The sequence below is a fragment of the Coccomyxa subellipsoidea genome, assembly GCF_000258705.1.
Source record: "Coccomyxa subellipsoidea C-169, whole genome shotgun sequence".
NCBI classification, from domain to species: Eukaryota; Viridiplantae; Chlorophyta; class Trebouxiophyceae; family Coccomyxaceae; genus Coccomyxa; species Coccomyxa subellipsoidea.
The window spans coordinates 1,172,837-1,275,507 of NW_005178023.1; the positions used below are offsets into that span (position 1 = coordinate 1,172,837).

Sequence of the window (102,671 nt, forward strand, 5' to 3'; positions counted from 1 at the left end):
TGATCCGCATCAGGAAAAGTGCTTTAACATGCATGAGCAGCTGCGGCTCGGGATCCCAAGTCAAGGGACTCACTCAAGAATCTGCAGGATGCGCTCAAAGGCACCCTCAAAGGCGACGATCTTCTGGATGTCTGCAGAGGAGCGTGTCAGGCCGGCGAGCAGCAGCAGGGCCTCGTTGCGAAGGACCTCATGCGCATCCCCCAGCAGGTCCATCAGCCGCACCACCCCCATCGGCGCCGACAGAATTGCCTGGTCAACACGATTGAATGCGCATCAGTCACTCTCGATGCCGGCCCAAATTCATCCAATCATCTGACAAAGCCTAGGCAGATTTGCTCACCCCCTGGAGGCGGTAGGGGCCGCTGGCAGCGAGGGCTGTCAGAAGCTGCACAGTGTGGTAGCGCACATAGAAGTCCTTGATGCCTGCTGGCTCCTCCTCCAGAAACCCCAGTAGCAGCTGCACAGTGTCTGGGCTCTTGGCCAGCAGCTCTGCATTGATCGCGCTGGGATCAGGTCCCTGCACCCACGAACAGGCCATGATCAAGGCTTCAGTGCTCCTTTTCTACAAAATATGACTCAGGCATGCACAATCTCATGAAGTTTGGATTGCTGCCACTGCATGAGCATCAAAGTTGGCTCGAGAAGGGTGGTCCATTGCACAGACCTGGCAATGCGACCCGCGCTCTCGAGGCTGCACAGCAATGGCCAGGCATTCCAGAACGCCTCTGACAAGCTCCAAATCGTCGCGTTCCTTTCTCAGGGCGTTGATGAGCACAGGGAAGCCTCCATTTCCAAGGGCTATTTGAGCCTGCCAGGGACAGCAAATTTCAGCATGCCTAACTGGATCCTCGAATGCTGGACCTCTGCTTGCATCGACCATCGTGCTCAAGAATGTGATCTGATGATGTGTTAGTCTTCATATGATATAAGGAGTGAGGGTACCTCAATGCGTCCTTCAAGCAGGTCCCTCAGTTCGGCAACGGCGTCCTGCCTTTCCTCCGGGGATGCTCCATCAGAAATTTGCTGGAGGTATTGTTGCACTCTTTCAGCTTCAGATTTACCTGCACGGCGACAAATTGTCTTGTATCAGAGACTGATGGTTGACGCATTTTCATTGCAGTGCAAAGAGAAGCCTGACAAATCTCACCTCCATCTGGACCTGCGATGTATCCACCAACACCCCTCGCAACCTTTCCCAAGACATTCATAAGGGATGAATTATCAACAGTCCATCTTGATCTCTAACATCGACTTTGAAAGTTTAGGGATGCCAACAACGATCATTACTTACTCTTGCACAACTACCATTAGCTCATGTAGGATATGTGAACCAATTAAGGAGCATCAAACAGTCAACGATCCAATCAGCATTTTCTTACCGCTGGCATGGCACGCCCCCATATATGGCCTTGGGCTTTTGGGATCATCAATGCACCGTGCCGTGCACCCATGGATGCATTATCCAAGATCGAAATTTGTAAGTTGTCAGGATAGATTGCTTCTCATCAGCTGCAATAGATAATGGCGGCAACCGAGGCTCAATCTTCTGCAGAGCCGATGAATGTTGATGAGGGTGATGAGGTCACGCCAGCTCCCTTACTGTCTTTGAGTCTTCTGCAGACTGTTAAGACTGCGCAGGCACAGCATGGGTTGCGGCACAGCGATTACACGCGTTACAGGTGATCTCCTTGTAGCTGCTAGTATTGGATGTTCTGGCTGCTGATCCAGGACTTGCTGTAAGCAAAGCTCCTCTTGTGTACACATCAGGCAGTACTGCACCCGAAAACTTCATCGGCTTTACAAGGCGGTGAAAATGACGCATGGACGCGGCAAGTACATCCCAAGAAAGCTGGATGCCAACACTGTCACGGAGGTTGGGTGAGTACTCTGCTGACTCCCTGACAGGATGATTAGAATCTTTCTATCAGGAGCACTTTAGGTCCCTCGCACTGTGGTCATTCTCCTTAGTGTCTGTGTGCACAAGTCGGGGAGTCGCTTGGAGACACAATCCTTTTGGTGCACTCTGCAGGCACCTGCTGATCCCACTGGTGGGGGCAGAGCGGTGCTGGAGCCAGGCCATGGAGATGAGGGCGCAGCTGGAGAAGGAGCCGCTCTCGTACAAGCGCCAACACATGATCCGGCGCCTTGCCAAGGCCGCGCAGCTGGCAGGGCAGCTGTCAGACCTGGCCTCCAAGTGCTGTGTTGACGGGACAGCTTTGGAAACAGAGGCCTACGCTCTGTTCATGGCTGGCAACCTGCTTTTTGAGAAGCAGCAGTGGGAGGCTGCGCTCGCCAAGCTGGCAAGGGCAAAGTGAGTCCCCCAAACTCGTTCAACTGATATGTGTGTATGCTTCAGAGTCACTTGGATTGTTTACGCCGCTTTCTTCCAGTGCTTTGGGAAGCATCTTCCTTGCTAGATCTGGCCTCCCTTGATGTATCAGTATTCTGGTTTCAGAGAGAGAGACTGTCCTTTGTGGCAATGAAAATGTACAGAGGTTCTTCCCTGTGGGGCAACAGGTCGGTGTACCAGGAGCTGGCCAGGCTGGGCTCGCCGGAGCAGCAGGCGCTGCTGCACAAGCAGCTGGACGACCTGGCGGCGCCCATCAGCTTCTGCAAGTACAAGCTCAAGATGAGCAACGACGATGATGCGGGCGGCCTCAGTGTGCCTGACAGCCCCAGCGCCAAAGTCATCCAGGCAATCCCCTTGTACAGCGACCATTCATTATCTCACTTGCAAGAGAAGCCAAAGAGGACTCTGCTCATGTCTTCTAACTTGTCATCTTATGGCAGATCATGTGTGTGATGCGGTTTTTGGCATGATGCAGTCAAAGCTGGAGTCGCTGGCTGCGCAGCAAGGCACCCAGCAGGGCGCTTCGGCCAAGGGGGTGTCAACCATTGCTTGGAGGGGGACCACAAGTGTGGTGGCTGCAGAGCGCGTCAGGATCACCCTGGCAAATGCCCTGGATCTCAGCAAACAGGTACATTCCTATCAATTGTGCATTGTTAGTTTTGCCGTGGCGGCAATGAAGCCCATGCTATGCTGGTATTCTGGATGACAATTCCCCTTAATCTGGATGTGTATTCAGGTGGATGAGGCCAAGGCTGCCAATAAGCCGCTGGACCAGGTGCTTGAGCTTTATGATGCGCTGATTGCCGCGTTCAACGAGGCAAAGGGCTATGTCAGGCACTCTATCTCAGGAGGTGCAAGAGCTCTCCCCCTCAATTTAACATAGAGGCGCCTGGCGCCTTTAATATTCTCCATACTCTGCAGGACGCCAGTCAAGATGCTATTGTCGCTGACCACGTCTCCAAGGACGTTATTCACCTTGCCATGCCATCCAAGCAGCAGGATCAAGCGTGTGGACAGGAAGCTCCTACTGCTGGGAGTCTCCAATATCTTGCTTCTGTGGGTAAATGTGCTTTGGCCGGGTGCACGCAGGGCGCGCAAATGAGGCGTCGTCCGGGGTGGATGAGCTGAAGGCGCTGGATGTGACGGTGACTGGGCTGCAGCTGGAGCGCACCATCGAGCGCGGCCAGGCGCAGGTGGCCGACACACGCGATCGCTACGATGCCAGCGCCCAGTCCGAGCCCACCGTGCAGAAAGCTGTCAAGAAGAGAAAGGTGTGGTGCTGAAGCTGCGTGTTACTAGTACTTCTTCATGCTGATTGGCGTTGCTGGCATGGCACCCGCCCCCTCACAAGCAACAGGGTCTGAGGTGTTTGTGAGCGCAAAAAGTTATGGTGCGGGAAAACAGAACGGCTGTCGGTGATTCTACTGACGAGTGATACCCTGCAAAGCTTGCGTGCAGCATCATGGGCTCTGCGGTAGTTCTACCACCGAGTGCTAGCGGAGTCTGTCAGCCAGACATGCATGCAAGGAGGAATGACGGACATTTGGCCCGGTCTCTTGGAGTGCATCCTTTCAAATTTATACAGCGAGCAGGCTGGTGTGGTGCACAGGTGAAGGCGGAGAAGGGGGGACCGGCCAAGGCTGAGGACGTGGTGCGGCTGTACGACTCGATGATGAGCGCCGTGAAGGAGCTGAGCGAGAATGCTGCGCGGCTGGGGGGCGCCGCCGGAGAGATCCTCCTGGAAGAGTGCACCGCCAAGGCGCGCCCGGCCTGTTCTCCTCTTGAATTTATAGCGCATGTTGGCTTGACTGCATCCCTCAAGAGAGCAAATTCGGTATTCTGACATGCGGGTGTGGGAGGGACCGCACCGGCCTGTCAGGAGTTTCTAAGTTGGCTCTGTTGCAGGGAATCTGCATCAAATGACTCCCTGGCATCATTGATCATGTCTTTGGGACTGAAGAAACAGATCCTTAGTCATATGCCATATAAGTGCAATGACTCATGGAGGACTTGGTGCTGGGGATTGGGAATGTTGAGGAAGTATTATGCTGAGGTGTGGTGGATGTGGTTTGCGCGGGGCTGCAGAGGGCGACATTCCAGGCGCTGCGGTGTTTCTACGCGGCGCGCTCGTACCTGGTAGCGGGCAAGCCGCTGGAGGCGCAGGGCCTGTTCCAGCGCACAGCGCAGCGCGTGCAGCAGGCCGAGGCCGCCTGGGACGACCTGGAACGTCCCAGCACAGAGGACCTCGCCGAGCTAGAGGCCCTCAAGGCCCAGACCCAGGTGTGTGCGCCATCCCTTGCTCTTCTGCAGGACCCTGAATGTTCTGCCCGCATGTGCAACAAATGCGATCCTTCTGTCGGCATCGCTCTTGGCAAGCTGGGCAAGATTCTCTGGGCCCCACCCTATTCCGTGGCCTTTGCATGTCCCTTCTCTTATGGGCGGGGAGCATTGTTGGCACGGTGGAACATCTGGCTCGGACTTGATGCGTTCTGCATGTGCTCTGGTATGTGTGCCTGTGTTACGGTGTTCAGTGGGCGATTGATGGATGGAAGCTGCTGCATGAGAGGTGTCTCACACGGGTGGGGATGCGTGCAGGCGTGGCGATGTGCTGCGCATGCAGAGTGTGTGGCCCAGCAGATGCTGACGCAGCAGGAGGCGCAGGAGGGCATCGACCAGCTCGGCCTGGACGTCAAACCTGCAGGTGCGACACCAGGCTTCCATCCCTCCAGCCTCCCCTCAAAACCTTCAGCCTCTCGCACACAAACTTCAGCAGACCAAGAGACCCAGCAGCATTGCTGTAAAAACTCAAAGTATCTCCGTCTTTTGCAATCTTTAGCTCTTTCATCACTCTTTATGTCCGCTGAATGCACTCAATCTTGGTAGATTTGTATATGCAAGAGTCGTTCCCAAGATCACAGCACTTGCCATGCTGCATGTTGGAAGTGTCAAGCTGTGTGCTTGTGTGTCCCACAGCGGCGGCGCGCTATCTGGTGGACAATCTGGACCGGTGGGAGTCGTTTGCTGGCGGGGAGGGGCGGCCAACGCGGCTGTGCCGGGTGCCGCCGCAGCCGGCATCGGTGGCGGTGCGGCCGTTCATGCTGGACAGCGCGCTCAACTACATCCAGGCGCCCTCCCTGGAGCACCGCACTGCCAAGGAGGAGGCCAAGAGCACCTTCTCCCGCATCTTCACCTGGGGAGCCAAGAAGTGATTGGGTGGAATGTGAACCTTTAGGCCGCTGCTAATGCCCAAAGCGTCACATATCTGTTGAGAGCAATGTCAAATCCTTGGAGATATTTGATCACGCCCAGCCAATTGAAACTCCACGCAGGGGATTGTGAAGCGCTGTTCTCATCATATTCCCCTAAGAGTTGGGGGTTGTCCCGAGCATTGTAGGGCTCGTTGGACCAGCCTTTGGGCGAATTGTTGTTGATAGTGGGTTGCTGCAGAAATATACGACGGTCTGAGAAAGCTGGCGTGAAGGTTGGACATGAACGATCTGTAAATGCGAGATGAGGAGCAGTGTGTAACAACGTCAGACAATCAATCTTGTCCAGCATCCTGGTGTCTGTGCAGTGTTATAGTAATAAGCTATTACACCTCAACGTGATCAAGAGAGTGCCATGACCACTTGATCAGGCCCCAGCAAAAGGCCCTGATGCAGAAATAATATCCGTGTGCCTATATGCATCATGCATGCAATGTCATATTGAAAGCTCGACGGAGTATTCCATTACAAAGGCGTAAATCTGTAATGCTGCCGCCTCTTCATATATTTCTTCTGTTCAGGGAAATCCAACACCCAGTTGGGGCCCATCTGAGATGACAGCCTTCAAATGCCCACTGGATTTTCTGAATGCTTTGCAATGCTCGCCCGCCCATGGCGCACAACACTGCTCAATCTCTTGACATCACCATTGCAACATGATGTCATGTCAACATAATCACCAGCCAATTCCCAACACCTTCTCTGGCACTGATGTCCCTCATCAAGCAACATGCCTCAACATTCATTGTTCACAACGCTATTAAGTCCTGATTCTGTTCATGAGGCGATGCAGAACGTTTTGCTCAACACATTATCGTTCTGCTTTGTGTGGTAGTAGTGTGCACTGCCCCGGAGTAATATTCCACGCTCCCATCCCACTGCCTCGGGTAGATGCAGAGAGAGTACACAAATGCCTTGCCAATACCCCCAATCTTCTGCAGCAGGGTCTTCTTCTTCTTGGGCTGTGGGCAGGCATCCGATGGGGCCGCCCGCCTGCTGGCAAAAGCTGCCCTGCTCTGCATGGCTGCTCTGACACTTGCTCTAGCAGCGCTGCCGGCCGCAGCCTGCACTGATATTGACTGGCAGGCCGGCTCTGGAGCAACCTTCTGGCATTGAGCGCTGCGCTGCTGGGCTGCAGCTGCGACAGCAGCTGCGTTGCTGGGCATGCAGCATGTGCTGTGGCTCACTCTAGCATGGACATTGGAGTGCTGTCTGAGCTCTGCTGGCAGGCGCGCAGAGCCACTCCAGGCAGTGGCCAGCAGGGTAGCTTGAGCCCGCCGCAATGACCTGCACAGCTCTGCTGCATCTGGGCTGGCACTCTGTGGGACGCTGGGAAGGTCCCCTGACTGCCGCTGGCCGCTGGGCTGCGAGCCTGCAAGAGATACCTGGAGGCTGCGGCTTCTTGACCGGCTCCTGCTGCGAAGCTGGCAGCTGTCAGAAGCTGTGCTGTCACCGGCTGATGTGGCGCAGTGCTGCTCTCTGTGTGCGTGCACCGCTGCCTTGACGGCTGTGAGCAGGTCGAGTGTCTTCGCTGGGGATGAGCGGGCCGGGGTGGGCGGGGTGCAGTCTCCAGAAGAGGGTGGGCTGCCGTCTGTGGAGGGTGGCTGGCTCAGCACACCCGCGGGGCTGGCACAGCTTTTGTCGCTGTTGTCCCTGGCGCAACATTCCACCCAGGGTCAGCCAAATGATCCTGCTGTCATCACATGCAATTTGCATGGTGCCTAACAATGAGCGGTCATTAAATGTGCTATTCAGCACTGAGTTGCATTGACAGTGGGAGCAATAAGGGTTCTGATTCTACCCAGATCGAGTGAGGCAGGACGACTGTTCAGATCGGGAAGTACCCTCAAAATGAAATCTGGATGCCTGAGTACAGCAGAGCATGGGCTTGATGTGAGCTTACCCTGGCAGCTTGGCCGCCTTGGTGGGCACTTCTTCAATCCCCAGGGTTTCCCCCACAACCAGCTCCAGCAGGGCGTCCACATCCTCCATCATCCTTGCCTCCTCTCTTGCTTGCCTCTCCGCCTGTTCAAAGAAGATCATGATGTCCAGCACCGTTTCAGGCTCCACCTTCCTGTCCTCCACTGGCTCCTTGACAGCTTTCTTAGCGGCTTCCGCCTCTTCTTTAGACTTGATGGCCATTATTTCCTCTAAAACCCATCCCACAGGACCCAAGTCATCGTCCTCATTGTCCATGTCGGCCCATTTGTCTTTCGTGGCTGCCGCCATCTCGATATTCTCTACGGCGACTTTTCCTGCGCGGAGTCAGAACATCAGATACATTAATTCTTGATGAGGAAGGGCCATTTTGACGCTTACTGCATGCTGAACATTGAGCAGATGGCAACAGATACGAACGAAGGTAGTCAGGAGGGATGCCTCAGAGATATCACACCTGGACCACACCTGGAGAAGGTGCTGGAACACACAGATGTGTCGTGAAGCCTTTGAAAATATTTTGGTAAAGTCTAGGCTGCCGTGGCGAAGATATTCCTGCTTGCTTCAGAGCTCTGATTCTTGTTTGCAGGCCTTGTATTGCGTCACAACCTCGCGGACGGTGGATCTGTAATCTTGCAAAGACTCTGTACCTTCAAGCTTCGATGTACTTTTAACACTCTTGGAAGGCAACAAATTTTTGGCGTTGAGCTGGTGATTCTGAATGTGTGTCTTGCGGCTATCAGCACGACCCCACGACAGGGTATGGGACCCTGGGCATGAGGGTATAAATTGTTATCGCATGCAAGCCTTCAACAGGAGTTGAGTAATAGATCTTACATATAGCGTTGTCACGTGTATTGTGAGGGGCAGATAGCAAGCTATGCAACATAGGTATGCATCGACAAACTACAGAGACTGAAGAGCAACATACTGTGAAAAAGGAAGAACTGCCCAGAGGCATAGCTTGGATGTACATACAGACCAGAACCCGGCATGCTCTAATTTATCCTAAATGAGTACACATGCACTTTGTAACACCACTTACTACTCCAAAAAAGGTTGCCTTCTGCGTGCCGTACGAAGCTACACGCCACATCCTTTATAGTTGCCTCTGGGCACGCCAAATTCGCTATCTTCATGTCTGGGCAGCAAATGCACAGGCCCTTCTCTGCATTCTGTGGGAGTGACACAGGCCTTGTCCATGCTCTTCAGTCTTTTCTTGACACTGTTTTCTATTCTCTGTGTTCTGACCAACGAAATTCATAAAGGTGGTGGTCACACATGGAAAACCACAGAAGAATCAAATTTGATTTGCAAGATTCCACGCTGCTGATGCTGTCTCTCTGGTGCGCGCAGCAAAGCATTGTGACTCGGATGCAGCTGCCTCTTATCCTCTCTGCCCCTCCTTTTCAGGAGCCAGCCATTTCCCAGGAACGATCTGCTGCAACATTGCAACTGTGCAGCAGGTCTCGCCAAAGTGCTCCTTAGCGCTTCTGGTGGCTGACAAATGCCAGTGCCTGCACAAGAGAGCCACCTCAAAACACCGTCTTGTACAGCAAGGATATACAATGGAGTAAAGCAAGGCAAAAAAGAGATTGCAATAGACAGGAGATGGTGCAGGGGTCTCACCGCCCAGGCAAGGATTGTGAAGCCAATGAAGAAGAGTGACTCATAACCCAGCTGGGCCCACTTGTTCTGCTTTTCCAACCCATAGAACTCCAAGACCTGCAGACCACACAGTACTCTTAACTACTTGCCCAGGTTTTTGATGCAAGCAGCTATCAACCATCAACGATATCAACACAAGAGAACCAGCAGTGTCCATGATACAATGGTCAATGAGAGAAAGCAAGATGCGCACCGTAAGACCCTCCAGCACGCGCGTGTGGGAAGTCTCAAACTGATTGATCATCTGCGCGCTCCACGCATACTTCAAGAAGTCAATGTAGCCGTACCTGCACCACACCCAATCCCCCTTCATCACTCCATACTTGCACTCTTGTAAAAATTCTGCAAAACCAAGTAAACTTGCTGCAAAGCAACTGTGAGAGCTGGCTTCAGGACAGGACACATATGTATGGGGAGGGTGCAACTGCAGATGAGGGTGCATGCAAGAGGGGCTCACCACTTCCAGTAGGCCGGCTGATCCTGGATGCGCAGTAGCAGGCCGACGAAGAAGAGCAGACTGGTGACGTACGCAGGCAGCGCCGCGTTGGCCACGTCCATGTTGGGGGACACCGATGCAATGGCATAGGCGAGCACTGCACACCAGCACACTGTCTCGTGAGCACACGCGATGACATCATTGGCCACTTTCTTGCACCCCGCTCTCCCTTGATGTGAAGTCCTCAGCCTCTGGCGGTCACCAGGACAGCAATGGGTCTCGCTATGGATTGGTAATCTTGCAGAAGGTGCAGTCAGGATGAAAAGATGCAAAGAAAAATGGAGAGGGCCTCACCGATGCCGATGGCGGTAGTGGTCAAGAAGATGAGCCAAAAGATGATGAAGTCTCCGGTGAGCTTGAGGGGGAAGAACACGATGGCCGAAAAGACCAGGGAATTGACGAGGGTGATGCTGATCTCCTCCATCATCTTGAATATTACGTACGTGATTGGTCGATACAACCCATCATTCCGTTCCCTGCATGGCAGACTTCTCAGCTCAATTTTCCAGCAGATACCATAATCTTGGAAATGCCCGGCTGTCCACTAGCGGGCAGGCAATGGCTAATGAAGCATGCTTGGAAGTGATGGGCAGAAACTCATGTGTTGTGCAGTCAGCCACAAGCAATAGGACAAAGGTGAATGTGCGAGGAGGGCACAAGGAGGCCCGCTTGAGAATGATGGGCAGGCGCATCATAGGCTGCACTCAACCCAAGGCAAAGGGACACCATGAGATGATTGAGCGCATGGCAAAATTTGAGCAAAAGCAAACCAGTGCGGTGGATTGCTGACCTGACAAAGAGCGGCCGCTCAAGGACGATGGTCGGGATGAAGGCGGCGGCTGCGTAGCCGGGCAGGATGGTCCACAAGAACAGCACGGCGGCCAGGTTGTTGTAGTTGGACAGCTTATGGTTGTCGCCCACCTTCCAGTACAGCGTCATGATGATCAGGGCCAGAACCAGCTTGTCCACAATGCGCGGGCCCAGGAATGTCACGTCCCGGAAGTCCTTCGTCGCGCGCCACTGCGCACATCAACAGCCGAATGGTCAAAGATATGCTAAATAAACCCCATAATGCATACTGGCTGTGCAGCAACTGCACCGCTCATGCTCATGCTGCGGCGCTCTCATAACAGCTGATGTCCCCTGTGATTAATACAGCACTAGAAGGTGCTTTGAGATCCACATTGGCCGAGCTGCTGGACTGCATCAGCTCCTGCATACACGCATGCATGCTGCGCTGCGATCAAATCATGACTGCAGGGCTTGTGGCAGGCAAGCGGACCTTGATGAGGGTGCGCACGCCCCAGTACCAGGGGTTGGTGGTCTCGCGCCGCACCGCCAGCTCCTTCATCTGCTCATCCGACACCTGCACGCCCACAAGACGCGTTTCAGTCAGACCCTGGCTCTTTATTCATTGCCCATGCACACATATCAACAACCTCAGGCGCCACACAGATAGCTGACAGCTTCAGATCTGTCCCGCAGGGCAAGCGCGGCAAGATGCAATAGAGATGCTTTTGCCGGCTCATACACAAGTCCCAAAGGGGGAAGACGCACAGATTGTTCCGCCCCTTCCTCTAAATAAACATCAGCAATGACATCCCAAGGTCAATGATCAACATGATAGGGTCGTGCATGGCGCACCCGGTAGCCGCGGTCGAGCTGTAGGTCAAGCTCCTTGAGGTTGGCGGCCTTGAGGTCACTCGCGTCGTAGCGGTCGGCGTACTCAGCGTGCTTGCCCTCGCGGTCCGCGCGCGTCGTCAGGTCCACAATCCACTCCGCCTTGTTGTGGAAGGAGCCCCGGTGCCCAAAAGGCTTCACGCCTGGGAACTGCTCAAAGTACCGCACCGCGCCGGGACCTGCCCAGCCATGCAACCCATTGTCAGCACAACGCATTGTGTACAACAATCTGACTCGGCGGAGCAGCAGGATGCAGCAAGGTCAACACGCAGAATGACACTTTCTTCCAGCCATGCAATGCAATGCACTGTCAGCCGAGCACAGTGCCTCCAAGGCCCCGACCAGACATCACCGAGCAAAGGAATGCAGCAAGGTCAACACGTTTGATGCACAAAATTCCTCCCAGCCATGCAATCAGGCAACATTGACACGCCTTTCAACAGCGCAGGGAGCTGTCAAGGAGCATGGGTTAGGCTGCGCACCGTTCTCTCCAGAGTAGACGACGCGGCCGTGCAGCAGGATCATGAGGCGGTCAAAGAGGTTGAAGCAGTAGGGCGTGGGGTTGTGGATGGTTGCGCAGATGGTGATGCCCGTCTTTGTCAGGCCCTTCACCACTGTCATCACCTGCATGCATACTATCACATAAGACAAGAATTCTGCTGTGACGAGGGCTACAAGCCAAACCATCTGGCTGGGTGCTGGGTGAAGCGGCATATCAAATTCGAATTTGGAACTCGAGAGCAAGTCTCACCTCGTTGGATGTGTATGAGTCCAGGCCAGATGTGGGCTCGTCCAGGAATAGCACCCGGGGGTTGGTCACCAGCGCAATGCCAATGTTCACACGCTTGCACTGCCCACCTGGAAGACACAAACAATCAGCATTAAAATGCCGTCCAAACCAACATGGCCCCACATCCCAGGGTCACGATTTCCTGCAAAATCACATCACAGACAATCCCACAAAAGAAGACCACAAGGTCAAGCGCTGACCCGCTCCTCATGTTCACACCACAGCAGAATCCATTGCACCAAGCAGATGTTTTACAGTTGCGCAGCTTACACTGGGGCAACTATCTGCGCTGGCTGCAGGCTGAGAGCACAGAGTTGGCGGAAGGTGTTCGGTTAGTCACCTGAGATACCCCTGGCGAGAGGGTTGCCGATGCGCACACCGCGGCAGCCATTGAGGCCGAGCTGGTTGATGACCATCTCCACCTTGGCGCGCTTCTTCTCAAAGGGCTCCGACATCGGGTTCTTCAGCTCCGAGGTGTACGCCAGCATCTCGTACACCGTCAGGTTGTCCAGCAGCGTGTCTGCGCGCCAAAGCACCCACCCATCAGCTTTGTTTGTAGCAATGACACTGCTAGGGGTAGAATCGTGGCAGCTTCTCTGCAGGACGCACCTTGCCTCTTGGCAGGAAAAGCGTGTAATATTAATAAATGGCACTGCTGCGGTCAGGGAGTAGCCTAGGACTCGCTTGCATGCAAGCAGGTTAATCAGGGCATGCAAGTTCCTTGCAAGCCATTGAGGAATGCTATGAGGCACAACAGCCCGACTGCAGGCAGAGTAGGAGCTGCAGTGATGCAGAGCCCCTCACCAAACTGCTCCACATAGCCGGTGTAGCGTCTGAGGAAGGTGCGCGTGGCGTGCTGTCCAGCAAAGAGAATCTTGCCGGAAATGGTGCCCACCGTTTTCCTCCCAGCCAGGACATCTGTTGGAGCACAAGAAAATTGGTCAGCGGAGCCAAATCCAGAGCGCACTTGAGATTTTCCTGTAGCGATGATTTTTGTGTACAGTGGTGCTCGTTGGATCCAAACAAGGCAACAGCGATGGCACTTGCGCAGCAAATGGGGGATGCGTGGGTTCTCACCGAGCAGGGTGGTCTTTGAAGATCCTGATGGTCCCATCTGCACAACACAACACCAGCGAAGTCAGGAGAGACCATGCAAACCCGGGTATTGACAACATTCTGATATATGTGTGTGTGTGCCTGCCATATCCTAGCAAAATGAGCAATTAAGTAGCTGCAAGGAAAGCACATGCGAAGACAGCAGCCGGGCATGCAATAGAAGGCGTACCAGGGCGGACAAGTGGCCAGGAGGCATGAACCCAGACACGACCGTCAGCAACTTTAGTCTCTGTTTCTTGTTTGCGCTGTTCCACACCTCGTAGGAAAGATCCTGCAAGAAAGGACAAGGATTCAAGAAGCCGTGAGAGAGGTTGACACATCTGCCTGCCTGAGGTCTGACTTTACTAAAGGTTAGGAGCTAGATTTTTCTTGGTGCTGTAGAACAAATCACTACTTAGATGCTTGATCTGTGTAAAAACGAAACCACTTCTAAATATACAATGCATATGAAGTCGGAGACAAAAAGAATCAGGCGATCAACGTGCGTCAGACAGCCAAGTCGACTGCTACACTCCTGGCCGTGGATGCGCCGGCAGAAGCGATTGATTCACGAATAAGCCTTTCACGATGGGAAAATCGCGCAGGCACGAGTGCGCGCAGACAGGCAGCTCTTCCAGCCTGACGCTGGCCAAAGATCCCAAGCTAGGCCAGGGCTGCAATCACCTTGAACGCGACTGTCATTCCTCCTTCGGCATTGAGGTCTGCAGACTCTTCACTGATGTTCCCCTCCATGTCCTCACTGTTCCCGGCCTCCAGATCCTCGAAGGAGGCTTCGGACGGATGGTCGGGCACCCGAAAGCTTGCAAACCTCATATCAGACTTGGGATCAGCGGTGCGCTGCTGGACGCTCATGATTGCAGCGCCTCAGACAGGACACTCAAATCCAAGTAAGAAACTACTTGGCTAAGTGTGTCGAGAAGGTGTGGATGATTCCTTTGGTGGTGGGCAAGAACGAAGTCGCAATTGCAGCGCCAACTGGCACGTTGCCTGATTAAGGCAACTGCCCACAGCGCTCCAGAGGAGAAGGTGACTTGATACACGAGGCCCTTTTCAGGGTTTCAGGCATGTCACCCGCTTCAGCTTCTTGCAATTTCCTCAGCAGGCTGTTTAATGATACGTGAGGACCTCAATGCATATGCTGAAGGAATCTGTACTCAAAGATATACTTGAATTTGCATGAGCCTGTCACAGCACGGTGCACACTGGTGGCACTGTGGCAACTTGCTCGCCGGAAGTGAAGGGCGTCACTTCAAATAAAAGACTTGCTTGAACTTTAGCTTACTTTTAAAGTTTGTCAAGTCCCAGTGAGCACAAGCATGCCGGCGCCAGCAGACTCCAGAGACTCTCGAGAGAGACGCTCAAGCTCAGGGATATTGCCAATTGGAAGGTACTACCATGGATTGAATTGGCCAACCGTCAATGATCATCATGTTTGAAAAGATCATCATGTTAACTGCATGCTCCTGCTTTGCTGGCAGCAACAACTGCTGATTTACAGGCGTCCGCAAGTGATTAGGCCTAGGCTTAGGCCTCAAAAAAATGAGAAGAGCCTCTCTTCTTAGCGAAGGCAATCAGTGCTATCACTACATGCAAGCCGCAGTGACACTTGTAATTAGCATCAGCCAACGCCTGGCTCAGTATCTGTTGCAAAAAAATGCTTCCGTCGCTTCAAGATATACAAGAGAATTGCAGAGTGGCGATGTTCTGGATCCAACTTTGCATGCGGCACCTTCTTGATTGTGAATTGCTCCTCGAAAAGCTGCGTGAAGCGGGACTGGACAGACTCTGATCGCAACTCGTTCGCAATGATCACTGCACAGACCACACGAAGGATCACCTGTTAAGAAGTGCTGGGCTTGGTATTGGGCATCACATTGGGGACACAGACCAGCTTTACTGTGCTGCTTCAAACACAGACACCTTCTGGAATAGTGCGTGAATAGTGCGTTGGACAGACCTGTCGACTTCAGATCAGACAGGCTGATGATGGTCTGCCGCAGAGCAAGGAGGTGCTCCTCATGGTAAACACAATCAGCTGCCAGCACATACGCGAAAGGCCCGGCTGCCTGGCTGATGTGCTCTTCATTGCCCCAGTCCAACTCTTGCACGCTCACTCTGCCAGCTTGCTGGCCCCAGGGCCCCTCCCTGCCTAGGCACATGTCGCAGGATATGATTTTGGACAAGGAAAAGAATATGCATCCTTGCATGCACATGCGTGATGAACTCTTACAAATGCCCAGCAGGAGATACAGGGGGTTCGGATACAGGGGTTGCAGTTTGAAGGGACGGCACCATGCAAGGCAGCTGTTGTGAAGTTGGCGTCCACGTTTTTGCGTATCAATGGCACAATGTCAGCGAGGTCTGTCAGAAGTACTTCCGCTCCCAGCAAAGCAAAGGCCATGCCGCCCAGGCCAGGGCCGGCTCCCAGTTCAATAGCACGTTTGCCCTTGACATTCGCGCGCGAGAACTCCCCCTTCCGGGCATTCTGTTGCCACCGACAAATTATCCGAGTGACTCACCTGATGCTTATTGTATTGCCAATGAAAACCTGGCATCCCCAGGTCACCTGGCTTTAGGAAGGGCAAACAAGCAACTCACCTTCTCGAGAAATTTTGCAAGCACAATGCTAGCATCCCAAACTGTGGTACCTAGATTCAAGCTGGAAGGATTTTGTGACATGCGCACTTCTGACCTGCGTTTAAATGAAAGGGTCAGCCGTCACGACAGTGATCTGGAGCTGGAAAAAGTGCTTCTCGGTTTTCTCAATCATATAATCCGTACCCGAACAGCTCGACATTCACCGAAGTTGACAGATGCGTGTTCCATCTTTCAAACATCTCCATGCTGCTTAATTGATAAGTACAGAGCAGGTCGCCTCCCTTCCAATAGTACTATTGCAGGACTCTTATGAGTGTTTTGTGAACGCTGTGCATTTCTACAGGTATGTCCTATATCAAACACAAACACAACTACTACCAGTAGACAAGTTACTCGAATGAATTGTCGAGGAAGAAGCAAGTCTTGCCTCTGCTGCTGCTGACGACGTCAGGGTTACGGCATTCTTGGACATTGGAGGGACAAGCCCATTGGACGTCCAAGAAATTACAGCAAATCCTTATTCTCGATTCAGAACTTGTTTAAACGTTGAAAGATCATGGAGGAACCTCAGCAACGCAGACTGGGAGTCCTCCTCTCCCACGTCTCTGGATCTTTGCAACCAGCTTCAGAGCTTGGCTTGAAGGCGCACAATGTTTCTGCCTCAGCTGGGTCTCTTCTGAAGGGCAAGGTACTGAACAAGTTTTTCTGCCTACACTCATGTGTTTTGGACGCTGTGCTCTGCCTCACTCTATGAAGTCTGTATCTACATAGCTAATTCACCTTCTGATTGCTGCTATCAGTGATCCACTTCAAGATGACTTAGCGCGTGTTTTGATCTTTTGGTGCTGTAGGTGGCCATCATTACTGGATCTGGACAGGGGTTGGGAGCGGCAGCTGCCAACCTCTTTGCTGAGCATGGTGCTCGGCTGGTTGTCACAGATCTTGACGGTGCAAAGGCTGATGAGGTGCGCTGTTATCCACCCTGCAGAACAGATGAGATATGGGAGAGATACGGGGCCAATTTGTATGGTGCATGCCCCGACAAGATTTGGCTCTGACTACAGACTTGCTGCAGGTTGCTGCGGGAATCCGCTCACGAGGCGGTGAGGCCATCTCTCTGGCCGGAGATGTGACAGCAGAAGAGTTCCCAGCGTGCTGCGTCAAGGCAGCTGTGGAAGCTTTCGGCACCATTGACATCCTCATCAACAATGCTGGTAGGCTTTGCTATAGCTGCTGATTCCATCCTCACAAGAATTTCTCATTCTAAACCAACTGTCGCACAGACCAATGGCAGCACCAGTCATCCGGCGCAGTGGACCTGAACAAGAGGTGTAACTGCATGTGTGCAGGCTTCACATGGGACGGCATGATCCACAGAATCACGCCCAAGCAGTGGGATGCGATGCTGGCGGTGCACTGCACGGCGCCCTTCCGGCTGATCCAGGCGGCGGCGCCCGTGATGCGCGAAGCCGCCAAGAAGGAGCTGGATGAAAAGGGTGAGGCCACTCAGCGCTGCATCATCAACGTCTCCTCAACCTCCGGCACCCACGGAAACCCCGGCCAGGCCAACTACAGCACGGCAAGCGCCCTCACCCTCTTTGCCTAGAACACATGCAAATCACTGCATGCTGCTTGGGAAGATCCAATTTTATATCTGCTCCTGCAGCACGGCAAGCGCCCTGACAATCACCACACCTTGAAACACTCACTCTCGCTGCACCTCCTTGGCTAGATGCATTTCACTTCTGCTCCTTACCCAACAATGAGGGCTATTAGCGGTGCTGTCAAGCATGGGGGCGAGGTGCATGCATACAAGGTGGAGCTCTAAAATTTTCACTTTGTGCGGCGGCAGGCCAAGGCAGGCGTGGTGGGCTTGACAAAGACGGTGGCGCGGGAGTGGGGCTCCTTCAACATCCGCTGCAACGCCATCGCATACGGCTTCATCGCCACTCGCCTGACCGCTGACAAGGGATCTTCCACCATCAGTGTCGGCGGAGAAAAGGTCCGCCCTCATTTTTCACACCTTATGCTCTTTATGTCAAACAAAGGCTGCTGGCTATCTTTTGGTGTGTTGCGACAGCACTGCGGTTGCAACAACAAACAGTTAGTCCCCCCTTTCGAAACACTCAAGGCCTCAACAGCGTATTAAGCAAGATTCTTTGAAGAGTTTGAGCGTTGCTGAGCAGTGGGCAGAGTGTCCTGAGCAGTGTGCAGCATGATTTCTTTGGGCAATTCTTGAAGGCGGATGGTAGCTGTCCTGAGAATACAGAAAGAAGGTGATTTATGTTGCGCAGGTGAAGCTGGGCATTCCTGGAGGCGAGGCCATGGCGTCAGCTGCAGCGGAGATGCTGATTCCAATGAAGCGAGTGGGCACGCCTGAAGAGGCAGCCGGTGCCATGCTGCTGCTCGCCTCTCCCTATGCATCCTTCATTTCAGGACAGGTGAGCCCTGATCTGCTCTTTTGGTGTTACATGTCCTTTGCTTTCGCATGTCATGCTTCCATTCTTGCCTCACGAGATTGCACGAGATCATGTGTCACTCTTGAAAGGCCGATGCATTGAAAACACTTGTGTGTGCTTCGTGCTTTGGACAGACGTTGGAGGTGACTGGAGGAGCTTACATCTAAGCAGTATAATTCAGAACCTGATCAGGAACTTTTGCTGGTTTGCGGAGATCTCCGCAGACTTCTAGAAGTGCAACAATTTGCCGGCCACTTTTGCATGGGTGCACATTCTGTCAGAACAAAACTAGCTGCAGCCACCTTATCCTCTCCTAGGTGGACGTGCTTTGATGCTATATGTACACTTTTTACACATTTATTAACTGGAAGGGCCTTATACATAGGACCACTTGCAGCGTCCCAAGTTGTCATCATCTGTGGCTCAACTGCTGTATCTGTAGCATATGAGCGCAGACAAGCCTACAGCTTCTCATAGATGCGATGAAGTTGGATCACTTTATTAAATTCAGCAGAGTCACTTCGCTTCAATGCAGAACGACTGACAGCAGACTCGCTATACACAGAAGGACTCCCCTTCATAGCACTGCAGATTGCATGAGGTTCTCCAAATTATTAGAGGCACGAAAGTGCTCGTGAAGATGGACCAATATATACACATCAATCAAATAAGAAGCTTGCTCGATGCAAGATCCTCCAGATGAAGAACTCATTTTGAACAAGTCTTTCATCTATTTCCTAACAGAACCTTGTTCACCACCAAGCTCCATGGCATCACAGTCCAAAATAAAATATACATTCATGCCTTGTCACACTCTCTTTCATTCATTCCAGGCTTCACAATGTCATCAAGTAGCTTCTCCTCATCATATATTACCAGGCAGAACAGAGCTGGGAGCTCTTTCAAAAGCATTTCAGGCAAATGGGTCTCATGCCCAAGGTGCCTCAAAGTTGGCGGCATCATTTGACGAGGTGTATCCACTCTCTGACCTGCACAAGTTCAGATCTGCGCTGCGCGTGCCTGGGCCACGGTGCCTCTTGGCCTCCACGCAGCCAGCTGCACTGTCAGCAGAGCTGGACCCAGCACTCTCGGCCGTTCCCAGGGGAGAGGCAGTGCCGAGGAAGCTGCTGGACAGCAGTACTGCACCTGCCTCCGAAGCTGAGTCAGTCGTGGCCGCCTTGGCAGCAGAAGCTGGCGTACTGTGCATGGACCCGGTGTCTGCCGTGAAGCGGCTGCTCTGCGTGCACATGGGCCGGACCAGAAAGGGCACGCTGCAATGCAAAGACCCACTGCCTCAGTTCCAGGATGCTTCGAGTCCCTAAAACAGCTGCTAGATTTTCATTATGATGGTGGTGGTCAGACTGGCTCGCAGGCAGGGACGCGGCTGATGGAAGCATCCCTTCCCCCAAATTTCCCTCGATTGAGCAAAGCAACAAGCTATTCCTGTGCTTGGCATACTTTGCAAGCTTTGCATTGACAGGCACATGGTTATGGGGACCTGCGGCTGGGAAGAAATCGAGGTCTCAAACACTGCAAGGCTGGGAAGCGACAAGCAGCAGAGAGGGCGGAGAAGGCACACCTGCTGGCATCGCTGTCAAACAGTGCGTTCTCAAACTCGTGACCGGCGAGCGCCAGCTGCCCAGAACCGCAGGATGACGTGGCGCCCGAGAGTGGCTCCAGAATCTCCTTCGCGGTGGGGCCGCCTCCGTGAGCGCGGCGGTCGCGGATTTTGCTAATCGATCTGCTGGCTCCCTTGCGGCCCCTGGGGCTGGCCCTCACAGCCGGCTCTGCGCTGCCGCCCTCCCCACTGTGGAAGCCCTTCGCCAAAGGCGGCTTGCTGAGGAGTGCGTCATCCCCCTTTGGTGCGCTAGCCGCCCGAGGCACGGCCATTGCGGAGAGGATTGCCACGTCGAGGCCAGCTGTCAGGCTGTCGTGCACCTGCCGCTGCAGGAATGGCGGCAGGGGGTCGGCTCTGGCCTTCTTTGTGGGACTCTGCAGCGCGGCGTCCACAGGTCCCCGGCCTTCTTCTGACTCGGCTTTTTCCGCGCTGTTGGTTAACACGTCTGCAGCCGGGCTCACCGCACGCACTGCAGGCGGCTGCGCTGGCAGGTCTGTCGGGTCGGCGTGCTGGCTGGCTGCGGCGGCAGTTGCCTCACGCAGAGGTGCATGTGAGTCGCGCTCTGCAGTGCTGTCCATCAGCTGTGGGCCGGTGCCTGGCAGTGTTTGGGGTTCTTTTGCAGGCGGGGGGACCTCCTCAGCTTGGCTGGCGTGGCGGCTGGCGCTCGGCGAAGACCCCCGGCTGCGCTGGGCGAAGGCGGGGAAGCGCGCCGAGATGGGGCCCCTCCCTGGGGAGGTGGCACCGTCCGCATCGATGGGGGACCCGGGGGCCGCCGCAGGGAGGCCCAGCAGCGGCGGCTGCCTGCCGGCGGCTGCGCGCTTGCGCTCGGCCAGCCGGTGCGACAGCGCGTCCGCTGACATGGAGCTGGCCATGGCCGCCGCGCGCGCCACGCCCGTCTCAATCGCGTCCGCAAACTGCATCAGCAAGATCTGACATTAGCGCCCAATGTTTTCCAACATGCGAACTCACAGGTGGCTGTCCTCATGTTGCTGCAAATAGACAAAAAATGCTGATATTGCGCACAACATTGTGTTCTGACACACTGCTCAAGCCGATTCAAGATCACTTTACGTGCCACAAGTTTGTGCTTACCTGCGCGCTGGCGGCGGCGACGATGATGTCCAGCTTGGACATGGTTGCTGCGATTATGACGTCAGGCCCTGCCCACGTGGGCAGCTCCTTCACAGCATCTCCTGCCACCTTGCGCACACAAACAACAGCCTCCAATCAGTACCAGATGCGGCAGGATCCACCCACATCAATAGTACCATGATGTCAAGTCTCACATTTCAAGCAGCAACACACTAAGAATATGCTCACCTGCACTGAGGAGGAAATGGCGTCCTGTGCTGCCTTTTGGGCCGCGGCTGCGATCTCGGCCGTCAGCCCCTGCATCAGCTCACTTCTGTCCTGCGCCGAAGTACTTCTTTCTTCTCCTTCTGCCTCTGCAGCAGCCGCCTTCACTGCTTTTGTCGCATCTCCCTGTGCTTTTGGCTGCGCACTGGTCAGCCCAGAGGACATCGATGGCTGCCCTGCCTCCATGCCTTCTGGTGCAGGAGGGCCGAAGATGGAGGCATGTGCCTTGGCCAGCTCTGCCTCTGCACTGCCGCTGCCCAGGGGCCACTCATCTGTCCCCAGCAGTGCTATCAGCTCCTGCATGCCGTCGGCACTTCCTGCGCTCCCCTTCAAGCTCTCTGCCAACGCCTGCAGATTTCAGCCAGCACTTCATTCATTGCTTTGATATTTGTCAAGCAGCGCCTCGGCATGTTGCATGCAGACCTTCCTGACCAGCATGCATGATAGCATGCCATCGTCAGCAAAATCTGTATCAACTCCCCATGCCTGGTCTGAAGAAGGTCTACACCTGTGAGAGGTCATCGTGGGCCGCGAGGCCGGCCCAGTCGCCGGATGACAGTCCAGACTCAAGCAGGCGCTCTGCCGGTGGGGAGATCTCCTTGGCCTGCATAATTAGATCATCAGTGACAAGGGCCTCACACACTGCCAAGGCTTCATGATGCAAGAACACTTCATTTTGCAGACACATGATTTACCTTGCCCTCACCCAGCAGCACAATGTCATTTTGAGGAGACCATCACTCTGAGGGACTGGAAATTACCTCTACTTCTGGCATGGAGGACTGATGCCTCAGCGGTGAAGGGCGCATGGTGTCCAGACGAGGGAACGAGAGCGCCTCGCACGGCTCAGAGGTTGTGGCACGACGCCTGGCTGCAAATGCAGCCACGCTGTTGCCCCTCCCAGACACAGGCGCAAACGTGAAGCTCCCGCTCCTCCGACACTCCTACACCACCCCAAGCAACACCCCTTCAATACAACGTATCATATCTGTCTTTTTACTTCTGTCCTGCACATGCTCATGCACAAGCATTCCAGACACAAAAGGACAGTCGGAAAGTGATGGGTAAAACTCTGAACTTATGCTGCAGAGAGAGTGCCGTTGGGACCGCACCATGACACTGTCTTCTGACTGGCTTCTTGCGCCAGCACGTGCTTGCTCGCTCTCGGACAGCGCCAGACTTGGCAACCTGGAGCCGCCAGCGATTCCCAGCGGTGACCCCAGGCTCGCCTCCGACTCATCCGAGTCGCTCGCATCCTCACAGCTCTTCACTTCCACATCCGTAAAATCCGCAGCGGGCTGCTCTGCATGACTCTCCACCACCTCCTGCCTTTCTTGCTCTTTGTTGCCGTGTGCGTCGCTCTTGGCGTCGCTCTTGGGCTGCATTGCTGGAGCGGCCAGAGTTGGTGCGGCGGCGATGAACTTCTTCGCCTGGCGCCGGTGCGCGGCCGAGCTGTCGCTGTCTTCGCTCCCCGAGCCGGCGCTGGATTGCGACGAGCTGCCGGCATCCCGCGCGGCCGGCGCGTTTGTCATCGCCTCTTTGTCAGAACAGCTGTCGGACTGCGAGTCCACCAGCCCCGTCATGCTGAGGTTGTCGTCTGACACCAGCGCACCGCCGTCGGCCTCTGAGCCTGGCCTTGTCCCACCCGCGCCGCCGGCCGCTTTCTCCTTGCCCCTGACGCGGCTCCTGCCGCCCTTTTGCGCGTGCGGTGCAGCGAGCTGCTCCTTGTTGCTGGGGACCGGGGCACTCATGTCGGCACTGCAGAATCTGTCGGCAAGGACGGTCGGCTGGATGCTGCGGGCGCCGCCGGGCTGGCCGCGTTTGGACCCGGAGGAAGCTGGCACGGGGGTGGTGAAGCTGTGCTGGCCAGCTGCGGCAGCTTCCCTGGTGAGCTTGTCGGGCGTGCTGGGCGGCCCGATGGCGGGCTGCGCAGGATCTGGCTTGGGTAGCAACTTGGGCGGCCGGGCCTTTCTTGGCTTGGACGCTGCTCGGAGCTTCTTGGGGCCGGACAGCAGCTTTGTGCACTCCTCCCTGCGCAAGCAAGCACAAAGGCTCACATCACAACACAAAACGGATTTACCTGTGGACTGTAGATCTCAAGTGTATGCATTAAGCACGCGTCGGCATGGATAGACATCTCAGAGCTGTCATCACAGGTCTTAAGTAGCTTGAATAGGGGGAAGGTATTGTGCAGACCTGAGGGAGCGCAGGGCTTGGACGAGCTCCAGATCGGTGTGCACTTGGAGGTCGTGGGGGCTGCGCGCGGCAGACACGCTGTCGCCCGGCACAAGCGCCCTCAGCAGGCGCTGGTCATCCGAGTCCAGCAGGCCCCCTCCACAGTGCGGCTGGCCTGCGCATGCTCTCACCCTCTCATCACTCGCATATCCGCAACATACATGGCCTCTTTGCTAGCGTGACAAAAATGGGTCAAGGGAAGACAGACACGTGATCAAGGTCTCCAATGGCAGTGCATGCTCAAAGCGTGACATTGCGGAACAATTTGCCCGTTTCAGAACCGTTCTAGGGCTGCAGTACCTGCACATGACTGCAGATTCAGCATGCAGAAATTGATGAGCACTCCAAAAAAGGAGAGACAAGCTATGGGACGCACCGTCAAGCTGGCAGGGGGGTGGCGGCAGCAGGCCGCAGTAGGCTGCCTGCAGCGCGCGTTCGCGGTAGGCGCGCACTGTCTGCAGGCTGGCCAGCGCGCGCTCCCCCAGTGCCTGCCATGAATCATCGCAGCCCCTGCCCTCCCGCTTCTCGCACTCCACCCGCAGCGTCCCGAGCTGCGCCCACTCTCACTTTGTTGATACACTGAAGTCTGCTTTCAAAATAAATTTTGAAATTACATTCAAATCTCCTCCAGAGCGCAGCACACTGCAAGCCAAAGTTCTCCGCAAACCTCCCGCAAATTTCCTGGGTTTTAATGCACTGTATTGCGCTTGCATTTTTTGTAGCCACACATGGAGAGGGCGGTGATTTTGGGGAAGAGAGCAGTCTTTTGGGGAACTCACCCGAGCGATGGAGGAGTCGGCGTAGTCCAGGACAGTTCTGTGGGAGGCCAGGACAGCTTCTCTACCAGACTCCACTGCTTCCACAAGCTTGCCCAGCCTGACATGCAGCTCCTGCACCTCCCCGCCCTCTTCAACCTCCTGCAGAACATTAACTATGTAAAGCCATAAAGCACACCTTATCGAAAATGGGCACATTTGGTCTGCCTGATGAGGAAATCACACCACTCGATCTACCCTGAGAATGCTGCCAACTTTGTTGTAGACAGATAGAGGAGTGCTCGTGTGAAAGGCATGGGGAGGCGGCTTGCCAGCAGCTCTTGTGAGATGGCGTGGAGCTGCATTCGCGCGTGTAGCTGCGCGGCCTTCTGCCGCTCGTAGAGGTCCAGGTGCTGGTGCAGCAGGCGCGCAAACTCCAGGATGTCTGTGTGTGCGCGCTGCTGCATGACCGTCAGCGCCATGTGCAGCTCTGCCGCCTCAGACGGCTGCGCCAGGGTGATCAGCAGCTGCTGCAGGCGGCACTTGCCGTCCGCTGACGTGGCAGGCACGCAGTGACCTGCAGCAGCACATGTGCGTGAACTCTGTTGCGCCTATATTCGTTCAATTTGGTCTCCAGCAGCAGAAAAGGCAAGGTTCCCTGCTCGAAGGGGAGAAGGATTTATGTGGAGTAGTGAAGGCAGTACCAAGGATTGTGTCGGTGGCCATGAAGTTGACCTCCACGGCTGTGTTGCCCAAGACCCGAATGCTGGCGGTGTGTGGCATGCGCAACTCGCATGGCAGCGATTTGCCGGCTGCGCCCTTGCCGCTGGTTCTCCCTCTCAACAGGCCTGCAATCCATGGACTGCTGTCAGACAGACAGACAGTTGAGATTGAGGAGATGTAATTGTGTCACAGGTGTTCTTTCCAGGCAATACATTTTCTTATCTGCATGATTGTAACAAGACAGGGCTGGCATGCATGAGATCGGCAGTGCAGCATGGCCAGTTGAGATGCTCACGCTGCAAGGAGGATTCAGCTGTCTTTGATTTCCCTCCAGCAGAGCTCTGCAAGCTGAGAATGGCCAGGAGAGGTGAGAAGCTGCATTGCCCTGGCCCCTCCCACCCATCCTGCATGGACATGACACCACAAGTTGGCAGATCTTGGCTGAAGTCCAAGGAAGCATGCATGTTGCAGCAGAGTTGACGAGGATTCTAATTAGCACTCTTTGCTCGAGAATTCTGCAGATAATCCTCACCATGATGAGGTGACAAGGGCGTGGCTGCTCCAGGAAGCTACGCCATTGGACTTCTTTGTACAGCATCTGCCAGACGTCCGACTTGGGGGTCGCCATGTCCAGTGACCACTTTCCCTGGCTATTGCAAGCTAGCACGTCCGCATTGTACTCCAGTAATTCCTTTACAATAGCCCTGTAGCGCCAAATTATATTGATTTACTCGCATTCACGCCTCACCGATTGATGGATCACCCCATTGGCTTCCAACACTTCAGGCCCAAGGCAGATCACAACATCTTGATATATAATTTTGCATTCTCTTATCCTTCTGCTAAGTTCAATCTCTAGTATCAATACGATAAAATCCGATATAATTGAAATAAGTAAAAAGGAGTCAGGTCTGACAAATCAACAAGCCAGGTTCATGGCATCCTTGTTGCTTTAATGTAAACCTGGGTATGTTATTGGCGGCAAAGTAGCACGATCCCTGCCGCTCTGTTTTATTGTTTGCGAATTGCGATCTGTATCATCCGTTAAAGATTACAAGTTAGTGTGAACGCAAAAGAATTCAGCAAACGATCGCATTGGCGATCAGCTGAGAAAGATTGGCCGGTGGGGACTTGTTAGCGTAAAACACGTGAACAAACCGGGCAGATTTAAGGACAAAACTACGGTGGGAAGCAATCAATAGGCAATCAAGAAATTGAACCAAAGAATGGAGAAGATGGCGCGCGTAAGCTCTTCATGTGTAAATTGCGTCTTCCTGGGCAGGCCATGATCTGTACTACATCCACCATCTTCTTCCCCCCTATTTGTGATCTTCCATCCATAACTTTGCATCTCCCTCCCTCTCTGTCAATGTAGTAAGGTCCTTGGAAATTGAGGAGTGAGGCTCACTTGTGATTGTTGAGGACGGCAAGATGGAGGGGCCTGTTGCCCCGAAAGTCCTGCAAGTCTGAGACTGGGTTGTCCCTCATGAGCCTGCTGACGAGGTCAGAGTCGCCGAACTGAGCAGCCCAATGCAGAAGCCTCTTGCCTCCCTGCAGAGACATATTCAGCAAGGTCAAATGTGATTTAGAGCCAGCCATGCGCTCAAATCATCCTTGCTGAGTGCTGCAGAGACCTTCAAGCTAGGCTTGTGGATGAGAAATTCAGGGCAAGGTGATATAGATGGGTTTGAACTCACCGTGCTGCTGTTGTCCGGGCCCTTGTCATCCGACAGCTTGCCCAGCGCCTCGGTGATGTCATGCATGATGGCCAACTCTTCAAACTCTGCCGCATGGAGTGCTTGTAGCAAGTCCATGTGCCCACCCAGCTTGATGATCGCCGCCCTGCAGCCATGCTTGTTATTTCAGGTTCAGCATTTGATAATAACCTGCCAGACATAGGTAGTAATGGCAGCGACAAGGAGCTATCCTGACTTTCATACGGCATCTGCTCACCTGCTTGCCGTGTCCCACTCTGTAAACTCGCGCAGCACGGTGACAGCCAGATAGGCTACCCTGCAGTCCAGCGGCGCATGCTTGATGAGGTGGATGCAGGACTCCAGGCAGTGTGCTTGGCGTAGCATCGCCAGCTGGCGAGGCCCTGCCGATGCCAACTTGCGGACCACCTCCATCGCCTGACACCCACCATGACCTTTTCAGTTTTTCAGACAGCAGCCACCTGTGACATATCTACATCAGCAAGAAAAGAAGCATGCATCACTGAACTGTTGGTGCTTTCATAAGGCCAATATGGACCCCTTTATGGGAAGTGGTGCGGCACCTTGATGCTGGAGGGGCGCAGTGGCTCCCCGGTGACAATCTTGAGCAGCGGCTGGGGCGCGCCAGCCTGGCACAGCGCGAGGCAGCACGCGCACCCAACGCTGCGCTCATGTGGGCCATACTCCACCAGTGCAGCCGCCACATCCACCGCGCTACCCGCAGTCTGTGCAGCACACATCAATTAGTATTCCTTAGCCTACCATTGCATGATACAGGGCATGCATGGCAAATATCTGACTGGTGACCACAGGCACGGTGTGGCATGTCCCGATGCAGATGATATTTCAGGGTGGCTGCAGACCTTCTCATACGCCAGGAGACGTGCAATGCGAACAAGCACATCAAGCTTTGCCCCAGCAGCCTCCCTGCTCTGGCTGTCAGCAGCCACGATGACCCTCAAGGCAGCCAGGATTTGCCTCATCAGATCAACTGCCTCGTCAGTGTCAAGATCTGCGTCCTTGCTGTCTGGCAGCAGATCCGCCAAGGCAAGGATGCCATCAGCCTCCCTGCGCACAGTATTGCGGGCTCAGAATATGGTCCCTTTCAGCCTTGGAAAACCACATATTCAAGGGCGCAGATTTATTATAGTTCTGTAGCATCACATGAAGGCATCCCGAGACAGGATGGCTGACCTGAATCCATCATGCTGGCACCGGTGAAATTCCAACAGAGCTGTCAAGAAGCGAGCTGCCTGCAGCTTCACAGGCGCTGGCTGTGCACTGCTGGTCAGGAGACTGAGTGCATTGACAGCGCATTTCTTGGGTATTTGGGACAGTGTTGGCATAACACGACCATGGCCAAATGCACAGCAGTCTTCTGCACAGTCTCTGGACAACGCCTCAAGAGCTCTCAGCGCAAGGATGGAGGCCTCCACCTACACAATCGGACAAACAGGCTCTTGCGGTGTTTGACAATTGCACACATCACCCAGGAGCCTGTTGCGACTGGAAATGGAGAGTGCAAAGCTGAGACCTACCTGTAGTTTTCCTGATGCCACCCTTTCACACACAATCGTAAAAGCTTGCTGCTGCATTAGCATGTCCCGCCTGTTTTCATTACCACTGGAAGCCAATGCGTACAGCACTTCTGCTCCAAATGCCTGGGGCGCACTCCCTGCAGGCAAAACTCCTTCTGAATTTCTCTCCTGAAAAGCCCGCTGCGTGTTCTGAATGGAGTTGGCCTGCCTGTTGCGTTCGTGCATATCGCTGCTGTTACCTGCTGACTGAAGGGCAGCCAGGGCCGACTGCACCTCCCTTTCCACATCAGCGCAGAGTACAGCTGATGCGCCTTTCTGTTGCATGCTGAGAACTGTTGTTGACTTCTTCTGCAAGATTTCTGAGTCGCCCTTTCCCCCTTCTGGCCTGGCGCAGAGGGCATCTACCGTCTGCATTTCGACGTAAGGTATGCGATTGGCCCGTGCGGCACTGACCATGCCTTGGATACTGTCCCCAGCAGCCATACTGGCTTGCCAGTCTAGTAGTTCATGTTCCTTTTCTGCTGCACATACTCAGTACCTGCAAGTGTGCAACTACTTGAAGCTGGCGATCGCCTCACGAGTGAGGAACGACAGCGAAATGCACCTTTCATCAGCTATGAGTTTCTAGAGTTCATCCTCCTATTTAATCCTCGCATCTCTAATGAGCACCGATTTCTGCTGTTCCGGTACACAGATGTCCGGATAGCCGCACTAGTCCGAAAGTTCCGTAGCGATAACGCGGTCACGACAAAAAGATCCGAGCGCAAGGAAGAGGTAGTTCCTAGGCGTACTGGCCAGATGCTTTCAACGACACCAAAAGCACGATCGTCTGCCTTTCTGGCATCTCGTATCTGGCAGCTCCGGAAGCTCTCCGTTTGAACGCCCGCTGCCCGATTTGGCTCTTGCTGCCTCGTACTGGACAAGTTTGGAGACAAGGACACAAACTGCCCACAGTGGAGAAAATTCAATAGTTCTGGTATATATTCACTACTTTTGTGGGCTATAGCCAGCTTCACGAGCACTGAGCAGAAGCAAATTACCTTGGATACAACCCCAAGTGCTCTGCACCTTGTACTAGTAGGAAGGGGCTTCATTGGGAGAGCGATCCGTCAATGGTCAAGGTGAGATGAGAATCTATGGATCCAGACATTCCATTGTTGGATGAGGACGAGGGAGACGGAGGAGAAGCCCAAGGAAGCAGGAGTGATTCTGAGCAAGATAACGATGTCGACTTTGAGGTATACAATGTAAAAAATGGCAGATATTTTTAATGCTTACTAGAGACAGGTAGCCATTGTTTTCATGCAGTGCGTTGGCGACGTGCAATACATTCTCTCCACTGGTGGTGTATATCACCCTGGCTTTGTGTCTCCAGGGATTTGTCATGGATGATGATGGCCTGATAACCACAAAATACGACGTCGAACAAGGATTGGATCCCCAAAATATTCCCTGGGACAGGCTCCAGGTGTCTCGGCAGCGCTACAGGGTCAGTCACTGCCACCTTGAAGCTGAAGCTTCACCCCAGTGACATGTGGATACACAGGGCTCACATGATACTATTTGCATGTAGGAGACTCGATTGGAGCAGTATCACAATTACGTGAATCTGAGAGAGTCCGTGGACCAAAATCAGGAACGGCTCAATAAAGAGAAGACAGAGGTTGTCAAGGTGAGGCTTGCCAAAGGTGATACGAGCTTTGCCAAAAGGTGCCAACACAATACACTGCAACAGGGATGATGCCTCGAGTGTGTTCTGAAGGATGGGAACTTCTACGGATTTCACCAGAATCTTCAATCTGTGCGGTCAGACATCGCCCACTTTCAGGTGCCATTTATTCCCAGTCACCCGTGACAATTGCGCTAATCTTGCACAAGGAAGAAGGAAGGGCAACATAGTGTCAATTGTCTCATGTCAGGGAAGCACATAGTATCAATCAGGCAACGTCTCATCTGGTGGTGGGGACTGCAGTTGCGGCATTTGCTGTGGACCACTTCAAAGCACGATGTTTACACAACAAATGAGAACTGCATCAATCACTACAGCACAGTGGCCCGCCGGTCCACAAAGGTGCCCAGTCTGCCCAAGCGCCACCCTTCCTGGGTTTGTGTAGAAAAGCCTCTCCGTTGTCTTCATATTTAATGGCACGATTGATAGTATAAGTCGTCATGACAATGTAAATGTCAATGTCATGTCATCTTCAAGTCCGCCTGAGCACATGCATGTGTAGCCTTCTGGATAGACATATTGGAGTGAGAGCACTCAGAGCTCCGTGTGCTCTCAGGTGCTGGACTTGAGCGGAGCAAGCACGGACAGCAGGTCTTCAGGGTTGGGACGAGTGCAGATCAGCACATTCTGTGTGCGGCATGACCTCGTGGCAGCAGGCGGCTTTGCAGGGGAGCTGATTGTGGCAAACCTTAAGAAGAAAGGCCTGCAATGCAGGTGCCTGCCGAAACAACACCTGCACTAAACTCCCTTGCCATGAAAGGCAACGATCAGGATATGATCCCCTTGACTGGACACCTGCACTGGACAGATGATCGGGCTCTGATACCATGCAATTTGCTGCAGCAAGCGGGTGACCACAAGCGAAATGGGCATCACAAATGGCATTGACATCTTCCAGGGCCACTCTGGCGGCATCAGCATCATGACTGCCAACAATGACAATGTGGTTCGAATTTTTGACTCGGAGAAATTTGCACTGCAGAGGTGCGTGTCAACCTGTAATAGCCATGCAAGGAAGAGCCATGCTTGGTTCAGTGAAATCATCGTCAAGGAAGAAATCACCTGCTTATTTATTTGTGTGTCTTGGCATTGCAGCCAGCGCAAGTTTGAGTGGCCAGTGAATCTGGCGGTAGCAAATCCGTGCGAGGGCAGCTCTCTGGCAATCGTGGTGGGCGATGACCCGCATGCCCTTTTGTTGGACCTGCGGACCGAGGCGCCGGCCATGCGGCTGAAGGGGCACCTTGACTACTCGTTCGCAGCATCTTGGCACCCCAATGATGGCCACACTGTCGCGACTGGCAATCAGGCATGTCGCTGCCCCACACATCCCGTTTCTAGTTGCGCTGCTTGAAGCATTGTGATGCGGCTGCTCTCCAAGTCCACATGTAATTGTTGCACTGATGCAAGGGTCTGCAGATCTGGGCTGCCTCTGGCTGCTGTATACTCTGCTAAGAGCGCTGGTTGTGAGTGATGGGAAGAGTGGGCATGCTGCAGGACACGAGCACCAGGATCTGGGATCTGCGCAAGCCGAATGAGAGCAGGGCAATCTTGTGCGGCAATATGGGGGCTGTGCGCTCCCTCAGATACTCCCATGATGGCAGATTCCTGGCCGCCACTGAGCCAGCAGACTTTGTGCGGCTGTATGACGTCGAATCAGACTACACCAGGTACTCTACCCTCCAGGCACCTCAGCATTCGTCCAAGCTGCAAAAGAACTGGCAAGTTGTGTGACAAGTTCAAGGCAAGTCACAGAAGTAGCAAATGGTACCAGCATGTATGATAGAAGATGACGATGTGGAGTGCCGTTCAACTGAACAGGTGCCAGGAGATTGACCTGTTTGGGGAGATTGGCGGCTGCTCCTTCACCCCTGATGGTTACGCGTTCTTCCTGTGTGTGGCGGATGTGGTCTACAGCTCACTCATGGAGTTCACCACATCAAGTGTCAAGCGGACATCTTCCCAAAAAGTGCAGCAAGCAAGCATACGCGAGCCCACACCCTAATCCGCCGTTTGTCTGTGGCGCACATGCTGGACGTGCTGGCCCAAGGCTATGAATGGATCTGCTTCTGGAGGCTTCCTGTACTATAGAACAACAGTGTCAAAATAAGTTAAAAACATAAGTGTTTCAAGCCTGCCATTTGCAGGATGAGCGCGTGCTGTGTGCATCCATTTTGCAGTGACTAGTTTTGTATAGTGAGCATAATTTGGACAGGCATGTGCGCAGCTTGTATGACTCGTATAAAGTATGACAGAGCGTGCTTGCAGGCGCTGCCGGCATTAGTGCACAGCGCCGTGCTATAGCGCATGTCAAGAACTCAAGTATCACCGTAGTGTACATGTGCCGCCTCACATATGAATACCAAACTGCACCGTGCACCGTAAGTGACTCTAGTAATTCCTTGGGGGTGCAGTGGGAATAGAGTTGTTCTCGGACGTGTAAATATACACTGTATGTTGTTGTTGCAAACCAGAATGTTTGCCGACAAGCAATGCTTTGCAAGAAGCGTTCTTGAAGAAGGATGTGTATTGTGCCTTATAAGGCGACAGGTCACCTGTTGACCGGGAAGTATCATGTAATCGATACGTATGTATACATGCCGTTGCTTCTTATGTGATATTACAATGTCAACAGTCTGGCAATTCTCCATGCAATGCCGTGCATCTACCAGTGGTGTCAACCCCAAGATTTTAAACCAAAAAATGCATGCAATTCAACAATGACAAAAGACCTTCAATCATGCCGATACACCTTCAGGAGCGGCGATTGCTTCCGTTGTCTCCATCTAGGCACAGCAATGATGCCCAGCACAAGCAAGAAAAGCAAAGCTTGACCACGACGCGATGTGATCAGCCAGCTTCCCAGGCTCTGCCGTGAAGGCACAGACATGCCCATCTCCACCTTGTCTCCCTCTGCTTCCTGCCGTCAAGATACCTGGTATCAGCACGCAAGCGCAAGACTGGTACAGGGCATAAGGACAATATTGCAAGCACATCAAATATCTCGCACCTGCTGGGAAGCAGCACCATCAGTCTGCAGCAGGTTGGTTCTTGCTGCAGGTGCTCTCTTTGGTTGCCACTCCCTACCCTCCGCCAGAGCTTCCAAACATTTCGCCACCTGTCCATTCCACGCAAGCTCAGCAACACGACTCTGCATCCAATTGCCATCCTCTACCACAGCATCATTCATGCCCCTCATTCATGCTTGCCTTTCTTCATCCATGCTCACAAATGATGGAATCTTGCCTTTCTTGGCTTTTGCGGACGGCGCACCTCGCTCAAGGAGTAGGTGGGGTTGCCAGTGCACAGCCTGTCCATCTTCTGCAGCCGCTGCTCCTCCCGCACCTTGGCCATGTCAGCCAGGAACTTCTGATAGCCTTTCAGCGGAGCCGCCCCCTGCGCACCAGCCCTCTGTCAACACCTGCAGACCGCTCTTTCTTGATTTTTATGCTCCATCATAAGAGTCCTATATCTGAACTTGATGAGTCCAGGTCATTTGATCAGAAGAAATTCGCATGGACCTAGACAGCTGCATCATCCTGGCAGTGCAGCAGCTCCTTGTTTATTCACCTTCCCTATTCGTTTCGGAACCTGGCCGGTCCCCCCGCTGGTGACCACCGCGGGGGGCCACTCGGCAGCCTTGCCAGCGCCCTGCGTCTGCAGCTGCGCAGACTCCGCGTCGCGCGCAGCCTGCTTCACCACCTCCGCCGTCTCCGGCCGCTGCAGCTGCGCCGATTCCTCATCCACCCTCACCTGCTGCGCCGCCTCTGCCACTTGCGGCAGCTGCAGCGCAGCCGACTCGGCATCAACCTCCGTCTGCTCCACGCTCACGCCACCGCCCCCTTCAGACCCCGCCACCCCTCCTGCACCACCTGTGCCTGGATCCGCACCGCCCGTCTTGCCGCTCGGTGACTGGACAGCTGGCTTCCCAGCTGACATAGCACCTGTTTTGACTGCGGTAATAGAATCTGGCCGGGCCGGGCCTCCACTACCAAGCTGCTTTGGCATCTGCAACGCAGCATTCTCCGCTTCCGCGTCTGCTTGCTGGGTGCTGCGCGATGCCTGGCGCTCGGTTGCAGGCGCCGCCTCATCCTCTTCCTGCTTCTCCAGAGCGCCCAGTCCAACTGCTTTTCGTTCCTGCACCATGGGTAGGAAAGCAATAGAGCACATGGTATATATTGTAGGGCAGGATAAGCAGGTTGAGTATAGGAAGACAATTGTGGGGCGTTACTGACCAATGCCCCACCTTTGGGGCACCAGGGGGGCATAGGCCGCACGCTGCCTTGCATGCACGCAGCATGAAATTGGGGTTGAGGCCGCATTCGCCTTTGCTGGCCCACTCTGTGCATCTAGCCTGTAGTCGTGCAGGAATGCATCACGAAGATTGCTCTGACAAAAGTGCAGGTGTTCTGATTGCATGGCAGAATCTGGGAGAGCGACAGAGCAAATAATTACCTCCGAGTCCTGACAATCGGCTTCTGTAGCTGAATCTTTCAGCTTCTGGCGAGCTTCCAGGACAGCCTTAAACAGCTTGGTCGCCTGCAACAGCAAGCCCAAATTAGCACTCTCTAGATCAGCTGCAAGTGCATCAAAGCAGAGCATGACCAGCAGTCTGCAAACGCTTACCTTGGCACAGCTGGTTTCAAGTTCGGTAGAAGGTGGACACAGCCTTCTATAGTTGGCACACAGGGCCTCATTGAGTGTGGCAGCGACTTGCACACTGAGAAGATCCCTCAGCAGAGCCTCTCCCTGTAAAATACATTCATAATGATGCCCTGCCGAGGATAGAGAACAAATGTCCAAAGCTCTGAGGGACTTCTTGCAGCTCCTTGCAGCAAATTTGGGCGTCACCTGTGAGGTCAGGGTTGATGGGTGTGGTGGGAAGGGAAATAACCCCTTCTTAGGCAATGTGCCAGCAGCAACTTCCTCCCATGGCGGGCATTGGAGTGCATCAAAATTTGCATACCAATGCTTGTCAAACCTGTACCCTGCCTCCTTGATCTCGTACAGCAACCCATAGTGCAGTACGTTGGGCACATCTGCCGAGATGCACACATTTTACATCAACAGCAATGCAGTAGCGATGCAGCAGCGGTATCAAGTAGGTGAAAATCCTTCCTCCTGCTTGCAGAGTTCATTGATCAGAAAACTCAAAGAAGAGGGAAACTAATCACTAATGCGCACCTGCAAGAGTGTACGGCATGTAACTGGGGTACAGCATTGCTGTGTAATCAGTCTTGTGCCAGACATTGGCTGCTGCAGCGCCAAATGAGTAGCCATACATTTCCGCTATCCACGGCTTTTCCCCAGGGTGCTTGGTGTACGCATCGCCCGAGGTGTTCCACGCCTGTGCACCAGATCTTGATGTCACTTGGCAATGATAATATATTATGGCTCTGCATGTCCTGTGGATTTGCATTCCGGCAATGCTTGGTGCAATGAACTGAGCAGGTGTCGAATGTTTATTAGCATAGCCTTAATGCTTGCACTCCTGGAGCACACCTCAGGGTCTGCTCTGACATCCTCTGTGTATTTTATCCACAGTGGCAGGACCTTCCTGAGGTCCTCCGTCCTCATCATTGTGAAGCCTCCAACCTGTGAACATTGCAGAGAGCAGTGAGCTCTGTGACTGGCAAAGAGATGAGTACAGCAAGGATGACAGGAATTGGCAGAAGAATTGCACACCTGATCACCACGCCTTCCGAGAGGGCCGGCCAGAGTGTCGTTTCGAGGAAGAACATGAGGAACATGTTTCAAGGCAAGATCGTTGCTGACACCTTGGAGGTATCCATAGAATGCAGAAACAGCCCATCCTGCAATTTTCCACCACATACTTTCATATCCGCTATTGCCTTTTGAGCTCGATGGAGGGTATGCTTTGGGAAGCTGACTGATGCTGCATATTTCAGTGGGGCAGTCTTCACCTGGGGCGACGCCCATCTTGACAGGATCAAATGGCTTCAGCATTATCATGTCTGCATCCAGGATGAGGATGTAATCTTCCTGGGGGTTGGTTTTTGACATCCAGTCTTGCACAGCCACCGGCTTATTAATTCCGCTGCAGGATGACATGCAGCAGTTTGACACTTCATCGTGGCAGTTTGACACTTCATCGTGGCATAGAGCAACTTGCAATCAGCATGAACATGCCTTTTAGTGTCCCAGACAATTTTATGTCAATTCTTGCCTGTACATGTCACCGGTCCGAGGGTGCTTTGTCCAAGAAGGAGCAATATGCGTGGGCATGACCCCATCATCTTGCCAGTCCTTCAAGCTCCCTCCATCACAACTCATAAGACGTGTGACATTGCCTTTTTGGCCTGACAAACTGTAACTCGACATGAATCCTGCGCGCATCAGAGCAGGGATGCCAGTGTGATCTGGAGCATTGCATCACAAGTGTGCGCCGCATTACTCCTGAAATCACGTGTAGGAACTATGCTTACCGAGTGACTGCCATGTGAAATATGGGCCGCACTCTGTTGTGAATACAGTATGGATGTTTGCTTGAACTGGCCCGGAGACAGCAAGGACAGACAACAAAGCTACTGATATGCAGACTGAAACAGAAAAGAAGGACCACGTCTGAGACTTCAATTTAGAGCAATTCATTGCCTGGAAGTGCTTCCCTTCCGCCCAAGACTCCGTCATCAGGACTCATGACTTCACATCGAACTGCACAGCTTAATAATTTCGATTGTTATTCAGAACAACAATACAGCTTATATGTCCAGTCCTAGGATTGCTTTTGTGCACTCATCGAAGCTCCTCGATCAACACTTAATGCCTGATCATAGCGTACACACATACACCTGGCATACACCTTGATTTCTAAACCCTAGGCCTACCATGTTACACTAGGCAGGGTTGATGACTTATGCCTCGAATTCCTCTTCTTGCCAAAATACGATTAACACCAAAATTTATCTGTCTTCTTATGTAAGATTGTCGACCACTTGCATCACTTGTATCTCTATGTGCCGTCCAGAGCCTCCAAAAATTTCGTAAGCGCGGCACCTAGATTTGCTTGATTTCGTGCTCCAGGCCAGACGGTATGGCCCAACCGGGCGATGCTGCGCTGCAAAAGCAGGTTGAAAGCCTAAGGGAAGAGGTAAATGGCTCCGTCTTTCTTCCCAGACCTCTTGTGCATAAAGCATGTAGCACGTCTGCATTGAGAACTGAGATAAATCTGGAAGAACTGTACGATCCGTGCATTTACGATGGCAAATCTGTGTTGACGACAGCTCGACCAGGAACGCAGGCGAAGCACTTCTTTGACGCAGGCTCTGCAGCGCGTGAAAGAACAGCATTTTACCATGCAGCAGCAGGTACCTCTCGAAGTTCAGCCAGCCATTGGCGTCTGAAGTGCCACAATGAATAGATAGGCGCAGCATTCCTTCATGAATCTGCCTGCGTGAATGGTGACGAAAATTGACAGGATCCTGGATCAATATGCATCAGAGAAGCACAGAGATGGCACTAACACTCGTCCACTTTGATTCGAAGGTGGAACAGGAGGAGGAGTACATAGCAAACAGGCTTCTGAAGAGACTCGATTCCTTGAAGAGGGAGAAGCAGGTTTGTGTCAGACTAACAATGCAAAGACATCCAGTGGCTTTACCTTCACCTACCGTGCGACTGTCCTTCTCCAATCTCCTGTGCATCATGGAGGTTGTATCTGGTTTGTGGCTGGTCCGGCAGGTGCTTGCAACGGAGGTGGAGCAGGAGGAAGAGTACCTTGTGAACAATCTGCAGAAACGAATGGGGAAGTTGAACTTGGAGAAGACAGAGCTCGAGAAAGAGCTGGAGAAGTTGCATCGCAAGGTGCTTCGCTTCTCAGCAACTTAAAATGCCGACACTAGTGGGCAATCCTGTTCCAGATTGTTGCTCCGAGCGTCCTCATTTATAGGTCAGTCTGGCACTACTAATGTATGGCATGTGGGCAGTGTGAGGAGTTGCGGCTGGAGCAATGCAAGATGAGCCGGGAGAAGGAGATGATCGAGAACCAACTGGAGGCAGAGCAGGAGTACATCGTCAACAAGCTTCAGAAACAGGCAATGGGCCTTGCAGCCGAAAAGCAGGCGCTGCAGCTGGAAAAGACAGACCTCAAGCGCCAGGTCCTGCATCCCCTCCTCACAGCCTCAACAATGTGGCATGTTCAGAATTCACATCCCATAATAGCACCCTGCTGTCACCCCGTGTTGACAGTCCAACCACCGGCACACTTGAAGGTTAAGTACTCAGCAAAGGTGAACTAATGGTGCCCAGGTGGGCGAGCTGATGGAGGCGGTGCAGAAGCTGAACAACGAGAAGGTGCTGCTGGAGCAGAGCATGGAGATGGAGGAGGAGGGCATCGTGAACCGGCTGCAGCGCGTCATCGAGACGGTGCTCGCGCGCAACAAGGCGGTCGAGGCCTGCCTCGAGGCGCACGGCCTCAGCGTCAAGGACCTCAACCCGCCCCAAGTAGATGTCTCCACCGAGTGGGCCTACTCAAGATCTCCTACGCGCTCCGACGCCCAGGCCCGCCTCAACAGCGGTGCGCAGCAACTCCTGGCAACCGTGCCCTACTCAGGATTTGAGCTGCCTTCGCATGCAGTCGGCATAACGCCTGCTGGCCAAGCATTGTTTGTGGCGTTTGCAAGTGTAGGGGCCTTCATTGCCGAAGACACACTATTGCAACTGGTTGCAGGGGTGGATTCTTTTGTGTGGTGCAGCATACTGTCTTACCAGAACCTGAATTGTTTTGGCGCGGTGCAGGAGAGCTGTGGTCGGCAGGCAGCGGCAGATCAGACATGTCCACCAATGACATGCGCGCTGCACGTGCATAGGTGCTAGCTTACACTCTTTTTGTACAGTAGACAAAGAGAATTCCCTCGGTAATTTGCAGATAATATGCAGATGTCTGCTGATCCGCTAGAGATAGGATAGGACCCAGGCGTAAGCGTTGATTGAAATGTGCCTAAGCACATCTTGCATTGTGTAAGAAAGGAAAAATGGTCTTTTTTGTGCGTGTGTTCCTGTTGATGGCCCGAATCTGGGGCGGTACTCTGGAATTGACAGTGTGCAGGGTATCCTGTACTCATGAGCTGCATTTTGAGAGTCTTCTTCACTTTTGGGGTTGTTGTTGCCAGAGCCTCTTCCCTAAGTCGTATTAGGCTTCGAGGAAAATATCTGAATCTGGGCAGTTCGAACTGCCCAGAATTCCTTTTTGCGGTATGTCGCTCTTCAGTCGCTAGCGCTGTATTTCAAAAATTTGTCAATGCATACTTGTGTTGCATTAGCTTGCTGTCTGCCCCTCACTACATATGTGGGACAACGCTGTAAATATATTTTCTTTAGATAAATGCTGGTACCTGTCAACATCTGAGATAGATCCAAACAGATTAGTAATGCTGCAGGCAAGAAATACAGATTGCACACGCTTTTCACCCTTGCTCAGGGTCCCATACCCTGGCATAGGGTCGGTGTGATAGCCAGAGGACAAGCCGATCACCGTCAGAGCCACCAGCAGAAGGCTTTGCTGACTTCAAAGAGTGTGAAAATAAAATCGAAGCTTGACGGTACAGAGTCTTTGCAAGATTACAGATCCACCATCCGCGAGGTTGTGACGCAATACAAGGCGTGCAAACAAGAATCAGAGCTCTTCTGAAGCAAGCAGGAATATCTTCGCCACAGCAGCCGAAAGTTTATCAGCTTATTATCACAGGCTATAAACCACATCTGCGTCTGCCAGCACTTGTTGGGGTCCAGGTGTGATATCTTTGGGACATCCCTCCTGAGTATCTTCGTTCGTATGTATCGCCATCTGCTCTTTGTCCAGCATGCAGTAAGGGTCCAAACGGCTCTTTCTTATCAAGAGTTGATGTGTCTGATGTTCGACTCTGCGCAGGAGATTTTGCCATAGAGATTATCATGATGGCGGCAGCCACGAGTGGCAATTGGCCGATACAATGGACTATGACGACGATGACTTGGGTCCTGTGGGATGGGTTTAGAGGAAATGATGGCCACCAAGTCAAAAGAAGAGGCGGAAGCCGCTAAGAAAGCTGTCAAGGAGCCAGTGGAGGACAGGAAGGTGGAGCCTGAAACGGTGTTGGACATCATGATCTTCTTTGAACAGGCGGAGAGGCAAGCAAGAGAGACGGCGAGGATGAAGGAGGATGTGGACGCCCTGCTGGAGCTGGTGGTGGGGGGAAACCTGGGCATTGAAGAAGAGCCCACCAAGCCGGCCAATCTCCCAGGGTAAGCTCCCATCAAGCCCATGCTCTGCTGTACTCAGCCAAGTAATATTTTATGCTCGGGTGCAATGCAGGATCAGGCTCTTCTAGATCTGAACAATTGTCCTGCCTCACTCAATCTGGATAAAATCAGAACCCTTATTGCTCCCACTGTCAATGCAACCCAGTGCGGAATAGCACATTTAATCACCGCTCTTGGAAGCCTTCGTTAGGCACCATGCAAGTTGCATGTGATGACGGCAGGAATTCACGGTCATGTGGCTGACCCTGTGTTGAATGTTGTGGCAGGGACAAGAGCGACGAATACTGTGCCAGCCTTGTGGATGTGCTGAGCCAGCCACCCTCCACAGACAGCAGCCCACCGTCTTCTGGAGACTGCAGCCCGCCCACCCCGGCCCACTCAACCCCAGAGAAAACACTCGACCTGCTGACAGCCGTCAAGGCAGCGGTGCACGCACACAGAGAGCAGCACTGTGTCACATCAGCCGGTGACAGCACAGCTTCTGCCAGCTGCCATGGCAGCAGGAGCCGGTCAAGGGGCTGCAGCCTCCAAGTATCTCTTGCAGGCTCGCAGCCCAGCGGCCAGCGGCAGTCAGGGGACCTTCCCATTGGCCCACAGAGTGCCAGCCCAGATGCAGCAGAGCTCTGCAGGTCATTGCGGCGGGCACAAGCTGCCCTGCTGGCCACTGCCTGGAGTGGCTCTGCGCGCCTGCCAGCAGAGCTCAGACAGCACTCCAATGTCCATGCTAGAGTGAGCCACAGCACATGCTGCATGCCCAGCAACGCAGCTGCTGTCGCAGCTGCAGCCCAGCAGCGCGGCACTCAATGCCAGAAGGTTGCTCCAGAGCCGGTCTGCCAGTCAATATCAGTGCAGGCTGCGGCCGGCGGCGCTGCCAGAGCAGCCATGCAGAGCAGGGCAGCTTTTGCCAGCAGGCGGGTGGCCCCATCGGATGCCTGCCCACAGCCCATGAAGAAGAAGACCCTGCTGCAGAAGATCGGAGGCTGTTGACAAGGCATTTGTGTACTCTCTCTGCATCTACCCGAGGCAGTGGGATGGGAGCGTGGACTGCTACTCCGGGGCAGTGAATACTACTGCCACACCAAGCAGAACGATGATGTCTTGAGCAAAACGTTCTGCATCGCCTCATGAACAAAATCAGGACTAAATAGCGTTGTGAACAATGAATGTTGTGGCATGTTGCTTGATGAGGGACATCAGTGCCAGAGAAGGTGTTGGGAACTGGCTGGCAATCAAGTTGACATAACATCATGTTGGCAATGTTGCTGTCGAGAGACCGGGCAGTGTTGTGCCACATGGGCGGGCAGCCACCTTTTCACATTTCATTGGTCAGAACACAGAGAATAGAACAGTGTCACTTAAAGACAGAAGAGCATGGACAAGGTCTGTGTCACTCCCACAGAATGGGCATTTGCTGCCCAGAGATTAAGATAGCGAATTCGGCATGCCCAGAGTTTCCTGCAAAGTATGTGGCGTGTAGCTTCATTCCCCATGCAGGAGGCTGGAATATCAAGGTGTTTCAGAGTGCCTGTGTACTCATTTAGGGTACACTAGAGCATGTTGCGTTCCGGGACTATTTGTACATCCAAACCATGTCAGCCAAAATCGCAAGCAGAGCTTGAGGGTGCTATTGGAGTTGTGCTCATTCACGAAGAAGGTGGACTGCCAATCATTGAAGTGACATTGGCATGGAAATTCCATACAGGTAACACACAAATATGTTTCAAAAAGGTTGTTGTAGAAATTCAGATCTGCAGTTTTTAGAATCCTGTCAAAGAACGGACATAGCGATCATGAGAATTCAACTTGTAAGTCGCCAGCCAGGAGGTAATACAGAAAGCCTGGCGTTGCTTGGCGTGAATTCAGCAATATGCTCAACATAGTCACTGGCATGGCATGCACAGCAGCTCGACAGCTGCAAGATGTCAGCCAGATTATGATATGAGTCCAGGCTAGATAAAGTCCCCATATGGATGTCGCTATACATTCATGATAGTGCCATGTGGGCACAGGCTTGCCATGGGACTTGGCAGACTTCAAAGTGTCCCAAAACTGCTCCAGCTCACAGCCCAATTTTGATCCCTTCACAGTGATCTCTCAACAAGCACACTGACACATCATACAGACACCTCTCGTATCCGTCAATACTCCAGGTGAGCCTCAAGTGGCCTTCTTCTTCTCAGTGGTGAGACCCACTGCTTCCCCCGCTGTCTGCAGCAGACTCTTGTCCCCATTGGCTGCCTTCAGGGCGTTCTCTGCATCAATCTGTTCCTGACTATCCTCCGAGTAATCAAACACCTGCAAACATATATTTTGTCTAAGCATCAGACAAAGACCTTAGAATATAAATGCTGACACAACAAAAGTTACTGTCGGAGCTCGCCTGCTTGAACTCGCCCACGAAGAGAGCATGCAGGCTGACTGCGCCCAGCACTGCCGGAACAATGTACAGCAGGGCTGGCTGAGCAGCCTCAAACACATTCATCACGATGATGGTGGTTGCCAGACCACCCACATAGCCAGCAAATCCACTGCGCCACACAGCATGTCAGAAGGGTGGAGTCCTGTACAAAAGCCCGAAAGAATGGACTCCTGTTCAAGGGTATTTTACGACATGAAGAGTGATACTGACAGTAGGATCTGGAGCTCTAGGACACTCGCAATATTGGTGTGGGTGGAGATACCTGTAAAAGAACTTGCTCCTGAAATTCTGCTTGGCATCATATCTCAGCACGATGGCCACAAAGATGCCTGGGATCACAATGTCTCCCAGCCCCAGCATGGAGAAGGGTGCCTTGGCCTCTGCCAGATCCAATACCCTTGGGAACAGCAGTTTGATGGGTGCGTCAAAGGATTTTGCCACTGTGACCTGCAGTTAAACATGGAAACCAAGTTTTTAGCAAAAGTCAGCCACTCCTTTAATCCTGTCTCCTCCTAGATATTCAATCTCACTGATTTTAGTGATCATGCTGGAAACCCGCAGGAAACCACATTGGCCCCACCATGACAGGGGTGCAGAAGACCCAGAAGATGTCATAGAAGAACAGTCCAGACAGGAGAATGGCTCCTGTCTGAATGGACCCCAAGGACAGATGCTCAATCCCCTCCACAGAAAAACAGATCCCCAGCACATTGTTGGCCAGCCAGTGCTTCTTGGCGTAGTACCAGCAGCAAAACGCCAGACTGAGCAGCCCTCCAATCAGTTCCGGCAATGTCGCAGAGAGGTCAATTGGATCCTGCACATGGCATCACGTTGAGCTCGACGTCAACATCATTGTTGCGGAAAGATAAGCATCCAGAGATCCATGCAGATCTTCATGCGCACAGACAGGCGGCAACAGAGCAGCGCACCTTACAGAAGTAAGGTATGCTGAATTTCTTCAGTTCACAGGATTTTGTTCTAAGTTTCCGCGGCAAGATGGCCTCAACGAGCGGCAGTGTTGCTGCAGTGATGGCGAAAGTGCCCAGCAGAACGAAGTAGGCGGTGAGCACTGCGTTGACAAGGTCCTTTGGCAGGAACTTGAAAAGGCAGAAGAGCCCAACGAGCACTGCACTTCCTATGAGGGGGAATTTGAGGGCATCCTGCACAAGGACAGCAGCACACATGAATCAATTATTGCCTACAGACACTTAATTGCCCAGCCCCCCAATAGTGATACCCTCGAGGCTGCTGCAAATTGAGCATTCGGTTACTTTCTGGAATGCTCATGCCAATGTACATGTTAATCATATGCTTCATCGAAGAAGAAAGGCAATCATGCAAGGGCAAAATAGCCAGAAGAAGGACTTGCCTTCCTGGTCATACTCTCAGCAGGAGGAGTCCCCTTCACAGAACGCAAGGATCCCACCAGGACACATAGAGAAGCTGTCGCTACTATATTGAGATTCGCAGGTACAGGCACGATGAGCGGCAGAAAAGTGATGGTGAACAGTGCCAGCTGGGCGATGAGAGCTGCTGCTCCAACACCGTGTGCAGTCCTTGGGCCTGGTGGAGCTTCTTTGACAGATTCGGTGCTCGACATCTTCCAAGATTGTTCGAATACAGATCAACAGCGTCTGGTGACTTCCTTGAAGGACTCTAAACAAAGATGGAACCTGCGACAGCTACTCATACGTGGGACGGGACGGGAATCATGCTAGAAATTGACGGACTTGACATAAGCACACAAAATCCCTTCTCAGTCACAGAGTGTCTGGAAATCACGAGGCGATGATCGCGCCCAAAAAGAAGACGCCCCGGGTCTTTAGGGTTACCCCAAGTCCCTTTTGCTCAATGACCCAAGGGAGATGAATTTTCTGGAGGGCTGAGGAATGTTGCTCGATTCCAGTTTGGTAAAATTTGTTGCTTTTTATTCGTAGCAGTCATTCTGAGTGACACAGGCTCCACCACATGCAGAGAAGTGCACAGGCGTGCAAATTGGCGCAGCGTTCACTGGCACAAATTCATGCATGGCTCCATATGGTGAGGCCCTGCCAGTGCCACACACATCAGTGACTGATCAGTGACGGTCATGATCATCATCACGATGATGGTGCATGCTAAATTGAGATTATGAGTTCCAGTCCTGGAACGAGAATCTCTCAATGTTACAAAGTCTGAACATGCCACATCTGTTGCAGGTGAAGTGGCATGCCATGTGCCAACAGTGTTCACCACAGCATCATGATACCGCAGCAACAAACAAAGCCCCCAGGGCCACACTATTACAAAGTAGCAAAATCTGGCCAGCATGGCCCAAAAGGCAGATCACTGATCTTAGATCAGAGGCACATATATTGCACAATGAATCTCTGCATGGACGAAACGGGAGAGTCACAAACGGAGTCAAGCCAAGAGACACTCAAACAAATAGGACGACGTAGTTTCTCAGGGCAAAGCCCAGGCAAGCGCCGCGTGAAGCAGGATGCCCAGGATTGCCGTCATCTGACAGCACATCAGGCTGTGTTCATGTAGGTGGATGTGTCAATCTGGTCTGGCAGGGGCTTGATGTCCACATCAAAGCGCTCCTGGACCTGATTGAGCACGGCTGAGTCCTGCTCTGAGGCCACAAATGTGATGGCCAGGCCCTTGGTGCCGAAGCGACCAGCGCGCCCCACCTGCACCAGTAAATAAAGCTCAGTAATATGCACGTCTTGTTATGAGAGGCCATGAGAGGCGAGCGAAACATGCCAAGGACTAGTAGCAGCGCCATGGACAGGACATACCCTGTGCAGGTAGGTGTCGGCGCCATTGCCGTGCCGCTCATCGGTCTCGGGCATGTCATAGTTGATGACAATGTTGACGCGCTCAATGTCGATGCCACGCCCCACCAGGTCTGTGGCCACGAGGATGCGCTTCTGGCCCTCCTTGAAGGCCTTGTATACCTTCAGCCTGTCATTGGGCAACTCTTCATTCAGTGCACTGACAGGAGAGGCACTTCAGCAACCGCATGACAGAACTGAAACGATTCAAGGGCCACATGATGACTGCTTGCAATACTGACTAGATTCATTGAGTAGGTGCATACCTCTCCTCCTGCTTTTGAGCGCTGTGGATGCAGATGGAGGGGAAGTTGCACTCCACCAGCAGCTTGTTCAGCTCCTTGGCGCGCATCACCGACTTCACGAAGATGACCACCTGCGTGCACACATCTCATGAACACCTCACAACCAAGTTCACATGACATGGTCAGCAACTCGCGCAAATGTCTTCAAATGGCCTCACCTGGTTGAAGTCCAGGGCATCGAGGAGGTCGTTGAGCTTGCGGTTCTTCTCCTCCTCGTTCAGCATGATATAGTGCTGGACCAGTCCGTGCAGCGTCAGCTTGGCCTCATCGTCAACGTAAATCTCCATGGGCTGCGAAGAGAAAAGTGCCCGGCACAATTTAGACAACAGCAGCCCTGCTACACCTCATAAGTGTGCCCAATCATGCCAGAGCCAGTCAATATGCCTCTGCCACGCAAGACACAATGCAGGACAACACATGTGCTGGTCCTAGCGACAACATGGCAGGATCAGACATGTATACGGAGCAGGACAAGCGCAAACGATGCATCAGCTTGCCAAAGATGGGCAGGGGCACTTGTGGCTTGCGCCGGCAGAGCGGCCCCTTCAGCGAACAGCCTTGCAGCCTCTGCGCTATCGACCAGCCGGGGGCCGGCCACTCCACCTTTCCGGCTTCACCACCACCGCAATTCTACTGCCACTACGTCCCACCCTTGTTGCTGACATATGGATTCTACTTCCAATTGTTCATGTCTGCTCTTGAGACTGATGACAGCTGCCGAGACTGCTGGTAAGGACGATTCCATACACGGCAAGATGCTGCAAGCTGGTCTGCCACTTCTCACTCAATCAAATCTGCATCATGTGCTGATGGCTGCTGGAGTGCTGAGTCCTTCTCAATGAACTGCCACGACTGGTAGTGAGCAATGCAGGACGAGCGCCTCTGCATCGCCTGGCTGAGCGGGGAGCCGGCCAAGAGGGGGACATACGTCGGACATGAACTTCTTGATGATAGGCCGGATCTCCGCAGACAGCGTGGCCGAGAACATCATGACTTGCTTGTCGTGCGGCGTCTGCTTGAAAATGTCCTGGACGTCCCCGCGCATGTCTGCAGTGCACACAACCTCCCTTCAATGAACACTTCCCTTCATTTGTAATAAATTCCAGTCACCACCGCTGCATCCCAGTTGTGAGAGGTTTGCAAGATATCAGACCAGACTGGGAGATCAGATCTTGCGTGCCTCACCTACGTTCTCCAGCACCTTGTCACACTCGTCGATGATGAAGTGGCGGATGGTCTTCAGGTTGAGCCCTGACCGCGAGAGCTGCACAGCATGCATGAAACATGGCTCAGTGCACTGGCACTTCCAACAATTCTGCCTTGCTTCACCAGGCAACAAACACCCAATAAATCCCAAAGGAGAAAACCAACTCGAAAAAAAAGACTACAAAAATGGTTTATGCCATGAGAACGCTTGCCTGCTTGAGACGTCCTGGAGTTCCCACGACTGCGTGAGGTGTGTTTGTCTTGAGCTGCTCGATTTGCTGTTTAATCGGGAAGCCGCCAAAGAAGTTCGCCACTCTCACGTTCGGCATGTACGTGCTGAACCGCTCGAACTCGTGGCAGATCTGCACAGCGGCACCAAACCAGTTGGGGCGGGATCAGCACCATAGCCGTGGTAGCACCCGGAAGCGGAGTCGTGCCAACATACCTGGTAGGCCAGCTCGCGAGTATGGCAGATGATCAGAGCTGCAACTTCGTTCTCCACGGGCTCCAACTGCTGCAGGACTGACAGCACGAAGACAGCGGTCTTGCCCATACCAGACTTTGCCTGGCAGATGACATCCATACCCAGGATGGCCTGGGGTATGCACTCGTGTTGCACTGCATGCACGAAACTAAGTCAGATCTGTTTATGGTGGTGAAATCCACCAACCGACAGGCAAAGACGCATGTTGCAAAAAGCGAATTACAGATATTCTTTGTGATTGCACCCACCTTCTGAAGGGTGCTCGAAGCCACAGTCCACGATTGCTCGTAGTAGTTCAGGTTTCAACAGAAAATCCTTGAAACCAGTGGAGTGGATGCCCACGTAGCCCTTCTTCGCCAAAGTCTCTGTGCCCTTGGCCTGGTTGGCTTCTTCGGGCTGATCTTCCTCATAGTCAACGAGCTCGTCCTCTTCCGGAGCCGCAGCGCCATTGATTGTGTCTGTCATCTTGACTGTAACACGGGATGCGCTTGACGTCGTCGGTTTGGTGCGGTTTGTTGTCTTCTGGCTCGCTTTGGGCGGCCTTCTCGAGTCAAAGGTTACGTTAGCGTGAGGGAACGCCTCGGTACAAGATGTTCAACAATCTGGGAACATGCACGCAGATCTGCAAAGTCCGAGAACCATTTTCTGCGCATTTTTTATTTTCTAAGTGGGATGCAGCACACAGCTGGCCTATAACTCTTTGTTGTCCAGCAGATACTTCTGCAATTTCTCTGCACATACGTCGTGGTGATCTGAACGTTGCTGTACAAGTCTAATGTCATGATTGGATACCCTTCGAACGTAAAATTATGACGGAGGCTCTGGTTGCGTATGCCAGTAGCGGCGATGACACGGACAAAGCAGGTAACTACCCTTTTCACTTGCTGGAGCTGCTGTCTTATTAAGGAAATGAGCTTCTGGTTTGCAAGGCTTCATCTCCTGTGCAGGAGATACGTCAGAAGACAGCTACTTTGTGGGATCGGATGATGAAAGGTAACAAGCATGCAATTACTTTTCATCTTATCCTGGTGCAAAAGAGCTCCGGTGCAGCTGTGCTATATCTCTGATGGCTTCGCAGTATCGATAGCGCCACAGCACGGCGGTTAGAAGCGGAGAGAAGGCTCAAGGATGCTGATGAGGTCTCCACGGGTGAGGTCCATTTCCAGCACCTCTTCAGAGCGCTCATGGCACCTCAGAACACTGCTGATGAAGGTCCTCAGTCCTTTTTCCCTACCCAGGACCTGCCAAGGATCTTCCGGATCCCTTATCAGCACTGGGGCAGATCAGGCAGGCGCCGTCCTATTTGACCCCGGAGGCCACACGACCTCTGGCAGCGCCGGTGCATCGCAATAGGCCAGCGCAGGCTGTGCCACCCCGAGAGGAGGACTTGCAGAGAGATAAGGATGTCGGTCCCAGCACCTGGGACATTGCTCGGATGGCACCGCCGCTCAAAGGACAGACGGACGCCAGCAAGCGCGGCCTGCCGGCGGGCGCGGTGGTGTCTTCAGCTGCAAAGCGCTACAAGACGGAGGATGGAGCCGAGGGCGGCATGGCCACAGCAGCACAGATCGCCATGCTGGGAGGGCAGTGGCGGCCGAGTGCAGATGAAGCCGATGCTCCAGCAAGCATTGGTCCTGCCCTGCCTGGTGGGCAGGACGATGGGAAGCAGGGCAGGAAGGGGCCCACCAAGGCGATGGGCGTGTCAGACTTTATGGACAAGGGAGTCGGAGGGGCGCAGCTGCCGCGCAGGCGGCAAGACAGAAAGGACAAGGAGAAGAGCAAGAGGCAGATGGGACAGAGTGCCATTGGCAGCTGGAAGACAGAAGCAGAAATGGTCTTGCGGCAGCAGTATGATAGCTGACAAAGCTCAAGCACATGATGTGCACGTGATGGTTATGGGCATGCACATCTATGTGATATTGGAGGAACAAATGTTGTTACAGATGACTTCTAAGATGTGTTCTTAGGTACAGGAATGGTGTGGCTGAAAAGCAATCTTGAAACTCAACAACGACAAGATCTTCTAGAAACTGAATAGCTTTGAAATATATACAAGGGACTTTAAACTAACTAGAAATATACAGAGGGCATCCTTGCAACAATGGCTTTGGGATTCTGCAACTCAACTAAGTCAACTTTGCTGCCATTCATTCAATGGTTTCCTTGCAGCCCTTCAATGACAGCATCCATTGACGCCAGGTACGCGGGGATGAAATGGTCAGCAACCATGCTATTGCACAACTTTACTCGAGAGTATGCCTCCTGCGCAAGGAACACTCTGGTCAGTCGAGCGTGCTGCAGCAGGGAGGCTGCACTCCACTTGAAGGTTGCGCATCTGAGTGGCACGCAGGAGGTAAGCATTACCTGAGGAACATTCTCAAGCAGCACATATATCTCCTTCTTCTGCGGCATATCCAGCTCCTCTGCTTCGGTGGTCACGGCCTCCCCCACCATGACCAGGCTGCCATCCACACCAGCCATGGACGTGTGCAAGGTCTGCTGCTCAAAGGTGGCATGTGGAGTCTGCCACGTGTTGCCCTGACCACCATTGCAGACTCTTCCTCAGCTGGCATCAGCAAGTTGCTCTCAACTTGCAGCCTGAAAAAATCGAGTGGTTTGGATTTCAATTTCCTGACAATATGGGTACCTCGTGCTGGAAGCCTGTCCGCTGTCGCACACAAAACTTCTCGGCATCACCAGCAGCATTTCCTGTCGAGTCAGATGCTTCCACATCCCTTGGTCCTTCACTAATGCCTTGTTCTCGGAAGGCGTCGTCAGGCAAGCGATCTGCAAAACACCGCAGTTTCAAGCGTGCTCTCTGGAAGGTAAATCAAAATGCTTGCATGCAGCCCACTCACAGAAAGCCAAAAGAGCAGGAAGACATGCCAAGGGCGCAGGGCAAGCCTTGTGTTGGGATTGGCAAAAATTTGCACCTCTGACCAGTCGAGCCGGCACTAGGTGCAGGATGCGGCCTGCTGGGTAGGTCATCCGCTTCCACTGCTCCTCTGAGTGCTCTGCCTGAGCGCTATCCCAATCAGGAGCCTCCATGCCAAACGCTGTGTCCTGGCCTGCCACCCCAGTGAAGACACCTGCTGGCAGCAAACGCACATTCACACTTTCAGCAAGACGTCTGGTAAGCAGCTTAGGCACCACCCTTCAACGGCCACTGTACCTGAGTTGGCCGGCCGGTCCGGGCGGCGCAGAACAGGTGTCGGGGAGCCCAGGATGCCGTCCTCCTGCTCTGCGGCTTCCACGGCGGCCTGCACTGCCTGCATGCCCTCCAGCAGCTCCTGCTCGCTGGGAAGCTGTGAGCGCCGCGGACCGTCCTCCTCACTGAAGGAGCCCGAGCTCGCCCCCATGTCCAGCTCCTGGGTGCACACAAATCTGCTCATTCCTCAGATGCCAAAGAGCTGCGCAGACTAGGTGCATGCATGCAACACTCTATCACCTGGCAACCATGCGTGCGTATTAGAATGAGAACAACCTGTGCTGGCGGGTCCACCATGGTTGCCGCATAGTTCGCAGCATACTCCATAGGATTGGAAGGCTCTGAGGGCTGCTGGACCTCAGTCTCAGCGCTGTGAGAAACGGAATTGCCACCCCACGTCCTTGCAAGAGCATCACCTGCTCGCCTGTTCCACACAGCAATGTAAGGCATTTGAAGCCATACTGCGCTGTAAGCTTGTCAAGCATGACAGACCACAGACTCACAGGCTTGACAAGGTAAATCATGGAAATTTTTATCACGTTTGGCCAAATGTATGCACCTGTAGATGCTCCTAGAGGAAGCTCTGACCCCTGCAGCTAGCCTCTGGCTCCACGTGAGCGTTCCCTCAATGCCCCCTGGCACAGGGGCTCCAGTGATGGGCTGCACTCTGGACAGCGCTTGCGTCCAGCCATCATTGTCATTCGCCTACACAGCCGGTCTTTGTTGGTGCATGCTGCAAATGCAGGTGAAGATATAGAAATGCATGGAACACATTTCAGGAGCAGGTTGTCACACCTGGAGATCTTTAGGGATCCAATTCCTTGCGAACTCCACATCTGCCATGCTGTCTCGGGCAGAGGCCCCAGACAATGTACCGCTGCCAACCATGTCTGTATCCACACCAGCACGCTCCACGCTCTCGACCGCCTCACTGGATCTTCGCTTTGCTGGCGACCTCCTTTGGTAGCAGGACCTGCATGCATGCCACGTGCAAGCTCCTGATCATCTCAGAGAGCGTACAATAACCTGCAAACATCATTCATGGCAGAGTGCATGCAGAGCAGAAGCAAGGAGGCTTGAAAAGCGTGCATACATGAATCGCTGAGACGCGGAAGCCAGCCTTGACGTGGTCCACACAGTGGCAGAGCCGACGCCAGTGATGCTGCTCTCCACAGCGCGCACAATGAGGTTGCTGCGCATGTCAGCCCGGAACGCCTCATACCAGGCGCTCCGTACCACATCCTCCCGCAAGGCATCTGCTGCACCTGCACGCCCATCACACCCCTGTTAGTAATAGTGCCAGGGATGTTTGTCTGTAAAGCTGAACTGTGCGTATGCCGCCTTAAGGCTTGTGTGGGCACGGAGACACTATGAGGATCACCTCGTGAGATGGTGGGCACTATGTCGGTGCTGTTGATGACTGTCGTGACGTAGCCGGCGCATGAGCGCGCCAGCTCCACGGTCATGCATGCCGGGCAGGCGATGGCCAGGCAGGTGGCATCTGCAAACTCCGGCGCAGCATCTCGCAGCCTGCGTAGCGCAGACATAATCGCACATGGCGTACTTTCAACCCTCATTTGGAGCAAGTTTATCGGAAGCGCTGGGTCATACAGGAGGTGGAAAGGCGCACATCATGGTGAGCATAGCTGCGGTGCCACCGCCGAGGGAGTGGCCCACTATCTTGCAGCAGTAGCCCGGATTTTCCGCCAGAGCATCGCGCAGCGGCTGCGCGGTTTCATGCATCAGCCACCGCGCCCCCGCCAGCATCCCAAAATGCGCATATCCCAGTACCACGCCGGCGCCGTCCACGATGTGGTGTGGCTTGCTGGCGCCCGTCAAACTCGTGAACATGTCCTGCATGACACGACCTTATCGTTCTTCTTTCCATGCAATCTGTGTTTATGAGAGCTTGTCAAGAGCCTCAAACAGCATCCCATAAGACAACTCACCTTGAGAGAGTGTGTGCCCCGGACGGCTAGAACAACGGTCTTCAGCTGGCGGTCGCACACAATGGCATAGCTGGGCTTCAGCATGCGTGCCATGGGGACCTGCACCCGAATGTCCTTTGCCTCGATGCCCATTCCGCGCAGCACAGCGGCCTGCGCAGAGGCGTGTCTCTCTCGCAGGGCTCTGCAGTATCGCATGTATCTCTGCACCGTCCGCAGCTCAACCTGCACCACAAATCGCCGCATGTTGGCAGGCTGGACACCACAAATCCTGCAGGTTTGCTGTGTCATCAATGCTCTTCCTTATGCAAAATGAGAGAAATTACTTACCACGAGGCTCGAGCGTTCATCTTGCGATAGCCCGAGGCCAACTATCTCGCCATGCTCAGCAATATCAGAAGCTGGGTGTTCCTCTGTGCCCCTCTGGGCCAGGTATGCCAGACCAATCAAAAGATCGGCAGTGCGCCACTTTCCCAGGGTTTCGCCATACATAAATCTGCATCAGGTAGGCAACATGAATCACTTATGGACCATAAGTTATGGTCCAACCGAAGGAAAGCTGGGGTTTAGAAGAACAGGACGAACCAGACATCCTGCAAGTGCCTGAAACAATGTGTTTTACGCGTTTCAGGCGCACCTCAGGGCTTCTGCGAAGAAAAACAAAGCCTCCAACCAATTGTTTGGCGCTTTGTGTGCGTTCTGGAATGCACCAGAAGTTCTGACCCCTGGGATGGGGTTGCCATCGGTGGCGCCACCAAACCCGCATGCTGTGATCCTTCTGGAGAAGAAATAGACTGCAACGGATGCACCTACCGCGGCCACGCCCACACCCGCCAGCTTTCCTGGGAATGCGACGACTGGGAGATCTTCAACGCTCTACATTCACCAGTTCTCTTTCGACAATTAAATGAATAGATATCATTGCAAAATTATCGCGATGCCACAAAGGGTCATTTGCTCCACAGCTACTGAAAGATGGCAAACAAACTCAAGGTATTTGTGACGAGTGAATAGCGGCAGAAGCACCCCGTATTTGCGATCGAAGGTGATAAATTCTGACTTTTATCGTTTCTGCCACGATACTGCATGAAAGTACGGAGAGCAAGAGAGGAGCACCAGCTCCAAGGTTGATGAGTAATAAGGTATCACGTGCCATCCTCAACGACCTGGATGCATCTTCAGCAAGTGAGGACAACTCAAATTCTTCACATCCTTAATAACATGTAAACAGACTCCCGAGAAGATTCCAGGAGAAGATGGGGATCAAGGTGAAAATTCAGCAGAGCATCCATCTCACTTATGTGCTTTGGTCTTTGTCGCACGTCGTGCATCCCGATGAATGTGTGCTTGCGTGCAGAATCTGACGAAATTGCTGGGTGATCATGCTCCGGGATGCTGTAAGGAGCAGAAGGTCGAAAACTATTTTGGCCGAAAAGTAGCTGTTGATGCGTCCATGCACATCTACCAATTTCTGGTGAGATACATTGGATGAGGCTTGCCTGATGAACATCATTTACATAATATATTTTCGTCGTGACATGTACAAGCGGCTTGAACCTCTGATGGCAAGTATTGTCATGATGATGAACACTTGCAGGTTGTGGTGGGAAGGACTGGCGACCAAACCCTGACCAGCGAATCAGGCGATGTCACCAGGTACGCTTGATGATTTTGAATTCACTGCTCGAAAACATTCAGTCCTTGCATTATCTGAATCTGCTGGTCTGTGTGCAGTCACCTGCAGGGAATGTTCTTCAGGACAGCAAAAATGTTGGAAGTCGGCATGAAGCCAGTGTAAGCCTACCTACCATTTTGGTTCCTTTTATAATCTTGTACACTGTCTCTGTCCGCCTGCCTGACTTTTCTGGTCCTGTGCAGGTATGTCTTTGATGGGAAGCCACCGGCCTTGAAAAAGGAGGAGCTGTCTAGGAGGCAAGTTTGTAAATACTTAAGACTGCTACATGATTGATTTGTTCCTGTCATGCAGTATTTACATGTTGCATGAAGGTTGGCCTGTTTGCAGGGTGGAGAGGAGGGGTGATGCAACGGATTTGCTCACAGAAGCCAAGGAGGTACATCAATAACCGGCAGCAGTGTGTTGCTCTGTGCAATTTCTGTTGGCAACAAGGAATGTGCAGGAATCTGCTGAGACTTGAATTGACTAATTACCTGCTGGACTGGCAGACTGGTGCAGATGCAGACATTGAGAAATACAGCAAGAGGACAGTGAGAGTGACGCCGCAGCACAATGAGGAATGCCGCAGACTGCTGCGCCTGATGGGAGTGCCTGTCGTGGAAGTATGCCCTAAGCAGCACGTTGCCTGTTGCTCGTACCAATATTGCATAATTCACATTATGTCGTTGCTTATAATCATTACGGGTGTGCAGGCACCTTCAGAAGCAGAGGCGCAGTGCGCGCAGATGTGCAAGGAAGGGCTGGTGAGACTTCGTTTGGTCATTGTCCGTTGCATGTACCAAGCGTGGCTGCTCCATGATTAAATAGCGTGAATTGGCAGTCCCTTCCCGCAATCTGAGAGCAGGTGTACGGGATTGCATCAGAAGACATGGATTCATTGACATTTGCAACTCCCAAGCTCATACGGAATCTCATGAAGCCTCAGACGCAGAATGTGCCAATCAACGAATACGATTATGACAAGGTTCGCAAACGACATGCTTTTGCGACCACAGCTGTTTACTTCTTGGATGAAATGCTCAGTGGTCAAGGATGGTGTTGCACAGGTGCTTGAGGGCTTGAATCTGACCAGCGATCAGTTTGTGGACCTGTGCATTCTGTGTGGATGCGACTACTGTGGCACGATCAAGGGTATGGTGCCGCTTTGGCAGCTCATTCCCTGCACTGCGGATGACAGACAGGGTGTTACATTCAGCGCATGTCAATGTCTTCATTGACTGATAGTACCAATCTTGTCAGTCACTCAGCAATCATGATGCAGGCATTGGAGGCGTGACTGCTCTGAAGCTCATCCAGAAGCACAAGCGGCTGGAGGATGTGCTGGCCAGCATGGAGGGCGGCCGCTACGAGATTCCAGACCCCTTCCCCTTCGAGGAAGCACGCCGCCTGTTCAAGGGTGCCCAGTTCCCCACAAGCATTTTAACAGATACTATCACAGAGTGCTGCTGATAATGCTTAATTCTTCATGTCCTGGAAAAGTTCCCAGATGTACTGCATGTTGATTGCCAATCATGACCCCTTGTTTTGCCATGGCAGAGCCGGATGTCCTGAAGGGAGACAGCATGCCTCAACTGAAGTGGACAACGGCTGATGAGGAGGGCCTGGTGCAGTTTCTGGTTGGGGACAAGAGCTTCAACGAGGACAGAGTCAGGAAAGCGGTGCAGCGCGTGAATGCGGCAAAGTCAAAGTCCACACAAGGTTCGCCACGAGAGCAGGCTACTTTATCATCAACCCCCTTCCGCTTTTGTTGAGGAGTCTTATATCTATCTTGTTGGTGTCTTTGGCGTGACAGGTACATCAAGTGACTGGGCAACTTGTTGTGCAGGACGATTGGAGAGCTTCTTCGGCCCCGTAAGCATCAAGACTTCCGACACAGGGAAGCGCAAGGAACCAGCCACAGGAAAGGGCAAGGGTCAAGCGGCGAAGAAGGGCAAGTCAGGTGTGGGCGTCAAGAAGAAGTGACGATGCCTAGGCGCTGACTTCAACTGCATAATGTAGCGTTCTTAACTCTTACATTCTTAACTCGTCAACGGCCTCTTTTGGCCAGGACAGCACCACGTGAGCTACTATGTCATCAATAGCAGCTGCAGCATGCTTCCAATTCATGCAAAGCTCAAGTCCAGCCTGTAATTTCACACAGATTCAGACAGGCTCATCTCAATACACAATATCAGCACAGCAGTCCAGCTTCACCCCACACTTTGAGGCACACGTTGCAATGGCGGTAAGAGCATCTACCTGAAGTCTTAAAGTATCATCTCGTGAGCCTAATTCTTACCGCCATAACCCTGGCAACTATTTGCTCCAGTTCCAAGAGAGCATGCTAGCACCGCTTTGTTGCACACTATCAACTGTACTGCAAGATCATTGCAGGCGAGTGCTCATCATCTGAGCTAATTCCATCATGCAGGATCACTGCAGTTGGCTTGTGGCCATAACGCATCATCTGTCTGGATGGTCTGTCAAGTCTCAGAAGATTGGTCAGTAGTCACAGCAGGGCCTTGGCTTGGGCTGCTGCACATCAGCGAATGACTCAAACGTATTGCATACTATACGTAATGTAGCTTTGAAGCAGGATTTGGTCAAGCTTGGATCCTTAAGGATCACTTTGCACCAAATCAGCTGCTAGCATCAGTAGGTCTAATTTCTCAGATAGAGGCATAGATATTTTCGACAGTTCCAGGTCGTATACCAGCCTTGAATACTACTCACTCCCCCCTAAGGAAAAGCACACAGCAGCATCGTGTGCTTCAAGATCACACCAGGCATTGCCAACGTCGTGTTGTCGGTGCACCCATTCTCCACCAAGAGAGGGGCGATCTTTCGTCTGTCTTCCTGTTGATCTCCAATTTAATGTCCTATGGGACGTTTCTGGCGATCAGCATTGCTTTCTGTGCTGTTCGAGACAAGGTAGGTCATACCCTAGGCTCACAGCTGGGGAATTTCAATAGAGGCTGGCGCAATCTGTCGATGGCACAGTCCCGATATGCATATCCTACAGAGTTTAGGATTGATTTTACATCCTATGGGATGCAATCCACCAGGAAATAACAATCACCTGAGCGGTCTGAGACACCCAGGTGCCTCAGGCAGGCAACAATAAGTCCAAGCTGCTGCATGCCACTTTAAGAATGGCGCAGCAGGAAGATCACTACAATAACGTATGGTCCTGTTTAAAGCAAGTGCATGGATGTCCACATTTTGTTATCTGGGTGTATAAAACAAGGCCCGCCCACAACGGCTTCCATGTCTGTGCATGTCCATGTTTTGCACAGACATGGAAGCTGTTGCATGCCTTCAAGTTCCTTCCTATGCTCTTCTGCAAGCCCTATTTAGAGGCCATGGCATTAGAGGCCAGGACCGCTGTGAAATGCTCACCCTTTGAAAAGGCAAACATAATTACAAATGCCCATTGCTGTCAAGCGCCATGGATTTCAAAGCTCTGCCGAATCAGCGGAACCAGCCCCAAAGCAACACATTCATTTCATGCAAGGAGTGCACACAACAAAGCACACCTACTATGTCACTTCCACTGCAGTAGGGGAGTGGTGGATTTAAGAATCATATATATTGCAGTGCGCACAAGGCCACAAAGAAGGCATCTGCAGGGTGTTCTGAGCTGGCAGACGTCTGCGCTGACGACACAAGACTCCCTTCAGGACCCATCTGTGACTTCTCTGTCAGTGATGTCACGGTAGTAGATTCTGTCCTGGCGAGCGCGGCCCGCAGATGAGGAAGGTGCTCCCGCCACATTCAGGCACAGCTCCTTGACAGTCCGCAGGCTGAGGGCGTGGCCGAGGTTGGCCACGATGCGCCGCAGATCGTCCACCTTGATGTAGCCGCAGCCTGTAGGCATGCAACATGCATGTTAGGTTCAAAACACTGAGAGTGTGTAAGTGAGAATGATAATAAACTCAGAGGTGAGGCATTTGGAAATCCAGTGAAGGGATGCGCCGCACAGTTGCGGTCAAAGTAGCGGAAGGCAAGCAGCAGCTCCTCGTCGACTTTGTATTTCTTCTTCTTCTTCTCCTTGTCCTTATCCCCGGACGCGCCCTCCTCATGCTTTTCCACTTTTGCCGAGCCGTTCTCCACAGGTTTCTCAGCAGGAGCCTTGGCCTCCTTTGGCTGATCCTCCTTTGCAGGCTCAGCTGCTGTGTCCTGCACACCTGCTGCCTTGCCGCCACCCTGCATGATCACATGCTTTCTCATTGGCACAATTACCATAAATTCTGTGCATCTGCTGCATTGTATCTTGAGGACAACAGGGACACATTGTGAAACAGCACAGGGCATAGGATCTTGAGCATGGCCCAAATTCCACACATCACTCACCTCTTCTTTGGCAGTGCCCTCAGCCTGCACATCCACAGCAGCTGTCTTATCTGTAGGGGCTGCTTTGTCAGGCGTCTCCTGGGCTGCTTCCTCACCCTCGCTCTTCCCTCCGTTCTCCCCAGGCTCGTCCGCCTCCGCCTCTGCATTACCCCCCGCCTTTGCCTGAGCCTGCGGTTGCAGGAACAATGACCGGTTTAGTGCAGATAACACATCTGGTGGGTCACATTTCAAATCATGCGACTACATATATGTATCATGTCAGACACTCGTAAGCATCCTGGACCCAGGCAGCACTTTGTTCCGCCCACGCTGCACAGGACACCCACCTTCCTGCCACGGCCCCGAGCTGCGCGTCCGCGGCCTCTGCCACGGGTGGTCCTCCCCTTTTTGCCGCAGCCTGCTCCCTTGTCGGGTGATCCCTCGCCCTCCGCCAACTCTTCCTCCTCCTTTGCGTCTCCTTCCACTGCACCAGCCGCCTCCCCTTCTTCGCCGCCCTCGGCCTTGACAGGTGCAACCTCCTCCGCAGCTGCCTCCTTCATCTCTGTGTCTGCAGCCTGCACTCACGACACACCACCAGGACGTCAAGAATTGCTCCTGCATGGCAAACTCATGAGGCAAGCATTAGAGCAACAATGCAAGCCTTGAATATTGACATCCACATTCGGACAGCGCATTAGAGCAACAATGCAAGCCTCAAATACTGACAGCTACAACCGGACAGCGGTGTCAGATGTCACCTCCAGCACAGGTCTTCCATTCTGGCTTTCCTCCTTGACAGGTGCAGCGATCTCGTCCTCCTCCTTGACGGCAGCAGCCTCTGGTTCAGCCTGCTTTGCTTCCTCTGCGGCCTTCTCCTTGGCCTCGGCAGCTGCCTTCTCCTCCTCGCGCTTGCGCTTGCGCTCCTCGCGCCGCTTGAGAGCAGCACTCCTGCACAATAATAGCGCATGTAAGAGGACCAAGCCATGACAGATGTGTGGATTGTTGCACACATGCTTGATTGCTTGCCGCCTCTGCCTTTGCCTTTGCATCACCACGTTGCCCTCACCTTTCAGCATAGAGGGACTTGAGAATGCGCTCGCCATAGTCTCGCGCCAGCATCTCCTGGAAGCCCTCTGCAAACAGGCTGAGCTCCATCGTGGACTCGTCACGGTCCTGCGCAAAGTGCATGGCTCAGCAAACATCAACACAGCTGTAAATCAAGAAGAGCAGCATCATGTGAAGTCTGAGGCATCCTTGCGGCCAAGTACATTCCCATACTGATTATACAAGGCATCCTGACGCAATGAGTCACCTCTTCGTCATAGTCCAGGAGCCCATCAAGGCTGATGGATGCCGACCGCCACCTCTCCTTGGCAGAGCGCTTGCCACGGAAGAGCAGCCGTGGAACCTCAGGTACTTTGGCATCGGTCTCTGCTTCCTGGGGTGCCTCGGGAGCCTGCCACATGTCAGAACATATATGTCAGGAGCTGATGGTCAATTCAGTGCAGTTCCTTGGAATCAATGCACTTCCTAAAATATAAACTCCATTGATCGACATGGAATTAATCATTGACTGCCATACCTTGTTATCTGCGTCCTTTATGTCTGTGTCGACCACCTTTCCATGGTCCTTCTTCTTCTCTTCCTCCACGTCACCAGTCTTGGCTCTCTTTGCAGGCTTCTCAGCACCAGCAGGCTCATCGTCCTTGACTGCAGCACCCTCAGCCTGCAAGTTACATGCGTTTGAATTAGGCTCTGAAAAAAGGACTACAGCACTAACTGGATCGATAATGATGCTTTGCAGACAACTGTTCGCGCTAGATGGCGCAAACACAGCAACCTCATGCATGTGCGTTTGAGATACCAACCTTGGTGGCTTCTTCAGGCTTGGCCTTTTCCTCCACAGCCTTCGCCTTGCTTGCCTTCTCCTGCATGCAAGGAAATCGTCACATCCTGTGCAGCCCAATGGGTAGTATAAGCACAAGTGGATGAATGTGCACAGGTTGGCTAAAGTCTCTATTACCTCTTCTTCCTTCTTGGTGACGGCCTCCTCGCGTGCGGCCTTCCCCTTCAGCCAGGCCTCTTGCTCCTTCCAGGTGCTCTGCCAGTCCTCAGGCATGACCCTCCGTGCAATTGCCAGAAAGATCACAGTGATCTGCAGACCATCCAACCCTCAATGCCAGTGTTGATGACCACACCACAGAAAGTGGCGCACAAGCGCAGCCCAGAATTTGATATCTAGCAGATGACCTCGCAAAATTCCTACTCAAGACCTCTTATAACGCACAGAAGTGTACCTCCGTGCTCTCAGTGGCGTCTGGGGAGAGGCTGCTGGGCGGCCGCTGGTAGTGCACCTCGATCACGGGCAGCCACTCCTTGCAGGCGCTCAAATCTACACCCAAGAGCTTCTTTGCATGCCGCACGCACGTCGCAATCAGCGGCTCAGTGCTCCTGCGCACACCAGGTGATAGTCAGACTCCAGGCCTACTCACAAGTGCCTCTACTTGTGCCACTGTGGATTGGAGAGCGCAAGAGCTGCATGCTTGGGTGTGCTCACTTGGAGGCGTCTGTGATGGGGCCGTCCAAGGAGGGGTCATGCTGGCCACCAATGGCGGTGATGCCGCTGCGTTCCACGCGGCCGTCATCCTTGTCGGTCTCGGTGCGGACCGTCAGGAACTTGAGCAGCTGGTGCAGGTGCTGGCCTCCATGGTGCACGCCCTTCAGCAGCTCCTTGCGCGCATCATCGTCCAGGCCAGACAGCAGCACGACCTATGCGCCAGGAATGACAAGACTATATAAGGATAGAGGACAGTTTACCGCTGATGCTCCTGTGCAGATACACTTTGAGGCAATGAATGACTCCTTTGGATGTTAATGCATGGCACTTACCCTGGCGTTCCACTTGACTGCGCCTTCAGCAAGGCTGACAGGCTTCAAGTCCGGCATGGGCGATTCTTCATAGTCCACCTCGTGCTGGAAGTGAACAGGCTCGAACAGCCGCCAGAGCACGCTCTTCCTGCCGGTAGCAGCCACAGGCTGCGCCTGCAAGTGACAAAGGGATGTTCACGTCAGCTGTTTGGAGCCACACAGTGCAGCAAAATTGGTCCGATCACAATGCAAAGAGACACAAGGGACGCGCCGGGCGTGCCTACCTTGACCCAGGTGGAGGCCACCTTGGAGAAGTCAGCGGAAACATAGAGGCGGGTGCAGCGATGGATGACTTCGTGGTAGTCGCGCTCCAGGGTGACCAGGGGGCGCGACGACAGGCGCACAGCATAGTCGGGCTCTTTGCGCCGCACTGGGGACGGACGGCGCGGGCTACGGTGCGGAGGCGAGGTCAGCCGAGACCTGGACCGCGGGGCGTCCCGCTCTTTGGCCTCGCTGCACAGCCCCAGCATGCTTCAAGAGATGTGCCCTACAGAATGTTCATCCCAACACAGGCAGCTGCAGATGTCATGCATGGTATTATGTTTTGCATCTAATGCAGTGTCTGCATCAGGAAGTGCATGCTCATGACACTGCTGAAGCGGAGGCAAGTCACCTGTCCCGCTCGCGATCACGGCCGCGTGGGCGCTCAGCCGTGGCCGTGGCTGTGGCTGTGATGCGGGACTCGCGCGGCCGATCGCGCTCGCGCTCGCGTGCCTTGGCCTCGTCGCGCTTCTCCCTGGCGGCGTCGGCCATGCGGGCGATTTCGCGCGCGCTCTGACCCACTTGCGCAGCGGCCGCCGCACGGTTGGCCTGGGCATGTGCCGGCGCGCCACGAGCAGCTGGCGGCGCCTGCATAGCGCCGTAGGGGCCTGGGCCCCCAGAGAAACCACCACGACCTCGCCCTGTGCATGCAGTGCGACGGCGTGAGATCCAGAGAACTCATCTCCCCTGATCCACTCTCTACGCCTTGCCAAACCAGTCAACGAGAGAGTAGTGCGATGCTCTGGAGATGTGTCTGGCAAAAGCCCAGGGGGAGACCACCTGCAGCAGGAGCTGCAACGCCCCTTCCCACGTGCGGCTGCACAGCAGGGCGATGTGCTTGCACCGGCGGCCGGACGCTGCCAGGAGCCTGCACCACAGGACGCGCATACGAAGGCTGGGAGCTGGCTGCTGCCGCTGGCCGCACTGCAGCGCCGCGCCCCTGGGTGCTGGGCGCTGTGTACCCTGGAGTGCCATATTTTGGGCCGCCAGCAGCAGGCTTGTACTGGCTCTGCTGCCCTGTGGCCGCATAGGAGCCCTGCTGGGCTGCGGGCTGCTGCTGCCCATATGTCGCAGCGCCAGCAGCAGGCGTTGCCTGGGAGCCGTAGCTTGATCCGTACTGTGCAGCAGAACCACCGGTCGGCTTGCATGCGTGGTGCATGCAGGTTGAAAAACAAGAGAAACGCAACTAGGGAAGGAAAATTTCTGCTGCTGTGTTGGACCCTGATGCTGGCGACCTCTGAATCCAACACAGATCACATTGTCTTGTCAAGCATTGCCTCGGTGTTGAAGGTCAAACGTGGGCGCAGGGTGAGGAGGGTGCAGGAGCCCAAGGTCGCTGGTGAAGCAAGTACGGCAAGTCTACCTGCTGCTTTCCAGCCTGCTGAGAGAAGCCTCGTGCAGGAGCTTGGCGTGGATATGCAGCCTGCGGGGCTGGTGTTGTTTGCTGGGGCACTGTGTAGCCTGCTGGTGTTGTTTGCTGGGGCGCTGTGTAGCCGGTGCGAGCGGGCGCGGTCTGGCCATACGCGGCAGGGGCGGTGGGCTGCTGCGCGCTGTAGCCCTGGGCGGGAGCGGGTGATGCATGGGATGCATACTGACCCTGGCCTACATTGCTCTGGCCGGCATATGCAGGGGTGGTCTGCTGGGTGCCGTACCCGCCTGCAGCCGCGCCCTGTGCGGTGCCATACCCAACAGCAGGTTGCTGTTGGGGCTGCTGTGCCGAGTAGGCCGACGCCTGCTGGACGGTTCCATAGCCGGAGGCGGGCTGGGCAGTGCCGTAGGAGGCTGTTGCAGTGCCTTGCTGAGAAGCGTACGTGCCTGTGCCATAGGCCTGTTGCGTCTCCTGCAGCAGGGGATTGCAGGGCCATCAAGAGCGGTTTCATGGTGCTGTCACAGGTGGAAGGTCTTCGCAAGTCTACACCTCCTTGCCATGCATGATCAACATAGCCACATTGTATTTTGGGATTTCCTTGTGCGAGCCACAGGGAGCCCAAAACTGGGTCATAGCTTTCAAGAGAATAGTGGCGACTCACAGGCGGATACTGCTGAGCGGCATATGCTGCCGCAGGGGTTGCTTGCTGGGCGTTGTATTGTGTCTTGCTAGCTTGAGAGGGATTGTAACCAGCAGGCGACTGCTGTGCTACGGTAGATCCGTACTGGTATGAGGATGCTGGTTGCGCTGCTTGTGCCGGCTGCGGATAAGCTGGGTAGGTCTGCTGACTGGAGCTCCCACCCTGCACCTGTGCCCAAAGAACATAAGAGCACACTTGAGCATGCCCGGATTGCAGAAGCTTTTCAGCGTAAAGCTTGTGTGTCTGAAAAGAAAACTTATACTTGTGCGGGTGCAAAGAACACAGCTGTGAAGTAATACAAGAGGACTGGAGTGTACTTGCGCCACGATCTGGGACAGCTTAGCCTGCTGTTCTGGCGCCAGCCCTTGCGCAGCCTGAGCAACCGCGCCGCTGCCCGCAGCAGACTGGCCTCCAACAGAGTACCCATATGCGGCAGGTTGCTGGCTGCCATAGGCGTTCTGCATGTGCAGTGCTTGGGTTTGGCAAACTTTCCACTTTGCTTGCTTAAAGAGAGCTCTCAGAAAGGAGGAAAAGTGTCACGAATTGAAGTTGTACTTGAAAAGTGAGATGAGATCATTGTCTATGCCCCAGACCTGGGTTGTGCCATAGCTCTGTTGGCCGCCGCTGTAAGCACTCGAAGTGGTCCCATACCCCGGCGTTGCAGGAGAAGTGGTTCCATAAACAGATCCCTGTGGGGCTGAAGACTCGTTGGCTATTTGTCCAGTCTGATAGTTTCCATAGGAGATCTGTGGCGAAGTTTGCAGGCAAACATTTCGTGAGCACATCCCCAAATCGTAGTGTGATGCAATGATAGAATTTGCACCTACAATCAGAAGAATAAAAATGCTGCTACGCTAACTTTGCGCACCTGTTGCTGGGATGCGGGTGTGTAGGACGTTTGCTGAGCCTGATGGCACACATCGAAAGCACAGTCAATGACGCAGCAGGCAGAGGCGAAGGCTACTCAGAAATACCAAGCATGATGGACTTATTGGTGTTCTTTGACTGGACAGTATCAGCGAGCGACCGTCACGGTCCAGCAGTGTGGGAAGGGTATATAGCGAAGAGGCCAACTGCCCCGCTCAGGTCGAGATTTACCACCTGCTGCTGCTGCTGCTGCACTGGGGCAGTGTAGCCCTGTTGACTCTGCCCCTGCTGTTGCCCATAGCCTTGGTTGGCATAGTTCCCGTTCCAACCAGACATCCTGATGACAATACTGCCTGCAACTTAAAAGATCAATGGAACGTGGCCTTGCTTTAAAGGGCAATGGTAACGGTGATCACGGAATCCTTGGGAGGCAAGAAATCAAGCGTATACTTGTGGACCTCCCCTAAAGATGCAAGCTATGTTGGGACAGGCTGATACGCCACAACATATGTTGGTGGCTGATCATGACAATTTCCCGAAAGATCCGCAGCCAATGCCACGAAGGAATGCAAAGGAACGCCCCTGCGCCAAGGAACATTCAGGCAGCTCAGATGATCAAGTCATTCCGTCCTGCATAGCCAGCCATTTATTTAAATATATGAATATTTGAAAAATTGATTAATCTGACTAGAGCCTTCCTTGCCAGCGATCAGCCAGGCGCAGACGACCGTCTCAGACTTGAGGAACTATTGGCCCACACAATGCTCCGATGAAATCACAGGTGAGGGCCCGATCGTGTGACAAATACGACAGATAATCGCTTGAAATATCCGTGATTTTAATTTACCTCCCATCTGCAATGAGGCAGGTAGTCGGTCCTGGGGATGTTGTGGCAGTCCTTCCAGAGCAGGGGCAGGTCAAAGTCGGAGCTGGTCTATACGCAGATGGCACTAATTTGCACACTTCCAGAGCAGGGTTGTTGCGTCAGACGAAAGCCGGAAAGTTGTGGGTTGAAGGACGACAGAAAAGGTGAACCTAGTACAAAGTGTGTACTTCGGAATATTTTGCAGTCAGCTGAGGCATCTGTTCGACGATCAGAAGATGTCGATGGGCTTTGAAGCAGCCGCTGCCTGCTGTCTCAATCCCAGCTCCAATGGCTGACATACGGCCTGGCATGCAGGTACATTTCCAGCACTGGTGATGATGTGGTAGGGGTGGTGTTGGAACGGCATGCAGAGAATTTTGTGGTGGACATTGGCGCTCCTTTCCCTGCGGTGCTGAACATCCTATCTTTTGAGGGGGCCACTCGGCGCAATCGGCCAAAGCTTGCAGAGGGTGATCTCGTTTATGCAAGGGTGGTCCTGGCGCACCGGGACATTGACACAGAACTGTCATGCACCGATACTGGTGGCAAGGTACGCATCCCGTTGCAGCAAAGGCGAACACCTTGTGCCACAGGCATCTTTGTTGGAGGTTCCTCAGTTTCATGTCCTCAGAGCATGTTTTGCATGTCAGGCGTCGGGATACGGACCCTTGAAAGAAGGCCACCTGATAAGCTGCTCCACAGCCCTTGCAAGGCGACTACTGGCGTCTCCTACAGCTCCAGTCTTGGAGGCTCTGGGGAACTCCCTGCAATTTGAGATAGCCATTGGCCAGAATGGGCGGGTCTGGATTGACGCAGCCAAAGCTACCACTGTCATCCTCATAGCCAATGCCATAACAAGGAGCGAATACCTGTCCGCTGACCAGTCGAAACTCCTGGTGCAAAAACTTCTGGCGCGCATTGCAACTTGATCGTCTCGAGCTCTTCTGTTCACAATCTTCTTCTACAGGTATCTGTATATTACATTGGAGCAGCTGCAGTAGTGGCCCTGAGGCAGCTCTGTTCACTGAGCAGTGCTCAGCAGTGCACCACCGATGGTGTCCCATGGCTCGCACCATGCGGCATCTCTTGCCCAGGAGCTAGGCTCCTGAAGACAATGGGGCTGGCTGTGGTTTTTCTGGTGACAATTTATATTCATGAGCTCATCAGCCGGGGATTTGTACTTTTGCTCCATGGCAAAGACTCTGGAACTCACTAAGACTAGAATTGGACCGTGAAGGTCTCGCGACTCGCTCCTCGGAGGTATCAGACTGTGGGCTACTGAATCTAGCCGGCCAGGCAGCGCCAAAGAAGTTGTAGTAGCACACAAGTTTGCATTGCATAACTTGACATTGGATGCAACCCATACTAGTAGTGGGAGTGCTGTGGACAAGCCCTCAAATCGATTTTCTTTCAGCTTTTCAAAAATGACTTTGAGTGTATGCAACATTTGTAAGTGCCAAAACACTGGTTCATCCGGCATACGGAGTGCAAATCGCAGCCTGAATATCATCATGATAATCTCGAGACGCGGTTGCCATCATGGACTCCATCATCATGAGTGCTATTTCGATTGGCGCCAACCACTGGCGCATAATGGAGGGGCCGGCACGGTGCAGAGTTTCGAATGCCGGAACAATAGCAGACTCCTTCAGCAATTAATTCGTCACGCAGTTCTGCGGTGTTTCGCAAAAGGAGAAGAGAGAGAGGGAGAAAGAGATTGACCCGCATCCACTTCATCAACCTGTGAAAGCCATGCAATGAGTTCAAATTTAAATATCAGTTCCAGGGTGCATTACGTGAACAAATTTGGCTCTCGCATGTGCTCGCAGACATGTTGACATCACCTTCTGACAATGCAGCCGCTTGTATTTCGTCAATTTTGCTCACAATCGCATAAGAATATGTCTCGCATTGCAAAGAAAAAATCTATGAGGCGAACTAGGGGTGTTAGTGCTCTCAGAGAATGAGCGATGTCGTCCAGGATCGATGCTTGGGACCAGAAAAAACACAGAGAGTTCTCACCTGTATCTTGTGGATACCCTGCCGGCTTTGAAGAGAAGTATGATACTGGAGATGATCTTGGGAGAGGAGGATTTGGCGTGGTGCGTGTCGTGTCCAAGAAGAAGAACGGCAAGCAGTACGCAGCAAAGTCGATCAAGAAGGTGCTGGAGGTGCCCAATCTATCCATCGATCGACAGGCAGCACACCTGGCTAACATCAAACGCGAGATTTCGGTGCTTTACCGGCTGCGAGGCACACTGAACGTCGTGCACTTCAAGGAAGCCCTGGAGGACAGTGAATATGTCCACATAATAATGGAGATCTGCCGAGGAGGCGAGCTCAGCCACAGCTTGGCGCAGCGTCACTACAGTGAGAAGACGGTGAGAGGGGCTGCGAAGCACCGCTGCCTGTCCTGCACCCATGCTTGGATTGTTGAGCTGAACAGGACCTGCCGTGGGCTGCAGGTGAGCAGCTACATGCGTGCCGTGCTGCGCACACTCGCACAGTGTCACTCACATAGAATATTGCATCGCGACGTCAAGCCGGGCAACTTCATGCTCTTGAACACCAGCGAAAGGTCTCCCTTGAAGGCCATCGGTGCGGCACGGCCATACATGTGCATGCATGACTTCCTTGTCATTGTCTCCTACAATTTCTGATGCCAAGGATCCAATCTGCACTGTGAGGAATGATCCAATCTGCGCTGTGAGCAAACAAAGCATCTCCCGCAAGCACCTATATACAGTGAGTGTCATGGGGGGGTTGCAGACTTTGGCTTGGCCGTGTTCTATGATGCCAATAAGCTGCCACGCACTGACCTTGGACTGGAGGGCACCCCCTGGTTCCTGGCGCCGGAGAATCTGAGCTCAGAATTCTATCCGGCCAGTGACCTCTGGTCCGCTGGGGTCATGGCATACCAGCTCTTGTCTGGGTACCTTCCTTTTGACGACCGCCGCAACCGCAGCAACCCTGCTCTCTCCCAGGTGATAAGACGCCCCATGATGTGGCTTACTCTTACAAACATTTATGCATCCAGCAAGTCATGCGGGCTGGTCCCTTGCAGGTCTGGAAAGCGATCTTGACAGAGGAGCCCAATTTCAACATTGGCGCTTTCAATAAGGTCTCAGAAGATGCAAAGTCATTCATCAGTATGCTGCTCAACAAGTGAGTCCCTTGTGCATGCTCGATTCTATGGAAACGTCTAGCATGGATTTCTTAATTGAAGCTTTCACGGATCGCAGTCAAGTGGCTGCAGTCAAGTTTGGTGAACTGGAGAATTGCAAGTTCTGCAGGGATCACAGTCTTCGACCAAGCGCAAAAGATGCCTTGAATCATCCATGGCTTGCCGGCGGCAACTCTGCCGACAGGGCAAAAGGTGCCCCGCTGCAGCAGACGGTGGTGCAGCGCATACAGGTGTGGCCCTGGCAATGATCTTGTCTTTTTGCAAGGAGCCTTGGGTCTGCTCTTGTGGAGCATGTCATGTCAGTGATGATCCATAGCAACCGGGTTGTGTGTGCTGTGCAGCGCTTCAATCAGGGCAGTGCCCTCAAACGCACCATCTTTGAGCTCATCGCACAGGAGTTGCTGCTCACGCTGGTCCCAGACCCCTCAGCCCATGGCGCACCACTGGCAAAGATGGACATGTGCGTCTCCAACATGAACTTGCACCGGCATGCATGATGCCTAACGGTTGCCACTGGCCTGTGTGCATCACATGCATTGTGGTAATGCAATATTCATGCAGTGGTTTTGTGTGGATGTAGACCTGCGGACGAAAAGCAGGGACTGCGGGCAGGAGGACATAAGCGCCCTTTGGATGAGAAAGGAGCACATGGCAGCACGAGGCTTGCATTTCAAGGTCCCGGGGGCGGCGCCATTGAAGGGCCGCCTCTGCTGGGGAGAGTCTCAGCTGGGTCTGCGCACGGCGGCCTAGAGTACTACAGGTGCTCTTATAGTGCATGCTGCTTGTGCACCGAGCAAGAGGCAAGAAGAGTATTGCTTTGCTGCTGGGCTGCGAGTTTGCGCTGAGCTGTGGAATCTGTCCTGCACTTTCAGGGTGCGAGGGGAGTCTGTGCATGGGGCTGCGAATGCCATGTTGCATGACAGGCATGGCAAGTCCTTGCATGGCGGGGGGAATTACTGGCGCATCCTGCGCGCTGCTGCAACAGCAGCAAAGTGGCACAACAGTGCGCGATTGGCTATATGCTTTGTGACTGCATCTGTTCTCATGGCTTGCAATGTTGTGAGCTATGCTGCCTTGGTGATGTGCAGGATCAGCTGATGATATTCTTTGATGCCTTTCAGGGTCTGTGCACGGCACGCACGACTACGTGCGGTGGGTGGGCAGGACGGATGAAGAGCGCGCAGAGCAGCGCAAGGCTGCGCGCCTGTGCCTGGACACATCGGCACATGCGGGCTCAGAATACCGCCGCCTTGTGCATGTCCTCTCCAATGTACGGTTCGAACGTCACCTTGAGACTGTCACATCAACACCTGGCTGCATATCCTCGTATGATGCATTGGGCTTTTGGTGTAGCCTCTATTGTCATACAGTGCCGATACAGGTGTGCCATGCAGGCTGCGCTGAATCAACAGGACAGCGCGTCGGATGGCACAGCAGACACGTCACGGTGGATGCCCCTCCAGCACATGCGTGACTCCCTCACAGACGTCCAGCAGGACACCAGCGCAGGGTCGCAGCAGGAACAGGCTCCTGTGTCGCCATCGCCGCCACCCCTGCCGTGTATACGGGAGACCTCTGAGCCGCCAGCCACGAAGCTGCTGAGTGAGGGGGAGGAGGGCCGACGAGGACAGCGCTTCTACAAGCATTTTGTGGAGTCCACGGGCGGCAGGCTCACTCAGGTGATTGACCCTTCTGCGGTGACGGTAAACCTACCTGTGAAAACTGGTGAAGACAACTTTCTTAAAGCTATACTTCCTTTCTTGAGCTATGCTGCCATTCTTACCTACTCTGGTTTGGATGATTGAATGCTTCGCTTGCGCTTCTTTTTCATGCAGGAGGAGCAAGCCCTGCACGCTGCTGAGCAAGCCGCTGAGTCCATGCAGGACGCCAGCACGGGTCGCATCCTACCGCGCACAGCAGTTCAAGAGCAGCCGGAGTCGCCCTTCTTGGCAAGCAGCCGCAGGCTTGCCATTACTGCGACGCCGAGCACCAGCCCGCTCAAGGCAGACGGGAGCGCAGATGGCGCGCCGCGCAGATCCTCAGAGCGTCGCAAGGTGTCATTCAGGGTGGAGAGCAAGGAGGCCAGCAGCGATGCAGGTCCTGATGGCGTCAGCGCTGAGTCTCCCGGCAGAGCCATCAGTCTGCAGGAGCTCAGGGAGGTCATGAAGCAGATGCACTACACCCGGTGCGCACTCAACAAAGCTGTCACCTTGATCCGTGGCACTTTGAGTGTTTGGGTCAATTTTTTGCCTGGTCAATGTTTTGCCTGGTGAGATGCTGAACATTCGACCTCATCATACTCTGAGATCTGCCTTTCCTTTCAGGGAGGCGGAGGCTGTCACTGAGGCTGAGCTTGCGCAAGGGTTGGCATCCCTGGGATTCCGGTTGGAAGCTTCTGAGGCTCGAGCGCTGGTGGAGAAAATGGATGAACACAGAAGCGGTGCTGTCAGGAAGTCGGCTTTTGTTGCATCTCAACTGGACTGGCCAGCCATCCAGACTGATTACAGGTGAGCGGGCTCCGCTCAGTTTTGTCCTTGCGCACGGGCACCCTGCAAGCAAGAGCAGCTGTGCTGAGGTGTCTTCAATGGGGACAGGGAGCAGTGGTTGGCAGCAGCACGCAAAGTCTTTGAGGGCTTTGATGACGCAAATGGCCTGACAATTCAGCGACTCATGTCTGTGTTACGCGAGAAGCTGCCGGCAGCAGAGGTGGACTATGCCGTGGAGGATGCGCTTGTGGACGCTGGGTACAAGGGTACGACAACTTGTCATGCTCAAGATTTGTGTGTTGGGTTTGCAAAAGGCCCGGCTATCATGGCAAGGCATTGTTGATCATGCGTGATGACCATGATGAGCTGATTTGCAGATGAGGAGGAAATAGACTTTGAGGGATTCATCAGAATTCTTCGTGCGGGATCAGCAGACAGCCTTGACAACCTCGACCAATATGATGCGCGCCTGTCCACCCACCTATCACCTCGAGCGGACTCAGCGCGTGATGATTCAGAGCACAGCCAGTCATAAAAGGCATAGCATGCAGATTTCTGTAACAAAGACTGAACAAAACAAATGCGTTGCACCTTGTACTTCATGGACAGGCCTGTCAATTGGGCAATAGGCTCGGTGACAGGTGTTTGGCCCGGCTCTTGGGGGCGGTGTACGTACCGAGCACCGTGCCTACGGTTGACTGGGTCTCACTTGGATTTGTTGAGTCCCACAAGGAGGCAGCCTTGAGTGCAGCTTGTCTGCAGACGCACTGCAGGAACATGATTATTATAATTACACGTTTCCAGTCCTAAGGACCAGGTACGTCAAGCAACACCGCAGGAACATTGTGGATTATGATAGTGATGTAATAGTATTCTTTCGGAAGAGTTGGCTGTCCGGCCTCTGTGGCAAGGTCTCTCGTGGTACGTCTGCGAGAGACCTCCAGAGTCCGAGTTCAGACTGCATTCCCACAGACACCTCCTGTCATGTGCCTTCCTGTTTGTCAACACTTCACCGATGCTGGCCTTCTGAATGGTCAGGGGTCAGGTAAAGACCCCATATTTGTGCCAAAATATCAAGGGTGACGGCCTCAACCCTTTTGAGAGGTAGGCCGAGACAGATCACCAGCACCTGTCGGACTCGAGGAGCCCGCAGTGCTGCTTGGCGCTCTTCAGCTACCTGTGGGGCACTTGTGTGGGGCACTTGTGGCACGACGCTTGGCGCTCTGCAGCTGTTGGTCCAGCCCTGCAAGGCATTGTTGTTCTTCCCCCCACCCAGCGGCTGCCCTGCGGCACACCATCTACCGATTTAAGCGCTTAAACATTGCGCTGCGATGCGGACGTCGCTGATTGCGATTGGCTGACCGTCCAAGAGGTGGAGACGCAGCCGTCAAGCTGCAGGACCATAAAGTGTGCTGGCTGGCGAGGTGGGACACAGACTGACACGCTGGCAAGTGTCCTGAGCAGGCCACCACCTGACGGATGGCGCGCCGCGGGATGACTGCTGACACTGGCGTGCTGGGTCTCTGATATTCGCCAGTGATAAGCCGAGTTGCTTACAGCCCTAGGGTGGCAGAGTGAGTGAAGGCAACACCTGCTGGGGTAAAGTTCACGGCAGACATCGTAGCGCTCGCAGCGTATGCGCGTACATCCACTGCACAATCTCTGCCGGCAAGGCAGGATGCTCATCACCTGCTGCAGGCCCTCAACACGGAGGCAGCGAAGCATTTGGGTGGTGCTTGACCATCCAGCAGGGCGAGACCATTGGAACGACGTAGGTGTGGATGGCTCTGCAGAGCCGCTCCAGCAGCTCCTATGGCACTGATATGAAGGCAGCAATTGCTTGGCAACGTGCGCCCGGCCCAGCAGGCTGAGGCTGAAGCCCACCAGCGCGCGATGCGGGCCACCACCTTCGTGACGATGGCTGTATGGTGCGCTAGAGTACTGCCCAGGTGCTTGAGGCTGTCGCCCGACGCCGCAAAGGTGACTCCCATGACCGGATCAAGCCCGGTCCACAGCAACCTGGCACCCGTGGCTGCGCAGTGCAGGCCCACGCTAGAGTCCAGTGATGTCCGCGCTGGCTCCTTTGAACGAAGCGTGATGGGCTGGAAAGCTTGCTGCTGCGCGAGGAGCCTGGCATGCGCGGCCACCGGCTGCGCCGCAAGCACGAAGAGGAGCGGCGATAGCATCTGGAAGACGCCCGAGTCCACTAGGAAGGCTTCTGTGTGCCAGCCGTTAACGGCGACGCCCAGGTGCACGCAGCGCTGCGCGCCAGGCCCGAAGCCGACTGCTGCCACGCACCGCTCAATCCAGGCCCTGTCGAGACGGTCGGAGGTCTTGCAAGAATTCCAGGAATACCAGGACGCCTGGCTGCTGGTTGGCCTTCAAGTAGCTGATCTCCTCGAGGTGGGCCAGCACGTTGTCCCCAGTCCAGAGCTTGGGAAGGAAGCCTATCTGGGTGGCGTCCACAAAATGGTCGAGCATTTGGCAGATGCGGGTGACCGTCGCCCGCGCTGCCAGCTTGAACTCGATGTTGCGCAGCGTGATGGGCCTGTAGCTGGCTGACGGCTCCGCTCCCTTCCTCTTGTACAGAAGAGTAATGCGGCCCTGTAGCAGTGATAATTTAATTTGTACGGAATGCCATCCAGCCCAGGGGCCTTGCCGCACGGCAGGCTCATGATAGCGGCTCCAGCTCCGCGAGTGTTATGCTGCCATCAACTGGATCCCCTCCCCTGATGCTGATGCCTCTGGGGAAAGCCGCCTGTCCAGTGTCTCAAGCAGCTCACCCTGTGCCGCCTGCGAGACCGGCTGCACCGCGAAGACACCCTTGGTTGACTTTCCACTGGCTCGCAGCACGTCGCCGCCCTGCTCTCGCCCTGCTGGGGGGGTTGGCCCAGCACCACCCGCGGGCTTGATGATTGCCTTCTTTTTTTTTTTTAAAAAAAAAAAGGGGAAGCCCCCGCTATTACACAGGTGCCAGTCGCACGCTTCCCAGCACGCATGCAATAGGATATTTGGGGAAACCTGTCAGAGTTGGGGCACGCAGAGCACTCCCGCAGGAGGATAATGCGATACTTAAGAGAAGCGCAAGCATGAAGGCATACCACAGAAAGGCAACAGAAAGGCTCCTAGCGATGGACATGTCCCAAGCACCAGAGGGTAACCTCATCCCCAGAGGCGCACTCCAGCCCGCCGGCAACGCAACACCGCTGAGGTGACGTTGGAGGACCCACGGGGCAGGTCTAGGGCTCTTGCAGCTGGAGGCAGGGGTCACAGCAAAGCAGGCAATCATCAATCACTGGCAGGCAATTATGGATGTGCGGGCAACCAGTGGTGGAACAGACATGAAAGGCACGTTAATACGGTCGGCCGACAGGGATAGAACAGGATCGCGTTCGGACCCATTACCACTAGGGGCCGCTCGGGGCTGGCAATGTGACCCTAAACTATGCCTCAATCTGCCAACAAGGTGGGGCACAAGGAAACGGTGGCATATGGGAGATATGAAGCCGCAAATGAGGCGAAAAACAGGTAGGCTGGCGAGAACTCGACCAGATACACACACCCACCACATCGGAGGCGGGGATAGGCAGGAGGCATCATGTCCAAGGTCCTAGACACCCGCTCAGGTTCAAGGGTGGATACTGGGGTTGGAAACCCTAAACCCTTCAGATAGCCTTCAATGAACTACTGTGAATGGTGAGGAGGACAGACACTAAGGCAAAAGGCCACGGATGACATGAAGGTGGGAAGGTAGGGCGGGCATGCTGGCGCAGTTCGGGTTAGCCACGGGGATTGTTGGGGCTGCTGGTGAGACAGAAACATCGGAGGATCACTGGAAAACTATTGATAGCCTAAAGCCCTGGGCAGGGTGGTCTTCTGTAAGCTCGCGCCAACGCTCCAGCTCTCCGGCACGGTACTCCACAGGTAGCGGGGCGCACGATGGATCCGTCTGGCCGAGGGATACCCAAGGGGTGAGCCGCGCAAACACGTCCGGTGGTGGGCAAGGCCACCGGCACTGGATGGCGAGGCCAGTGCCCCAGGGGTGAAGGAGGCACCCCCGGGGCCGTGTTGGGCCGAGCTCGACAGGTCCCTCGACCAGTGGAAGCACGTGACTCGGAGCCCCATTCCGCGCTGGCAAAGGTTAAAAGTAGGAGAGGCGCAAAGCGTCTGGTAGGCAATCTGTGGTCCCAGGGCTCTAAGGCAAAAAGGGGTCTCAGACAAGGAACGACAGGCCGGGCTTTGCCGGGGTGGGATCGGGACTGGTGAAAGGTGAGTCATCCGTGCCCGACTATGGTATGACGAAGGCTCTTAGCGCCCAGGTGCCCAGAGCACCTATCGCAAAGGCCCCCCTAAGAGAGGGTGTGAGTTCAACACAAGAATCGACACGAGCGGGTGTCATGGCAGAAGGCCAAATGAGAGCATGGTCATACAGATAGCCAAGTTAGAGCCGTGGCCGGCTGGGTACAGTGAATGGTGGATCGGAAGCGTCACGCTGGAAGCGGCACGGGATGCTGGGCACTCCAGTGGATGACAGGTTGCGCGCCCGGCAGCTCCTCCAGCGCGCAGAGGACCGCGCGGTGGCACCATCGCGCCGCGAACTGCTCCCTGGTGATCATCGGGTCGCGTCCGCGAAGCGAGTCGCTGAGCACACCTGCTGTCTGCCGGACGTTGACGGTCGCGAGCCGCCAATCGGCAAGCAGGGCCTTCTTGCAGGAAGACAGGATGCGAGCCGCAACCGCTCCGGGGGTGATCGCCGCCGCATCTGGCTGGTGGCGGCCGCGCTGATATGCTGCCCACAGCTGACAGATTGTAGCGAGCCGCAGGCGATCCCAGAGCTGCCTGAGCTGCCGCGGCGGTCCCCAGATCCTGGTGTCATCGGCGAGAAGAAGGTCGGCGCTGCGCGGTGGCGCGTCGTCTCCGGTCACCGCGGCCCATGTCGCTGCGAACCAGTCCCACACCCCGGCGGCGAGAGGGCAGATGATGAAGACATGGGTGAGTGTGGCCAGCTGACCTGCACAGCTCGGATGCGGGCAAACGTGACCGGCGGGATCGGCGCGGTGGACGTGACGCGCGAAGCCGCCGACGAAGAGCTGGCCATGCAGCAGCCTCCACGCTGTCACGCGCTGCCGCCGGTCCAGATGGGAAGCGTGCACCACTTGCCACACATGAGCCCAAGGTGCTGATGGGTCTGCTGTGACAGCAGCAGGAGGATCAACAGTGACATCTGCTCCCTGTGGCACTGGTGAAGGGCCCGCTGGCGCGCCCGCAGGCCCGCCGCGGTCCCGCAGCGGAACCGGACGTGGTTGCGGCGCAGCCATCCAGATCGCCCAGGAGGAGGGATCAGGCTGCCCTCGAGGCCTCTTGCCTAAGACCTGCGACGCGGTACCAGCAGCTGCAGCCCTGGCCTCCCATCGCGCCTCGAGCGCCCGAAGGCCGCTGCGCTGATCATCTGTGGTATCAGCCCAGATGGCTGGTCGCAGCGGGCCCGCCGGGCTGGCCTCCCCCTTGCTGATCCTGTGAAGCACCTGTCGCCGCGCGGTGGCCTCCCTCACCACAAACTCATGTGCCGGCCGCGTGCCGAGCCCCCAAGCCTGAGGGTCCTGTACCTGGGATCCCCAGAGGCCAAAGAAGTATAGTGTGGGCGGCGGTGGTGGCGGTGGCTCCGGCAGCTGCTGCTCCCACTCCAACTGCTCCCCTGGCTGCTGCTCCACCTGCAGGTGCTGCTCTGGGTGCAGCTGCTCCGCGTGCTGGCGCTGCTGACGTGTGCCGCTGCGTGGATGCCAGGGCCTGGTGATGTCCCAGTGCTGAACCAATGCAGGCTGCGCGGCCGGAGGAAGGAAGGCGTGCATGGCTGCAACGCCTCCGTCCACTGGCACAAGGGCTCCTGTGCTGCTTACTGTGTGGCTGAGAAGGTAGGTGCTACCTTCGGCTGTGCGAGACCAGACGCGGCGATCCGACGGGTCCGGAGATGCGCACCACATAGCGGCCGGTGGCTGCACCTGGATTAGCGCTCTCCAGGCTGCTGGCAAGGCAGCCAGAAGGATGGGCACGCGCTCTCGCACCATCCGAACCGGATGCTCCGGGCCGCGCACGACATCGCGCAGGTGGCTGATCCTGACCAGGCCAAGCCTGGCCCAGTCCTCCCAGGCAAAGGGCTGCCTGACTGCATCCGTGAGCTGCCTGTTGAAGAACAGTGGCTCACCCATGACTGCGTCGTAGCCGATCGCTTCCGGCTTCCGCAGGTGATGGGGCCGCAGCTGCTGGTAGGCATGCAGGTACTGCCGTACGCGCTGCGGGGCCTCCACATGCTTCGCTGCAAAGGTGGAGAAGAGCAGGAATCTTCCCAGCTGCCAGATGTGCTGCCGCCGCGCTGACACCGTGCCGGGTTCCTGCGCTGCCAGCCAGGCTGTGCTCCTGTACAGCCAGTGGTCGAAGTAGGCCTTCCAGGCCAGCTGTTCCGGCTCCAACAGCCTGCCCACCACCTTGGCCTGGAGAGCCAGGATCTGGGCCTTGATGTCCACCAGTGCGATGCCGCCGTGTGCGGCCGCGCGGAAGCAGACGTCCTTGCTTGGGAACAGCGCCGCCGCTGCGCCAGGGGTCACCGGCCGGTTCGCCGCGACGAAAGTGTGGATGGCTCTGCAGAGCCTCTGTAGCAAGTCTTGTGGCACCGGTATGAAGGTGGCATGGTAGGTGACCATGGAGGCCAGCACCTGTTTTGCGACGTACGCTCGGCCCAGCAGGCTGAGTCTGAAGCCGGACCAGCGGGCGATGCGGGCCTCCACCTTCTCAATGATGGCTGTGTATAGGGCTGTGGCAGCTGCAGCTGGCTGGGTGGACAAGGGAATGCCCAGGTGCTTGACGCCGTCGCTCGAAGCCGCGAAGGTGACCCCCGTGACTGGATCGGGCCCGGCGAGATGGCTGAGGCTGCCAAGCCCTAGGGCCTGGCTCTTGCTGCGCTGCAGCCTGGCTCCTGTGGCTGCGCAGTGGAGGCCCACGCTGGCCCCCAGCACGATCTGAGCATCCCGAGGAGTCCGCGCGTGCACGCTGGTGTCGTCCGCATGCTGGTGCATGACTGGTGCTGGCTCCCCTGAAGGCAGTCTGATGGGCTGGAAAGCTAGCTGGCCTGCAAGCATCCTGGCATGCGCGGCCATCGGCTGCGCGGCAAGCACAAACAGCAGCGGCGAGAGGGGGCTTCCCTGGAAGACGCCGGAGGCCACCGGGAAGGCATCGGTGTGCCAGCCGTTGAAGGCCACTCGCGCGGTCGTGCCGGAGTGCAGAATGTGCACCCACCGCTGCACACCGGGCCCGAAGCCCACCGCAGCCATGCACCGCTCAATCCAGGCCCTGTCAAGGCGATCGAAGGCCTTCTCGAAGTCCAGGAAGACCTGCACGCCTGGCTGGTGTGTGGCCTCCAGGTAGCTGATCTCCTCCAGGTGTGCCAGCACGTTGTCCCCCGCCCAGCGCTTAGGCAGGAAGCCTGTCTGTGTGGCATCCACCACCTGATTCAGCAGCGGCCCGATCCGGCTGGCGATCGCCCGCGCCGCGAGCTTGTAGTCGGTGTTGAGCAACGTGATGGGCCTGTAGCTGGCTGGAGACTCCCTGTCTGCCCCCTTCCCCTTGTACAAGAGAGTGATACGCCCCTGCGTCAGCGGTGGCGGCAGCGCCGCTTCCCCGCCGCCGCCGAAAGCTTCCTGCAGCATCCCTGCCAGCTCCAGCCCTACCACAGGCCAGAAGCGCAGGTAGAACTCATATGGCAGGCCATCCAAGCCCGGTGCCTTGCCGCGCGGCAGGCTCCGGAGGGCAGTCTCCAGCTCTGCGACCGACACGCTGCCATCACCGCGCTCTCCTTCTGCCGCTGCAGCTGCCTGAGGGGACAAACGCTTGTCCACTGCCTGCAGCAGCTCATCCTGGGCTGCCAGCGACACCGGCTGCGCCGCGAAGAGGCCTGCCGCTTCGTCGCCACTGTAGTACTCCCGCAGCACCGCGCCGCCCCGATCTCTGCCGGCTGGGTGATCCAGGACAACCCGTGGGCTGTCAGGGGCTGGACCTGTCCTGAGGGCCATCAACTCTGTGCGGCCCTGCCGCTCCCGGGCCAGGTGGTGGAACCAGAAGGTGGACTGCTCACCGTAGAACTGCCATACGATCCCAGCCTGGAGTGCTGCCCCCTTAGCTGCCTCCACATTGAGGCCCTGCAGAAGCTGGTGGGCATCCTGCCATGCCAGAAGGGTGTCTGGTGCGGGCCGCCGGGTGAACGCCGCGAGCGCTGCGCGGCTGTCAGACTCCAGAGCCCGCTGAGAGGCCCGGCGCTCCGCTGCGAGAGCCCAGGAACGCTGCATGGCCATATCTTTGACCTGCCACTTCAACTCCACCCACCTGCTGCCCTGCGTGACGCCCTCTCCGAGCGGGTGTGCGGCAAGATACTCCGGAATCGCTGCCATAACGCGATCGCAGAACGGCTGATCGTCCTGAGGATGAAGGGGCAGCCTCCAGGCTGCAGAGCCATACAGTGTGCTGGCTGGAGCTGTAAGGCTCAGGCTGACCCCCAGGTGGTCTCCTGGATAACCAAGAACCTGCCCGATCGCTCGCGGCTCCCGGCTGACCCGCGCCCGCAGCGTCTCCGAGACCAGCCAGCGGTCGAGCCGGGCAGCTGACTGACCTGTGGTGGCAACGTGGGTGAAGGCACGACTGCTGGGGTTGAGGTCACGCCAGACATCGTAGAGCTGATGCTCAGTCTCCACGAGCCGCAGGCCGGTCCAATATCCATGCGTCCGCTGACCGGGCTGCCCGGCGGCCATGTCCTGCTGGCCTGCAATGCAGTTGAAGTCCCCTCCCACCAGAAGGCAACGTGCTGCTGGAAGGCTGGGCAGCAGCTCCTGTGTATAATACTGCTGTCGCTCCGCTGCGGCCGCAGGCGCGTACACGGAAGCTACCGTGTAGGGCTGGCCACAATAAGTGAAGTCCACTAGTAGGGTGCGTCCGGTGGTGCTGCAGTGACGCACCGTGATGGCTGCTGTGGAGGCTGTGGGTCTTAGTAAGACCGCTACGCCGCGTGACTGGGAGGTGAAGTGGCACCAAAATGCGGGCCCGCTCCAATTGCAGCGAAGCCCGGCAGGCCCCTCCTGCGCCCATGCTGTCCCCTCCTCTGTAGAGCTGTGGTGGGTCTCCTGAAGGAGGATGATGTCCCACCTGTCGCGCTCCAGAAGGTTGAAGAGGCAGCGCCTCTTGTCTCTGTCCCTGAGGCCGTTGACGTTGAGGCTGAGAAGGCGCAGTGAGGGCGATCGGGAGCGAGTCATGGCTGCGAGGGCCGCCGTGCCGGCGGGCCCCCACTGCGAATGCTCCTGGAAATCCTGTGCTCTACCCGCTGCCGCTCCTGCTGTTGCCCCTGCTGCTGTAGCCACCACTCTGTAGGCTGATGCCGCGTACGCGCTGAGCGCCACGGAGCCGGCAGTCCCGCTAGTGCGATCTGCGCCGCACGCTGCGCTGCGCGCGCTGCGGCTGCTCGCGACTCAAAGCCCGGCGGGACGGTGGGTCTCCCCTGCTGACGTGCAATGGGTGCTGCTGGGACCTCTGCCGGCTGCGCTAGGTCCTCCGGTGTCAGAGCCGGCAAGCCGTACGAGTCGTCCGGCAAGCTGTCTGCTCCATGGATGCGACGCAGAGCATCGCAGAGGAGCTGGTGCCGCAGCTCCCTATCTGCTGGTGCATCCCCTCCCGACACGAGCGCGAGTGGTGCATCGCTGTGCAGCCGGCGAATCGCTGCCGCGCTGTCTGCGGGGGAGAAGTGTGTATGCCCTGCCAGCCACTCCAGGCACTCCTCAATACGCTCAACCGGGACGCCGCTGAGGTCCAGGTGCGGAGGGCGACGGTGAGCCGTCTGGGGTGGATCCTCGGTGTGAGGCAGATCCCAATCCATGGGGGTGGCTGCACCTTTATCGCGCACGCGCGATATCCTGCGTCGCAACTCTCGCTGCGGCACCGAGTATGCCTGTGTCTCCCACTCCATCGGTACCGGCGGCGGTGGCGGCGGCGGCGTGTCTTCCTCCATGTCTGTCAGTGCCTGTCTAGCAGCAGGGAAGACCTGTGCACTTCGCGGAGGGGTGCAGTCCATCGGAGTAAGCGGCTGCGTGTCTCCAGCGGGGCGAAAACGCGGGCCTAATCGCGCTACACTGATGGAGCCAGACGCACCCAGGCCAGAGCGGTCGCCACCGGGCGCGCGGCTGGCTTGTACGCGGGCCTCCAGCTGCTGCAACTGGGCACTGGGTGCTGGCTGTGTCCGCTGCGCCGCGGCTGCAGTGCGCGTGTGGGCCTGCGCAGCGCGCTGCCGCTGACGGATCGGTCGAGGCCCTGAGCGGCGCGACGGCTCCGGAGCTAAGCGCTGCGACTGGAAGGAGGATGGCTGGCTGGGCTGCCGCAGCTGCCCCGGCCGCGTGATATTGATCCGGGTGTCACCGTCGATGAAGAACCGCTTTGGTAAGCGGCCCAAGTGCCGGTCCTCATCCGGCGTCTGGATGTATGCAAGGCACGCATTCCCGTTGCCGACGCCATGGGTGCCCACTGCCAACGGTCCTGGCAGGTCGCCGAGGAATTCGCCGCGAACAACGTATGTGTCCCTGGGGCAGCCAGCACAGTCCAGAAGGGTCTGAGTGAGACCCTTTCTGCAGTACTCGTACGGCAGCCCGTGGATGATGATGCAGGTGTGCTGGCAGTGGAACCGCCCAGCAGTGAGTTGCACCGGCACCGCTACGTCTCCGCTGCCCGGCACTGCACGCAGCCGGACAAGCTGGTCCTCCGCTGCCGCATGCCGCGCCGCAGCTGCTGCCGGGACCGTGTCAAACCAGAGCTCCACGCAGCTGTCAGCTGCGCCGGGCGATCCTCGCTGCTTGACTCCCCCGACATGCGGCGCGAAGTGAGCGATTACTCCTCTGGTGACCTTTAGCTCCAGCTGCATGCGCTCCGGGCTGCCATAAGGAACCTCCTCCTGCAGCTCAAGCTGGCCCAACGCAGCCAGTAGGAGTGGCTCGCTGTCCCCCCACCGGTCTGGCCGCGGCCGGAGAAGCCTTGGCCGGGGAGTGCTCAACGCATGGGCATCCAGGGCTCTCTGAGGCTCCAACTGCCATGACTTGACAGTCTGCATCGTGCTGATCAGGCTGGCCAGGTGGGGGACCCAAGTTGCTGGGCAACTGCTGCTGCTGCTGCTGTGCTCCTCTCTACTACCTTGTGCTCCCCTGTGCTGATTGCTCCTGCTGATTAGCTCTTTAGGGCGTCCACCGTCCGCCGAGGAGGTCTTGGGGCCTTGTTCAAGAGCTGTGGCAGCTCCCTACTAAAGGCCTTGAAAACCCCTCGGGAAGCCTACAAAAGAGGCTCGTGTGACCTTTTCCCCTGCCCCTATTTCCTCCCCGCACTCTTCCTCCCTTGTGACACTTCCCTCCTGCCCCTGAACCCTGTTTAGCTACCACTGGTTGTCAGTATGTGGAATGGTTTGGTGGTTGAAATGCATAAAGTACAGGCACAACTGTTTCAAGAATTCAGGAGAACAACATCGAATCCCATAATATATGTCCCGCAGCGAGTAACCATGGGGATAGTGGAAAAGTGTTAGTCGCTAGTGTAGAGTGAGGAAGGTGGCTGTGCGCATCTGGTCCAGTGGAGACGGGTAACATTCGCGTAAAATATGTATATATATTGTCGATGATGATAGTGGCTGAAAAAAAGCTACATTGGAGGCTATCCGGACGTGTGAGCTCGCGGGATGGCAACTGTGTCGTGGTCGAAATGAGTAAATACGCACAAAAGTAGGCAAGTGGGGTATCGATCGAAAGCTGTGAACATTCTCTACACAATGCAAGTGAGAAACTTGAAGATGCTGGTGTATCGGTGGAGAAATCGTGTGAAATCGATGTGATGCAACTGATCGGTGTGACTCTTCTCTGATGTTCTCTGACTGCTGGACTGCTTCTGGACTGCTTATGGACTGCTTCTCATAGAAGGGCCACACGATCGCTGCCTGCAGCGCTGCGCTCTTTGCTGCCTCTGTGTGGCCTGCAGCAGGTGGTGAGCTTCCTGCCATAACCGCAGGGTCTCCACGGTGGATGTGCACTCGTAGGCTGCGAATGCTGCCCGGCTATCGGACTCAAGATCCCGCCGCACTGACCTGCGCTTTGCCGCTATGGCCCAGGATCGCTGCAAGGCGATGTCGTTCAGCCTCTTGAGGTCCACCCAGCGGCTGCCCCGCGTGACTCCGTCTCCGAGGGGGTGTGTGGCGAGAGATACGCTTGGATCTCCGCTTTTATGCGCATTGCAGAACGGCTGATCATCCAGATGGTGGAGAGGGAGCTCAGGGTTCTCAGCTGCAGGCTGTAGAATCACAGTTCAGATTATGTCCCGTTTGAATTCGTACTTTGGCCTCTGCCTAAATAGCTCCGGGTAGAGGGACGCTGTTGCAGACAGACGTTGTGTTGTCTTAGGCAGTTTGTGCTCCAGCAGAGCTTCAACTGTGCAGCGCTCTCTGAGCACAGGCCGAAGCTTTTTGAATTCGCTACGTGAAGTGTGCATTGGATAGATACTCTCTGCTGTGTGCATGTGACGCCTTGTGATGCCTTGTCATGCTATGCTGTTTGGGCTTGCCTGCCTGCCTTGATTTGCACTTTGCAGCATGCTTGCCACTGGCTATGGATCCTGCCTCCAGATGCAAGCCTTTTTTTTTTTTTTTTTTTTTTTTAAAGGGGGAGCCCCCGCTATTACATGGGTGCCAATCGCACGCTTCCCAGCACGCATGCAATAGGATATTTGGGGAAACCTGTCAGAGTTGGGGCACGCAGAGCACTCCCGCAGGAGGATAATGCGATACCTAAGAGAAGCGCAAGCATGAAGGCATACCACAGAAAGGCAACAGAAAGGCTCCTAGCGATGGACATGTCCCAAGCACCAGAGGGTAACCTCATCCCCAGAGGCGCACTCCAGCCCGCTGGCAACGCAACACCGCTGAGGTGACGTTGGAGGACCCACGGGGCAGGTCTAGGGCTCTTGCAGCTGGAGGCAGGGGTCACAGCAAAGCAGGCAATCATCAATCACTGGCAGGCAATTATGGATGTGCGGGCAACCAGTGGTGGAACAGACATGAAAGGCACGTTAATACGGTCGGCCGACAGGGATAGAACAGGATCGCGTTCGGACCCATTACCACTAGGGGCCGCTCGGGGCTAGCAAGGGGACCCTAAACTATGCCTCAATCTGCCAGCAAGGTGGGGCACAAGCAAACGGTGGCATATGGGAGATTTGAAGCCGGAAATGAGGCGAAAAACAGGTAGGCTGGCGAGAACTCGACCAGATACACACACCCAACCACATCGGAGGCGGGGATAGGCAGGAGGCATCATGTCCAAGGTCCTAGACACCCGCTCAGGTTCAAAGGTGGATACTGGGGTTGGAAACCCTAAACCCTTCAGATAGCCTTCAATGAACTACTGTGAATGGTGAGGAGGACAGACACTAAGGCAAAAGGCCACGGATGACAGGCCAAGGGGATTGTTGGGGCTGCTGGTGAGACAGAAACATCGGAGGATCATTGGAAAACTATCGATAGCCTAAAGCCCTGGGCAGGGTGGTCTTCTGTAAGCTCGCGCCAACGCTCCGGCTCTCCGGCACGGTACTCCACAGGTAGCGGGGCGCACGATGGATCCGTCTGGCCGAGGGATACCCAAGGGGTGAGCCGCGCAAACACGTCCGGTGGTGGGCGAGGCCACCGGCACTGGGTGGCGATTCCAGTGCCCCAGGGGTGAAGGAGGCACCCCCGGGGCCGTGTTGGGCCGAGCTCGACAGGTCCCTCGACCAGTGGAAGCACGTGACTCGGAGCCCCATTCCGCGCTGGCAAAGGTTAGAGGTAGGAGAGGCGCAAAGCGTCTGGTAGGCAATCTGTGGTCCCAGGGCTCCAAGGCAAAAAGGGGTCTCAGACAAGGAACGACAGGCCGGGCTTTGCCGGGGTGGGAATCGGGACTGGTGAAAGGTGAGTCATCCGTGCCTGACTATGGTATGACGAAGGCTCTTAGCGCCCAGGTGCCCAGAGCACCTATCGCAAAGGCCCCCCTAAGAGAGGGTGTGAGTTCAACACAAGAATCGACACGAGCGGGTGTCATGGCAGAAGGCCAAATGAGAGCATGGTCATACAGATAGCCAAGTTAGAGCCGTGGCCGGCTGGGTACAGTGAATGGTGGATCGGAATCGTCACGCTGGAAGCGGCACGGGATGCTGGGCACTCCATTGGATGACAGGTTGCGCGCCCGGCAGCTCCTCAAGCGCGCAGAGGACCGCGCGGTGGCACCATCGCGCCGCGAACTGCTCCCTGGTGATCATCGGGTCGCGTCCGCGAAGCCAGTCGCTGAGCACACCTGCTGTCTGCCGGACGTTGACGGTCGCGAGCCGCCAATCGGCAAGCAGGGCCTTCTTGCAGGAAGACAGGATGCGAGCCGCAACCGCTCCGGGGGTGATCGCCGCCGCATCTGGCTGGTGGCGGCCGCGCTGATATGCTGCCCACAGCTGACAGATCGTAGCAAGCCGCAGGCGATCCCAGAGCTGCCTGAGCTGCCGCGGCGGTCCCCAGATCCTGGTGTCATCGGCGAGAAGAAGGTCGGCGCTGCGCGGTGGCGCGTCGTCTCCGGTCACCGCGGCCCATGTCGTTGCGAACCAGTCCCACACCCCGGCGGCGAGAGGGCAGATGATGAAGACATGGGTGAGTGTGGCCAGCTGACCTGCACAGCTCGGATGCGGGCAAACGTGACCGGCGGGATCGGCGCGGTGGACGTGACGCGAGAAGCCGCCGACGAAGAGCTGGCCATGCAGCAGCCTCCACGCTGTCACGCGCTGCCGCCGGTCCAGATGGGAAGCGTGCACCACTTGCCACACATGAGCCCAAGGTGCTGATGGGTCTGCTGTGACAGCAGCAGCAGGATCAACAGTGACATCTGCTCCCTGTGGCACTGGTGAAGGGCCCGCTGGCGCGCGTGCAGGCCCGCCGCGGTCCCGCAGCGGAACCGGACGTGGCTGCGGCGCAGCCATCCAGATCGCCCAGGAGGAGGGATCAGGCTGCCCTCGAGGCCTCTTGCCTAAGACCTGCGACGCAGTACCAGCAGCTGCAGCCCTGGCCTCCCATCGCGCCTCGAGCGCCCGAAGGCCGCTGCGCTGATCATCTGTGGTATCAGCCCAGATGGCTGGTCGCAGCGGGCCCGCCGGGCTGGCCTCCCCCTTGCTGATCCTGTGAAGCACCTGTCGCCGCGCGGTGGCCTCCCTCACCACAAACTCATGTGCCGGCCGCGTGCCGAGCCCCCAAGCCTGAGGGTCCTGTACCTGGGATCCCCAGAGGCCAAAGAAGTATAGTGTGGGCGGCGGTGGTGGCGGTGGCTCCGGCAGCTGCTGCTCCCACTCCAACTGCTCCCCTGTCTGCTGCTCCACCTGCAGGTGCTGCTCTGGGTGCAGCTGCTCCGCGTGCTGGCGCTGCTGACGTGTGCCGCTGCGTGGATGCCAGGGCCTGGTGATGTCCCAGTGCTGAACCAATGCAGGCTGCGCGGCCGGAGGAAGGAAGGCGTGCATGGCTGCAACGCCTCCGTCCATTGGCACAAGGGCTCCTGTGCTGCTTACTGTGTGGCTGAGGAAGTAGGTGCTACCTTCGGCTGTGCGAGACCAGACGCGGCGATCCGACGGGTCCGGAGATGCGCACCACATAGCGGCCGGTGGCTGCACCTGGATTAGCGCTCTCCAGGCTGCTGGCAAGGCAGCCAGAAGGATGGGCACGCGCTCTCGCACCATCCGAACCGGATGCTCCGGGCCGCGCACGACATCGCGCAGGTGGCTGATCCTGACCAGGCCAAGCCTGGCCCAGTCCTCCCAGGCAAAGGGCTGCCTGACTGCATCCGTGAGCTGCCTGTTGAAGAACAGTGGCTCACCCATGACTGCGTCGTAGCTGATCGCTTCCGGCTTCCGCAGGTGATGGGGCCGCAGCTGCTGGTAGGCATGCAGGTACTGCCGTACGCGCTGCGGGGCCTCCACATGCTTCGCTGCGAAGGTGGAGAAGAGCAGGAATCTTCCCAGCTGCCAGATGTGCTGCCGCCGCGCTGACACCGTGCCGGGTTCCTGCGCTGCCAGCCAGGCTGTGCTCCTGTACAGCCAGTGGTCGAAGTAGGCCTTCCAGGCCAGCTGTTCCGGCTCCAACAGCCTGCCCACCACCTTGGCCTGGAGAGCCAGGATCTGGGCCTTGATGTCCACCAGCGCGATGCCGCCGTGTGCGGCCGCGCGGAAGCAGACGTCCTTGCTTGGGAACAGCGCCGCCGCTGCGCCAGGGGTCACCGGCCGGTTCGCCGCGACGAAAGTGTGGATGGCTCTGCAGAGCCTCTGTAGCAAGTCTTGTGGCACCGGTATGAAGGTGGCATGGTAGGTGACCATGGAGGCCAGCACCTGTTTTGCGACGTACGCTCGGCCCAGCAGGCTGAGTCTGAAGCCGGACCAGCGGGCGATGCGGGCCTCCACCTTCTCAATGATGGCTGTGTATAGGGCTGTGGCAGCTGCAGCTGGCTGGGTGGACAAGGGAATGCCCAGGTGCTTGACGCCGTCGCTCGAAGCCGCGAAGGTGACCCCCGTGACTGGATCGGGCCCGGCGAGATGGCTGAGGCTGCCAAGCCCTAGGGCCTGGCTCTTGCTGCGCTGCAGCCTGGCTCCTGTGGCTGCGCAGTGGAGGCCCACGCTGGCCCCCAGCACGATCTGAGCATCCCGAGGAGTCCGCGCGTGCACGCTGGTGTCGTCCGCATGCTGGTGCATGACTGGTGCTGGCTCCCCTGAAGGCAGTCTGATGGGCTGGAAAGCTAGCTGGCCTGCAAGCATCCTGGCATGCGCGGCCATCGGCTGCGCGGCAAGCACAAACAGCAGCGGCGAGAGGGGGCTTCCCTGGAAGACGCCGGAGGCCACCGGGAAGGCATCGGTGTGCCAGCCGTTGAAGGCCACTCGCGCGGTCGTGCCGGAGTGCAGAATGTGCACCCACCGCTGCACACCGGGCCCGAAGCCCACCGCAGCCATTTTTTTTTTTTTTTTTAAAGGGGGAGCCCCCGCTATTACATGGGTGCCAATCGCACGCTTCCCAGCACGCATGCAATAGGATATTTGGGGAAACCTGTCAGAGTTGGGGCACGCAGAGCACTCCCGCAGGAGGATAATGCGATACCTAAGAGAAGCGCAAGCATGAAGGCATACCACAGAAAGGCAACAGAAAGGCTCCTAGCGATGGACATGTCCCAAGCACCAGAGGGTAACCTCATCCCCAGAGGCGCACTCCAGCCCGCTGGCAACGCAACACCGCTGAGGTGACGTTGGAGGACCCACGGGGCAGGTCTAGGGCTCTTGCAGCTGGAGGCAGGGGTCACAGCAAAGCAGGCAATCATCAATCACTGGCAGGCAATTATGGATGTGCGGGCAACCAGTGGTGGAACAGACATGAAAGGCACGTTAATACGGTCGGCCGACAGGGATAGAACAGGATCACGTTCGGACCCATTACCACTAGGGGCCGCTCGGGGCTAGCAAGGGGACCCTAAACTATGCCTCAATCTGCCAGCAAGGTGGGGCACAAGCAAACGGTGGCATATGGGAGATTTGAAGCCGGAAATGAGGCGAAAAACAGGTAGGCTGGCGAGAACTCGACCAGATACACACACCCAACCACATCGGAGGCGGGGATAGGCAGGAGGCATCATGTCCAAGGTCCTAGACACCCGCTCAGGTTCAAAGGTGGATACTGGGGTTGGAAACCCTAAACCCTTCAGATAGCCTTCAATGAACTACTGTGAATGGTGAGGAGGACAGACACTAAGGCAAAAGGCCACGGATGACAGGCCAAGGGGATTGTTGGGGCTGCTGGTGAGACAGAAACATCGGAGGATCATTGGAAAACTATCGATAGCCTAAAGCCCTGGGCAGGGTGGTCTTCTGTAAGCTCGCGCCAACGCTCCGGCTCTCCGGCACGGTACTCCACAGGTAGCGGGGCGCACGATGGATCCGTCTGGCCGAGGGATACCCAAGGGGTGAGCCGCGCAAACACGTCCGGTGGTGGGCGAGGCCACCGGCACTGGGTGGCGAGGCCAGTGCCCCAGGGGTGAAGGAGGCACCCCCGGGGCCGTGTTGGGCCGAGCTCGACAGGTCCCTCGACCAGTGGAAGCACGTGACTCGGAGCCCCATTCCGCGCTGGCAAAGGTTAGAGGTAGGAGAGGCGCAAAGCGTCTGGTAGGCAATCTGTGGTCCCAGGGCTCCAAGGCAAAAAGGGGTCTCAGACAAGGAACGACAGGCCGGGCTTTGCCGGGGTGGGAATCGGGACTGGTGAAAGGTGAGTCATCCGTGCCTGACTATGGTATGACGAAGGCTCTTAGCGCCCAGGTGCCCAGAGCACCTATCGCAAAGGCCCCCCTAAGAGAGGGTGTGAGTTCAACACAAGAATCGACACGAGCGGGTGTCATGGCAGAAGGCCAAATGAGAGCATGGTCATACAGATAGCCAAGTTAGAGCCGTGGCCGGCTGGGTACAGTGAATGGTGGATCGGAATCGTCACGCTGGAAGCGGCACGGGATGCTGGGCACTCCAGTGGATGACAGGTTGCGCGCCCGGCAGCTCCTCAAGCGCGCAGAGGACCGCGCGGTGGCACCATCGCGCCGCGAACTGCTCCCTGGTGATCATCGGGTCGCGTCCGCGAAGCCAGTCGCTGAGCACACCTGCTGTCTGCCGGACGTTGACGGTCGCGAGCCGCCAATCGGCAAGCAGGGCCTTCTTGCAGGAAGACAGGATGCGAGCCGCAACCGCTCCGGGGGTGATCGCCGCCGCATCTGGCTGGTGGCGGCCGCGCTGATATGCTGCCCACAGCTGACAGATCGTAGCGAGCCGCAGGCGATCCCAGAGCTGCCTGAGCTGCCGCGGCGGTCCCCAGATCCTGGTGTCATCGGCGAGAAGAAGGTCGGCGCTGCGCGGTGGCGCGTCGTCTCCGGTCACCGCTGCTGAATCAGGTGGTGGATGCCACACAGACAGGCTTCCTGCCTAAGCGCTGGGCGGGGGACAACGTGCTGGCACACCTGGAGGAGATCAGCTACCTGGAGGCCACACACCAGCCAGGCGTGCAGGTCTTCCTGGACTTCGAGAAGGCCTTCGATCGCCTTGACAGGGCCTGGATTGAGCGGTGCATGGCTGCGGTGGGCTTCGGGCCCGGTGTGCAGCGGTGGGTGCACATTCTGCACTCCGGCACGACCGCGCGAGTGGCCTTCAACGGCTGGCACACCGATGCCTTCCCGGTGGCCGCCGGCGTCTTCCAGGGAAGCCCCCTCTCGCCGCTGCTGTTTGTGCTTGCCGCGCAGCCGATGGCCGCGCATGCCAGGATGCTTGCAGGCCAGCTAGCTTTCCAGCCCATCAGACTGCCTTCAGGGGAGCCAGCACCAGTCATGCACCAGCATGCGGACGACACCAGCGTGCACGCGCGGACTCCCCGGGATGCTCAGATCGTGCTGGGGGCCAGCGTGGGCCTCCACTGCGCAGCCACAGGAGCCAGGCTGCAGCGCAGCAAGAGCCAGGCCCTAGGGCTTGGCAGCCTCAGCCATCTCGCCGGGCCCGATCCAGTCACGGGGGTCACCTTCGCGGCTTCGAGCGACGGCGTCAAGCACCTGGGCATTCCCTTGTCCACCCAGCCAGCTGCAGCTGCCACAGCCCTATACACAGCCATCATTGAGAAGGTGGAGGCCCGCATCGCCCGCTGGTCCGGCTTCAGACTCAGCCTGCTGGGCCGAGCGTACGTCGCAAAACAGGTGCTGGCCTCCATGGTCACCTACCATGCCACCTTCATACCGGTGCCACAAGACTTGCTACAGAGGCTCTGCAGAGCCATCCACACTTTCGTCGCGGCGAACCGGCCGGTGACCCCTGGCGCAGCGGCGGCGCTGTTCCCAAGCAAGGACGTCTGCTTCCGCGCGGCCGCACACGGCGGCATCGCGCTGGTGGACATCAAGGCCCAGATCCTGGCTCTCCAGGCCAAGGTGGTGGGCAGGCTGTTGGAGCCGGAACAGCTGGCCTGGAAGGCCTACTTCGACCACTGGCTGTACAGGAGCACAGCCTGGCTGGCAGCGCAGGAACCCGGCACGGTGTCAGCGCGGCGGCAGCACATCTGGCAGCTGGGAAGATTCCTGCTCTTCTCCACCTTTGCAGCGAAGCATGTGGAGGCCCCGCAGCGCGTACGGCAGTACCTGCATGCCTACCAGCAGCTGCGGCCCCATCACCTGCGGAAGCCGGAAGCGATCGGCTACGACGCAGTCATGGGTGAGCCACTGTTCTTCAACAGGGAGCTCACGGATGCAGTCAGGCAGCCCTTTGCCTGGGAGGACTGGGCCAGGCTTGGCCTGGTCAGGATCAGCCACCTGCGCGATGTCGTGCGCGGCCCGGAGCATCCGGTTCGGATGGTGCGAGAGCGCGTGCCCATCCTTCTGGCTGCCTTGCCAGCAGCCTGGAGAGCGCTAATCCAGGTGCAGCCACCGGCCGCTATGTGGTGCGCATCTCCGGACCCGTCGGATCGCCGCGTCTGGTCTCGCACAGCCGAAGGTAGCACCTACCTTCTCAGCCACACAGTAAGCAGCACAGGAGCCCTTGTGCCAGTGGACGGAGGCGTTGCAGCCATGCACGCCTTCCTTCCTCCGGCCGCGCAGCCTGCATTGGTTCAGCACTGGGACATCACCAGGCCCTGGCATCCACGCAGCGGCACACGTCAGCAGCGCCAGCACGCGGAGCAGCTGCACCCAGAGCAGCACCTGCAGGTGGAGCAGCAGCCAGGGGAGCAGTTGGAGTGGGAGCAGCAGCTGCCGGAGCCACTGCCACCACCGCCGCCCACACTATACTTCTTTGGCCTCTGGGGATCCCAGGTACAGGACCCTCAGGCTTGGGGGCTCGGCACGCGGCCGGCACATGAGTTTGTGGTGAGGGAGGCCACCGCGCGGCGACAGGTGCTTCACAGGATCAGCAAGGGGGAGGCCAGCCCGGCGGGCCCGCTGCGACCAGCCATCTGGGCTGATACCACAGATGATCAGCGCAGCGGCCTTCGGGCGCTCGAGGCGCGATGGGAGGCCAGGGCTGCAGCTGCTGGTACCGCGTCGCAGGTCTTTTTTTTTTTTTTTTTTTTTTAAAAGGGGAAGCCCCCGCTATTACACAGGTGCCAGTCGCACGCTTCCCAGCACGCATGCAATAGGATATTTGGGGAAACCTGTCAGAGTTGGGGCACGCAGAGCACTCCCGCAGGAGGATAATGCGATACTGAAGAGAAGCGCAAGCATGAAGGCATACCACAGAAAGGCAACAGAAAGGCTCCTAGCGATGGACATGTCCCAAGCACCAGAGGGTAACCTCATCCCCAGAGGCGCACTCCAGCCCGCCGGCAACGCAACACCGCTGAGGTGACGTTGGAGGACCCACGGGGCAAGCCTAGGGCTTGCAGCTGGAGGCAGGGGTCACAGCAAAGCAGGCAATCATCAATCACTGGCAGGCAATTATGGATGTGCGGGCAACCAGTGGTGGAACAGACATGAAAGGCACGTTTATACGGTTGGCCGACAGGGATGGAACAGGATCGCGTTCGGACCCATTACCACTAGGTGCCGCTCGGGGCTGGCAATGTGACCCTAAACTATGCCTCAATCTGCCAGCAAGGTGGGGCACAAGCAAACGGTGGCATATGGGAGATTTTTTTTTAAAAAAAAAAAAAAAAGGGGAATGGGAGATATGAAGCCGCAAATGAGGCGAAAAACAGGTAGGCTGGTGAGAACTCGACCAGATACACACACCCACCACATTGGAGGCGGGGATAGGCAGGAGGCATCATGTCCAAGGTCCTAGACACCCGCTCAGGTTCAAGGGTGGATACTGGGGTTGGAAACCCTAAACCCTTCAGATAGCCTTCAATGAACTACTGTGAATGGTGAGGAGGACAGACACTAAGGCAGAAGGCCACGGATGACAGGCCAAGGGGATTGTTGGGGCTGCTGGTGAGACAGAAACATCGGAGAAATATAGGTCTTAGGCAAGAGGCCTCGAGGGCAGCCTGATCCCTCCTCCTGGGCGATCTGGATGGCTGCGCCGCAACCACGTCCGGTTCCGCTGCGGGACCGCGGCGGGCCTGCGGGCGCGCCAGCGGGCCCTTCACCAGTGCCACAGGGAGCAGATGTCACTGTTGATCCTGCTGCTGCTGTCACAGCAGACCCATCAGCACCTTGGGCTCATGTGTGGCAAGTGGTGCACGCTTCCCATCTGGACCGGCGGCAGCGCGTGACAGCGTGGAGGCTGCTGCATGGCCAGCTCTTCGTCGGCGGCTTCGCGCGTCACGTCCACCGCGCCGATCCCGCCGGTCACGTTTGCCCGCATCCGAGCTGTGCAGGTCAGCTGGCCACACTCACCCATGTCTTCATCATCTGCCCTCTCGCCGCCGGGGTGTGGGACTGGTTCGCAGCGACATGGGCCGCGGTGACCGGAGACGACGCGCCACCGCGCAGCGCCGACCTTCTTCTCGCCGATGACACCAGGATCTGGGGACCGCCGCGGCAGCTCAGGCAGCTCTGGGATCGCCTGCGGCTCGCTACAATCTGTCAGCTGTGGGCAGCATATCAGCGCGGCCGCCACCAGCCAGATGCGGCGGCGATCACCCCCGGAGCGGTTGCGGCTCGCATCCTGTCTTCCTGCAAGAAGGCCCTGCTTGCCGATTGGCGGCTCGCGACCGTCAACGTCCGGCAGACAGCAGGTGTGCTCAGCGACTGGCTTCGCGGACGCGACCCGATGATCACCAGGGAGCAGTTTGCGGCGCGATGGTGCCACCGCGCGGTCCTCTGCGCGCTGGAGGAGCTGCCGGGCGCGCAACCAGTCATCCACTGGAGTGCCCAGCATCCCGTGCCGCTTCCAGCGTGACGCTTCCGATCCACCATTCACTGTACCCAGCCGGCCACGGCTCTAACTTGGCTATCTGTATGACCATGCTCTCATTTGGCCTTCTGCCATGACACCCGCTCGTGTCGATTCTTGTGTTGAACTCACACCCTCTCTTAGGGGGGCCTTTGCGATAGGCGCTCTGGGCACATGGGCGCTAAGAGCCTTCGTCATACCATAGTCAGGCACGGATGACTAACCTTTCACCAGTCCCGATCCCACCCCGGCAAAGCCCGGCCTGTCGTTCCTTGTCTGAGACCCCTTTTGCCTTAGAGCCCTGGGACCACAGATTGCCTACCAGAAGCTTTGCGCCTCTCCTACCTCTAACCTTTGCCAGCGCGGAATGGGGCTCCGAGTCACGTGCTTCCACTGGTCGAGGGACCTGTCGAGCTCGGCCCAACACGGCCCCGGGGGTGCCTCCTTCACCCCTGGGGCACTGGCCTCGCCACCCAGTGCCGGTGGCCTCGCCCACCACCGGACGTGTTTGCGCGGCTCACCCCTTGGGTATCCCTCGGCCAGACGGATCCATCGTGCGCCCCGCTACCTGTGGAGTACCGTGCCGGAGAGCCAGAGCGTTGGCGCAAGCTTACAGAAGACCACCCTGCCCAGGGCTTTAGGCTATCAATAGTTTTCCAGTGATCCTCCGATGTTTCTGTCTCACCAGCAGCCCCAACAATCCCCTTGGCCTGTCATCCGTGGCCTTCTGCCTTAGTGTCTGTCCTCCTCACCATTCACAGTAGTTCATTGAAGGCTATCTGAAGGGTTTAGGGTTTCCAACCCCAGTATCCACCCTTGAACCTGAGCGGGTGTCTAGGACCTTGGACATGATGCCTCCTGCCTATCCCCGCCTCCAATGTGGTGGGTGTGTGTATCTGGTCGAGTTCTCACCAGCCTACCTGTTTTTCGCCTCATTTGCGGCTTCATATCTCCCATATGCCACCGTTTGCTTGTGCCCCACCTTGCTGGCAGATTGAGGCATAGTTTAGGGTCACATTGCCAGCCCCGAGCGGCACCTAGTGGTAATGGGTCCGAACGCGATCCTGTTCCATCCCTGTCGGCCAACCGTATAAACGTGCCTTTCATGTCTGTTCCACCACTGGTTGCCCGCACATCCATAATTGCCTGCCAGTGATTGATGATTGCCTGCTTTGCTGTGACCCCTGCCTCCAGCTGCAAGCCCTAGGCTTGCCCCGTGGGTCCTCCAACGTCACCTCAGCGGTGTTGCGTTGCCGGCGGGCTGGAGTGCGCCTCTGGGGATGAGGTTACCCTCTGGTGCTTGGGACATGTCCATCGCTAGGAGCCTTTCTGTTGCCTTTCTGTGGTATGCCTTCATGCTTGCGCTTCTCTTCAGTATCGCATTATCCTCCTGCGGGAGTGCTCTGCGTGCCCCAACTCTGACAGGTTTCCCCAAATATCCTATTGCATGCGTGCTGGGAAGCGTGCGACTGGCACCTGTGTAATAGCGGGGGCTTCCCCTTTTAAAAAAAAAAAAAAAAAAAAAACATTGAGGCCCTGCAGAAGCTGGTGGGCATCCTGCCATGCCAGAAGGGTGTCTGGTGCGGGCCGCCGGGTGAACGCCGCGAGTGCTGCGCGGCTGTCAGACTCCAGAGCCCGCTGAGAGGCCCGGCGCTCCGCTGCGAGAGCCCAGGAACGCTGCATGGCCATATCTTTGACCTGCCTCTTCAACTCCACCCACCTGCTGCCCTGCGTGACGCCCTCTCCGAGCGGGTGTGCGGCAAGATACTCCGGAATCGCTGCCGTAACGCGATCGCAGAACGGCTGATCGTCCAGAAGATGAAGGGGCAGCCTCCAGGCTGCAGAGCCATACAGTGTGCTGGCTGGAGCTGTAAGGCTCAGGCTGACCCCCAGGTGGTCTCCTGGATAACCAAGAACCTGCCCGATCGCTCGCGGCTCCCGGCTGACCCGCGCCCGCAGCGTCTCCGAGACCAGCCAGCGGTCGAGCCGGGCAGCTGACTGACCTGTGGTGGCAACGTGGGTGAAGGCACGACTGCTGGGGTTGAGGTCACGCCAGACATCGTAGAGCTGATGCTCAGTCTCCACGAGCCGCATTTAGTGTGCTGGCTGATCGCGCGCGGCTCCTGGCTGACTCTGGCGCGCAGCGGCACCAATATCAGCCAGCGATCCAGCCGCGCTGCTGACTGGCCTGAGGTGAATATGTGGGTGAAGGCACGCCTGCTGGGGTGGAGGTCTCGCCCGACATCGTAGAGGTGGTGATCTGTCTCGACATGCTGCAGGCCACTCCACTCCTAGCGTCTGCTGGCAGGGCTGTCCAGGTCCAGCATGTCCTACTGGCCAGAGATGCAGTTGAAGTCCCCACCCACCCGGTGCCTGTGTACTGGCAAGCTGGTAAGCAGCTCCTGCGTGTTGTAGTGCGGCTGCTCCGCTGCCGCTGCGGGCGCGTAAATGCGTTGAACTGTGTACGGCTGGGCGCTGAATGTGAAGATTACAAGGAGAGTGGGGCCTGATGCGCTGCTGCTACGCACTTTTGATGTCTGATGTGCGGTATGTGGCCCTGAAAAGGACCGCTACGCTGCGAGACTGGGAGGTGTAGCGGTCCAGAAAGCGGGCCCGCTCCAGTTGCAGCGGAGCCCGTTGGGGACCACCCGCTGCCCCTTCCTCTGCAGAGTTGCGGTGGGTCTCCGGGAGGAGGATAATATCCTACTGTCCCTCTCCAGATGCAGCGCCGCTTGTCTTGTCCCAGCCGTTGACGTTGAGGCTGAGAAGACGCAGGAGGGCAAGTGCTGGCGCCTCATTGCGGCGAGGGCAGCCGTGCCGGTGGGCTATCAGTCCTGGAGTGCCTGTGTGTCATTTGCTCCTGCGCCCGCCGCTGCTGCTGCTGCTGCAGCCGCCACCAGTCCGTGGGCTGAAAGCCTGGCGCGTTCCGAGCGGCGATGGCCAGCTGCATGCTTGGCGATGCGGCCGGTGGTGGAGCGCGACTCGAAACCCGGTGGGATTTTGAGGCACGCGCGCTGGTGGAGAAAATGGACGAACACAGAAGCGGTGCTGTCAGGAAGTCGGCTTTTGTTGCATCTCAACTGGACTGGCCAGCCATCCAGACTGATAATAGGTGAGCGGGCTCCGCTCAGTTTTGTCCTTGCGCACGGGCACCCTGCAAGGAAGAGCATCTGTGCTGAGGTGCCTCCCGGGCCTCTCCCTTGCTGATCTTGTGGAGGACCTGGCGGCGCGTGGTGGCCTCCCTGACCACTAACTCATGTGCCGGCCCACAGGCCGAGTTCCCATGCTTGGGGCAGCCAATCCAAGATTTGGCTGCCCTTGAGGCCGAAGAGGTTCAGCGTGGCTGCTGCGGCCGGGGGCACCAGAGCGTCCTCCTCCTGCTCCTGTGCTCCAGGCTGCTGGCGCTTCCCGGTGCGCGGGTGCCAGGGCCTAGTGATGTCCCAGTGCTGTACCAACGTCGGCTGCGCGGTCGCAGGGGGCAACGAGTGCTGACCAGCCTGTGCTCCGTCGATCTGCTGGCACGAGGGCGCCTGTGCTGCTGACTGTATGGCTGAGCTGGTCGTGCCCTGCAGCTGTGCGCGACCAGACCCGGCGCTCTACCGGATCAGGACATGCCAGCCACAGGGCCGCTGCTGGCTGGGACTCCTGTGCTCCGTCATCTCCTGGCACGAGGGCGCCTGTGCTGCTGGCTGTATGGTAGTGCCCTGCAGCTGTGCGCGACCAGACCCGGCGCTCTACAGGATCAGGACACGCCAGCCACAGGGACTGGTTTTTTTTTTTTTTTTTTTTTAAAGGGGGAGCCCCCGCTATTACATGGGTGCCAATCGCACGCTTCCCAGCACGCATGCAATAGGATATTTGGGGAAACCTGTCAGAGTTGGGGCACGCAGAGCACTCCCGCAGGAGGATAATGCGATACCTAAGAGAAGCGCAAGCATGAAGGCATACCACAGAAAGGCAACAGAAAGGCTCCTAGCGATGGACATGTCCCAAGCACCAGAGGGTAACCTCATCCCCAGAGGCGCACTCCAGCCCGCTGGCAACGCAACACCGCTGAGGTGACGTTGGAGGACCCACGGGGCAGGTCTAGGGCTCTTGCAGCTGGAGGCAGGGGTCACAGCAAAGCAGGCAATCATCAATCACTGGCAGGCAATTATGGATGTGCGGGCAACCAGTGGTGGAACAGACATGAAAGGCACGTTAATACGGTCACACCCTCTCTTTTTTTTTTTTTTTTTTTTTTAAGGGGGAGCCCCCGCTATTACATAGGTGCCAATCGCACGCTTCCCAGCACGCATGCAATAGGATATTTGGGGAAACCTGTGAGAGTTGGGGCACGCAGAGCACTCCCGCAGGAGGATAAGGCGATACCGAAGAGAAGCGCAAGCATGAAGGCATACCACAGAAAGGCAACAGAAAGGCGCCTAGCGATGGACATGTCCCAAGCACCAGAGGGTAACCTCATCCCCAGAGGCGCACTCCAGCCCGCCGGCAACGCAACACCGCTGAGGTGACGTTGGAGGACCCACGGGGCAAGCCTAGGGCTTGCAGCTGGAGGCAGGGGTCACAGCAAAGCAGGCAATCATCAATCACTGGTAGGCAGTTATGGATGTGCGGGCAACCAGTGGTGGAACAGACATGAAAGGCCCCCCTCTCTTAGGGGGGCCTTTGCGATAGGTGCTCTGGGCACATGGGCGCTAAGAGCCTTCGTCATACCATAGTCAGGCACGGATGACTAACCTTTCACCAGTCCCGATCCCACCCCGGCAAAGCCGATTCCAGGGAAGCCCCCTCTCGCCGCTGCTGTTTGTGCTTGCCGCGCAGCCGATGGCCGCGCATGCCAGGATGCTTGCAGGCCAGCTAGCTTTCCAGCCCATCAGACTGCCTTCAGGGGAGCCAGCACCAGTCATGCACCAGCATGCGGACGACACCAGCGTGCACGCGCGGACTCCCCGGGATGCTCAGATCGTGCTGGGGGCCAGCGTGGGCCTCCACTGCGCAGCCACAGGAGCCAGGCTGCAGCGCAGCAAGAGCCAGGCCCTAGGGCTTGGCAGCCTCAGCCATCTCGCCGGGCCCGATCCAGTCACGGGGGTCACCTTCGCGGCTTCGAGCGACGGCGTCAAGCACCTGGGCATTCCCTTGTCCACCCAGCCAGCTGCAGCTGCCACAGCCCTATACACAGCCATCATTGAGAAGGTGGAGGCCCGCATCGCCCGCTGGTCCGGCTTCAGACTCAGCCTGCTGGGCCGAGCGTACGTCGCAAAACAGGTGCTGGCCTCCATGGTCACCTACCATGCCACCTTCATACCGGTGCCACAAGACTTGCTACAGAGGCTCTGCAGAGCCATCCACACTTTCGTTGCGGCGAACCGGCCGGTGACCCCTGGCGCAGCGGCGGCGCTGTTCCCAAGCAAGGACGTCTGCTTCCGCGCGGCCGCACACGGCGGCATCGCGCTGGTGGACATCAAGGCCCAGATCCTGGCTCTCCAGGCCAAGGTGGTGGGCAGGCTGTTGGAGCCGGAACAGCTGGCCTGGAAGGCCTACTTCGACCACTGGCTGTACAGGAGCACAGCCTGGCTGGCAGCGCAGGAACCCGGCACGGTGTCAGCGCGGCGGCAGCACATCTGGCAGCTGGGAAGATTCCTGCTCTTCTCCACCTTTGCAGCGAAGCATGTGGAGGCCCCGCAGCGCGTACGGCAGTACCTGCATGCCTACCAGCAGCTGCGGCCCCATCACCTGCGGAAGCCGGAAGCGATCGGCTACGACGCAGTCATGGGTGAGCCACTGTTCTTCAACAGGGAGCTCACGGATGCAGTCAGGCAGCCCTTTGCCTGGGAGGACTGGGCCAGGCTTGGCCTGGTCAGGATCAGCCACCTGCGCGATGTCGTGCGCGGCCCGGAGCATCCGGTTCGGATGGTGCGAGAGCGCGTGCCCATCCTTCTGGCTGCCTTGCCAGCAGCCTGGAGAGCGCTAATCCAGGTGCAGCCACCGGCCGCTATGTGGTGCGCATCTCCGGACCCGTCGGATCGCCGCGTCTGGTCTCGCACAGCCGAAGGTAGCACCTACCTTCTCAGCCACACAGTAAGCAGCACAGGAGCCCTTGTGCCAGTGGACGGAGGCGTTGCAGCCATGCACGCCTTCCTTCCTCCGGCCGCGCAGCCTGCATTGGTTCAGCACTGGGACATCACCAGGCCCTGGCATCCACGCAGCGGCACACGTCAGCAGCGCCAGCACGCGGAGCAGCTGCACCCAGAGCAGCACCTGCAGGTGGAGCAGCAGCCAGGGGAGCAGTTGGAGTGGGAGCAGCAGCTGCCGGAGCCACTGCCACCACCGCCGCCCACACTATACTTCTTTGGCCTCTGGGGATCCCAGGTACAGGACCCTCAGGCTTGGGGGCTCGGCACGCGGCCGGCACATGAGTTTGTGGTGAGGGAGGCCACCGCGCGGCGACAGGTGCTTCACAGGATCAGCAAGGGGGAGGCCAGCCCGGCGGGCCCGCTGCGACCAGCCATCTGGGCTGATACCACAGATGATCAGCGCAGCGGCCTTCGGGCGCTCGAGGCGCGATGGGAGGCCAGGGCTGCAGCTGCTGGTACCGCGTCGCAGGTCTTAGGCAAAAGGCCTCGAGGGCAGCCTGATCCCTCCTCCTGGGCGATCTGGATGGCTGCGCCGCAACCACGTCCGGTTCCGCTGCGGGACCGCGGCGGGCCTGCGGGCGCGCCAGCGGGCCCTTCACCAGTGCCACAGGGAGCAGATGTCACTGTTGATCCTGCTGCTGCTGTCACAGCAGACCCATCAGCACCTTGGGCTCATGTGTGGCAAGTGGTGCACGCTTCCCATCTGGACCGGCGGCAGCGCGTGACAGCGTGGAGGCTGCTGCATGGCCAGCTCTTCGTCGGCGGCTTCGCGCGTCACGTCCACCGCGCCGATCCCGCCGGTCACGTTTGCCCGCATCCGAGCTGTGCAGGTCAGCTGGCCACACTCACCCATGTCTTCATCATCTGCCCTCTCGCCGCCGGGGTGTGGGACTGGTTCGCAGCGACATGGGCCGCGGTGACCGGAGACGACGCGCCACCGCGCAGCGCCGACCTTCTTCTCGCCGATGACACCAGGATCTGGGGACCGCCGCGGCAGCTCAGGCAGCTCTGGGATCGCCTGCGGCTCGCTACAATCTGTCAGCTGTGGGCAGCATATCAGCGCGGCCGCCACCAGCCAGATGCGGCGGCGATCACCCCCGGAGCGGTTGCGGCTCGCATCCTGTCTTCCTGCAAGAAGGCCCTGCTTGCCGATTGGCGGCTCGCGACCGTCAACGTCCGGCAGACAGCAGGTGTGCTCAGCGACTGGCTTCGCGGACGCGACCCGATGATCACCAGGGAGCAGTTTGCGGCGCGATGGTGCCACCGCGCGGTCCTCTGCGCGCTGGAGGAGCTGCCGGGCGCGCAACCAGTCATCCACTGGAGTGCCCAGCATCCCGTGCCGCTTCCAGCGTGACGCTTCCGATCCACCATTCACTGTACCCAGCCGGCCACGGCTCTAACTTGGCTATCTGTATGACCATGCTCTCATTTGGCCTTCTGCCATGACACCCGCTCGTGTCGATTCTTGTGTTGAACTCACACCCTCTCTTAGGGGGGCCTTTGCGATAGGTGCTCTGGGCACATGGGCGCTAAGAGCCTTCGTCATACCATAGTCAGGCACGGATGACTAACCTTTCACCAGTCCCGATCCCACCCCGGCAAAGCCCGGCCTGTCGTTCCTTGTCTGAGACCCCTTTTGCCTTAGAGCCCTGGGACCACAGATTGCCTACCAGAAGCTTTGCGCCTCTCCTACCTCTAACCTTTGCCAGCGCGGAATGGGGCTCCGAGTCACGTGCTTCCACTGGTCGAGGGACCTGTCGAGCTCGGCCCAACACGGCCCCGGGGGTGCCTCCTTCACCCCTGGGGCACTGGCCTCGCCACCCAGTGCCGGTGGCCTCGCCCACCACCGGACGTGTTTGCGCGGCTCACCCCTTGGGTATCCCTCGGCCAGACGGATCCATCGTGCGCCCCGCTACCTGTGGAGTACCGTGCCGGAGAGCCAGAGCGTTGGCGCAAGCTTACAGAAGACCACCCTGCCCAGGGCTTTAGGCTATCAATAGTTTTCCAGTGATCCTCCGATGTTTCTGTCTCACCAGCAGCCCCAACAATCCCCTTGGCCTGTCATCCGTGGCCTTCTGCCTTAGTGTCTGTCCTCCTCACCATTCACAGTAGTTCATTGAAGGCTATCTGAAGGGTTTAGGGTTTCCAACCCCAGTATCCACCCTTGAACCTGAGCGGGTGTCTAGGACCTTGGACATGATGCCTCCTGCCTATCCCCGCCTCCAATGTGGTGGGTGTGTGTATCTGGTCGA

At 56.2% G+C, this 102,671-nt stretch overlaps 20 protein-coding genes across 20 annotated transcripts; 9 read left to right on the forward strand and 11 right to left on the reverse strand.

Moving 5' to 3' along the window:
* The first annotated feature begins 1,462 nt into the window (after positions 1–1,462).
* Positions 1,463–5,944, forward strand: COCSUDRAFT_68021 (hypothetical protein). The gene is made up of 11 exons (XM_005643709.1): positions 1,463–1,679; positions 1,768–1,878; positions 2,030–2,311; positions 2,518–2,695; positions 2,826–2,978; positions 3,087–3,201; positions 3,440–3,621; positions 3,960–4,148; positions 4,436–4,630; positions 4,946–5,051; positions 5,324–5,944. The coding sequence occupies exons 1-11, from the start codon at positions 1,522–1,524 to the stop codon at positions 5,557–5,559; spliced, it is 1,905 nt and encodes a 634-aa protein (XP_005643766.1). The 5' UTR covers positions 1,463–1,521; the 3' UTR covers positions 5,560–5,944.
* Positions 5,945–6,419: 475 nt separating this feature from the next.
* On the reverse strand, positions 6,420–7,845 carry COCSUDRAFT_59707 (hypothetical protein; the record flags this gene model as incomplete). The annotated part of the gene is made up of 2 exons (XM_005643710.1): positions 6,420–7,269; positions 7,520–7,845. 2 exons carry the CDS (start codon positions 7,843–7,845, stop codon positions 6,420–6,422), a joined length of 1,176 nt encoding a protein of 391 aa, XP_005643767.1.
* Positions 7,846–8,372: 527 nt separating this feature from the next.
* COCSUDRAFT_31416 (P-loop containing nucleoside triphosphate hydrolase protein) lies at positions 8,373–14,229 on the reverse strand. The gene is made up of 15 exons (XM_005643711.1): positions 13,968–14,229; positions 13,474–13,575; positions 13,266–13,302; positions 12,993–13,106; positions 12,529–12,708; positions 12,150–12,256; positions 11,881–12,022; positions 11,363–11,577; positions 11,001–11,084; positions 10,509–10,738; positions 10,013–10,194; positions 9,680–9,815; positions 9,416–9,509; positions 9,184–9,279; positions 8,373–9,071 (listed from the first exon to the last, which is right to left on the reverse strand). Exons 1-15 carry the CDS (start codon positions 14,154–14,156, stop codon positions 9,039–9,041), a joined length of 1,941 nt encoding a protein of 646 aa, XP_005643768.1. The 5' UTR covers positions 14,157–14,229; the 3' UTR covers positions 8,373–9,038.
* A 693-nt stretch (positions 14,230–14,922) lies between these two features.
* On the reverse strand, positions 14,923–15,983 carry COCSUDRAFT_38412 (hypothetical protein; the record flags this gene model as incomplete). The annotated part of the gene is made up of 4 exons (XM_005643712.1): positions 14,923–15,116; positions 15,262–15,430; positions 15,592–15,789; positions 15,903–15,983. The coding sequence occupies 4 exons, from the start codon at positions 15,981–15,983 to the stop codon at positions 14,923–14,925; spliced, it is 642 nt and encodes a 213-aa protein (XP_005643769.1).
* Positions 15,984–16,457: 474 nt separating this feature from the next.
* Positions 16,458–18,889, forward strand: COCSUDRAFT_31421 (short-chain dehydrogenase/reductase SDR; the record flags this gene model as incomplete). Its single annotated transcript, XM_005643713.1, has 7 exons — positions 16,458–16,590; positions 16,754–16,867; positions 16,978–17,116; positions 17,252–17,481; positions 17,755–17,904; positions 18,197–18,343; positions 18,496–18,889. Coding segments are annotated over 7 exons (946 nt in total), but the record flags the coding sequence as incomplete, so codon positions are not given.
* COCSUDRAFT_68024 (hypothetical protein) lies at positions 18,846–28,526 on the reverse strand (the record flags this gene model as incomplete). Its single annotated transcript, XM_005643714.1, has 20 exons — positions 18,846–19,632; positions 19,941–20,893; positions 21,072–21,179; positions 21,300–21,683; positions 21,844–21,939; positions 22,097–22,279; positions 22,448–23,366; positions 23,532–23,685; positions 23,947–24,121; positions 24,350–24,446; positions 24,602–24,902; positions 25,030–25,173; positions 25,344–25,452; positions 25,581–25,752; positions 26,457–26,599; positions 26,746–26,890; positions 27,002–27,180; positions 27,327–27,488; positions 27,627–27,831; positions 28,405–28,526. The coding sequence occupies 20 exons, from the start codon at positions 28,524–28,526 to the stop codon at positions 19,290–19,292; spliced, it is 5,094 nt and encodes a 1,697-aa protein (XP_005643771.1). The 3' UTR covers positions 18,846–19,289.
* A 730-nt stretch (positions 28,527–29,256) lies between these two features.
* COCSUDRAFT_68025 (WD40 repeat-like protein) lies at positions 29,257–32,622 on the forward strand. The gene is made up of 10 exons (XM_005643715.1): positions 29,257–29,539; positions 29,677–29,790; positions 29,875–29,973; positions 30,064–30,129; positions 30,274–30,372; positions 30,587–30,744; positions 30,874–31,014; positions 31,126–31,318; positions 31,525–31,697; positions 31,849–32,622. Exons 1-10 carry the CDS (start codon positions 29,438–29,440, stop codon positions 32,030–32,032), a joined length of 1,329 nt encoding a protein of 442 aa, XP_005643772.1. The 5' UTR covers positions 29,257–29,437; the 3' UTR covers positions 32,033–32,622.
* A 2,907-nt stretch (positions 32,623–35,529) lies between these two features.
* On the reverse strand, positions 35,530–36,528 carry COCSUDRAFT_8175 (hypothetical protein; the record flags this gene model as incomplete). The annotated part of the gene is made up of 5 exons (XM_005643716.1): positions 35,530–35,622; positions 35,713–35,840; positions 35,952–36,085; positions 36,221–36,361; positions 36,455–36,528. Coding segments are annotated over 5 exons (570 nt in total), but the record flags the coding sequence as incomplete, so codon positions are not given.
* A 972-nt stretch (positions 36,529–37,500) lies between these two features.
* Positions 37,501–38,855, forward strand: COCSUDRAFT_59713 (hypothetical protein; the record flags this gene model as incomplete). Its single annotated transcript, XM_005643717.1, has 5 exons — positions 37,501–37,605; positions 37,729–37,851; positions 37,974–38,144; positions 38,296–38,563; positions 38,785–38,855. 5 exons carry the CDS (start codon positions 37,501–37,503, stop codon positions 38,853–38,855), a joined length of 738 nt encoding a protein of 245 aa, XP_005643774.1.
* A 1,663-nt stretch (positions 38,856–40,518) lies between these two features.
* Positions 40,519–44,306, reverse strand: COCSUDRAFT_38415 (eukaryotic-type signal peptide peptidase; the record flags this gene model as incomplete). The annotated part of the gene is made up of 6 exons (XM_005643718.1): positions 40,519–40,607; positions 42,655–42,815; positions 42,969–43,153; positions 43,287–43,520; positions 43,636–43,866; positions 44,115–44,306. The coding sequence occupies 6 exons, from the start codon at positions 44,304–44,306 to the stop codon at positions 40,519–40,521; spliced, it is 1,092 nt and encodes a 363-aa protein (XP_005643775.1).
* A 546-nt stretch (positions 44,307–44,852) lies between these two features.
* Positions 44,853–48,024, reverse strand: COCSUDRAFT_54781 (nuclear RNA helicase-like protein Bat1). The gene is made up of 9 exons (XM_005643719.1): positions 47,769–48,024; positions 47,482–47,654; positions 47,249–47,398; positions 47,016–47,094; positions 46,759–46,877; positions 45,989–46,120; positions 45,792–45,901; positions 45,490–45,655; positions 44,853–45,381 (listed from the first exon to the last, which is right to left on the reverse strand). Exons 1-9 carry the CDS (start codon positions 47,983–47,985, stop codon positions 45,220–45,222), a joined length of 1,308 nt encoding a protein of 435 aa, XP_005643776.1. The 5' UTR covers positions 47,986–48,024; the 3' UTR covers positions 44,853–45,219.
* A 135-nt stretch (positions 48,025–48,159) lies between these two features.
* On the reverse strand, positions 48,160–54,005 carry COCSUDRAFT_49060 (alpha/beta-hydrolase; the record flags this gene model as incomplete). Its single annotated transcript, XM_005643720.1, has 15 exons — positions 48,160–48,384; positions 48,468–48,513; positions 48,599–48,669; positions 48,759–49,782; positions 49,885–50,058; positions 50,461–50,609; positions 50,693–50,888; positions 51,524–51,701; positions 51,855–51,993; positions 52,110–52,258; positions 52,359–52,582; positions 52,678–52,899; positions 53,005–53,170; positions 53,312–53,516; positions 53,972–54,005. 12 exons carry the CDS (start codon positions 54,003–54,005, stop codon positions 49,672–49,674), a joined length of 1,947 nt encoding a protein of 648 aa, XP_005643777.1. The 3' UTR covers positions 48,160–48,384; positions 48,468–48,513; positions 48,599–48,669; positions 48,759–49,671.
* COCSUDRAFT_68029 (PIN domain-like protein) lies at positions 53,897–56,332 on the forward strand (the record flags this gene model as incomplete). The annotated part of the gene is made up of 13 exons (XM_005643721.1): positions 53,897–53,942; positions 54,032–54,148; positions 54,272–54,330; positions 54,409–54,468; positions 54,553–54,606; positions 54,698–54,746; positions 54,859–54,972; positions 55,063–55,113; positions 55,215–55,334; positions 55,417–55,501; positions 55,632–55,766; positions 55,907–56,068; positions 56,196–56,332. Exons 1-13 carry the CDS (start codon positions 53,931–53,933, stop codon positions 56,330–56,332), a joined length of 1,155 nt encoding a protein of 384 aa, XP_005643778.1. The 5' UTR covers positions 53,897–53,930.
* A 1,421-nt stretch (positions 56,333–57,753) lies between these two features.
* COCSUDRAFT_49062 (hypothetical protein) lies at positions 57,754–64,403 on the reverse strand (the record flags this gene model as incomplete). Its single annotated transcript, XM_005643722.1, has 19 exons — positions 57,754–58,216; positions 58,330–58,555; positions 58,703–58,870; positions 59,029–59,256; positions 59,440–59,629; positions 59,748–59,854; positions 59,994–60,137; positions 60,264–60,407; positions 60,550–60,609; positions 60,705–60,836; positions 60,979–61,132; positions 61,239–61,450; positions 61,571–61,723; positions 61,834–62,062; positions 62,223–62,458; positions 62,651–62,738; positions 62,833–62,987; positions 63,324–63,710; positions 64,257–64,403. The coding sequence occupies 19 exons, from the start codon at positions 64,401–64,403 to the stop codon at positions 58,026–58,028; spliced, it is 3,351 nt and encodes a 1,116-aa protein (XP_005643779.1). The 3' UTR covers positions 57,754–58,025.
* A 1,262-nt stretch (positions 64,404–65,665) lies between these two features.
* COCSUDRAFT_20027 (exonuclease component of the exosome) lies at positions 65,666–66,600 on the forward strand (the record flags this gene model as incomplete). The annotated part of the gene is made up of 3 exons (XM_005643723.1): positions 65,666–65,835; positions 65,987–66,221; positions 66,322–66,600. The coding sequence occupies 3 exons, from the start codon at positions 65,666–65,668 to the stop codon at positions 66,598–66,600; spliced, it is 684 nt and encodes a 227-aa protein (XP_005643780.1).
* A 1,041-nt stretch (positions 66,601–67,641) lies between these two features.
* On the forward strand, positions 67,642–72,220 carry COCSUDRAFT_31433 (Pkinase-domain-containing protein; the record flags this gene model as incomplete). The annotated part of the gene is made up of 9 exons (XM_005643724.1): positions 67,642–68,052; positions 68,137–68,269; positions 68,441–68,655; positions 68,736–68,836; positions 68,965–69,085; positions 69,197–69,315; positions 71,180–71,362; positions 71,450–71,607; positions 71,719–72,220. The coding sequence occupies 9 exons, from the start codon at positions 67,642–67,644 to the stop codon at positions 71,874–71,876; spliced, it is 1,599 nt and encodes a 532-aa protein (XP_005643781.1). The 3' UTR covers positions 71,877–72,220.
* Positions 72,221–88,600: 16,380 nt separating this feature from the next.
* COCSUDRAFT_59727 (hypothetical protein) lies at positions 88,601–89,600 on the forward strand (the record flags this gene model as incomplete). Its single annotated transcript, XM_005643725.1, has 2 exons — positions 88,601–88,680; positions 89,432–89,600. 2 exons carry the CDS (start codon positions 88,601–88,603, stop codon positions 89,598–89,600), a joined length of 249 nt encoding a protein of 82 aa, XP_005643782.1.
* Positions 89,601–93,457: 3,857 nt separating this feature from the next.
* Positions 93,458–94,288, forward strand: COCSUDRAFT_59729 (hypothetical protein; the record flags this gene model as incomplete). The annotated part of the gene is made up of 1 exon (XM_005643726.1): positions 93,458–94,288. One exon carries the CDS (start codon positions 93,458–93,460, stop codon positions 94,286–94,288), a length of 831 nt encoding a protein of 276 aa, XP_005643783.1.
* A 2,324-nt stretch (positions 94,289–96,612) lies between these two features.
* On the reverse strand, positions 96,613–97,080 carry COCSUDRAFT_59731 (hypothetical protein; the record flags this gene model as incomplete). The annotated part of the gene is made up of 2 exons (XM_005643727.1): positions 96,613–96,757; positions 96,857–97,080. The coding sequence occupies 2 exons, from the start codon at positions 97,078–97,080 to the stop codon at positions 96,613–96,615; spliced, it is 369 nt and encodes a 122-aa protein (XP_005643784.1).
* A 30-nt stretch (positions 97,081–97,110) lies between these two features.
* COCSUDRAFT_59732 (hypothetical protein) lies at positions 97,111–98,295 on the reverse strand (the record flags this gene model as incomplete). Its single annotated transcript, XM_005643728.1, has 4 exons — positions 97,111–97,330; positions 97,553–97,854; positions 97,883–98,016; positions 98,280–98,295. 4 exons carry the CDS (start codon positions 98,293–98,295, stop codon positions 97,111–97,113), a joined length of 672 nt encoding a protein of 223 aa, XP_005643785.1.
* Between the last annotated feature and the right edge of the window lie 4,376 nt (positions 98,296–102,671).

Excerpts from the sequence above, each read along its gene's own strand:
- COCSUDRAFT_68021 (XM_005643709.1), top strand. The coding sequence starts at position 1,522 with ATGGCGGCAACCGAGGCTCAATCTTCTGCAGAGCCGATGAATGTTGAT. Across the intron at positions 3,622-3,959 it reads AAGCTGTCAAGAAGAGAAAG|GTGAAGGCGGAGAAGGGGGG; the intron begins GTGTGGTGCTGA and ends TGTGGTGCACAG. Across the intron at positions 4,631-4,945 it reads CCCTCAAGGCCCAGACCCAG|GCGTGGCGATGTGCTGCGCA; the intron begins GTGTGTGCGCCA and ends GGATGCGTGCAG.
- COCSUDRAFT_31416 (XM_005643711.1), bottom strand. The coding sequence starts at position 14,156 with ATGAGCGTCCAGCAGCGCACCGCTGATCCCAAGTCTGATATGAGGTTT. Across the intron at positions 11,085-11,362 it reads AGCTCGACCGCGGCTACCGG|GTGTCGGATGAGCAGATGAA; the intron begins GTGCGCCATGCA and ends GTGGGCGTGCAG. Across the intron at positions 10,195-10,508 it reads GAGCGGCCGCTCTTTGTCAG|GGAACGGAATGATGGGTTGT; the intron begins GTCAGCAATCCA and ends TCTGCCATGCAG.
- COCSUDRAFT_68025 (XM_005643715.1), top strand. The coding sequence starts at position 29,438 with ATGGATCCAGACATTCCATTGTTGGATGAGGACGAGGGAGACGGAGGA. Across the intron at positions 30,130-30,273 it reads CAGACATCGCCCACTTTCAG|TTGCGGCATTTGCTGTGGAC; the intron begins GTGCCATTTATT and ends TGGGGACTGCAG. Across the intron at positions 31,698-31,848 it reads GTCGAATCAGACTACACCAG|GTGCCAGGAGATTGACCTGT; the intron begins GTACTCTACCCT and ends TCAACTGAACAG.
- COCSUDRAFT_54781 (XM_005643719.1), bottom strand. The coding sequence starts at position 47,985 with ATGACAGACACAATCAATGGCGCTGCGGCTCCGGAAGAGGACGAGCTC. Across the intron at positions 46,878-47,015 it reads CAAGGTGCTGGAGAACGTAG|ACATGCGCGGGGACGTCCAG; the intron begins GTGAGGCACGCA and ends TGTGCACTGCAG. Across the intron at positions 45,656-45,791 it reads GCTCAAAAGCAGGAGGAGAG|GCTGAAGGTATACAAGGCCT; the intron begins GTATGCACCTAC and ends GCCCAATGACAG.